This window comes from Lytechinus pictus, chromosome 4, assembly GCF_037042905.1.
Source record: "Lytechinus pictus isolate F3 Inbred chromosome 4, Lp3.0, whole genome shotgun sequence".
NCBI lineage: Eukaryota > Metazoa > Echinodermata > Echinoidea > Temnopleuroida > Toxopneustidae > Lytechinus > Lytechinus pictus.
This window is the reverse complement of record NC_087248.1, coordinates 7,897,727-8,019,002: the sequence shown is the minus strand read 5'-3', so window position 1 is coordinate 8,019,002 and position 121,276 is coordinate 7,897,727. Positions and strand designations below refer to the sequence as shown.

The window sequence follows — 121,276 nt, the reverse complement described above, 5'->3', positions numbered from 1 at the left end:
AATCCCCATAGGCGCGCGTGTACGGTAGGGACAACCGGTGAATCGACGGAGTGCTCTTCATCGAAATACTACGTTGGTTGGTCCCCGGAAGTGGCGGGCGGAATTTAGCCCGAATCCTCGATGGAAGTCGATCAAGTGCATATGAGCTGAGAGAGTGAAATATCAGTGTACTTGTACAGGCCCTTCTACAGCGAAGCGACCAAGCTTGTCATTTGGGCACTTTTCGGAGTTTTAAAAGTGAAATACGAAGGCTTTCGTGCACACTTTTGGTGAATTTTGTGATAATTTTCAATAGAAAAATAAGTTTTTAAAAATTTAGGGGTCATCATGCCCCCGTATTGTCGTTGCGAGCATTTTGGGGCCAGGGTGAAATCGCCCCAAACGCCTCAAACAGACACTCCAAAATGTATTTGAAGTGCATTATTAGAACTGAAACTTATCTCTACACCAGGAAAAATTAACTTAACAAAAAAAGCAACAAGAAATATTTATAAAAAGTAGAAGGGCCTGTACAAGTACACTGATATTTCACTCTCTCAGCTCATGGCTTCACGGGCCTAATCACTAGAGGCAGGCCATAGATATTCATTCGAGCCAACCCATTGCTATTTTTTTTATTTTGATATGGCTGATTGACAAAGTGTATGCATATGATTGTCCATCTAACACTGATTCTATTTTTGGTAATTACTGAACTTCCTTTTCCCAAATTGGGAAGAAATATCACCAATTCTGGACTATATTCTGACTGGCGGAAGGATTAGGGCTATTTTGCTGTTTGAGGTGATGAATCTGCTCCCCCCGACGGTGTCTTCAAACACGCCAATTTATTTTTAAAATGAGCCGGTCGAGGGACCCTTTTCTGGTCAGATATGGATTGCCAGACATATATCCTATCCACTGGTAGTAAACATTCGACCCCCGAATTTCATCCTTATTTTTTATGAATTTTTTAAAGTGCCAATTTAACACACGAGTCTATGGGGAATGAATTAGGCCTGTGATACCTCATATGCACTTGATCGACTTCCATCGAGGATTCGGGCTAAATTCCGCCCGCCACTTCCGGGGACCAACCAACGTAGTATTTCGATGAAGAGCACTCCGTCGATTCACCGGTTGTCCCTACCGTACACGCGCGCCTATGGGGATTGTGAACTGTAGGAAAAATCGTATAAAATTACACTTTTTGATATTTCTACGAAGACGAAGTTATATAGAAAATGAAGAATATTACAATCAGACCATATCCCTAGAAAATTGCTTCAAGAAATGTCATTATGAAGAGGAAATGGACAAAAATTTGTGAAGAAAAATCACGAAAAAGGAAATCGCATCATGAATATTCATATCATGGGCGGTCCCACATTTGCATGTTATAGCGAGTTTTCCATTATTTAATAAATAATGGCATTATTTAATAAATAATGGCATTATTTAATAAATAATGGTTATTTGTATATAAATAATGATTATTTGTATATAATGGCAAACTGTAAAAATTGTTTATAAATAATGATTATTTATAAATAATGGGATATTGAAACAAAATTATTATTTATAAATAATGAAGTAGATATTTCATTATTTAACAAATAATCTTTATTTATAAATAATGGAAAACTCGAACATTAAATAATGATTATTTATAAATAATGAGAATAATGGTGCACTCGAAAAAATTATTTATAAATAATGAAGTAGACGTTTTCATTATTTAACAAATAATCATTATTTATAAATAATGGAAAACTCAACAAATTATTCATAAATAATGAAAAACAAATAATCATTATTTATAAATAATGAAAAACAAATAATCATTATTTGTAAATAATGAAAAACAAATAATCATTATTTATAAATAATGAAAAACAAATAATCATTATTTATAAATAATGAAAAACAAATAATCATTATTTATAAATAATGAAAAACAAATAATCATTATTTATAAATAATGAAAAACAAATAATCATTATTTATAAATAATGGAATGTCGAACTATTATTATTTACAAATAATGAAGTATTACTTGGAATTATATATAAATAATTAGAAATGATATTTTATATAATAGTAGTTATTTACAAATAAAATGTAAATTATATATAAATAATAGTTATTATTTAATAAATAATGATTATATAACAAATAATTGTTCTATATAATAATGGTACATTCGGCGCCTCATATATACTTATACCGTTCATGATTACAAAAAGTGCATAGAACGTTAATTTTTTAGGCCGGAACGTCAACAAATTTTCAGCTCGTGCTTCGCGCTCGCATTATTTAATCATTGAAATATGTATCGTGTTAATGGCTAACTGCAAAACGTCCTAAACAGGTTCCTTTTCAACATGGCCAGAACGCATTATAAATATTTCTGCTCGCGCTTCGCGCTCGCAGTAATTATCTAGTTACATACGCATCTTGTTCAGGTTCACAAACATTACCCACAATGTTAAATTTTCAGGACAAAACACATGAAATTTCAAAATTGTTTAGCTCACACTATTTAAATAGGGCTTTTGAAATTATTACACATTTATGTTGTTTATAAGAATAAAGCTAAGAAATTACTATTAGGACATGGGAATTTCGCCCCCCCCCAAAAAAAAAAAAAAAAAAAAAAAATCATGATCAAGAAAAATAAAAGAGAAAAGGAAAAGGATAAAAATTAGGGTGAAATATATTATTTCCCAAATATTATGTCAAAATCTATCACGAACTTGGATTTTTGTAATAAAAATTACAAACTTTGCTCGCTTCGCTCGCTTGTAACTTCTTATTTATTTTACGCGATACCCCATATCAAGCCCCCTCAATTTTTTTTGGCTCATTACGCCACTGGGACAACTCCTTCAAAGAAAGAATCAAAAATCAACTTTGAGCGGCCGATCGGGGAAAATATGGGTGGAAAAAAATGTCGCCCCCCCCCCCCTATTGGCGGAGGCTGGATCCGCCCCTGTAACCCCACCACATTGTTTTAACATTGAAACAGAAAGTAGGTTTTCAGAGGTAAAAATACACATTTTAGCCAATAAAAAGTAAGAAAGTGTGAAAAAGATAAGTGCATTTAACCCACATGCATCTTTAAGTATAACAAGGACATCATATAACAATATTGTTAGTCTAGGTATACAGATCCTCATTCTTGCCATAGTCGTTTACATGATGGGTGCATAATTATGTGTGGATGTGAAAATATCCCATGAAGTTCGGACTGGGTTAAGTTGAGCCAGCCAACATGGGGTATAAAGTTGAGCCATGGTCATTCATATGGTAATGTATTTAATTACAAACAAACCTTAATAGGTCATTGACACTCAGGCAGAAGGGGCAAAATTCACAAGACAGTTGTTTTACTTTTAGAGGATGTTTATGTATAGGGAATTAGCAAGTGAAAAGACTTTTAAATGAAAAAATATGTCAGGCTGGTTCTTGCCTCATAGCTTTTGTACATAGATTTTGGCGCTCAACTTACCCCAGGGGCCACTTATATTGACGAGTGGATACCATGCGCGACCAAAAAAACACGTAAAAAGGATGTCTTTTTCAAGATAGGGCACGTTACGTACGTAACGTGATAAGGGTGTCAAAAACACAAAAGTATTGAAAAAAGGGTATCTATTTCGCTCGGAAAAATAAACGTGTTTAGGGTCAAATATGCGGGGATGATAAAACAAAATCAAAATGTTTTATAAAGGATGTCCTTTTTGCCCCAACACTACGTGTTTAGAGTCCGGTTTGCGCGAGGTGTGAAAGGTGGGGCCGTACTAAACCAAAATAATGGTGTGTAAAGGTACAACCGACGACCAACGGACCCGTGACATAACAATAAAATATCGCTGTACTTGTTTAGGGGTTCCTTTCAGGGAATACTTGCCAAGAGTATCGTTTGTTTCCAATACTTGTTAAGGGGTGCATATCAGAATATGGAAAATACATCGCTGTACTTGTTTAGGGGCTCAATTCTGGAAATACTTGCCAATAGTATTTGTTTCCAATACTTGTTAAGGGTAGGGTTTCACACGCCAATACTTGTTAAGGGGTGCATTTTCAGAATATGGAAAATACGTGTTTAGGGTGCTTTTCAAGACCCCGTGGTCTCCCATGGTATCCACTCGTCAATGGAAGTGCCCCCCCCCCCCCGGGGGCTCAACTTACCCCATGGGTGAGACAAGTTGAGCCATTTGACATATTTTGTTTCATAGGTGACAGAAGTGCCTTTCAGTGTTGGGGTAGAAATGTTCATAAAGGTAAAGAAAAGGTTCCCATGAATTGAATGTTAAGGCAAGGCATTTCTACAAGATTTGCAAAGAGCAAAAAATGGCTTCCTCTGCATACAAACTGTATTGGAATTTATTTTCAACTTAAAGAAATCGGTGCATTGGGTGGAGGATATGATACTTGACAAAAAAAATGATAACATGTGTTATGTCATTGTCTCTCTTATACAATAGTCAGTTATCAATTAAAAGCTCGGAAAAAATACGTCGAGTTCCATACGACATATTAAGACGAGCGCACACTATGCGATTCGTTTCGACGCGATTTAAAAAAAAATCGCATTTTGCATTAAATGAGAAGGTTCCAAGAAGATTGTTTTTTCTATGATTCCAATCACTACAGACTTTTAAATCTAAACTTAAGTTATATTTTTATTTCTACCAGTATTAGTTTCTGGCACTTTGACACTCATCCGAACTCTCTCACACGGGCCTAATTACAACTGGCAGGCAAAAGATATTCATTCGAGCCAACCCATTCTTAATTTTTACATTTGACATTGCTGATTGACAAAAGTGAATGAGTATGATTGTCCATCTAACACTGATTCTATTTTTGGTAACTACTGAACTTCCTTTTCCCAAATTGGGAAGATACATCACAAATATGGAACTAAATTTGACTGGCGGAAGAAGAAGGGCCATTTTACTCTCTCAGGTGCGGAATTTGATCTATAGAGATATATACTAACTAGTAATATATCTCTATGATTTGATCCTGTCAGGCGTATAGTCTTCATAAATGCCGATTTATTTTTAAAATGAGCCGGTCGAGGTACACTTATCTGGTCAGATATGGAATGTCGGATATATTTCCTATCTAGTGGTAGTAAACATTCGACCCTCGAATTTCATCCTTATTTTTTATGATTTTTTTTAAGTGCCAAATTAGCACACGGGTCCATGGGAAATGTTTTAGGCCTGTGCAACCTCTTTTCTTGTGCGCATCGAAATATAATATTTATAAATAGATGACGCTATATAAATGCCAATTATGATTAGTCGATCGATATGCATATGATAAATCTAACATTGCTATTGTGCTGCTCTTTGTTTTGTTACCTCTATGTCCGTCTACGTAGGCAATTCTACAATAATATTTAGAGGGTCCACACACTTGAGACAAGCAATTGCTTTTTTCGTGGATCCAGTCTTTCTTTCAGATCTTTACAATGTGAATGATAATTTGCTTTCATACAAAAATTTGTTTTACTTTCTGAAAAATATACATTGCATTGACCTCAATTATCAATGTTTGTATACGCTTCATTTGCAAATATCTTTGCAAATATTTACGACCATTTTATTTTGTTTCTGTTGAAAATTAAATAAAGTAAATTTGAACATAAACCACTATTGTCTCTTTTGTTTTTCAATTTTCCGTCCTTTTTCACTCGAGTTTTAATCTATGATGGAATTTCAATTAGGTTATAATGAAAATAAAAAATAAAAAGCTGAACTTGAACGAGGTATTTGCTTTTCAATCTCCCTCTTTCTTTCCGCTTTCCCCATTTCATTTTGTCTTGGGGGCAGTGGCGTAACTATGGGGGGCACGTGCCCCCAATCGGCTGGCCAAATAAAATATTAAAAAACGGAGAAAAAGAGGGAGAAAGGAAGAGGAACGTAGAGGGAAAGAAGAAATTATTGTACATGATACTATGTTATAATATATTATATATATTATGTTATATTACATATGAAATATTTTTTTCATATCTTTATGAAACATAATTTGCTCAGTGCCTATTTGTTCAACACTTCCATTTATTATTGTTGAATGTGACATATGCTTCTTTTTCATGACTAGTTAAAAAGAATACCCCATTTTAAGGTCAGCATATAAAAAATTTCCTGCCCGTGCTTGCTTTCGAATTAGTGGATTGGTGATATATGTCTGCTCTTCATGAATTTTTAAAATCAGTCCAGACCTTTAAATATCTCTTTTTTTTCTAATCTAAATATAAAAAAATTTCAGCTCGCGCGTCGCACTCGCATCATTCCTGACCTTTCGTTGGAAGAACGCGAACGCTTATTTGCGACGGTAGTTGATTTTGGAAGAGACTTTTGGGCCCGTCGTCATGATCGTAAAACTCTGTCCTGCAATGCAAATTGTGTGACATGAGATTTTTTTTTCGTTTTGCATCTGGAACGGAAACATTCAATCTACGTTTCGTGTGCAAAACTCTGGTTGCTACTATGGTAACAGCGATATATCCGATTTAGGACGACTTTCCAAAGCCACATTTGGTTCCTCCCAGAGCTCGAGAGGCCGTCCGGGGGGCCCACTTCCATTAAAGAGTGGATACCAGGCGCGACCACGCGTAAAAAGGGAAAGAGTGGGCAAGTACGTTACGTATAGGCCTATGTAACGTTATAAGGGTGTCAAAAACGATGTTTGTAATACTGAAAAGGAGGATATGTTTTCAATACTTGTAGGGTTTCACAAGCTAAATACTTGTTAAGAGATGCATTTTCATAATCTGGAAAAGACTTGCTTCACTTGTTCAGGGTGCTTTTCGAAACCCCGTGGTCGTGCCTGGTATCCACTCATCAATGGAAGTGGTCCCCCGGGAATTTGAATCTAACCCCCCATTTCTGGGGAAAGTAAAACATAATGCCCATTACATTGTGTGCTAGAGTCATACCATTTGTGTAGAAGGAGTAAACACAAGAAAAAAAACCCGCAAATACGTCTGAATTTCAGTCGATTTTGAGTTTTTTTTTATTTTGTTTACTCCTACACAAACGATATGCCTCTAGCACACAATGTATAGGCCTTTTGCATATGCTGTGTACATATTATCAACGCATACGAAATGGTTTCGGCTGGAGAGGTGATCTGACCCATGGAATCAATTGCCAGTGATCCACCAATAATCCAAATGAAATGCAATACCGATTCGATGGACTGTAATGATCTATATCTAAGTCTTAATTCAGTAACTTTTTCCTCACTCAATATGTACTCGATTTGTTTGAAAACCACTTTCTTATCGTATCCATCGTGTACATGCAGGTATGGTGCGGGTGTCGCGGGAAAGAATTTTGCACTCGAAATGCAGATCTGTAGGGCCTGTAACCCCCTGTAACACAAAGCTTAGTATTGATTGTAGAGCAGTTTGATTCTATTGACTATAATGTACAATCAATCTTAAAAATAAAGTGTATGATTAAGCGTTAACTTTTGTGTTAGGGGACCCTAATATTAGCGTCCCTGAGGATTGCGAAAGGTCCCAGTTTAGCTAGTGAAATACGTATGGTCTTTATAGTAGATTCCTTCAAACAAGCCTTAAAATGCCCCTCTTCAGGTCTGAATTTCCTATATTTTGAGCTCGCGCTTTGCGCTTTGATAGTCATGATTACTATGACTAAAAAAAAATGCTTCATGTATTTAGATGTGATTCTAACAAAATCAGCAATCGTTTGGTACTCGCATTAGATGACTATGATGATATTAAAGATGTCCCTGTTTGGGGTCAATATATACAAAAATTTCAGCTCGCGCTTCGCGCTCGCATCATTTGGTTAGTGAAATACGTATGGTCTTCGTTAATTCCTACCAATACAAGCCTTAAAATGCTTCTCTTCAAGTCTGAATTTCCTAAATTTTCAGCTCGCGCTGTTGCATCAGGGCTATGATAACACCCCCCCCCCCAGCTATACTGATAATGCTTTAGCCTGTATAAATAAATTCAAATAAATTAATAAAAATAAATATATAGATATATAATTGAATGAAATTAAATAAATACTTAAGGACGGTTAAGAGAGGAGTCGGCATAATAAACAGAAACTAGGAAATAAACTTTACAAACTTTGAATTAATGGGAAAAAAATACCATATTGCATGCGATATTTCTATTATACTTTACAACATGTAGAAAATTTAAATCTAAGAAAGTATTTAGTTCGCGAAATAGCTACACCAGCTGTAAATAACTTAATGGAGCGGTTTCTATGAAAAAAAACACTTGTTGTTCATTGTAACTCTTGGCACAGAGAAGGGATAACAGACGGCCTCTCCGCATCGGTGATTTCATTTTTGAATTAGCCAATCAGCGTGCGACCGCCCATACAGATAAGTGGTCGCGGACTCTCTTTCTACTTCTTATAAATAATATGTGAAGTGGCCTGTCACCTTACTTTGAAGTTGCGTTTTGAGGACCGAGCGAGGTTTACCATAAACCATTCTTCACAGAGAGTTGACTCTTCATTTTCTAGCTTGCAAGTATTTTGTGTAAGTATTTCTTCTTTAACATGTTCAAGCTTACACTGGTTCCTTCCGAATCCTGAAGATCAATACAGTATTGTAGAGAGGCTGGTGCAATACACCGGGTGAACACCCTACTCTTTGACGAATAGTGCTTAGTGTTTTGGTTTTTTTTTTACTTTCTAAATAATCTCTTTATACGGGACCAACATTGATTCGCCTCCTTCCCAATGGACCGAGTGTTTTCTAACTCGGTAATTTTACCTGGTAGGGCACTGTATATGTTGACATTTCTTGACCATGGTGGCTCAGTAGTAGAGTGTCCGCCTCATGAACGGGGAGGTCGTGGGTTCGATCCCCGGCCGAGTCATACCAAAGACTTATAAAAATGGGACCTTCTGCCTCCTTGCTTGGCGCTCAGCATTTAGACTGGAGAAGGGTAATATTAACATAGTATGTTATGCAGGGTTCGCTGGAAGAGCAGTCTCATGATTGAAGTGGCTACCCTGGATAAATAAAACGTGAGTATCATTATTATTTATAGATACAATGAATTAATACTCTAAAATGAAATAAAAAGTTTGGACGAAACATTGACACTGGGTCGATATTTCTCTTTTGTGTTGTTTTTCTATAGGTTTTCTGGCAATTAACTTATTTATGTGAAATTCCTAAGTGTGTACTGTTAAGGACCTCAGGTACTGTTTCAAAGGAAGAAACAATTTACCTTCCAAAACCTACTTTTAAAAATGGGTTAGTCTAGGGGCGTTTCATGAAAGGATTTGTCGGACATTTTATCCGACAAGTCCTGTTTTATCCGACAGTTACAAAAGTAGTAGTGTATGTCTCTCAGCGAATTAAAATCAGGGAAAGCTGTCAGATCTGGCAACTTGTGGGACAAAAGATGAAACGCTCCCCGCGGTGTCAATATTCATCACATTTCAGTATTTTTAAAACTTGTTTAATAAATACATTTTAGGAATAAATAAAAATTCATTTATAACTTTGTTGTTCAGTTCCCTTTCTTATGGCACGGTACGGCAAATTGGTGAATATTTTTAAACAGGTTTGGCAACATTCCCTAATTTTGTCTCATGTCTGCACTGCATTTACTCTCACTACTGTACCAATGCTTTTTTTTTACTTTTAATATGTATTTCTACTTAAATTTACCTAGTGTTTCAATATCTGGCTTCCAACATGAAATGATTTTTTCCCCCTTATCAACATACTCAGTTTGCATTTTTCATGTCACATGCCTTACACATATTTATTTAACATATGTGTTACGCCAAGCATTGCCTATAGCGTCCCCACATAAAATGTCACTCAGATAAACGGCCGAATTTATTCCAAAATTGAATATTATTCTAAACTAAATGTGTGGAATTTGAAAGCTCATTTCATGTTCTTACTTCTATAAATATTTCATTGGTCTCGCTTTAGTGGTTTTGAATACACAATCTATTATGTAAGAGTGGTACTTTTCAGCCCATTCCAAGTTTGCATGCTGCACTGCTGCATGTATGTTCTGCTCTTAGTTTGCATGCTGCACTGCGGTATGTTCTGCACCGTCTAGTCTATCAACAACGCCTTTGATCATTCTGACCAGGGAATTCCCTGATCCGACCCCATTGAGGATGATGTTCAGAAGGACAACAGCGGTACTTGACAGTCCAATTCAATATTGATAATGAGAAATGCACGTTGATAGAGACAACAGGTCATGACTGTTTCATGCCTAATTCCAGCAATTAAATTTAGTTTTCATTGTTAGTCTTGTTATTGAGTTACTGAGGTCAAGCTCATTCACTCTAAATGTACTTGTTTGAATAAAAATCAATTTCCACTGGTAATGTTTGTACTATCGCAAAGTGTGATACACTTGTAGTTTGCCTTCATAGTACAGCTTATATTACTCGTCCATCATTCAAATTTTCTTTCAGGTTTGTGCACTGATTCCCCTATCAATCATCAAACAAATTTCAGTCTGGATGTTTCTTGCCCTTCTGAACATGCTCAATTATATTATTTGATGAGCCTGGCTATGAGATCAGGGAAATGTCCCTGCTCAGATCCTGGATGTAACAATGGGGGTTAGCGTGCTAAGGACAATGCAGAAATAAAGCATTGCTGTAAACTTTAATAGAATGGGATGAAACGAACCACTGTTAGGTATTCAGAGTATGTATTCAAAACCGCTGAAGCGAGACCAATACAATTTTCATGGATTTTAGAATATGAAATAACCTTTCTAATCCTGTACATTAAATTGAGAATAATATCACATGTTGATATTAATTCAGTCCTAGTATGTCAGAGGGATATTCTTTTTTTCTGGGACGCGCTGTATATTTTTTTTCTATTTTCTTCAACACTTAAAGTGAAAACGACATATTTGCAATTTTTCGTTAGTGTCTGGCGAAACTGCTCTTCCTATTTACATTTTAAAATTAATTTTCGACAAATACCTCCCAGATTTTTATTGTGATTTAACTTGCATTTTTGATGTATTTGTTGTGTGCTCGGATTGATTCTGCGTCGCGTTGCGAAGCTTCCCAATTCAACAGAAATCACGCTGTAACATGGACGTCGTGTCAGTGTTACAGCAGATTCACCCATTTTTTAAGTAGAATTTTCAACATATTCAATCAATTATTTGAAATATTATTGTTCATCTTTTAAAGCAGCATGTGTTCTTTATAATATACACTAATGAAATGCAAATTAATAAGTTAAGTATCAATAAATAGAGATAAACGAAAAAAATATAATTTTACATTTACACCATGTCAATGCTATATACGTCTATTTTTTCGGGCAGGTTGAGTGTGTCCGTCTTCACTCCTAAAGACAATTTTATCTCAGACCTTCCACGATTAAATAACAATACATAAACATCATTTACAAATGCCATTGTAACTAAGAATCAAAAGACCAAGTTTTGAACATGAAAAATGATTTAAGCAAAAAAATACAAATGCATTATTCGTACATGAGTCATGGGTTTTATTATAGTTTTAAATTGTAGTCTCATTTAGGCTGGTAAAATAGTTAAACAGGGGCCGCGAAACGGTTTTGAAAGTGGGGGCGCTGAACCAAAAGTGGGGGAAGTGCCTGACCATGCAAAATATCACAATCAGTTGGTACTTTTTACGTTTTTGTGCAAGGTTTTGGGAAAAATATTAGGGGGCTGAAGCCCATCCAGCCCCCCCCCCCGTTCCCCCTATAGAAAAGGAAAATGATCGTATATGTCTGAGGTAAATTGGGTAAACATTAATGCATGAAGGTGAATCTTTCAAGGTTAATTATGGCATATTGACGAAAGTAATCAAGGGGGCAGACCTTTTGATGTTGTACTCTGTGGAATCTATAGTGTAGGCCTGGGCCTCCGGCGCGAAATATCGAGTGCCGATTGGTTAACGACTGATATTGTTTATTTACCAATAATGTAATATTAAACATGAAAATCACATTTATTTCCAGATTACATCCCATCGTCGTTTGACCCTTATCATTAAACATGGCTTCCAAGATGATGCTGTTAAAGGAAACCAAAACCCAAAAGAGAAGCAATCTTATTGGAAAGAGTAAAATGAGAGGAACAATTTAAAACAAGTTATATCAAAATCGGTTGTGAAATAAGCAAGTTATGGATGTTCAAAAAGTCTTGTTGTACTTTCTATGGGATCCTAAAATTGGCAAACATGCTTCAAAAATGGCTAATTTTTAGGACAACCCTCCATTTGTTTGTACACAATTTTTCAGATTTTCCCCTCTATTTTATATATTTCACATCATTTCCTCCTAACCTTGACATATGTGGTGTGAATTAGATTTTCCCATGACATATATTATGCTCAGAATGAGGCAATATGCAATTTGAAAGATTATGGGGAAAATCTGAAAAATTGCATTAGTCGGCTGCAGGCATTAGACATGTTCAGATTTGAGATAAAGTTAATGCCCTAGCCTAGGATTTAGCCATAGCCTAGCCTAACATTTTGTCATTTCATTAATAGCAATTTGATAAGTGTTTAAAAAATTTGATCTAGATATAGATCTATGTCCTGAGCTAAAGGGTACCGTCTAAGTATTATTCCGAAGACGAAAGTCATGAATATTCATATTGATGTCCACAACTGTGGTGTGATAAATAATTTCGCTTCCGGCCTATCGGGTCAAGGGTTAGATACAGCGCGTCCCAAAAAAAATGTCCCTCTGACATAGGGCTGAATTAATTCTTAAATGTGGTAGTATTCTCAAATAAATGTTCATGAGTAGAAAGCTCATTTCATAATCTAACTTCTATGAAAATTTCATTGGTCATGCTTCAGCGCTTTTGAATACACACTCTGTTACGTAACAGTGGAGCATTTTAGCCCATTCCAAGTTTGCAGCATTGATGCATTTCTGCATTGTCTATGTCATGTTAACCCCCATTTTTACATCCAGGATCTGAGTAGGGACATTTCTCTAAATATATCCAGGCTCATCAAATCATAAACTTTGGCGTGTTCAGGACAAGAAACATTAAAAAATAAGTTTTATGATTGATAAGGGGAATCAGTGCAGCAACTTGAAAGAAATTTTGAATGATGGATGAGTAAAATAAGCTGAAAAATAAAGTGGAATCTACAAATTAATCACCCTTTGCGGAAAGGAACTTGGAACAGAGAAGAACAGAGAAGAATTTGACTTTCTTTTCTTTTAAAAAGTTACATAGAATTAACTTGACCTCAGTAGCTTTTAAACTAAAAAAGAGTAATGAAAGCAAAAATGCATTATTGTTGGAATTAGGCATGAAACAGACATGACCCGTTGTCTCAATCATTGTGCATCTCCCATTATCAAACATGAAATGAACTGTCAAATACTGTGTTTGCCCTTCTGAACATGTTCAAGGTTGTGATTTGATGAGCCTGGTTAGATCATAGAGATTTCCCTGGTCAGATCAGGGAATTCTCGCCACCCCAAATAGGAACAAAAATCTCATAATGCGCGAGACGAGATAATTTTCACTCCGTCGGGTCGTCATCACCACTTCCGGTTCAGAGTCACGCTCGCGCGAGGTTCGCAATTGGGACCTTTCGCAATCCTCACGGACGCTAATATTAGGGTCCCCTAACACAAAAGTTAACGCTTAATCATACACTTGATTTTTAAGATTGAATGTGCATTATAGTCAATAGAATCAAACGTAGAAAACTGCTCTACAATCAATGCTAAACTTTGTGTTACAGGGGGGTTACAGGCCCTACAGATCTGCTTTTCGTGTGCAAAATCCTTTTCTGCGACACTCGCACCATACATAGCATGTATATTACGACTGATGGTTTGAGATATTCGAAATGAAGACCTAAAATAGATTATGACATGGATAAGAAAGTGGTTTTTCAAACAAATCGAGTACATATTGAGTGAGGAAAAACTTACTGAATGAAGGCTTAGATATAGATCATTACAGTCCATCGAATCGATATTACATTTAATGTGGATTATTGGTGTATCACTGGCAATTGATTTCATGGGTCAGATCAACCTCTCCAGCCGAACATTTCGCGTGAGTTGATATGTGCACACCATTATGTAATACATTTGAACTCGTTTCTTTTTGTTTCTTTTGTTTCTTTTGTTTATTCCTTCTACACAAACGATATGCCTCTCGCACACGATGTAATGGGCATTATGTTTTACTTCCCCCAGAAATGGGGATTAGATTCAAATTCCGGGGGGACCACTTCCATTAATGAGTGGATACCAGGCACGACCATGGGGTTTCGAAAAATACCCTAAACAAGCTGGGAAGTAATTCTTTTCCAGATTATGAAAATGCATCTCTTAACAAGAATTTGGCTTGTGAAACCCTACAAGTATTGGATATCCCTTTTTTGTCAGCATTTTAAACATCGTTTTGACACCCTTATAACGTTACATAGGCCTATACGTAACGTACCTGCCCACTCTGTCCCCTTTTACGCGTGGTCGCTCCTGGGATCCACTAATCAATGGAAGTGGGCCCCCCGGGCGGCCTCTCGAGCTCTAGGAGGAGTCAAATGTGGCTTTGGAAAGTCGTCCTCAATGAGATATATCGCTGTTACCATAGTAGCAACCAAAATTTTGCACACGAAACGCATATTGAATGTTTCCGTCGCAGATGCGAAACGAAAAAAAAATCTCATGTCACACAATTTGCATTGCAGGACGACCATGATGACGGGCCCAAAAAGTCTCTTCCAAAATCAACTAACGTCGTAAATAAGCGTGCGCGTCCTCAAACGAAAGGTCCGGAATACTGAGTTTTCCACCACGCTGAAATCGATGCCAATCAGCGTAATATGTACAGATTATAATACTTTTTATCTAATTTGGTCAGTTTTGATTCCATTTGAATTATAAATAAAAATAAAAAATATATTTCACGAGAAAATGTGAAAGAGAGGGTTGTGATCACGAACTTTCCGAGCGAAAGCGACGTTGTGCATGACGGCACTGTTGATCTGAATGGCAAAACAGTGCATTGGACTTCCGATCAGGAAGTTGTAATACCGAAAAGCTATCCCATAATGCAATGTGCGTTACAGGGATTTTCCCGGATCTCGGTGAAATCGCTATTTGGGGTAGCGAGAATTGCTTGGTCAGAATGGTCAAAGGGGGTTGATATGCTACAAAGTGCAGAACACACAGCAGTGCTGCATGCATGCAAACTTGGAATGGGCTGAAAAGTACCACTGTTACATAATAGACTGTGTATTCAAAATCACTGAAGCAAGACCGATGTAATTTGTATAGAAGTTAGAACAAGTAATGAGCTTTCTATTTCTATACATTTTATTGAGAATAATTTTTATTTTTGGAAGTAATTTAGCCGCATATCAGAGGGACATTTTTTTTGGGACGCGCTGTATAACAAATCGAAGTTCATTTTTAATGAGACCCTTGAAATTTTAGCGTAGGTCTGTGTCTTTAATGAAAGCATGATGTTTAGTACGCTCGGACATGTACGATTTGATGTTTTCTGCACACTATAGATTAACTCGAATGCTTTGCTAAAAAAATAATTGTCTGTCTTTCTGAATTGATCTTTTCAACTAAATTCGAGCATTCCAAGCAAGCTAGGCAAGATGAATACCGACACAGTAGAACTAGCACGGGATTATGATTTGATAAGTTCCATTTATTTTCAGAATCGAGTACGAGATGAAGCTTTGAAATGGATCGATTTCGATGAAAACGACGACGTGCTCGATGTTGGATGTGGTCCCGGAAGGTTATGTAAAATGTTGTCTCCCCTCGTAAAGTCGGTTACTGGTGAGTTTGTTTGTTTGTTGTTGTTTTTGGGGGTGGGGAAAGAGTCTATTGGTCCATCTTCTTCTTTGGATATACTGCCCAACGCCCCACAGTGAGAGCCAACCAAGCCAAACACACACACACTGAATTGAAGCAGGCCTTTTGGCTATATATGTGGTGTGTTGCCGTATATATATATATATATATATATATATATATATATATGTGTGTATATATATATATATATATATATATATATATATATGTATATATTTATATATGTATATATATATATATGTATATATATATATATATATATATATATTTATATATTGAGGCCAGTTTACATACACCCAGGAAATTCAAAGAAAAAATTACACTTGCCAAACATGATAAAATTGACTGTATCTTATAAAATATTTGCGCTATCATGACGAATTTCATATCAATCAAATTAGTATGTCATGTCCCTTCATCATATTGCTTTGTCATCAGGAGCTGAAAAATATTTAGGTGTCATTTTTCCCCAAAAAATCTTCATATTTTAGACGAATTAAGAATAAAAACTTGACAAAAACATTTCATATTTGTGCTAGTTCTCAACACAAAAATTTCATATTACACTTTTTTGTTCAGTGGTGACATATCATGATAGAAAATGTAATATATATTGTAAAATTGACATTTGTATATTTCTATGAAACGATGTTTGAAAATATAATAACAAACAAAAGAATACATTTGGCATGAATATTACTTGTTTTCTTTCAAAGAAAATTCCACCTGAAATATACTCAATCCCAACAGCATCCCAATTATGTGAAAGAACTTAATATGCTCTTTCATTCGATACCAAATTCGTCATGGTAGTATTTATACTTCTGAAGATATAGTAAATTTTACGATGTTTGGCAAGCAAACAAATTTCACTGAATTTCATGGGTGTATGTAAACTTTTGGCCTCAACTGTGTATATATATATATGTATGTAGTCTGCTTCGGCATATGGAATCAAATAATTAACAAATTGTTTAGTAAATGCCGTAGAAATGAAATCGTAGATTTAAAAAGGAACGTAGCTCTCAAAAATGAAAGGTAAAGTCACACTCTTTGTCAGTGCCCATGACAAAATAAAGATAATTCAAAATCCGTTTCTGAAACAGTCGTGAAAAACACGTCTGCTCATGGGCAAATGGATTGTGAAACTAACCTTTCAAAGAAATCAATGCGCCGAAGATGGAGGAAGCCCACTGAAAAAGACGCATCTAAAGACGCGTTGCCATGACAAGATGACAATACAATGGCGAATCTCCAGCTCTAAAACAGGAAAACAGTCGAGGTTTAGCAGTAAAAAGTACCTGAGTAAAATAGAAATAGTCTGTTTCGGCATATGGAATAAAATGATAAAAAATTGTGTATTTATATATTGTCAAAAGGCCTGCCTGCATTCAGTTCATACATGTCCATCACGGTCAATCGATTCGGATACACTCCGTTCATTATCATATAATATGCTACATTAACGAATATCTTAAAGAAATTGAAATTCATGGAATTTCTTAAAATCTCTGTACTTGGCGAGTTTATGAAGAGGTTCACCTGGTTTGAGATCAATACATGTACAAATTAAATAATGGTCACTGAGGGCAATCTTGGCGACATCGGAAAGTAAATGTTGTTCTAATATTGTCGTAAAATATGTCGTGGAGCGTTGTGGCCCAGTGGATTAGTCTTCGGACTTTGAAACAGAGGGTCCTGGGTTCGAATCCCGGCCATGGCGTAATTTCCTTCAGCAAGAAACTGATCCACAATGTGATGCACTCAACCCAGGTGAGGTAAATGGGTACCGGTAGGAAGCAATTCCTTAAAAAGCTGTGTGCGCTATGAACGCCTAGCTTAGCCGGGTAATATAGGAGCGCCTTGAGCACCTAACAAGGTGGATATGTGCGCAATATAAATACCCTATATTATTATTATTTATTAAAAATTAAGTCTATACATTTTGAGGATGTTGGAGTGATTCTTGTAGATTTCGTAACAATTTGTGTCAGAGCAAAAAACATTCGATTACATAATAATGGATTATCAACAAGAGAATCATTGACTTGGTAATCATTGTTGAAATCACAATTCTTTATGTGGTCAGTTCCAGAGCATTGCATTTTAAGCAAATGTTGATCCAAGAGCCGTTCCGGAGACCCCCATTTTAAGACCAAAATTTAGTTCGACTTTGGTGAGGCACATAGGCGTCATGTTATTATTCGAGTAGCCCCCCCCCCCCCCCCCCTGGGGATCCTTTCTTCTTGATCTGAATGAGTCCATCCCGCCCCGTAGAAACACCCTATTCGTTGAGAGTCGTGAAAATCCGTGGTTTGGGTATTTGCTTTCTCAACGAGCTAATAAGATTAATGTCGAAGGTCATTTTTTTGTTTGTCGTACGCACGAACGGTCCTGGGGATTTGTATAAATAGACTACGTTATCAGATAATTTTCGTCACTTGATAAAGAGTTGCAGCTGCACTCGAAAGCTCGTGAACTTGTAAGCTAGTGAACACTTTTTGCGAGAGTGATCACGAATTTCCTAGAAAGCTAGTGAACACTTTTTGCGAGAGTGATCACGGATTTCCTTGTTGACCATAGTAGATTGCGAGACAAATGAATACCCCCTAGCAATTATTTCAGTCCGCAATAATGAACCTATTTAGTATTCAAAATAATATACTTAACTCAAAATATAATACAATTTATTAAAGATACTCTTGTAGTATTTCCAGATATCCCAATGAAAATTGTTTTCCAATTGTCACTGCCAAGACAATAAAAAATAAATGTTGGTAAGACTCAACTTCTTTTTTACAAAAGGAACAACAATGATCTGTCTCAAAACCAAATCTAAAAAGTTCCCTTTTCCATGTTTTCGTGTATACAGCCCCTTGTAATTGTTTGTATTGAAATTATCTGTGTTTATTGCATAGCATTGCACATTTCAGTCTCATAAATACTTCTTTCAATTCCCCCATTCCCAGATCATATTCGGATTGCCCATCTGTAACATGAAATACATAATCATTTTGAAATTTTTCAATGAAGTGGTCATAATTATATTCGTCTAGATTTTATATCGCATAGTTTCTGAACACGCCAAAATATCATCAATTCAATTTCAAAGTTGTCTGTATTCATTTCCATAAAATCACCTTGTATCCACTTTTCTGTTATTACTGAAAATATGTTTTGAATTCTGAGCAAGTTTTTAGATGAAAAGTTCAAACTATACCAGTATGAAACTGATTGGTCTTAATTGACCTCCAACTATTATATCTGAGACCTTTCTGAAATAATTCAATATAAAAAGGATTATTATTGAGGCATATTCGCTTGTTATAAAAAAAATAATGGGATTACTTTTCCCTCCAAAATGTCTACATTTATCCAATTCGTGCCATGCCTTCAGTATATCTATGTAAAATAATGGTATACCTTTCAAATTCATTTTACTCATATCATAATTACACCGAAATATGATTCGACCACCCAAGGAACTAAGAAATATTCGAAGGTTGCTTTCCAACCCGAACTTTTCCTTCCGTCTTGCAAACGTTTAATCCACAGTATTCGTTGGGTCTTAACAAAAACCTCAAAATTTGGAGCTTTTAGTGCTCCAACATCAATTTGGGTAAATCATTAAAAAATATATATTCAAAATCATCACTACTTTCAAGATTTTTACATGCACATATCTTTTTTTACATCAATTTTTGTTTTAGTTTTTTGTTTTTTTGGTGTTGTTTTTGTTTCATATATTTTTTGTGTCTTTATATATATATTTTTTTTTATTAAAACAAGTGCACACTTAGTTACCAATAATGCATAAAGCGTTTCCATTTATTTGAAAGCAGGATAAAAGAGCATTGTAGATTTAATGCCTTGCTCACGGGCATAGGTGCCGCGGCCGGGTATCGAACCACGGACTTTCCATGTATAGCCAGGCGCCTTAGACCACTCGGCCACGGCACCTTTGTATACTCCGTGTCTGTTTAGATGAACGCCATCACCGGCGAGATGCATCGAAGGATCAACGTTGTCATTGTCTACGTAGACAGCTAGCCATTCTCTCATTGACCAGAAGTTTCAGCTGGCGGTTAGCGCTCTCAACTTGTAGGTAGTCATCTTGGTAAATTGCCAATTCGTCTACTGTCAACTCGTCTACTCACCACATGCTCTATCTTCATCGAGTCTAATGCCCCCGGGGGGGGGGGCACTCAGTATATAATGCATACGGTGGGTATGTGCCGCGGAGGGGACCCCCATTTTTACACTCAAATTTCCGTTCCGAGGCATAGCATTTGTGTCTTATTGAGAAAAATAACAAAGAAAGCCGCTCCAAAGCATAGCATTTTCTTCTTCACGAGAAAAAAAGAAGAAAAAAATCCGCTCCAGGGCTTCGCATATTTTCCGTTACGCCGTTCCGGTTGCAATTTTGCGGCCGCAGCTCGCTGTCTGACCATCGCCTCTGCGCTAGCGCGCCCGGCAGTAGTGCCGAAGCCCAGCTGCATGCACGTTCCATAGGGATGCATACGCACTCGCACGCAGGCGACCCGTTCCAAGGACCCCCGTTTTCACAAACATTTGTAGTTCCGAAGCCCGTTCCGAGGACCCTCCTTTTTACAATAAGCCCGCTCCAAGGCCCCCGTTTTTTGTCTCGCCCGCGGCACACCCCCACCACTTTTTTGGTCGAGTGCCCCCCCCCCCGGGCTAATGCCATTCCTTCCATCAAAATTTCGTCTAACAACCATTTGGTTCGTCCCATAACCAGTTGGTCTAATATCCATTTTATTATTCATTTCGCCCAATTAACACTTAGTCCAATTAGACCAAATGGTATAAGGACTAAATAGCCATTGGACCAACTGGTTATTAGACGAAATGGTGAGTGGACGAAATGGCAGTTAGACCATTTGGATAGTGGACGAACTGATGGTAGACCAAATGATAGTAGACGAATTGGTAATTAGACGAACTGACATTAGACAAATTGGAAATAAACCGTCATCTTGGGTCTCGTTATATCGATGAATGATGGATGATAACGTGATATCCTTCACTGTTGGAGCTATGTTGATGATTTCGTCAACTAATGGGGACATCTTTGCACCGATTTCCAAGGGGTGATCACTCTCAATGTTGTTGGTTCTTACATGGACGATCACGCTATCCGGCATGTTCGATCGAAGAACTGAAGAGGAGTATTCAATTACATCATCAATCTTTGCTAGCTCCTGACGAAGTGTGACAATGGATTCTTTGCGTCCGTGACATCAGCGAGGGACAATTTCTTTTCAACATCGAACCGCCAATAATACGGCAGGTTTTTGTCAAGGGCTTATTGACATTGTAACGTTGACTTTGCCTGCGCCTGTATTCATTAATTTGTGGTCTTAGTGGGCCAGTGGTTCCGATGGGCTAGCACAATTCTCAATGGTTTCATGAATGGTAGTATTCGGCAGTTGACTATTGTTTGTAGATTGATCAATCCTCCCTTGCACTAAATGCAACTGGGCTCGGAGGTCTTTTACAGAGGATTCCAAATCCCGGACTCTATTTTCAAGTTGATGAGGTACACCATTGTTATAAAAGTAAGATCCCCCTATTAAAAGAATCCCATCAAATTGTCCAGTATAACAAATCATTCAAGTTTAAACCAATCATGGGATATAGCTAGGGTTGTTAAGAAGTGGTTTTTCGAAAATTAACGACATCCGTGCTTAACGGCTGAATGAGCGCAACATGAACAAAAAGATGGCAGTTCTCAAAAACAGCAAATCTGCGTTTTAATGATTTGTTTTTGTAAAAAAAAATCCAGTAATGCTTGCTTTCACGGCTTAAGAATCATAAATTAAAGACAAGATGAGTAATTGTCAAAGTCACAAGAGTGATTTATATTCATTTCAGTTCACTTTCAATGTGATCTAACATGAAGTGGAACGTAGTTTAAAAGCATTGCCAAGGTTGCACCATGTGTCATCTTGTCACATTCCCTTTTCTTTGAAAGTCATGCTTTGGGGGCGAAGGGACGAGCAGCATCAACCAATCACAGCCTGGAAGTGTTATGATGTGGGCCGGAATGGCTGCAAGGACCAAGACACCGCTTGTCCTGATCAATGGACACCTGAATACCAACAGATGCGTTGATGAAATCTAGCATCCACATGTCGTACCAGTCGCCACTCAGTCAGTCCGCAAGCCCTGAAAAAGTAGCTTCTTTTATCCAAGTGATATTCATGACAAGAGGGTTTTTGCATAGTTAATGAGCTTGGTGCGAACCAAAACACCTCTTTTTATTCGGCCATTGCTGCTCTAAATATTGACCAAATTTCATGTTTTTGGTATCTTTGTAAAGAAGAAGAATCATTCTTTTAGGTCATGTGTTTGGATTTTTAAAAGAATGTTGTAATATAGGAAAAACTTTTGATCTAAAACATGAAACAAAATATTTTTTTTCATGCAACAAAAGTTGTTGTTTTCACACTTAATTTCTGTTTGGGCACAAATGATTTTTAAATCATGATAAAGCTGAAGATCTAAGCTTTAATATGATATAATTTTTATAAGAAGATGTATTTTAGATGGGTCAGCAGCCAGCTTTTCATAGGCCAAGTACATTTTGCAGCTCAAAAACAAGAATACTGCGCTCTGATTGGTCATAGTGACCACACACCCACGCAAATTCCAATGTTCCCCACACTGGGCCTCTGCAAGGTCACACTCACCATGTGGTAATCTCTTCAAATTACCCGCGCCTGTTTGTTTTGAAAACAGTATTCAGCCAATCAGAACTCTGGATTTATGTTACTCAGAAATTTCAGAAATCTCGTCTTGCATCTTGATGGAAATAACTGGCTGCTGACCCATCTAAAAGATGCCACATATCAAGAGTGACATTGAAAGAAAGTATAGAGTTTGAGCTTTCTGATGATATAAATAATGTTGGTGCCTAAAACACAAAATGTTGCACAATTTGCAAGTGAAAACAGAGGAAGAAAATTCTGTTTGATGCATCTTTTCAGGTAAAAAATATACTTATTTATCAAAATATTTCATTCAAAAGAAATGACCAATATAAAAGGGTAGCATTTACTCTTGCCCATGGTACAAAAATAATTAATATTACTCAAGGAGAAAGTGGTTAAATTCTTTGAGAAAGAAAGTCTCACAATTCACGAGATTTTGCAGGGACATGAATTCAGCCACGAGAGGACTTGGATAAATCTTGCTCATTTGCTCATTAACACAGGGGCTTGCGGACTGACTGCCACTGCCATATTGGTGATGACTTTGAACTGATGGATGACAATGCCCGCCCACATCGAGCAAGAGTTGTGGATGCGTTCTTGGCACATGAGGGTATTCAAAGGATGGTGTGGCCCGCCAACTCACCTGACCTTAACCCACTAGAACAAAATGTGGGACCAGCTAAAGCGAGGTGTATCTGCACGCATTAACGCCAACACAAACCTTGCTGACCTGGCCCAGATGTATGACGGTACGCCACTGCCCCTTGTACATGTTGTATTTCCGTCCACTGGCTTTAAACAGTCTTGGACATGTTGGAAGCCATCTTCCAAAGCGGCTTGGCTCACGGCCTCGTTAAACTCGTTTAAACGTCGATGTCATAAATTCTTCAGGAACCGATCTTCGCACATTTTGAGGACGCTACTCTACACACCCAATGCGTAGAATGTCTACGATGCGGTTCCAAATATCGCGCGAAACATATATAACCCCACTGAGAGCATCCCGTTCCCGGCCCGTTTTCAAAACCACTTTAACTCTCGCAAAGCGATTTACCAAACTGGTTTCCTGAACCGGTTCTGAATGAGATTATTATTTAATATTCATAATTCTATATGGTTTTACGCAGGTTTAGACATTTCGCCTGGCATGATAGAATTCGCAAAAATGGAAAACTTGGAACCCAACATTCGATTCTTTCAAGAAGATGCGCAGACGTTTGGTCCTCTCCTTACGGACTGGCGGGGAAGTTTTAACAAGATCCTAAGTATGACAGCTCTTCATTGGTGCTTCGACAAGGAGAATGTATTGAGGAATGTCTTCCAGTGCCTTAAACCTGGTGGTTTATTCCTCCTTGACTTCGAGACGCACTGGCACATGCATGGGGAATGGAGTAGATACGGTGAATCCTGCGAAGTATGGCTTCAGAAACATCACAGGTGGGGGAAATATCAGGAGGTAAGGAGCTACTTGGTCCGGTTTTGTTGTAGTGAGTAGTAGGCCTTCATTGCGCAGTCTTCCTTACTGATTACCGTCGACGGTCCATGCTTATTCTTTATAGGCCTACACCGCCCCCTCGCAACGAAGTTGAAATTGATTTTGACCACGGCTTTTTCAATGCAATATTTTTGTATAATATTACGCAAGGCGGTGATTCCTGAATCAAAATCTATTGAAATTATCAAAGTATTTATTAAAAGTACAGCATAAAACCAATTCTTTTTTTTACTGATATCTATACGTGGTAGGTTTCCAGATAAAGTATTATTAGAAAAATATAGGCAAACATGGAGTTTAGCTCCTTAGTAATTGCTCTAACTGTTAATTTTTCACTTTTGAAATATTTCCTCTGTTCACTCGTAAACAATTGTTACTGAAAGAGGTTGCATATTCAAAGTTAAGTTTTGCTGTACTATAGCTCTTTGATAATCATGTACTTTGGTTAGAACCGCATCAGATGGGTATGTTTGGACTAATAGTACACATTTTCGTTGTTTTTAAATTACTAAGTTAGTAATTTCAAAACAACGAACATGTGTAAACTTGACTCATGTTTCAAGCAATCAGAAGCTCCTCCACCCCAACCCCCCCAAAAAAAAAAAAACCTTCTAGCAGCCAAAACGTAACCAGGGTCTCCGCCATTTATTGATATCAATGAAAACCCAAACCTATTTTCTTTATTAAAAAAATTCATCAGACATAAATCGTATCAAGAGAGAAATGTTAATATTGATAGCTTATTGAAATGCATCTTTGTTTTGGTTTGTTTTAAAACACCGTACTTTTACATCTACAGAACTTTGTCTATTTATTGTTTCCAATGGAAAGTACTGACACCTTTCTCGACCTGATGAGATCAATAGGATTCTCTATTAAAAAATCAGAGGTCAAGGAATCACCCTGGGTTCAATGGAAAGAACATGAAATTAAAAGTAAGTTTGACATCTAATCTATCTAATTGTGCTGGTATCTAATTGTATATTATTTATCAAGCGCGGACACTATACCATCACGGGCAGGCTTGCGGAAGTAAACTATCCGGTTGCGCAGGGTAAAAATTGTGCACTTTTTGCTCATGAAACTACGAAATGTTCAGAGTTGCAGATTCCACTGGCCACCGCGCATGCGCAGGTCTGCAGCGGGTGGTGGGTGCAAGTTTGAACCTTACATATAGTCTATGTTCCTGTCATACTTTATTCTCTTCAAAATGCTCTCAAAGTTCAATCTGCTTGGCAGTGAAATAAAATCCTTGGGGTGTGCTTATGAGCGTGCTTCTTGAATACGTGCAATGCAGCGAAACTCTTTTTTAATTGCGAAATTGCACCTAAATAATGTCAAGGCGAGCTTATAGGGTCTAGGAACATGCATAATTATACATGTACTAGGCCTACGCACAAATCATTTGTTTAGTGGTCTGTGAAAAGTGATCTAAGCTTTTTTTTTGGGGGGGGGGAATCAGGTAGTTTGGCAAAAAAATAATAATTTAGTAATTGTTTCAATATTGTTTTTGTGTAAGTCTTATTATGGGGAGCCAAACGTTGCAATCATAGGTGTGTGTTGTAAGGCTTTATCTCATTTGATTATTGAAGAAGAATCTCGATTGATTATTGAAGAATTAAAGGTAGATTTAGAAATCACTAACTCTGGTCAATGACCCTTCTCGATCATGCTCTGATAATGTGCGGAAGAATTCCGTAACCACCTGAAATTATCGGCCAAACAGACAAAGCGGACGGCCAGGCACGGTGACATAGGAAAACCGAGGCAATTTGGATCCATGGCCGTCTTATTAAAGGGATGGTCCAGCATGTCCAGACTGAAAATATTTATATCTCAATAAATAGAGCAAAATACACAGAGCAAAATGCTGAAAATTTGATCAAAATCGGATAACAAATAACAAAATTATTTAATGTTAGAGATTTGCATTATTCCATTGAAACAGTGCTAGGCATGTCTTTATGAATATTCATTAGGTGGGCTGATGATGTCATATCCCCACTTGTGCTTTTGTATTTTATTATATGAAATAAGGTTTATTGAAAAAAATTCTACCGAGAACTAAAACAACTGTATTGACAACTGATTAAGTGCATTAGTTATTATTGCCGAAACTCATTTCATCAGAATGGAGACACACCATTTACACATGCATGTAAGAAGAAATGAAAAATGTGTGATTTCATGTAATAACATAATAACATAATAACAAAGTGGGGATGTGACATCATCAGCTCACCTAATGAATATTCATGACGATGTGCATATAACTGTTTTCACAAAATATCGATAAACTTTAAAATTCAATAACTTCGTTATTTGTTATCAGATTTTGATGAAATTTTCAGCATTTTGCTTTTGTGAATTTTACTCTATTTATTTAGATAAAAATATTTTCAGCCCGGACCATCCCTTTAAATAGATTCAACTTTGCACCTTTAAATATGCAGATCAAATACTGGGTGCAATTTTTAACCTTTTTGGAAAGGTGCAACCGGCTTTGCACTTTTCTTGAAGGTGCAAATAAGCATCTTCTAGATGCAAAGTTGAATCTATTTTTATTTTAGTGTGTGGTACGTGAAATATACTGTGTATTCCAACAGATCATATAAACATCAACTCCAAGATACATCATATAAACATCAACTCCAAGATACATACTTTGGTCTTTCGATAGTGTGTCCATGAATATACAAACATAAAGGAAAATATCTCCAGATGTTACATCCCCCTTTTTTTTTAGAATAAGAGTGAGATAACCTTTCTAATTTATATATACCCTTGTGTGCACCATCAGGCAATTAAACATCCATATGAATTGATTTTTACCATATCATTACTATGGTTGTAATAAAACTGAACAGATATCTATGTGTAATTTGCATAACTGACTTCACATTAATTATGTCCTGTATAATAAGCAACTGTTGTTATACACTTCTATTATCATAATTCACTCAGTCGGTACTAACTTGTGTAAAATGGTTCAAACACTGTTTTCTTCATAACTTTACTGCAAAGATGGGATATTTGGTATGTGCACTGGTTAAAGATTTTTTTTTTTTTTTTTTTTGTACCTTCAGTATCTAAAACTGAATAATAATATGTCATGCTTTTCACATGGCTATTCTGGTAACATTAAAGTGTCAAACAACTTAAACACATACATGTACAACATCTGTCCCTTAGGTAAAAAACCACAACTATATCAATTCTTCACACATGTCTAATTTTTTTTTTGGCAACTATTTAAAAGGAATGCATACACAACACTCTGACTGAGAAGTACTTATTCTCTATTTATGAAAAAAAATAACATCTTCACAATTGAGAATGGTCACCTTTGTTTCAGAGTACACAAAGACATTAAAAAAAAAAATGTATAACGTGTAACATTTTAAATGTTATTACACGGATTCCACATTTTGCAACTTAACACTGCATCTTGAATCACATATAGTGTACATGAACATAGTAATATCAAAGGACATTTGAACATGAATAAAAACCAACACATGAACATCACTGTGTATCGAATATGCAAATTTACATGGTAAACCTGTCTGGGGGTCTGATTAGTCTTCCAGACCTGGTCATTTGCTGGTGTTTGTTCTCTACAACTTTGGGATCACGTGGTCTAGTATCACGTGACTGCTGTTCATGTGTCTGTTCGCGTTGCCGCGTTTCAGGAGTGCTAGCGTAGTGGGGGGTTTCATCAAAAGTTACGCGTTTCTTAGCTGGCTCAAGATCGCGAATTTGTTGTCGATTGCGACGTAGCTCACGACCATTGGAGGTAACGACTGTATACGAACGAGGCTCATCACAACATTCTTCAACTTGTCCCGGAATCCACAAATGCGTGCGTGCATCTTGGACCATAACGCGTTGTGAGGGTCTCAACGGCTGCAGATTGTGTGCAGATCGATCGTGATACGCTTTCTGTTGATCTTGTCGCTGTTGTAGACGCTGGTAATGTTGCTCCTTGCGCGATGATGTGTTGTGTATCACTAGGGGCAGGTTGCTTTTGAACTTCCTACCACAAAGAAGCTCTGCTGGACTAGGCAATTCGCTGTCGATCGGGGTTGTGCGTAAACAGAGAAGGGCCATGTTGATATTCTGCTTGCACGATGTCGCTTTCGCTAATGTACGCTTGATGGTCTGTATTGCTCGCTCAACGAATCCATTCGACTGAGGAAAATGTGGCGACGATGTGACGTGCGCGAAATTCCAATTGCTAGCGAATTCCTTGTATGCTGAGGAGGCGAAATGCGGACCATTGTCACTTACAACCTTCTCGGGTATGCCATGCTCAGAGAAGATTTGTTGCGTAGCTTCAATGACAGCTTTGCTTGTACACTCGACGGGCATTCTGCGAACTAATGGGAACTTTGAGTAATAATCTGCTATGATCAGGTACTCGCGACCTTCGAAATGGAACAGATCTGTGCCTAAAATCTGCCAAGGTCGTGTTGGAAGCTCGTGAGGGAGTAGCTCCTCCTTAGGCTGTGATCTCTGGTGCTTTTGGCATGTCGCGCACTGGTTTACGACACTCTCGATATTGCTATTGATATTCAACCAATATACACAATCGCGTGCACGTAGCTTCGTTTTCGTAGAACCCTGATGGCCTTCATGCAACTTTCCTAACACATACTCATGCATTGACTTTGGCACTACAACACGGGGACCTTTCATGATGATTCCATCTTCAACTGACAGCTCATCACGGAATGACCAATACGGTCTGAGCTGAGATGGAAGGTCCTTCATACGCTCTGGCCATCCTTGGCCTATGATACATTTCAACTGCGATAGTGTTGAATCCGTGTCGGTTTCTCGCTTAACATCTGCGATTCGTTGCTCTGTGAACTGGATGTGGTTGATTTGCATGTCGAGTGCGATATGCGTGTTGTCATGTCCTGGAGACCGCGACAGACTATCAGCAATTGGGACTTCCTTCCCTGGGCGGTAGATTAAGTTAAAATCGTACTGCTGGAGGCGTAGTAACATACGCTGTAAACGCGGTGGCGCTGAGGTAAGCGGCTTCTGGTGGATCATTTGCAACGGTTTATGATCGGATTCGACTGTGAAATGCTTACCAAAGACATACATATGAAACCGCTCACATCCGAAGACGACCGCGAGCATTTCACGTTCGATGTTGGCATATCGGGTCTCAGCATCACTCAGCGCTTTTGATGCAAACGCGATGGGTTCTCCATCTTGGAGAAGTGTAGCTCCTAATCCGCGAGATGATGCGTCTACCTGTACAATGCTCTCCTTGTTGGGGTCAAAGTAACGTAGGGTAGCACTCTCACAGATCTGATCGCGTATGTCATCCATAGCTCGCTGATGATTCTCAGACCAAACGAACTCATTGTCTTGCCGAAGAAGCTCACGAAGATCTGCTGTACGGCTAGAGAGATTGGGGATGAACGGGCTCAGGTAGGTAGCCATCCCCAAAAATTCCTGGAGTTGAGTCTTGTCACGTGGAGTTGGCATAGATCTCACTGCCTGGACCTTTGCTGGATCCGGATGGACACCATGTTTGTCATAGACCATGCCAAAGAAAACGACTCGTTCCTGATTGATGGAGCACTTATTGCTGTTGAATTTCAGACCTGACTTAGCTGCAACCTCCATCAAGGCGTGCAGATTTCTATCATGTGACTGCTGTGAGTCCCCGAACACGACAATGTCATCTGCGATCCCGATGACGCCAGTGCACTGCTCTAGGATCTGGTCCATTCGGTGCTGGAACACATCTTGGCTCATCACTAGGCCAAATGGCATACGCTTGTAGCTATACCTTCCAAACGGGCTGTTGAACGTGGTCAGCAGTTGGCTTTCTGCATCCAAATGCACTGACCAATACCCATGTTTTGCGTCCAGTTTGCTGAACACCGTGGCTCCTGTGAGCTTGTGCGTAATTTCCTGGACGGTAGGTGTAGTGTGGTGACACCGTTTGATTGCACTGTTCAAGTCCTTTGGGTCCAAGCATATGCGTAGCTGACCGTTTGCCTTGCGCGAAATGGCTAGACTGCTGACCCAGTCGGTGGGCTCAGTGACTCGGCGAATGACACCTTGTTTTTCCATGTCATCGAGTGCAGCTTTCAGCTCGTCGCGGATATGGATTGAGCACTTACGGGGAGCATGCACCACAGGATGGGCGCCATCATTTAGTACAATGTGGTACTCTCCAGCGAAATCACCGATCGCGTCAAACTGTTGCGGGTATTGCGACTTCAGGTCAGCTACCGAGCGGATGGGGTCACGCTGTGTGTTGTCTTGTACACTTCGCGAATCTATGGAGAAAGTGAGGGCCACCAGTTGAAGCGCTTTTGATGTGCGTAAACCGAGAATTGCTGGTCTGCTGGTGTCACAAACGTGGAAGTCAGCATTAATCCACCCAGTGTTACCATGACGACAGGGTAATGTGACTGTTCCATAATGTTTAATCGCCGTTTCATTGTATACTGTCAGGACACAGCTGGTATCCTTTAGATGGCCTTTTCGGGGAAAACCATCGGCATCAAGATTTGAGGGAAACATGCGGCGGTATACGCGTAGAGGTATCGTGTTCACCTGTGAGCCGGTGTCAACCTTAACAAGGAGGTTTATAATACGTTCTTGTTCATCTTGACGGATCTGTATGCGTGTAAATGCTTCGTCATCACTTTGGTCAGAAATCGCATCAAGCGAAGTGAAGATAGCATTTAATGACAGCTGGTCAAAACTCTCACTACCTGTGTCATCCTTGGCAGGCGGTGTGTGCGCATCAGTGTAGTGCACATCACGAGTAGCTGTCCGTGTATTGCGAGAAGAACTCCTCTGCTTCCCACGCTTATGCGAGATGGACCGTGTATGTTGTCGACGTTCGCGATCGCGACCGCTTGAATCACGCTGTTGTCGACCACGAGATGCTTGCACACCTTGCTTTGATCGGCACATCTTTGACCAGTGGTTCTTCTTACCACAGCTGTTGCATGTCGTATTATACGCTGGACAAGATTCACGTGACGAGAAAGAATGGCTCCTCCCACAGTTCCTGCAATCTCGTTTGTGTTGGATTACGTGGACTGCTGGGGACAACTGCGAACGCACACCTGCGAGTTGTTGCATGTGCGAGATAGAAGCTTCATGAGTTCTTGCGTAGTCCAAGCACTGCTGAATATTCAGTTCATCTTGCCCCAGTAACTGCTTTTGGAGCTCTGTGTGGCGCGTGCCAGCAATGAATTGTTCAACGACTCTGTCAGCGAACTCTCTGTCATCGCGAAATTGGCAAGTCTGTGCATGTAGTTTCAGTCTGGACACAAAACTATCAGCAGTTTCACTCTCTTGCTGGCGAAATCTCTGTAAGTATAGGCGGGCGACTCTGAAATTGGACTTTGGTTTAAGCTGCTTTTCAAACCGATTCCACACAACTGCGATGTTCTTCCTGTCTCTTTCTGCTAAGTCCCATGAATTATACATGCGGAGGCCAGGGGTGCCCATGAAAAGCAGAATATGATCCACCTGTTTCTCCTCTCTGACATTTTTCACGGAGACGTACAATTCACACTGCTGTTTGAATATTTGAATGGCTCCTGGGAGATCTTCATCTTCCCAGGACAATTTTGGCACGACGGAGTCATTCATATTGACGTTTTAGTTCACCGGTCACACACAGCTGCACAAATTCACTAAGCTGCAAGCACAGAGAATGAGGCTGTAAGTACAGTGAAAACTCACCGCGATCCGTATATGTGGGACTACAGCGACGGCTCAGGCAGACATCGCACAGACATCGCAAAGTTCCTTCCCTATCATTTCACATTTCCGTAGGGCATCATCACAGTCTAATGTCACCACTAGCAGGATCAGATCCGACCGCTAGCCACCATGAAATATACTGTGTATTCCAACAGATCATATAAACATCAACTCCAAGATACATCATATAAACATCAACTCCAAGATACATACTTTGGTCTTTCGATAGTGTGTCCATGAATATACAAACATAAAGGAAAATATCTCCAGATGTTACAGTACGTAGTTTGGGACCAATAGAAATTTGGACTGAATTCTAATCGCAGAAGAATCATTCGCTGAATGGATTTTACCAGATATTGGATGCAAAGGGCCACACCCGTCAGCTGGTCTTTCTGCTTCAGATCCTAAATTGGCCTGCACTATACACACTTCAAATGTTGGGCAACATACTGTCCACTGTGTTGGGAAATGTATGTTGGTAAAAAAATATATATATTCTGGGCAATTATTATCCAATTGAGCAAGTTTATTACCCAATTATTAGTTTTATTACCCAATTGGGACAGATTTTAGTTGCGTGGAAAGTATGTTGCCCAGGGTTGGTTAAAAGTTGAGCATTTTTTGCCCAACTATTTTTAGAGTGTACACCGGTATCAAGCTTGACAAAGGTCACGATAACTGGGTGATATGGCGTGAGCCTGTTACGAATTGATACAGAGGTTCAAGGTTTGAGCCTTGGTCATCTCTTTCGGATAGTGACCCTAAATTTCGGTCCCAGGCGAAAATAATCGTATATGATTTACTCACACACTCAAACACAAACACACACACGCGCCACGATTCCATTGGCTTCGATTCCCCTGTCTTCGTGGATGCTATTATTTTGTAAAACAGTAATCGCTCTTATCTCCATTTTCATGCAGGACAATTAAGGACCTTCTTTTACCCGATGAAGTACATCCCTGTGGAACACCAAAATGACTTCATTGATGACGTGTACAAATGGTTGTGTGACGTCACCCCAAAGAGGTCTGGTAATGTTTACCACGGTGCAGCGGGGAGGATTGAACACATGACCATAATGGCTACCAAAGAATGAAATCCCCAAAGTTTTTATTAACTGATTCACGCGTACACATCCTTCATTTATGTTTTTTTTATTCCCATATAATACCCCTATTCCTCCTTGTAGGCTTACTTATATCTTGAATATGAGTAATATTATATATATATATATATATATATATATATATGAATTATATGACATGTATTATAATTCCTTTTTAAAATTAAAAAAAACAACCATGTGGATGGGATTTGGCAAGCTGGCAGACTCTCTCTGTATCAATCCCGCGCCCCGAAAAAAAAAACGGTCCGGGACGCCGTTTTCTCCCGTATTTCACAATTTTTAATACATTCATGTGATAATATTCATTAACGTATTCTCATATGCGTAGGCCCCTAGTAAAAAATGAAAAGGGGAATTCAGGGTGCAAATTTCTGTAAATCTTTATATGCGGTATTTATGATTTTTTTTTCCGTGAAACCTTTGCTATTCAGAAAGGTTCGTACTCAGCAGTAGTGATAAGAAATAACAATAGATTTTGAAATAATATCCACCAAATGATATCACATTTCAACCCATATTCCTTTCATCTTCTTTCAATAATATTTCATTTTTCCTTTTGACTTTTTCGAGACCCCGAAAGCGCTCCATGTCCTATATAAAGCCAGCGATTCTGATTTTTTGAAGCCTTAACAAATACGATGGCGCCTTCAGGGTAATCAACTTCTGCTTCTAAGGAAAAAGTGAACGAGAAATCCGAATGCAGGGCTTAGTGGCAAATTACAAACAAAAAAATTAACGTGAGACAAGCGTCGGGGGCGGCGGTGTACGTGCACCGCGTTGGGAAAATCGAAACTTTCTTTCCAAAATAAATGTGGAATAAATGTTAGCCATTCTTGTTTAGATTTGTTTGTTATCATGGTTATGTATTAGTATCAATGTTTGTAATGCCAGATTTATTAAAACTGGCTGCATCGTTGAGACAGATTTTTTTTCGTTCTTTTTGTGAAACCAAACAGAATCAAATTTTGTATCAAAATTAAATATTTTAACGTAGCCCAAGGCTTGTTCCATATACAGTACATTGTCTTGCATATTCCTTTCCTTACAGGTCTGCCGGCCTATCAATAAATCAGCCTATTTTAAATTAGTGTAATAGGACCTCATGATCTGGAAGAATTTTTTAAACGTTTGGTATATATATAAAATAGTAGCTGCTCTTTTGCGTTTCACCCAATGTAATATTTTCAAACAAGCACATGAATATTTGAGTTAATGCATGGAATACCAGCATTATTTTGTATAAATCTAACATGCAAAGATAAAAAAAAACATGAACAGGAACATACAGGATCTTTCTGACTTACGCTCATCAGATCGAAATTTCATGAATGAGCAGAAAGCTTTAGATCGGCTACGTACCTGTAGGAGCTCAAACATTCAAGGAATCTCTTCCGATACCGGGTACCCATTCACCCCACCTGGGTTGAGTGCAGCACAATATGGGTAGATTTCTTGCTGAAGGAACACATGCCATGACTAGGAATCGAACCCACGTCCCTGAGATTGAGACCAAGACGAGTCGTGGACTCTTGGTTATGACCGGTTATGACTCTCGTCGTGGCGCCCCCACAAGCTAAACTCATGGGCCCGTATTCTGAAGTCAGGTTTAACTTAAACTCAGGTTTAAAATTGTGGTTTAAGTATGGGAAGCCAAAAGTATCAATTAAGTTGAACGTTTCTTATGTTTACTGTGCTCTTTTCTGATTCATCGATGGTGAAGACAATCTATTTATACTTCCTAGACAATTATGAACGATTTGAGAGCCAAATGAGCTGAAATATGATATATCTACCGTTAGTGATTTTTGTAACAATTGGCTATCCATACTTAAACCACAACTTTAAACCTGAGTTTAAGTTAAACCCGACTTCAGAATACGGGCCATGATGTTACACATGTAGGCCTACATATCTTTTATGACTTCGAAGTGTCCCGTATTCGACTGCCCAAGTCTGGTCAACCTGCTGCGCCTGTTCAAAGGCTTAAATAGGCCTAAAATGTGAATCAAAGTTCAGTATTTTTTTATAAGACCTTTAGAATTATAGCGTTGGCAAGTGACCAGAGGGCCTATGTATTTAATGCTAACATGATGTAAAGCTTTGTGCCATCATTGTCTGTCTTCATCTTTTTACCCGAATACTATTTAACATGCAATATCGAAAATACAGTTTTCATTTTGTTATTGATTTATGAATAAAATGCCGGCAGAAACTTATGCAAAAAATGTAAATTGTTATGTATGGGGAACCAAACGTTGCAATTCCAATTTCACACGACCTACCATTACTTTCCTGTTTGTGCGATTGATTATTACAGAATTAAAGGGATGCTCCGGGCTGAAAATAATATGACATAAACATATAAAGAAAAATCAGACAAACAAATCACTAAAAATTTGATCAAAATCGGACAAGGAATAACAAAGTTATGGCATTTTAAAGATTTGCATTATTCCGGTGAAACTGTTTTAGGCATGTCTTCATGAATATTCAATGAGCAAATTGATGATGTCACATTCCCACTTGTTCTTTTGTATTTTGTTATACAAAATTAGGTTTATTTAAATTTTTCTACCAAGAACTGAAAAAACTGGATTGACAACTTATTTAATGCATTAGATATTCATTGCTGCAACTTATTTCATTATAAAGGAGACACATTGTTCACACATGTATGAAAGTATGTAACAATTATGATTTCATGTAATAACACAAGAGAAAGGAAAGTGGGGATGTGACATCATCAGCCCACCTAATGAATATTCATAATGATGTGCAGATAACTGTTTTCACAAAATATTGATAACTTCGCTATTTGTTTTCCGATATTGATGAAATTTTCATCTTTTTGCTCAGTGAATTTTACTCTATTTATTTAGATATAAATATTTCCAGCCCGGAGCTTCCCTTTAAATGAAGATTTAGAAATCACTGACTGATCAATGACCCTATACTCGATTATGCTCTGATAATGTGGACCGCAGAAGAATTCCCTGAACCACCAAAAATATTTGCCGGGCAGAAAACAGTGAACGAGAACGGCGTAGCAGTTGTCTGATCGTTCGAGTCAACGTCGTCGTCTGCCCTTGTTCACAACAGATGCGAATACTTAAGATTTCACTCGACTTGTACGTTTATGTACGTCCACGTGAAACAGCGCGATAATCGGCGGGTCATGACACGCTGCCCGACCCGGAAGATCTGGCGTACCATCGCCTGGTGACCCGGTCGGGTGATGCGAAGGTGCAACTTGTGCACACTTGCCCTTTCACTTGCTTTGATTCCTTTTTTACGCGAGTTAGGATATATATCGATATATATTTTGGAGATCAGAGAGCAATTTCAAATATGATAAGCGTATAATGCATCGTACAACTTACATTAATTTTGTGAAAAATCACTGAAAACTGTGTTTTAAAAGGTAAAGGTTGATCTTCATGCTGAGCTTGAGCGGTCGAAATGTCGTCACTGAGGCATATGGCAGGCCAAAAAATGACGTCATCTCGTATCAGTCGTCTATGTCGACGTACGTTTCTAAAAGTGCCCATTGCTGTACACATGCGTGACCAAAAAAACTGGTTTAAAGGGGTGTGTGTTTTTTTTTGTTTTGGACGCAGGCCGCGCGTGCACTTGTTAAGGGTATAAGAAACACCCGTTTTTTTCAAGGGTGGTTTTGAAGGACTGGTCAATGGTAAATCGCGGGGTCAAACGTATTTAGGTTATGTTTTTTTTTTCAAAGATTTTTTTTTGTAAAGACTAGCCATACGTGTTTAGGGTATGGTTTTTCCTTCCAAGCTTTTTCCCGGGACTTTTTCCTCCACGTTTCTGAAAAGTGTTCGGGCTCTTCCCGATTGTGCGGGTGTTTTAACCCTAACTGCAATGGCGGGGATGCAGTACCCATGATGAATATGAATTTAAGCTTAAGGTACACAAAACTTGTTGAGGGGGTCATAATTTGTCGACAACTTGTTTAGGGGCCAATATGTGTACATGAAGCCCACGAAAAACTTGTTTATGGGATTATTTTTCACACAGAAAAAAACTAGTTTAGGCGGTGTTTGAAAATAATTTGGTCACGCGTGTGTACAGCAATACATTTGACTGCCCCCCCCCCCCCCCCGAATATTGGCCTACCAACAATGCGGACGGCCAGGCACGGTGGCATCCTGATAGAAAAACCGTGTCAATTTCGATCCATGGCCTTCTCAAGAGGTTCCTCATTCGAATGTCCAAGTCTGGTCTCCCTGCTAAGCTGGTTCAAAGGCTTAATTTTTTTTAATAAGACCTTTGGAATTATAGCGATGGCAAGTGACCAGTAGGCCTATGTATTTAATGCAAACATGATTTAAAGCTTTGCTCAATTTTCTGCACTGATCTTTTCAACTTATTTCGGACATTCAAAGCAAGGCAAGATGAATGCTGACAAAGTAGAACTAGCACGGAAATATGATTTGATAAGTTCCGTTTGTATACAGAGTCGACTTCGTGATGAAGCTTTAGAATTGACCGATTTCGTTGAAAACGACGACGTACTCGTTGTTGGCTGTGATTCTGGAAGGCTTTGCAAAATGTTGTCTCCTTTTGTAAACTCAGTTACGGGTGAGTAATTAAGCCATTTCATTAAGAGGTATTGAAAGTTTTTTTTCTTTTGGACTAGGCGCGGCTCTGTGAGGGTTAAGCAAAGCATCATTCCCTGCCATATCCTACCATATCTTGTATTACGATATAAAGTCTCTAAAATGTGAAAATATCGCTCTTGAAAGTAAGATATTTTTTACTCGAACTAGGCTCACTCACGTATAAATGAATGTATTAACAACACAGGTCCCTTTCCTGGACCAGTCTTATCCCCATTATCTTATTCTTCCTGAATTTCTCCCTCCTATAAAAAAATTGGTAAATTATGACAACTGATGGGCATTTTCGGAGGTGGAGGGGGGGGGCTTCGGCCGAAGCCGATCGACAATGATCGAAGCGCCAGGGCTGACCCATTTTCTGTCAAGGTCTGAACACATATTTGGAGTCAGATCTCACGGGCTCAAAGAGAAGATTTCGTAGGCTCTATAAGCAGCTGGATTAAAATTAATGAGGGGTTTGGATTCTGTTTATGTTACAATGTACGTGCTCGTGTACATGTCGAATTGCAACTGGGACTGTTGCATAAGCAAGCATGACCAATGTGACGTCCAAACAATTCTAAGCAAATATTTAACTTTAACCCTATTTCGGACCAGGATATACTGGGGCCAAATTGACCCCCCCCCCCCCAGAACTCGGCCACTGATTGCGCGATCGCCGTGAAAATTTGCACCTGCTGTAAAGTGCAAGACGGTATAGTAAAAATTTTCAAAAAATTAATTGTTTACATTTCTTTAATAATTGAATATGCAAATAAGCATATGAAATTCGCCCTAAATTTTGTTTTTGTGGATGTTTGTGCCTCTAACTCACTTTATACTGCTAGTAGAATGCTAATTTTTAGTGAGAGTATTGATTGATACATTTCTAACATATATAGACAAAAATTGCCAAAATATAATTACTTTCTAATTTGTGTTTTATTGTTTTTAAATTCTTATGTATTTCATTTTTTTTTATAACCTTTATTTTTTTATGTTTTTTTCCAATGAATTTTTCAGGGACTCTTTTGCGATCATAAAGAGCATAAAAATAAATATATTTAAACCAACAAAAGTAATAATAATAATACATTTATGATTTTTGGTTGAAAAACATAATTTGCATTGACTTTGTACACGGAATCTCGTTTTTGAGCAATTTGGTGTCTGACATGCACTCACAAAATGTTGCGTTATTTCGTAAACCACGTTGCAAATTTTGGTCTCAAAAGATGCGCAAGACTTCAAAGTAAGAAGTCAGTGAGCCGCGCGTTCAAAAAAATTCGCGCGACGCCGTAATTGAGAAATTTGTCGAGTGGCCCCTCAGTCAAATAAGGGTTAAATATCATTTTGCTTTTCTTTAAAGCTAAATGAACGCAGTTGCAGTAAAACACTGATTTCGTGAGAAAGTCTGTAAAACCAAGGTAAAGTATTGATATATCATCGTGGATCTAGATCTGGTACAGTTACATAAACTGAACTTTGTGAAATCATAATATCTAGCTAAAAAACTATCACACTGAAGATCACCAACACAGATAGGCACACGTGGGACAGTGTATTATTATTGCTGGAATAAAGACCCGACGGAAGTGACCGAATCCGCGCTTATTTTGCTTATTTCTCAGCAATTACACAATTTCTTCCAGAATCCTTTGGCACATATATTTTTTCATACAAACAGAAACTTTGGTGATCATTATATTAAATTCTGTAAAAAGTCATTTTGAGATCGTTCCCACAACTGGAATTTATCTTTAACCTCCTTGCTCAAGATTGGTGTTTCTCCTATTTCTGTTATTTTCTGGTTTTCTTCTTTTTCAATATTTTTCTTACTTCCTTATTCACTACTTGAAAATTTTTAGGGGTTAAACCCTACCTCCACACCCTGAAGTACATTTTGTTTTAAAAGCATATTTTATTTCTTCCTCATTATACATAAGTCATATGAAAGTATTAAATAATACAAAATCATTAATATAATTGAATTAGAATCCATGCAAAATAAATTTAAAATGATCATTTTAAAAGAAAGGTTAGAATCTATCTGTCATATATCTTTAACAATTTATCATCACAAGGATTATTATTTATAATACAGATAAAATCTTCTAGAAATATCTCTTAATATAATCAAAACCATTCAACCCCCTGTCCCTGCCAGGCTATCGATATTTGTGCCTTAGAGATTCTAAAATGATTTTATTTCAGGCCTAGATATCTCTCACGGATTGGTGGAGTTCGCTAGAATTGAAAACTCAGGGCACAATATACGATACTTTGAAGAAGACGCGCAGACGTTTGGTCCTCTTCTTACCGACTGGCGGGAAAAGTTCGATAAAATTCTGAGCATGACAGCTCTTCATTGGTGCTTTGAAAAGAGCGTCTTAAAGAATATTTACCAGTGTCTTAAACCAGGAGGTATAGTCCTCCTTGATTTCCCTGCACATTCCCAAATTGTTTCAGAATGGAGTCCCTACGGTGAAACTTGCGATGTATGGATCAGAAAACATCCAAAATGGGGGCAATATCTACAGGTATGTATGCAGCATAATAATATCCTACAGTTGATAGTTTCACGTATTGGCTAAATAGTAATAAAGTTAATGTGTGTGGGTTTTTTTTCAAATTAGGTAATTATTGCAATAAAATACTCAAATTTTCGACGTCTTGCGTCTTCGTCAGGAGTTTATTACATCTTCGACAAGGGTTTGTAATATTACGTCTTCGTCAAAGGTTTGTAATAAAGGCTGACGAAGACGTAGAGGCAACATCTCTGACGAAGTAAACCGTGTGAAGGGGGAGGTGATGGTTGTGTCCCGTGCACACTTCATGTATATAATTAGGGGCCTATATGTACAGGTCACTGGCGTAGATCCGGTCCGAGCAGTGGGGGGATGAAGAAAGCAATATATTGACCTGAAAATTAAAAAAATTGGGGGAAATCCCCACACCTAGCTAGGGCTATGTATACGGGGGTATATAACCGTGTACACAATCCTTTTATCTTTCAGTTAAAGCCCTCTCACATTTTTTTTCAATGGCTATTATTTAAATGAACTTGTGTAATAAACTACTGAACTAACAAGCGAAGCAAGCGAGCAAATTTTCAGTAGTTGTAAGACATGATGACCTAAGTCGTCTTTCATAAGGTGCGATTATTGGATAATGCGGCGAGTGAGCAAATTTTCAGTAGGTGTAAGAAAGAAAGTGTGTATCTATCACATCACGGGCTTTATGTACAAGGGTATATAACTGTGTGCATAATACATGGCCCTGGGAATTACATGGGGGTGCTGCATGGATCATTATCCATTGGCAGCACCCCCTGTGATTGTAATAGCTGTGAGTAATTGATAAATGTAACACAAAAGTGCCCCCCCCCCCCCTCGGGACCAAAATGACCTTTATTTTTTAGAGAAAGTTTTTTTCGCTTGTCAAATTTACATCAGCACCCCCAGCCTGGGGGGCCACTTCCATTGACGAGTGGATACCATGCGCGACCATGGTGTCTCGAAAAGCGGCTCGGTGTAAAAATGGCAGAGGTAAAAATGGCAGAGGCAATAATTATGGCAGAGGTAAAAATGGCAGAGGTAAAAATGGCAGATGTAAAAATGGCAGAGGTAAAAATGGCAGAGGTAAAAAAAAATGGCAGAGGTAAACATGGTAGAGGCAAAAATGGTAGAGGCAAAAATGGCAGAAGTAAAAATGGCAGAGGTAATAATGGCAGAGGTAAAAAAAATGGCAGAGGTAAACATGGCAAAGGTAAAAATGGCAGATGTAAAAATGGCAGAGGTAATAATGGCAGAGGTAAAATGGCAGGGGTTATAATGGGAGAGGTAAAAATGACAGCTCTAGGTAAAATATCGCATACATTTGTAATTCCGAAGCTTCATTATTCCATTTTTTCTCTTCCATTTTTACCTCTGCCATTTTTACCTCTGCCATTTTGTTTTACCTCTGCCATTTTCACCTCTGCCATTTTCACCTCTGCCATTTTTACCTCTGCCATTTTTACTTCTGCCATTTTTACCTCTGCCATTATTACCTCTGCCATTTTTACTTCTGCCATTTTTACCTCTGCCATTTTCACCTCTGCCATTATTACCTCTGCCATTTTTACCTGGCACCCGAAAAGCACCCTAAACACGTATTTTCCATTTTCTGAAAATGCACCCCTTAACAAGTATTGGCGTGTGAAACCATACCCTTAACAAGTATTGGAAACAAAACGATACTCTTGGCAAGTTCCCTTAATTGACCCCCTAAACAAGTACAGCGGTATTTGTATTGTTATGTTACGGACGTCGGTCGTCGGCCTACCTTCACCCACATCATTGGGTTTAATAAAGACCCACCTCCCATATCTCGCCCAAATCGTACTCTAAACACCGTACGTAGTGTTTAATCTTGGGGCAAAAGTACATCCTTTATAAAACATTTTAATCTTAATTTTTTACACCCTCGCAAATGTGACCCTAAACACGTAGCTTTCCTAGCGAAAATAGATTCCCCTTTTTTATTATTTTAGTGCTTTTAACACCCTTATCACGTTACGTACGTAACGTGCCCTATCTTGAAAAACACCTAATTTTTACGTGTTTTTTTTTTGGTCGCGCATGGTATCCACTCGTCAATGTAAGAGGCTCCCCCGGGACCCCCAGTTAAAATATCGTTCCCAGGGCCCTGCCAGTTGAATGAAAAATGCTAATTTACGATTACATATATTTTATACAATAGGATATAGTAATTTAACATTTTACTTAATCAAAGTATCATTAACATTTTTGGTGGAACACGCTGTAGTGTACAATGTTTGGTGTGATCATCCTCTTTAAACACTGGCGTTGTACTTTTAACGAAATTTTTTTTTAAACAGCAATTCTTGTTGTGGCCGTATGTTCATTATTGACAACACTTAAAATCTGAAGAACAGAAAGTGGTTGTAAACAAAGTCCTAGATCATTGTGAAAGCCAATCAGTTAAATCCACGTTTTCTAGATACAGTACAGTGCCCCTCCAATGCTTTGTCTCCTCGATCGGGTCACGGTCCGCCACACCCAGTTGGCCTAGGTATTTAATGCAAACATGATTTAAAGCTTTGCTCAATTTTCTGCACTGATCTATTCAACTTATTTCGGGCATTCAAAGCAAGGCAAGATGAATGCTGACACAGAAGAACTAGCACGGGAATATGATTTGATAAGTTCCGTTTGTATACAGAGTCGAATTCGTGATGAAGCTTTGAAATTGATCGATTTCGGTGAAAACGACGACGTACTGGATGTTGGCTGTGGTTCTGGAAGGCTTTGCAAAATGTTGTCTCCTCTTGTAAACTCAGTTACTGGTGAGTAATTAAGCCATTTCATTATGACGTTTTGAAAGTTTTGCTTTGTTTTTTTTCTTTTGGACTAGGCGCGGCTCTGTGAGGGTTAAGCAAGGCATTATTCCCTGCCATATCCTACCATACCTTGTATTACGATTTAAAGTCTCTAAAATGTGAAAGTATCGCTCTTGAAAGTAGGATATTTTTTACTCGAACTAGGCTTACTCACGTATAAATGAATATATTAACAACACAGTTCCCTTTCCTGGACCAGTCTTGTCCCCATTATCTTCTTCTTCCTGAATTTCTCCCGCCGTTGCTTTCGGAGATCAGCCCAACGAAGGCAGCCACGGCAGTAGTATCCAATGTAACAGCTAGGACAAATCGATAACCATTGCATATATAAACAACGTAGTTTAATTGTGGCTATATGCAAGTTCAGAGAATGTATGATTTCAATCGACACATGAGGTTTCTAAATAAAAAAATACGGTTTTAAGGGGCGGGCAGCCCGGGGGGGGGCACTCAGTATATAATGCATAGTGGGTATGTGCCGCGGAGGGGACCCCCATTTTTACACTCAAATTTCCGTTCCAAGGCATAGCATTTTTGTCTTATCGAGAAAAAAGAAGAAACAAATCCGCTCCAAAGCTTCGCATATTTTCCATTACTACGTTCCAGCTGTATTGATCTGCTGCAATGAGCCGCAAGTTTGGTGAAAAGCGGCCGCAGAGCACTGTCCGACCATCGCATCTGCGCTAGTGCACCCGGCGCCCGTGCCGCCGGGCTAGCTGCATGCACGTATGCCCGTTCCACAGGGATGAATACGCAATCACACGCAGGCGACCCGTTCCAAGGACCCCCGTTTTCACAAACATTTGTCGTTCCGAAGCCCGTTCCGAGGACCCTCCTTCTTATAATAAGCCCGCTCCAAGGTCCCCGTTTTTTGTCTCGCCCGCGGCACATACCCACTACTTTTTTGGTCGAGTGCCCCCCCCCCCCCCCCCCCGCGCGCGCGTTTCCGTTTTACACCCTGGCGAAGGCATTTTCCGCAAAAATAGCCACAAAGCGACTAGTGAAGAGTCTACACACGTCGCTGGTTGCAGCGTGCGACACAGGCGAGCCCAAAGCCCCACACCACCGCATGCAATCTGCACAGTTACTGATCAGAGCATAGAGTTCCTCGGCACTTCATGTACAGAGAGCAGTCATATGAGTGAAATCCGAACATGCTTTTGCAGTAACGTTTTTTTTATGAATAGTAATGAAAAAGTTTTTTTTCTAAATATAAATTATTAACTAAATGAATAGAATGACAGACAAAATAAAAATAAACAGATACATATAATAGAAAGAAAAATGAAGTTTGATGGATTGATACACTTAGATGCCGAAAGATAGATATAGAAGACTGATAAATAGATAGAGACATAGATAGATAGATAGATAGATAGATAGATAGATAGATAGATAGATAGATAGATAGATAGATAGATAGATAGATAGATAGATAGATAAATAGATAGATAGAAGTAGAGAGAGAGAGAGAAAGACAGAGAGATGGATAGATAGATAGATAGATAGATAGATAGATAGATGGGGGAGAGAACTTGAGAGATGGAGAGATGTTATAGATAGATAGATAGATATAGATAGATATATGGACGGATAAAGAAAAATAGAGAGAGAAAAAAAAGACAGACAGATGGATAGATAGAGAGAGAAAGAGAGAGGGAGAGAGAGAGAGAGATAGAGAATCTGAGAGATAGATAGATGTTAGATAGCCAGATAAAGAATGAGAGAGACAGAGAAGATAGACAAATTAACAGATAAATAGAAACTGTAGTTACATAGATAGCTAGATAAATTGATAGATAGAAGATAGATAGAGAGAAATAGAGAAAGACAGACAGATGGATAGATAGATAGAGGGGGGAGAGAGAGATAGAGAATTTGAGAGATAGGTACATGTTAGATAGATAGATAGATAGATAGATAAAGAATGAGAGAGACAGAGAAGATAGATAAATTAACAGATAGATAGATACTGTAGTTACATAGATTGATAAATAGATAAAAGATAGATAGATAGATAGATAGATAGATAGATAGATAGATAGATAGATAGATAGATAGGGGAGAGAACTTGAGAGTTGGAGAGATGTTATAGATAGATAGATATATATATATGGACGGAAAAAGAGAAATAGAGAGAGAGAAATAGAGAAAGACAGACAGATGGATAGATAGATAGAGGGGGGAGAGAGAGATAGAGAATTTGAGAGATAGGTACATGTTAGATAGATAGATGGATAGATAGATAAAGAATGAGAGAGACAGAGAAGATAGACAAATTAACAGATAGATAGATACTGTAGTTACATAGATAGATAGATAAATAGATAGATAGAAGATAGATAGATAGATAGATAGATAGATAGATAGATAGATAGATAGATAGATAGATAGATAGATAGATATATAGATAGATGGGGGAGAGAACTTGAGAGAGGGAGAGATGTTATAGATAGATAGATATATATGGACGGAAAAGGAGACAGAGAGAAAACAAGACAGATGGATAGATATATAGATAGATAGATAGATAGATAGAGGGAGGGAGAGAGATAGAGAGAGATAGATAGATGTTAGATAGATAAAGAATGAGAGAGACAGAGAAGATTAACAGATAGATAGATACTGTAGTTACATAGATAGATAGAGATAGAATTTGAGAGATAGATATAAATAAATAGATAGAAGATAGATAGATAGATTGATAGAGAGAGAGAGAACTAGAGAAAGACAGATGGATAGATAGAGAGAGAGAGAGAGAGAAAGAGAAGATTAATAGATAGATACTGTAGTTACATAGATAGATAGATAGATAGATAGATAGATAATTTGAGAGATAGATAAATAGACGGATAGAGAGAAAAAGACAGACAGATGGATAGATAGATAGAGAGAGAGAATTTGAGAGACAGACAGACAGATGGATAGAGAGAATTCAAGAGATAGATAGACGGATAGAGAGAAACAGAGAGAGAGAGAAAAAGACAGACAGATGGATAGATAGAGAGAATTTGAGATATATATATATATATATATATATATATATACATATATATATATGTATTGGATTTTATTGCAATAAAAACTATCAAAATACAATCACAAGCAGTCAAAGACTGAAATAAGTGAATGTTTACATACAAATAGAATCATAACAAAATATAAAGTAAACATTATAAATAAATATCAAATACAATACAAATTCATACAGATAAAAAAGAAATGTATCATAAATAAATACAAAAGGCCAAAAGTAAAGTGTCACCAAAGAAGAAAAAAGCGGAATGAAAGATTAAGAAGAAAGAGGTGAGAAAAGGGAAAGAAATTGGGATAAGACAGAGAGAAGGGAAAGCAAGAGGTGGAATTTGAAAGAGAATAGGAGGCAACCTTCTGAAGAAAAAAAAACTCATTATGCAATACAAGACATTTAACAATGGTAACAAGTAAATAAAGTAGTAATTGAATCAAATCGAGCACAAAAAAGGGAAAAGTAGAGCTGAGGAAATAGACTCCCGAAGGAAGTCGAAGCAGTGTTGATATTGCACATGAGTAGATTAACAGATGGATAGAGAGAAATAAAAGAGAGACAGATGGATAGATAGAGAATTTGAGAGATAGATGTTAGATGGATAGATAGATAGACAGATAGATAGGTAGATAGAGAATGAGAGAGACAGAGTAGATAGACAAATTAACAGATAGATATATCATGTAGTACCATAGATTGATTTATAACATAGATAGTGGATAGACAGATATGATAGATATAAGGATAGATATAATATGAAAAAAAGTAATTATGTGTTTTATTTTTCAATGTTTTAGCTATTATTCGTTTTCATTCATATAAACGATCATGTGCGATAAAGTAAAAAAATCATGAAGCCAACGTATATAGTTTAGCGGAACAACCAAAATACAGAGACTGAAGCTTTTGGTCTGCTCAGCTGCATTTGCACGTATGTTCTGCGGATATCTTCGGTGCGGACTTTTGGATCGCGCGCCCAGCTGATTATGTAAACAAACGTAGACGTAGACTCTTCACTAGTCGCTTTGTGGCTATTTTTCCGGAAAATGCCTTCGCCAGGGTGTAAAACGGAAACGCGCCCCCGGGGCGGGCAGTCCTTGATAGAAACTGGTGGATCAGACACAAAAGTATCAAGCACAACACGAGTGAATAGTGTAGGATTTTCTGAGTGATAACATGAGATCACATCTGGGTGTGAGATTCATTGAGTAAAGAATAAACTCTAACCGAATTGGGTTGGAAAGGGGACTTGTGGCAATAAAGTGTTCTACTGTTTTATCGGCACAGTGACAATGCTGGCAAGTTGAGACAGAGGTATTTGCGATCTTCAGTCTGGTTTGAAGAAAAGGTAGGTGGAAGAAAGAAGCTGTGCTCTCACTGTCAAGGCCTTTCTAAAGGAGGATGGAGGGTAGAGGTCCTTGACATCCGTAGGCAGTGGCGGATCCAGGGGGGTGCAGGGACCTGGGAAGCGGGGGTGCTGGGGGTGCATGTGCTGCGTGTATTATTTTCCATAGGCAGCACCCCCACGAAATCAGGTTCCCTTTGTATTTTTTTAATATATGTTATAATGTACATAATTATCACATCCGACAATCGCAAATCATTTACATAGTCTTTCACATATTCCAATAACATCCCTCCTATAACGCGACTCAATCAAGCTCCGGCACACCGATACAGACGTGGTCGCGCGCGATACGTGATAACCATAGTTTACACACTACCATGACTACTCGATAGCAGGGAGGGACATGGCTGTGGTCGGACTTGAAACTTCGAGGGTTTTATGTCGAATCAAGTGTGCGCGCGCCCGTGTTTTGTAAAAAACAATTACAAGTCAGACAATCGAAATCAAATTTCACAGTCTTTTTCGTCCTGCCCCATGGTCCTTGGAAGCGGGGGTGCTGGAGGTGAAGCACCCCAAAATTTGGGGGTGCTGCATGTGTTATTTTCCATAGGCAGCACCTCCTGGAAATCTAATGGTAGTTGATGAATGACAGAAATGTAATGAAAATAAACGACGTTTCGTAGACCCCCCTTCAGAATTTTCCGACACAGTACTTATAGAATAGTGTTTAAATTCACCCTTTTTCAGATCGGAATATCAAATATTTTCTGCTCGCGCTTCGCGCTCGCATTATTATTTTTTTTTCATTAAAAAAATGTATTTACAATGCCCAGATACTAGGGCTAACTCTGAACACGCGCACGAATGTTTATTCAGATACGCAGCTTGTTTTGCTGGGGCTACTCAGGGCTGAAAATATTTATATCAAATACAATGTTATGAAAATCTGATAACAAATAGTTAAGTTATTTAATTCTAAAGTTTAGCAATAGTTTATGAAAATGGTGATATGCATGTCGTCATGAATGTTTAATAGGTGGGTTGACATGTGCGGAAATCTGTCCCCAAAGGTAGGGGAACCAGGGCCTGGAAAATTTGAAAAGCAAAAAAAAGTTTTTCACCCAAAATGTAAGGTCATTTAGTCCAAAAGGTATTATTTCTATTGTGAAGTGATGTATTTTTCTCCATGAAAGACCAAAAATAGTAGGGGGACATTTGATATTGTGTCCCCCTACTATTTTTGGCAGGGGGGACACGTCCCCCTGTCCCCTCTGGGATTTCCGCCCATGCGGGTTGAAGATATCACATCCCCACTATCCTGTTTCTTGTGTTATTACATGGAATCAAAATTGTTTCATTTTTTCATACCAGTGTGAATGATATGTCTCCCTAAAGACTAAATCAGTTGTCAATTCAACTGTTTTTGGTTCTTGAAGGGAAAATATTAAATAAACCTAATTTTATATAATAAAAAACAAAAGGCCAAGTGGGGATATGACATCATCAGTTCGTTCATTGAATATTAATGAAGACATGCTTAAAACTGTTTCACTGGAATAATGCTAATCTTTAAAATGCAATAACTTTGATATTCCTTGTTGGGTTTTGATCAAATCTTTATTCTTATGTTCGTCTGATTTCTCTTTATCTGTTCAAACCATATTACATTAATTGTGGAGTTTCAGATCAGAATATCAAAAATTTTCTGTCTGCTCGCGCTTCGCGCTCACATTATTAATGTAAGAATATATCCAATTACCCATCATTTTCTTGATTTACAAAACATGAATAGAATGTCCCAATTATAGGTCTAAAATCTATTTTGTTTATGCTCACGCTTTGCGCTCGCATCAATTGTATAGTTATATACCTATCCTGTTCATGATTAGAAAAGTGCTTAAGATGTCCTGTTTTTAGGTCTGAAATCTCATTTTTATTTCCGCTCGCGCTTCGCACTCGCATCAATTGTATAGTTATATACCTATCCTGTTCATGATTAGAAAAGTGCTTAAGATGTCCCGTTTTTAGGTCTGTAAGCTCATTTTCATTTCCGCTCGCGCTTCGCGCTCGCATCAATTGTATAGTTAAATACCTATCTTCATTATTAGAAAAGTGCTTAGAATGTCTCGTTTTTTGGTCTGAAATCTCAATTTTGTTTCCGCTCGCGCTTCGCGCTCGCATTAATTGTATAGTTATAAACCTATCCTGTTCATGATTGCAAAAAGTGCTTAGAATGTCCAGTATTTAAGGTTCATAAGGTTCATAAGGTAGTATTTATTGTCCAGATAAATAAATAAGTGGAAATTTGCATTTTTACATGGTATTGAACATACATAACATAGCATAGAAAATGAACATATTTACAGAAAATCAAACAATCACATATAGTCAATTATGATATACACGTGCAAATGCTACCCACTGGGTAGCATTTGAAAAAAATACTGTTATTGACATTAAAATTAAGATTGAAATGGAAATCTGAACTGAAAGTTAGATATCGGAAATTGAATTGAAATTACATTAGAATTGTAATAAATCAGTACTATAAATCTTCACAGCATTGTCCACTTGTAATTGTTATTGTTATCAGTATTTACATATTATTTTTATTTTCAATATTGTTGTTTTAAGGAATTAACATCAACTACCCTACAAGGTAAATTTACATTATTAGGCATATTATTATTCTTACATAATCCCTTCCTCATTCAGCATTCGGATTGAGCTTGGCACGAATGAGTTTAAGAACCTATTTGTTCGACAACGTGCTGACCGTAGTCTATTACCAGATTTAGGTCGGAATGTCAATTTTTTCAGCTCGCGCTTCGCGCTCGCATTATTTGATTGTTGATATATGTATCGTCTTAATGGGTAACTGCAAACAGTCCTTATAACACTTCCCTTTCGATCAGACCAGAGCGTATATAAAAAATATATGCTCGCATTGATCACGTTCGCAGTTATTGTTTGTTACATACGCATCTTGTTCACGACCACAAACATTGCTCAAAATATTTAATTTTTCAAGACAAAATACATGAGTTTTCTCCCCCGAAAAATTGCTCGCGCTTCGCGCTCGAGTTATCTAATTATATATCTTTGTTCTTTTATAAGAAGAAAGCTAAGAAGTGACTGTGATATATATGTATATATATATATATATGTGTGTGGGGGGGTGGTGTGTGTGTGTGTGGTGCCCTTAGAGGTGTGTGTGGGTAATTATGGAAAATTCAATTGGGTCCCCTCCTCCCCCCCCCCCCACCTTTGAGGAGAGATTTCAGCACCCCCACTGAAAAAATCGTTCCCAGGTCCCTGGGGGGTGGCGCAGGGGGCGCGCGCCCCCCCCCCCCTGATATTCGAGCGCCGCTCAAAAAAAAAAAAAAAAAAAAGTAAAAGAAAGAAAAGGCGCTGCTTGAAAAAATAAAAATAAAGGAACCAAAAGAAAAGGCGCCGCTTAAAAAAATTATACACTTATATAATATTAGCAACAGTAAGGAAAGGCTATCCCCCAGCAAAGCACAATCATATCATCTTCCGTATCTTTTCTTTTAACTACCCTTTTTCCAACAACTTCGCCGGTTAAAAATAATCAGCAGTGCGCTGCCATCATATAACTGGCGCCAATCAAGAATAATCAGCGCCACCTTAATCTAAATCGGCACCAGATAAAAATAATCGGCGCCATCTGGTTATAAATCGGCGCCGGTAAAGGAAAATCGGCGCTGCCTGAGTTCTTAACCGGCGCCGATCAAGGATAATCAGCGACACCTAAATCTAAATCGGGGCCGGACAAGAATAATCAGCGCCATCTGGTTATAAATCGGCGCTGCCTGAGTCTTAACCGGCGCCGATAAAGAATAATCAGCTCCACCTAAATCTAAATCGGCGCCGGACAAGAATAATCAGCACCACCTGGTTAAAAATCGGCGCCAGTCAAGAATAATCGGCGCCTCCTGGTTCTAAATCGGCGACAGTCAATTATGAATTGCCGCTGCCTGAATCTTACGTGACGTCGGTAAAAATAATCAGCACTACTTGTTCTAAATCGGCGCCGGTCAAGAATAATCAGCGTCCCCTGGTCCCAATAAATAGGCGCCGGTAGAATAATGAAGAAGGGCCTATTGCCAACCAAATCTAGATCGGCGCCGGTCAAGAATGATCAGCGGCACCTGGTTATACATTTTATTGTTGAATGGTCATAGCAAAGCTTATCGCATGCCCTTACAGAGTGGACTGGGGCGGGGCAGTTGCCCACAGAATGACAGATGTAATTAAATCTTTAATTTATTTTAAAAATCCCAGAATCATACAAAAGCGTAGAGCAAATCCTTTAATTTTGATCTTATTTTCCAATGCTTTAATAAAATGAAGGTCAGTCACTTTTCTTCTTTACACATTCCACATTGTGCCACCTCTATGGCCTTTAGTTTAAGACAGCTACTATAGTGTTTTATGAAGATGATTCGATATTTTAGCCCAAAACTTTGCTAAAACCCGTTGCTAGTACCGGGAGTGTATAATTACGCAACCAGTCGTATATTGAGATTGAGCTACACAACTCGTTCTTTATTTAAAATCGTGCTTAAATTATCCGCTTCTCAGATTGGAATATAAAAATTTTCAGCTCGCGCTTCGCGCTCGCATCATTTCTGTAGCAAAACCCCATACTTTTCATAATTAAATAGGTGAATAGAATGTCCCTTTTTCAGGACTAAACGTCAAAAGAACTCCCGCTTCGATTTGCAATAATATTTTGCTGGATATAATCTTGTTCTTTATTACAAACGTCCATTAAACTGTCATTTTTTTCAGATCGAAATGTCAAAATTTTAAGCTCGCGCTTCGCGCTCGCATCTATTGTTTTTTTAGATACCCATCTTAATCATTGGTACCAAAAATGCATAGAATATCAAGCTTTCTGGTAATATAAAGAAATTGAGCAGAAATTTCAGCTCGCCCTCGGCACTCGCATTATCTGTGTAGTGAGATATGTATCCTCCTCATGAGTTACTACAAACAGTCATAAACAGGCACCTTTTTCCTGTTTTCAGGTCAGTATACTAAAAAATTTCAGCTCGCGCTTTGCGCTCGCATTAATTTGTTGGTGAGATATGTGTTTCTATCTCATGAGTCATATAAATATATATATATGCATATGTGTGTGTGTGTTTGTGTGAGTTTGTTTGTTTTGTGTGATATCGAGCGCCTTTGGAAAATTGATTCATGATTTTGCCCCCCAAATCTTAAAAAAGGATCGATGCCCCTGTGTTTATATATATACATATAGTAAAAAAAACTTGTATCTCTATTAATATACAAAAGTATTGGCCTCATCGCAATAAAAGGGTTAATACACGAGATTTTGAAATCGCACATAACATGCATAATTTGTGTTACTTTTTGCTTGTTTCTTTCTTTAATAAGTTTTTCAATCTCTCTCTATATATATTTTAGAAAGAGTATATGTTTAAATTGATGTATATTTTCTGTTATAATGAGATATGTTTAAGTGGACTTTAGGGAATGGTCGTACGCAGCAAGGGGGAAGGGGGGCACATTCGCCATCTGCTGTTGTGAAAAACATTTTTTTTTTCCTTAACATTTCATGAAAACTATGAAAAATTTGCAAATGTGAGATGTGCACCAAATTTTCGAGTCTTGCCCCCCCCCCCGGAAATATTATCTGCGTGTGGTCATGCAAAATGGCATGACTGGAAATCCTACATTTTGAAAAGAGCATTTGACAGGGTCAGACTTTACCCCCTTTTCAACATTATGGCGCCGGTGAAGTGCAAAAATATGTGCGCCGCTCGGTAGTGCGCCCCCCCCCCTTTCGCCAAAAGCTGGATCCGCCTATGCGTAGGTATAGCATGATAGGTAGACGACCTACCCATGCAGACTGAAAGACATTTCTCCTCCCTGCTATGTTAATGGTGCGTTTCCACTGTCTTTTTGTTTTGTGGTGGATCCATAATTCAATCCTAAAGTGGAGGTAGATGATATTCAGTCAGGGTATCAGCAAATATCCGGATGGTCGGGGTTGATTTCTCTGAGGCATGAAGGAAGATTCTGAACTCAAACCGGCAGCGATCTATCATAACTAGCCCAAGCAGGAGTGAGTCTGTCCAGTTCAATCTGAGCAGACACTGGTATCGAGTCTGTGAGAAGACAGAAAATTTCGTCAGTAGCAGTGACTGGTACTCCTAGGATTCTTTTGAATAGGCGAAGTTGTGTTTTGTTCAGTTTCTTTAGCATTAAAGTGGATTACACACCCCATTTGGTGTTATACATGGAGATGAAAAAACATTTTCAAGCATTTTGAATATGTGATTTTTTTTGTTCCGCCTAGAACTGCGACCTAAAGATATTTCCATTTGAATTTAACCGACCAATGGAAGGCGTTGCCCTTTAATGAGCATATTGTATGAGTATCTGAACGTCAAGCAAGGTTATATTAATTAAAAGAGGAATTCATGCTATAATTTCTTGACATGGTTTTAGAGTTGTCTCCTCTTCAATGGCGCTCATTTTCCTATCTTACATTCAAGTAGAGCACTGGCGTACAGTCATTTTTTTCCACAGAGGGGGCTTTTTGGAGGGGCGTCAACTGCCCTTTTCACGACCACTTAAGCCCGTCAGCTTTTATAGTTTGTTATGTATACCTAGTCTGCTTTCATGTTAAAGTGATTGGCTAACATTGGTTTGACTTTTAAAAAATCTGAGCTAGAAGGTCACACTTGTCACCTGTGTCTGTGATATGTTACAAAAATGAAGCCCAGAAAAAATGCATTCGAAAATATTTATTTAGTGCTTCAAAAATTGAAATATAAAGTGACCGAAAACACCATCTTAATTTCATCCCATACACTTATGTGTACTATTTAGGCGTCTATAAGACGCCTATTTACAAAATCGGGGTTTGCCTTGTAGTTTTAGCTTTTCATTCTCAATAATGGTTGTTTTCAGGGTTTATTAGTTCTAATACATGCACTGGTACACATGTTTCATCTTGGTTTGAGAATTTTTTTAATCTGCTGCTCACAAAGTTAAACAATACCTTTAACTTCCTTTTGTATATGTTCCATGGAGTAGTTATAACAAGCATGGGGCGTTTCCAATCGAGGGGCGTCAGCTGCCCCTTTTTGACTGCCTAGCCCGCCAGTTTTTATATTTTGTTTCATGTTTACCTATAATTTTTTTTGGGTAAATTATGACAACTGATGGGCATTTTGGAGGTGGGGGGGGGGGGGACTTCGGTCAAAGCCGATCGACAATGATCGAAGCGCCATGGCTGACCCATTTTCTGTCAAGGTCTGAACACATATCTGGGGTCAGATCTCACGGGCTCAAAGAGAAGATTTCGTTGGCTCTATAAGCAGCTGGATTAAAAATAATGAGGAGTTTGGAATTTGTTTATGTTACAATGTATAGTGCTAGTGTACATTTCGAATTGCAACAGGGACTGTTGCATAAGCAAGCATGTACAATGTGACGTCCAAACAATTCTAAGCAAATATTTAACTTTAACCCTTTTTCAACTGTGCTATTTCGGACCAGGATATACTTGGGCAAAATTGACCCCCCCCCCCCCCCTCAGAACTCGGCCACTGATTGCGCGATCGCCGTGAAATTTTGCACCTGCGTAGAGCCGGATGTAAACTGCAAGACGGTATAGTAAAAAAAAATATAAAAAATAATTGTTTACATTTCTTTAATAATTAAATATGCAAATAAGCATATGAAATTTGCCCTAAACTTGGTTTTTGTGGATGTTTTTGCCTCTAACTCAATTTAAACTGCTAGTAGAATGCTAATTTTTAGTGAGAGTATTGATTTCTACATTTATATCATATATAGAAAAAAATTGCCAAAATCTGATTACTTTCTTTTGTGTTTTATTGTTTTTTAAATTCTTATGTATTTCATTGTTTTTTCTAACCTTTATTTTTTCATGTTTTTTTTCCAATGATTTTTTTCAGGGACTCTTTTGCGATCATAAATAACATAAATTAAATCTATTTAAACCAACAAAAGTAATAATAATAATACATTTATGATTTTTGGTTGAAAAACACAATTTGCATTGACTTTGTACACGGAATCACTCTTTTGAGCAATTTGGTGTCTGACATGCACTCACAAAATGTTGCGTGATTTCGGAACCGCGTTGCAAATTTGGTCTCAAAAGATGCGCAAGACTTCAAAGTAAGAAGTCAGTGAGCCGCGCGTTCAAAAAATTTCGCGCGGCGCCGTAATGACGAAATTTGTCGAGGGGCCCCTCAGTCAGATAAGGGTCAAATATTTTTTTGCTTTTCTCTAACCTCCTTGCTCTTGGTGTTTCTCCTATTTCTGTTATTTTCTGGTTTTCTTCTTTTTCAATGTTTTCAGGCCTAGATATCTCTCACGGATTGGTGGAGTTCGCTAGAATTGAAAACTCAGGGCACAATATACGATACTTTGAAGAAGACGCGCAGACGTTTGGTCCTCTTCTTACCGACTGGCGGGAAAAGTTCAATAAAATTCTGAGCATGACAGCTCTTCATTGGTGCTTTGACAAGAAGAGTGTCTTAAAGAATATCTACCAGTGTCTTAAACCAGGAGGTATAGTCCTCCTTGATTTCCCTACACATTCCCAAATTGTTTCAGAATGGAGTCCCTACGGTGAAACTTGCGATGTATGGATTAGAAAACATCCAAAATGGGGGCAATATCTACAGGTATGTATGCAGCATAATAATATATCCTTCAGTTGACAGTTTCACGTATTGGCTAAATAGTAGTAAAGTTAATGTGTGGGGGGTTTTGAGGGGTTTTTTTTCAAATTAGGTAATTATTGCAGTAAAATACTCAAATTTTCGACGTCTTGCGTCTTCGTCAGGAGTTTATTACATCTTCGACAAGGGTTTGTCATATTACGTCTTCGTCAAGGGTTTGTAATAAACTCCTGACGAAACCGTATAAGCAACATCTCTGACGAAGTAAACCGTGGGAAGGGGGGAGGTGGTGGTTGTGTCCCGTGCACACTTCATGTATATAAATTAGGGGCCTATATGTAGGGGTCACTGGCGTAAATCCGGTCCGAGCAGTGGGGGGTGAAAGCAATAAAGGGCGTCTCAAAAAAAGGGACAGTTTTGAAAAGTCTTTCAAAATGTTGTTTTAAATTTTGATGTCTACATTTTGATTTTCATAGATGCTCTGAAGTCTTATCTTTTAAATGCCATTAAAAAAAATGAGTTTCGTTCATGCTTGAGTGAACAAGAAACGTTTTTGTCAGGGGTTCACAAAATGGCTTGCGCCAAATGGCACAAATTGAAAAATATTGATCATCAGCCTTCTTTCTAATTTTTATTCAACTTGCTCTCATTTCTTTATTTCTGCATCAATTATGTTCATACTTAGACAGTAAATATGATTCTTGGGTAATACAGTACCACATACATGTATGTATCCAAGAGACTGGTGAGGTCGAAGGTCATCTAGGGGTCAAAAGGTCAATGATATGTGGTCATGTCCATCTTTTTTTAAAGTTTATGTTCAACTTGCTCTCATTTATTTCTGCATCAATTATGTTCATACTTGGTACATATGAAACTTGGGTAATACTTCATGTGTATCCATGAGGATACTGGGGTCAAAGGTCATCTAGGGGTTGAAAGATTATATCGCATATTTGAATTATCGCGAAATCAGGCGAGACTCATGGTTCTTCAACTACCGTGTTTCATTTAATATGTTATCTTTTAGCATTGATTATTCTTTGATAAGTAAGAAAAAAAACTTTTTGTCAACCTAAGCAAGGAAATGTTCATTATTAAAGGGAAAGCTTGTAATGTATTCATATAATTTTATTATGTGCAACAAAGGTTATAGTGCCTTTCAAAGACATGAATCCTAATGACAAGGGGACATTGATTCCTTGAACAAGTTAAATTGTGTGCTTGACAGGACAATATTAATTCTAACTAGGACTCATGTCTTTCAAATGCACCATAGCCTTTGCTATTATAGATTATATTGGGAGATGATGCAACATTCCGAATGTTGAGCAAAATTTATTTTTGAAATATTTATTATATTGTTGTGTTAATTGATTTGATTTAAAGTCCCCTTTAAATGGATAAAAAAATCAATGGTAAAGATGAGTTTCATTAACGGCATTGATTTGATCAATGTCATCAGTAACTCATCATAGACTCAACTTGAAAAATATACGATGGGCAAAATATATTTTGTACAAAATCCCCCACTTCCAAAAAGATACTACATGACACCCCCCCCCCCCCCATATTCATGAAAGTGTATTTACAGGAAGTTATAAACATAATTATATAAAAGTCATTGGAATCGCTTATTCATAAATAGACTTAATGTATACTAAACTCCCATGATGCAGTGGATATAACCTTTTCAATAAACTAAACGTAGGGAATTGTCACGGATAACATTGGACTTGTCGGATAAAAATTCCGACAAGTCCTTTCACGAAATGCTCCCCATGCCAATTGAAGCACTTTAATAACAGATAAATCCACATATTAACAGTAGCATTAACCATTTGATGATTTAAAAAAATATTCTATCTTGAAAAGTGGGGGGATGATTGTACATACCATCTCCCCTCTCCGAAAAGTGGGGGTTTATCCCCCATCCCCCTATCGGATTTACACCCGTGGTACGGGTTAAAACTTGATAAGCAACAAAGTGTGAATCTATCAAGAAGCTTATAAATGGCTATACCGACAAAAGGAGCACGAATCTCTCACAATAACATTCAAATTTCATGAATGTTGAGTTTTTTTTTTTTTCATTATTTTTTCGTCCTTTTTTTGTCACACGCAATACTTGTCTCCAGAAATGCAACTACGAGATTTTTCCAACAAAAAGTACTGAGGGTTTTCTGGACCTTGTGAGATCAGTGGGTTTCATCATTGGACATTCAGAGGTGAAGCAACCCCCTTGGGTTGAATGGAAGGAAAGTGACATCAAAAGTAAGTTCAGCACGTGATTTACCTAGATCAGTAAATGTGGTTCAGGGTCGAGTGACACTTGAGGAACCTGGATGACGTTATTTCTTTTGTCAAGCTAAATAATGTTGAGCAACCCATGGGTATCGATCCCGGGGGGATGGGTGATATATCCCCCCCCAAAAAAAACAGGTGGGGGATGACCTTTACAATCACCCCCCCCCCCCCCACCCCCAACAAAATCGAGGGCGTGCAAAAAAAGCATATCTCCAGAAAAAAGGTTAATTTATTAAAACACATAAAATCAATAAAAATTGACAACATATAAGCACAAAAAAGAAAGAAAAAAAAAATTCGTTTCCCAATTCAGTTTTCTAAAGTTGACAAGACTGTTTTGAAAACAGTTAACGCATTCATCTGTGTGTGATAAGTGAACTTGTCGATATAGGATAATTTCATGAGCCATGAATAAATGCATATTTTTAGGCCCTCTCTTATGTTGATGTTGCATAAAAGCAAAATTGTTTTAACAACAATGATATATGCATTATACAGTGCGTCCCACAAAAAAACGAAACCGAGATTTAGCGATGATTTATCATAACTTAATCATAAATACAATAGACAAATGACCTACCTTGTAAAGCTTAAAATCTCCACTTTCATCTGATATTACTTAGATTACCCCTCATTCACGCATGAGTGAGCAAAAATAATTTGAAGAAAGGATACCAAAAACTCATTTGAATTTCAAAAAGAAAATCACATGCCTAAAAAGTTCAATATCTGCTCTTTTATTTGATAACTTAATTACAAAAAATGGTACAGAAGTAAAAAAGTTATGCTCCCTCGAAACAATGCTTGTATTTCCATAATTTCATCAAATGAACGTGTTTTCATCGGTTTCCCACAGAAGCTATCGCATGGTTAACAAAAGACTTAATGCATGGCTGATCATCAGAGTTTGAACGCTAGCCTGTAAAACCTCTTCATTTTATGAAATTATTGAAATTCAAGCCTTATTTCAAATAACCAGAACTTTGTTATTTCTTGACCATTTTCTGTAATTGAGGTATCAAATTAAAGAGCAGATATTGAACTTTTTAGAAATGTGGTTTTCTTTTTAAAACCCAGATACGGCCCGCCAAATGACACTTTGGTACACCCTCTTCAAATTATTTTTGCTCACTCATGCGTGAATGAGAAATAATCTAAGTAATTTTAGATAAAAGAGGAGATTCTAAGCTTTACAATGGTAGGTCATTTTGTCTATTGTATTTTTGATTAAGTTATGATAAATCATTGATAAGTCTCGGTTTCGTTTTTTGTGGGACTCACTGTATATTAATTCATAGGCAGATCGAGGGGCCTGGGGCACCCCTATTGGCGGGACCAAAAAAGGGGGGTGAAGAAAAAGCTGAAAAGAAGAGGAGAAAAGAAAAAAAGGAAAATAAGAGAAGAAAGATGAATGAATAGAATAAGATGATGGGAAGACTTGGAAAATAAAGAAAAAACTATCATGGCACTATATAAAATTTTCGCTCGCGCCAAGCGCTCGCATTGGTTGTTCGATGATTCATATCTTCCTCAATAGGCTGATATACATGTTTATAGAGCTTAAATATCAAGTTTTGAAGTCACTATACAAACCATATTTCATCTCGGACATCGAGCTTTAAATATTTTGTTTGACTTACAAATTAATCTTTAAAAGGGTGCTTTGTAAAATGTCCGTTTTGTTTATGGTCTGAATATCAACATTTTCAGCTCGTGCTGCGCGCTCGCATTATTTGATTTGTCAAGTACCTATCCTCTTCGTGTATTCCATAAACATGATAAAGTTCTAAAAATATCCCTTGTCAGGTCTGATTGTCAAACGCATCAGTTTATCAATGAAAATTTTCGGCTCGTGATTTGTGCTTGCATCAATCGTTAAAACTATTTACCCATGCATCCTATTCATGAAAACAAAGTGCTTAAAATTTCAAATGTTCAGGCCTTGATATCAGCACATTTTGCACTCTCAAATAGGCTTATTAGAATAATAATTAAGTAAATAACATTTTAATGAATTTCTATAGTAATAAAAGCGTCCATATTTTCAGAATGGAATATCGACAAGTTTCATCTTGCACCTAGGAGGAGGAATAGGAATATAGTCATCATTTTCATATGATGACGAATGTTCTTAGAATGTCACATCGTTTATATTATATCCACTTCACAATTTTTCCACACAGTGCTTGATATAGTGCTTAAATTGACCTTTCTTCAGTTCGGAATATCAAATATTTTCAGCTCACGCTTCGCGCTCGCATTATTGATTTCATTTATATGTTTATGGTCTAAAATAATCTAGAACACGCACAAGCATGTTTTTTGAGATACGCAGCTTGTTCTTTATCTAAAAATGCTAAAATCTAATTTTCGATCAGAATATCAACAATTTTCTGCTCGCGTTTCGCGCTCGCATTATAGACCTTTGTAGGAAGATACCAAATTGCCAAGCTAGCTTTCATGATTAACAAAGCATGAATAGAGTGTCCCGATTTAGGTCAAAATCTCATTTTTTTTCTGCTTGCGCTTCGCACTCGCATCAATCGTTTAGTTATATAACCTATCCTGTTCATGATTACAAAAAGTGCTTTCAATTCCATTTTTTAGGTCAAAACGCGTTTTGCCTTCGCATTAATACCTATCCTGTTCATGATATTTTTTAAAGTGCTTAGAGTGCCCAGTTTTTTAGGTCGGAATGTCAAAAATTTTCAGCTCGCGCTCTGCGCTCGCATCATTGATTGCCGAAATATGTATTGTCTTCATGGCTAACGAGAAAAAAGTCCTTAACAATGTTTGGTAATTTAATAGTGAAAGTTGACTACAATATGATGGCATAGGAAGGCTAGAAAGTAATTTTAGTATGCTCTAAATTGGGGGAATACCCCCCCCTCCTTCCACACCTACATCCCCCTTGCTCGGTCGCCTCGCTCCCTTGCCGATCATCCCCCCAATCATCACAAGAAATCGACACCCATGGAGCAAACCAAAATGTCACAGGGTGAGTGGTTATATGGCCAATATTCAACTCGACTCGTGAAATGTTTGTCGTTGGCAAATTGTGTATAAAAGTATGTCTATTGTAATACATGTACGGAACATGAAAGCATTTCATACTTCCTAGAAGGAAGTTCAATACTTGATATTTTCTGCAGTTGTCATGGTTTCAGAGGAATATGATTTTTTGGATTGTCTTGTGACTTTACCGTATATCGTTATATTTCTCATTATCAATATTTGTTATACAGAACAATTACGTTGCGTATTTTACCCTATAAAAAACATCCCTGTGGAACACCAAGATGAATTCATCGATGACGTGTACAAATGGATGTGTGACGTCACTCCAAAGAGGTCTGGTAATGTTTACCAAGGTGAACTGGGAAGGGCCAAAACTATGACCATTGTGGCTACCAAAGAATGACACTCGTCAGGTTGGTGACCCGATGTAAACGAATGAAGCCCTCGGTTTTTTAAACACAAGAAACCTTCACGTTTTATGATACAGTAGTAGGATAGATTTTTTAGATGTTTATTTTTTATACTCTGAATCGAATAATCCACATTTTACCATTTTTGGTTTTACATTTTCCATGGTTGTATTTGGTGCATCAACATTTAATAATTTATGATATTTTTCTGTCTCCAAATTGGACGGAAAATGTTTCAACTTTTCAAACAGATAGGAAAACCCAATATACATTTTTTCAAAAAATGTATAGTCTGTTCTTTATTGGTAATATTTGAAATAAAGAATCTATATTTCCCCTCTCGTAAACTTTAGGCTGGTCTCAAGTTTGTACATAAAATGTTATACAGAAATTGTCTGTAAATTCAACATTCTTGACCCGACCCTTGAGTCCAAATAATTGCACAACAATGACTTTAATATCAAGGATAGCGTTGCTTGTCAATTAAAAAAAAAGCCTTTGGTACTGTGTGGGTTTGTCCAAACTTAAAATATAAAATGATTTAAAAAAATATAGTGATAGAAAAACTCTCTTGTCACTTCTTCTTCATGTTAATTGCATTTTTTATAGTTTGATTTACTGAGTGAATGGGAAGTGAAAAGACGGTGTCACACTTTGTGCATGAGTGTATGGTTTTCTGAGCAAAACGGTGTAACTCGTCCACTCACCACCATCATGGTCTAGTTTCATTTAGTCTAATGCCATTACGTCCATCAACATTTCGTCTAACGGCGATTTGGTCCAAGCATCACTTCGTCTAATCACCATTTCGTCTATGACCATTTTGTCTCATAACCAGTTGGTCTAATATCCATTCATTTTCATTCATTTTGCAAAATTAAAACCTACTCCAATTTGACCAAATGGTATATGGATTAAACGGCTATTTGGCCCAATTGGGTATTAGGCGAAATCGTGAGTGGACGCGTTAATTGGCAATTAGACCATGTGGATAGTGGACGAACTGATGGTGAACCAAATGCAAAAGAGCTGGTAGTTGGACTAACTGGCATTAGACGAATTGGAAATAAACCAACAAAACAATTTACTAACGTCCAGAGACTAGGGAAAGGGTTGTTTGCCCTTCCCTGAGATCCAAAGGGGGAATCTAATCACGAAATCACTGAACTAGCGCATGGAAGATGGATAGGCCTATGTTTGGAAATATAACATTAACTTTTTCTGGGGCCCTTTGCAGAAAGAATTGCAATCAACCGAAACTCATAAAATCTTGCGCAACTTGATTTTCAGCCAATGAAGCACCCTCGTTCGGGGCTTGCGCTTGATATTACAGGCCCCAGGGAATAATTGCACAAAATGTCATTACGGTCATGCCCTTTTTATGTGCTGAAAATATGGAGTGATGCGTTTGATTGCTATCCTAATAATTGGAGCAGATGGTCATCCGTCAATGCGCTTCTATGATCATGATATGATACTCATTTATGACCACTGTTATTTCCTTTATATTGTTTTTAACCTGAAACTGTTGGTTCTCAATTCTCTAAAAGAGTGATAAAACAGAAAAATGGCGGAAAATGATATCACATATCCAAAATCCATCTTAAAACAAGAGAGAGAGAGAGGGGCTGAAGAATGAGAAAAGGATTTTATTGATTCGCTCTATACACACATTGGGAAATTCTCAATGTCAATTAAAATTTCAAATAAACAAATTTCAACGTAAACCACAATATGCATGTCACAAAGTGAACAGGAATTTTAATCTTATAAGCATTTTAAATATGCATTTTAAATAATGGGATTGGGAATATTAGTAATCTCAGCATTCCTAGCAATCCTAGTTAACCCCAAGAAAACAATAGGATCTCAGGCTAGAGTGCTCTGGTGGAATAGGAGAGGTGCGTTAATGATGTGTGCTGGGCAGTGGTACCTTATGCAATGAGCCATGCATAAATGCTTGCTGTATGTTGTATGTGCTTGCCACTTGGCAGAGCAACTTTGACACTGGCCCGGGGGGGGGCACTTCCATTGACGAGTGGATACCATGCGCGACCAATTGTTATGTCACGGACGTCAATTTTACCTTTACCTACATGTACATCATTGGGTTTCTAGTACGGCCCCACCTCCCACACCTCGCGCAAATCGGACTCTAAACACGTAGTGTTGACTGTCGGGGCAAAAAGTACATTTTAGTCTTTTTATACCCCCGGTTTATACCAGAAGATATAGTAGTCTAGATAGACAACTTCCGGTAGAGGGGATTAACATAGTTAATTATTAATTAATTATTAATTGATTATTAATGAATTATCAATAATTAGTTAATTATTAATTGATTATTAATGAATTATCAATAATGAATAAATTGATTATTAATTATTAATTAATTATCAATTAGGTGTTTGTTGATATCAGTGAGGTCAAAAGCAAAGAGTCGTTGTGGGGATGAACATAATTCTGCATTGGGTCAGAATTGGGGATATATATATATCTTCTTATACCTTCGCAAAGTTGACCCTAAACACCTAGCTTTTTTCGCGAAATAGATACCTTTTTTCAATATTTTAGTGTTTTTGAAAGCCTTATTACGTTACGTACGTAACGTGCCCTATCTTGAAAAAGACATCCTTTAGTACGTGTTTTTTTTTGGTCGCGCATGGTATCCACTCGTCAATGTAAGTGCCCCCCAGGGGCGTAGACAACGGGGGGGATGAGGGGGATGCATCCCCCCCACCTCACAAGGTGGGGGGGATGGCATGTACAATCATCCCCCCCCAGGTTTTGGGGAATGATATTTGGTTACTTAATAAGTCATAATGATGATAGTAATAGAAATAATAATAATGATAACAATTATAATATTAATAATAATAATAATTATGATGATGATAATAATAATCCTCATCATTATTGTAATTGTGTTTATTGTTATTAGCGGGCAGGAACGAAAAGAGGCGCAAGATATTTGGTTTCTAAGACACAAATTTGCAAGACTACAAAAGTAAAACTGACTAAGAGACCGATATGTTTGTTTGTTGAGCCATGAATGCTCCTTAAGTAAGTTTACCAACTTACCGCATGTCTCTATTATCTGATTAGCAACTGTTAATCAAGCTGTTTTTGGTATGGGAATGAAGCAACAACTTTTTTCTTTTCATCGAGACTACTTTTCAGGCACGAATCGAGTACTAGCAATACCTTCTCAAATACGATATGTATTATATTTATTTATTTATTTATTAGTTTATATCAGATTATATTACAGGTATATGATATTTATACATATATATATACATTATATGCATTTATTTATTTATTTATTTACATATTTATATACACGTTATTTTCTCAAGTCGGTTTTTATTGAAATACATGTGTGGTCTGGCCCACTCGTGTTATAGGCATTATACATTGTGTGCAAAATGCATCAGCGCAATCTAAAACAGAATAGAAAATGAATGTGATACAACAGTATACATAATAATTCGTGACAGAGAGTACCATACTACTATCTTTATAACAAGTATTATTCAAACAAACATATATAATTATGTATAATCATGAATTGTTCAACTTCATGCTCCCACTATATGACTATTGTTACACTAATGCTGATATCAGGACTGACTGGTATACATTAGTTTGTTGTTAAGCTTGCAGCAGCTACATTTTTTCTGTATTGTTAACTATTTATTTATTTTTTTTTTATTTAAGATGCACTTTGTTTTGTATTCATTTAAAGTATGTTGATTGATGCATGAAGACATAATTTTGAAATGTTTAAAGAAGTTTGTTTCATGTAAAGCGCAGTGTGAATTTACCCTGTCTTGAAATGCGAGATAAAAGGAACCTATTAGTATTAGCATTATTATTTGTATTAGTATTATTTTTTATTTGTATTATTATTATTATTATTATTATTATAATTATTATTATTACTATTATAATACTGAGATCAAATAGAAGTAAATAATGCCCTAATTTGAAACGATGCAATGCCGTTATGGTTCCGATTTCTTCACAAACTTACAAAGCAGTATTGTTACTCCATGGATCATAGTGATACTGTTTATGTTTTTTGTATCTGTATGTTAATGAGCCGCCAGTCAATATCCATCTATGGATGCTATGCCTGTTTCTTTGAGGTAAAAAAAAAGCATAGTATGTACGTATTCATTATGCTTTATAATGAACAGACATATCGTTATTTGTTTGTTGTTTATGTGTTCTATTCACAAATGGCCACAGAGGCTGTTTTCATTCATAACCACATACCCATATCAAGACAACAAAGACTATACCTGCGTGTACACAATTGACATTGGGTTTTTTTCTGAAGAGGTGTAACAGCAAAATTCACAGAGATAAATAAATACGTAGTGTGGTTCAATATGCAATACTATGTGTCAGTCCATTCTGTATTCGTATGCCACGGTGTGTAGATCTTGTCGATGTATGTCTGTCCATTCAAGGCGTAGTATGTGTGTGGTGCGCGCACCCGTGTGTGTGTGTGTGTGTGTGTGTGTGTGAGTATGTGTGTGTGTGCGTGCGCGCTTGTGTGTGTTATTTTACCTCATTAAGTATGCATTAGATTGCACGATTTCAAGTTCAAAATTGCAAAAGCTCCCTACCGTGGCAGGGGGGACACCCCCCTCCCACACCCTCCCCCCGCTCGGTCGCTTCGCTCCCTCGCTCGGGAGCGCGCACCCATGTGTGTGTGTGTGTGTGTGAGTATGTGTGTGTGTGCGTGCGCGCTTGTGTGTGTTATTTTACCTCATTAAGTATGCATTAGATTGCACGATTTCAAGTTCAAAATTGCAAAAGCTCCCTACCGTGGCAGGGGGGACACCCCCCTCCCACACCCTCCCCCCGCTCGGTCGCTTCGCTCCCTCGCTCGGGAGCTTCGCGCCCTCACTAGCGTTGGCAGCCCACTCATCCCCCCCAGGTGTACGAACCTGTCTACGCCACTGGTGCCCCCCCCCCCCCCCGGGACGCGCCCCCGGGACACTGGTCATGACCGTGGCAGGACCTATATGTGCTGAGTGAGTGAACGAGGAGGAGTTGAGATGTGCAGCAACTTATTTTTGGTTGGCATCGAAGTAAATCCGAGCAAGACAGGCCAGGAAGAAGACTCCTCTTACATCATGGCTCTGACACCAGTAAGTTATTTTAGTGATATTTCTCATAAACTCATCCATATTTTGTTATATAATGTATAACACTCAAAATTAGGATGTGGCATCCGAACTATATACTCTTTAAACACATTTTGCTTATATAGATAACTGGAATTATTCATTTGATTAATATATTTGATCGTTTATATTTCATTTTGCTATACATGTATCGGGACATGTATATAGTTATATCCTGCCATAAAGAAGTCAAACCAACTATAAAATTGGCTTGTTTTGTACAGAGAATAATGTGCTTTAATCTTTAGTATAAGAACATGTTATAAGGCAGATGTGCTGTTTTCCTTATATTGAAAAATAGGGTGATTTAAATTATCCATGTATTGTTGGAAATAAACGATACAAGGAATTATAGAAGATATTTTATGTTTCTTGAATATGTATATATATACATGTATATATATATATTATATGTGTGGGTGTGTACATATACTAACTACTTTGTCAAGAATATTTTTTTCATGCAATAAACCTAAAGGGAGCACCTATATCGGGGGGGGGGGTCACTCTTGACATGGCCTGCTACGCACCCTCTTCCAGAAAAGGTGTCAAAATTGTCCCGTTTCAGGCACTTATAGGCGTCGTCGACGTCTTTGGCAAAAGGGTTGCATTTCAGCACCATTCGCTGGTAAAATTAGGGTAACCTTTTCTCTCGCTCTTTTATATGAAGACTATGCCATTTATGGGTGCAAATTTGAGTAGACCTACGCCATTTAGGGCTGCAAATTTGAGGAGCAAACTTAGCAAACCTAAGCCATAAACACCATGAAGGGCTTGATTTTAAGGGATGCAAAATAATCCTCGCACACGCCGGCCAGCGCAGCACTTATGAAAGTTAGTTACCCCCACAGTCCTAGCTAAATACAAGTTTACTTGAATAAAGAGTAGGCATACCTGTAGATCTACATGTAACTATATAGGGCAAGATTTCCATATATCCCCTCCACTAAAGTTGAAAAAATAAAAAGAAGATACGGGTTTAAGTAATGTAGAACTATGTATTTTTCAACACGTATAGGCCTACAATAAATGGTATGGATTCATTTTTTTCCAGTTTTGATGAAATGTAAAACGAATGGTAGATCTATGTGATCATGGGCGGAAATCCCAGGGGGGACAGGGGGGACGTGTCCCCCCTACCAAAAATAGTAGGGGGGACACAATATCAAATGTCCCCCCTACTATTTTTAGTCTTTTATGATGGAGAAAAATGCATCATTCACATTCGAAATAATACATGCATTTTGGACTAAATGACCTTACATTTTGGGTGAAAACCTTCTTTTTTTTGGGGGGGGGGGGGACTTGTCAAATTTTCCAGAGTGACTAAAATGAGATGAGGGGAAGACTTGGAAAATAAAAAAAATCTTTCATGTCACTATATGAAATTTTCGCTCGCGCTTCGCGCTCGCATTGCCTGTCAGGTGATTTTTCAATATGGAGCTTAAATATCAAGTTTGGAAGTCAATATACATTACATATTTCACCTCGGAAATCGAACTTTCATTATTTTGTGTGATTTACAAACTGATTTTTAAAAAGTGCTCTGTAAAAGTGACAGCTTCATGGTCTGAATATTGACATTTTCTGCTCGCACTGAGCGCTCGCAAATTTCGATTTATTAAGTACCTATTATTTTTGTGTATTCCATTTAGTTTGAAAAAAAAATCAAGTCTGATTGTCAACACGTATCAGATAGCGCTGGCTACTCGCTTGCATTTTAATTGGCGATTTATGTATGTCTCAATATTGATTTTCATGACAGTTTATCAGAGATTTTGGCTCGCGATTTGTGCTCGCATTAATGGTTAAAAAATATTTTGACTGATGCATTCTATTCATAATTACAAAATTGCTTGAAATGCCCAGTTTTCAGGCCATAATATCATCAGATTTCTCGCCCTCATTAGGCATTAATAAATAAGATATTAATAATTTAACGATTAAATTGTCCCTTTTGTTTCATCTCGCGCTTAGCAAGAGGAATATGAAGATAGTCATCATTTTTCATATGACATGTCCCAAGGATGTCCCGGTCCTATGTCAAAACTCAAATAACAATGAAAAATATCAGCTCTTTATTAAGTGCGATCCATATCCACCTCACAATTTTCCTACAAAGTGCTTGAAATATATAACTGAAATTGACTCTTTCTCAGATTTTCATGATAAAAGAGGTGTAGAATGCTTAGATTTTAGGTCTAAATCTGAAACACGCGCATGTTTATTCAGATATTCAACTTGTTCTCTATTTAAATCATTATCCAGTTTCAGATCACAATATCAAAAATTTTCTGCTCGCGCTTTGTGCTCGCATTATTAATGTAGGAACATCCCCTATTACTCATCCTTTTCATGATTTACAAAACATGAATAGAGTGTCCCGTTTTTAGGTCTAAATCTCGAATTTTTCTGCTCGCGCTTCGCTTGCATCAATTGAATAGTTATTATAGCTACCCTGTTCACGATTAAGAAAATTGATAAAAATTTTCGATTCTTTTTGTAAAAATGTATACAATATTCAGCTCGCGATTCGCGCTAGCATTATTTGATTGTTGAAATATGTAACGTCTTCATGGCTAAGTGCAAGCAGTCCTTAACAAGTACCTTTTCGATCAGTTCAAATAAAATAAAAATTTATGGCTGCACTTTGCACTCGCATTATTAATGTAAGGACCGGGTGTAAGGAAGGCCCCCAATTACTCATCCTTTTCATGATTTACAAAACTTAAATAGAGTGTCTCGTTCTTATAGGTCTAAATCTTAAAATTTTCCGCTCGCGCTTCGCGTTCGCATCAATTGTTTAGTTATATACCTATTATATGTTTCAGTTACAAAAAGTGCTTAGAATTTATATTTTTTAGGCAAAAATTTTCAAAAAAATTAAGCTCACGCTTCGCGCTCGCATTATTTGATTGTTGAAATATGTAACGTATTCAAGGCTAACCTTTTCCATCAGTTAACATCTGCTCGCACTTCGCGTTCGAAGTAATTATTTAGTTGCATATACATCTTTTTCAGGATAACAAACATTGCCCGGAATGTTCAAATTTTAGGAAAAAATACATAAAATCCCCCCCAAAAAAAAAAAAAAAAATTGCTCGCGCTTCGCGCTCGCATTATATAGATAAGGATTATGATATAATATATTTATGTTGAATTATAAGAATATAAAGCTAAAGCTAAAAAGTGGCCATGAGGACTACTCCTTCAATGAAACAAACAAAAATCATCTTCGAGCGGCCGATCGGGGATTAACATATGGCTGAAAAAAAAAATCGCCCACCCCCCCCCCCCCCCATTGGCGAAGGCTGGATCCGCCCTTGTTGTCCCCCCTACCTTTCGGGACAGATTTCCGCCCATGTATGTGATGCATCAGTCAGTCAAGGCAAGCATCATTTTTCACTTGCATTCATTAATTCAGGCTAAAAGATGGCTATTCAAAGTGGCTAAGAGAGGTGTCCATATTGGCCTTACTTTCATTTTCAATAACTTCAAAAAAATTGAATTTATACCTGTTGTATATAACATCAATTTAACATCAGTCATCAGTATGGTATCAAATTAATCGATTTCGATGTTTTTTCTCATGTGTTACGCCATTTAGGATTGCAAATTTAGTTAATGTAGTTCTGAGGTTGTCGGACACGGGTGGGTAGCAGTCCATGTGGATCGAGTGACCCCCCCCCCCCCGGGGGACCTGTATATTGCTTTAACGGACAACAAATGTTTTGAATTTAAATTGATGTGATCCAGTTATATTGATCAGTGCATTTATGATTATAGTTAATGAATGTTATTTTTCTGATTCAGCTCGAATATTGCAGTAATTTTCCTATTGAAAAAAGCAGTCATGAAGATTGTATGTGTATGTATATTTAGAATAATCATATCGCAACCGGTATGCTTTGACCCGTAGGCTGTATTTGTATATTTTTTAATAGCGGTCAGGCACAAGGGCGAACATCTTTCAACAGTCCATATAGTTGAACATTCCCGGTTCCTTTTTATTTTAATTGATTTATCTTTATAATAAAGCGCATGTGATTTACACTGTTAAAAATGATTAAAACAACGCTGTTTAAAATCTGAAACGACAATAATTTAAGCATGGTTGTTTAAGAATTTAAACACTTGATTAAACTTAAAACAACTACTGTGCGATTCACAGGCATAACAGCGTTGTTTAAATTATTTTAACAGTGTATTTTAGATTTTTAGTAAATCTGAATTATTAATTAGCTCAATTTTATTTCGATACTTTAATTTGATATTGCAGTATTCCGCTTTTGTTTTAGATACCAGAGAAAATTGGAAGTTACTTGAATTCTTACAATTTTTACTATGTTGGATCATATCAGACCCCGGATATATAGACAATTGACATGAATAAGATATATGAACATGCGTGTATATTATTAACATAAGAATAATATATTGTTTGAATTGTCAGTAATTGCGAATCAATGATATAATATTTATGCTGAATATGTTAAAGAAAAGATATTTTATTCATTAATCATAATTTCATGATGCCTGCATTCGATTTATAGCCAATCACCAGACATTGCAAAACAGTGCATAGATCTAACAATGCGAACTTCACTATATGAACCACATAATGTGTCCCCGGAATGTGTCCCCCCCCCCCCCACATTTCTACAGGTTCTTTGACCAAGTGACCCCTCCCCTCACCAACCCCGCACCCCCCCCCCCCCCCCCCTCCCCTCTCCCACGTATAGGCCTACAGTGCACCCGTTCGTTTTGCGGATCGACCGGCCACGGCCCCAAAATTCATCATCACGTGATCCATGTTTATAAAAATATTCACAGTCAGTCACACCACACAGGTCTATACACTCATTGCAATCATGAAGAAATTTGTTGTATTAGGTGCAACGGGAGGCTCGGGGTTGTCCTTGATAAGGCAAGCATTAGATGGGGGACATGAAGTAACAGCTATTGTCAGAAATACATCGAAACTCGAAGATATTCAGCACGAAAACTTCAAGGTCAGTACAACCCTGATTAGCGAAAGCGCACATTGAGAGTGCCCGGAGCTTTCCCGGTCGGTACGCCTCGGACCTCGCTCATCATTTTGTGTTGGTGCCATTAGCCCACTCTAGGCGACACCCCAATACTTACCCGTGCTAAATAAACTGGGACTCCACTCACGCGCATTTGGGCCGCCCTAGCTTAGAACTAAGCAATATTATCTAGAAATTGTTAAACTCTAGTCATGAAATATGTTCTATTAAATAAATTGATAATGTTTAATCGGTACTCACCGGTTCTTTTGTTGCATTTTCAGACCATTTCTCACAATTCTTCGACTTCGTAAATATTTGCGGCAAATTTTGTCGCCATAGACAGCTATACATCCATCTTTATTAATAAATGGAGCGCCCTTTACGATAGTTGTTAATGCCGCGGAGAAATCGTTAGGCATTTTGGCATGTGTTCAAGGCGTTCTTTCTGTTTTATTTTTTATATTGAAGATTGTGCATTTGTTGAATAGCGCCGTCTACGTCAGGTATGAGATCGAGTGTATAAATACACTCTTCCAAAATAATTATGATTCCGACCTGGCGCTGTTTAACTTCAATCTCTTTCACCTAAATTAGCGATGAATGCTAGCATAAAAAAATATATATTATTAACGTCTGACAAAAAGAATAACCAACCGATCAGCTGACGAGAACGCGAATCACGTGATCTTCATATCAGCTTCGATCGCGAGTCAGAAGTGAAGAGCAACTGCCCAGAAAATCAGGAAAAAGCCGTGAAAATGTAAGTTCCCCTTCATTTCTTTCATTTTGTTTTGTTGCTAACGATGCATTTACACTATAAAATTATAATTTAAATAAGAGAAAGGAATATAGCTTGTACTTGTGATATAATATATAAATATCCTGTTCTCAGAGATTTCTAACAAAAAATACTACTGATGTCGCCTATGAGGTCCATACATGTAATGTTTGGACCTCATTGGTACTAGGAGTGCATTAGCCTGGAGGCGTCTGGGCCTGGGGCAGTCAGACTGCAGGTCCCAAGAAAGTGGCTTCTTTCATCCAAGTGATATTCATGACTTGAGATGTTTTGCATATTTAATGAGCTTGATGCGGACCGAAACACCTCTTTTCATTCGGTCATTGCTGCTCTAATTGTGCATCGAATTTCATGAATTTGGTACCATTGTAAAGAAGAAGAATCATTCTTTCAGGTCATGTGTTTTGATTTATTCAAACTTCAAGATTTTGTAATATAGGTTAAAATTTTGATCTAAAATATGCTACAAAAGAAATATTTTCACCTGACAAAAGCTGCTATTTTCACACTTTATTTTTGTTTGAGCCCAAATGATTTTTATATCATGATAAAGCTGAATATGTATGCTTTGAAATGATATAGGCCTAGGTTTCAAAATAAGAATTGGTTTAATCGGGTCAAGATCACACTTTTCATTTGCCAAGTACATAAAGCAGTTTGAAAACAAGAATACTGCACTCTGATTGGTCAAAGAGACCACACAATGGCAAATTCCAACGGTCCCAGTGCCTGGGTTCGTGGGAATGTCACACTTCCCATGTGGTAATCTCCTCAAATACCCCGCGCCTGTAGTTCTGTGAACCTTATCCAGCCAATCAGAACTCTGGATTTCATGCAAGTACAAAATTTCAGAAATCTCGTCTTGTACCTTGTTGGGAAAAGTGTGATCTTGACCCGATTAAAAGGTGCCGCATATCAAGAGTGGTATTGTGAGAAAGTACAGAAATTCAGCTTTATGGTGATTATAGATATCATAGAGGCTCAAAATAAAAAGTTTTGCACAATTTGCAAAAGAAAACAGAGGAAGAAAATTCAGTTTTGAGGCACATTTTCAGGCCAGAAATTTACTTATTTAACAAAATATTGTATTCAAAATAAATGACCAATATGAAAGAGTAACTTTTACTCTATCTGATGGTGCAATAATATTTCATTTAACTTGAGGTTAAAACAGGTAAATTCTTTGAGAAAGAAAATCTCACGAATCACGAGATTTAGCAAGGAGGAGGATTCAGTCACGAGATGATTTGGATGAATCTGGCCTTTTTGCTCATTAGCATAGGGACCTGCGGTCTGACTGGGGGAGTAAAAGTCATCTACTCTACGTAGGCTCCCCACTGACGCCTGGTTTGCTTAAGTTAAGCATTGGTCTATACACACCATAGGTTTTCCCACGGTGAAAGTAGACCTAAATTTTAAGTTTTGGTAGGATTTTGACCCCAAACTAACGTACATGGGCCAAAACTAAGTTTCCCCCTAAATTTGATAATGTTTGTATATATTCCATCAATAAATATTAGTTATTATGAAAAATAATTAAGAGCACGAGCGTTGACTTACCATGTCTGTTTTGGTCGCCATCTTGATGTCTTTGTTATCGATACCTAGATACCACACGTGTATAGCTGCCAATTTAAATTTTAAAAATACTTGCATCGGCAGATAAATATCATGAATCGTAAAATACTTGCATCGGTTGATAAATATCATAAAATTTGCTTTATGATATTTATCAACCGTCTTTGGCAAAAAGGGTTGCATTTCAGGACCATTCGCTGGTAAATCGCCGTTTAGGGTAACCCAGGGAGCGCCGGTCACGAGCTCACCGTGTAGAACTGATCGCTACAGGAACAGCCCAGTCCCCTTCTTTACGAGACTTTTAAACTCCCATGGACTGTGAAGAACTATTTCTTTATATCTTTGTTGTTTTATTTGTAGCTTCTCTTAAACTGTAACTGACTTTTGAAATATTTTTCTAATTGTTAATTTCTGCAGTAATCACTCAACTTTCTTTTCCGAAAAATCACTGGCTATTAATGTTATAACCCACTTTACAGTGAAAAAAATACACGGGGGCGGCGGGCGAATTCGCCCCGGAAATGCCTAAAGTCGCCCTCGAAATCACCCAAAATCATGCTTTCGGGGGCGACATAAAATCTTAATGTCGCCCCCGAAATTATTGCCGAGTGATAACAACTCAACGACCCACTAGTGCCATATGCTCGAGCTCCACTTACCATTTAAAAATCATCCAAAATCCACACTCAAAATCATGAATAAGCCTTGAAAATAGCGAGGAGCGCAGTTTCAAATTCCGAAGTTGCGTCTTTTTTTCTGTACCATGTATTTTCACACACATGGTAACAGGTATGGAAAAAAAAATGAACGCGACGGTCGGGAAACAGTTGCATGTATAGGGGTCCATTATGACTACCACCATGTGCAATTTCTAATGCACATGTTTCCCCTACAGTTATCACAATTCTGTGATAAAATAATTCGAGTCTAGTAACCTATCATTGGTGAGTTGTCATTCGGCTTTGCCTTTCAAAACGGCCTATTAACATCCAAAATAACTTACCTTATTTATTAATTATAACTTAAAAATCAATTGTTTTATTTTTCTCGGGGATGTGGTAAATATCAGACAATAAATCATCAAACAAAGCTCCATCTATTTTACAAGGCCGGCGGCAGGCGCACGCATTGGCGCTTGTATTAGCTAGGCAGTCTGAGCTCTGTCTCTCTGCCAGAGCTCTGGGGGACAATTCGCTCAGTAAAGGCCTCAATGATGGTGATTTTCTGTTTCAGACAGAGTTTACATTTCGGGTATATTATTCAAAACTGCCAATAAAGTTTGATGATTTCTTCATTGTCATGTATATTTAAGTTCTTAATGAATACATTCTCACCAAATTTAGACTCCCTCATAGAGAAATGCAATTTTCATGGAGATCTGCGTTTTCAAAGAACTTCACGAAAAGTTAGGGTATGTGATAATGTGGGCCTTTATTACATGTACACTGTATATGGCCGAGTACAGGGAATAGACTGAGAAGAAATTACATATTGAATTCATTTATATCCAAGTCCAACTCACAGTCACACCCACACTCACACACACCCACCCACACACACACACCCAAGATTCTAAGCATGAAAAAAATAACTTAAAAAATCATACAATATTAATAATTAAACAAAAAGTAATAATTAATAAGTGAACAGGTAATCCTCAAAATACTAAAAAGTAGCATTCAAAAAGAGCCCCCGAAATGCAAAAAGGAGCCCCCGAAAGGTAAAAATGGAGCCCCCGAAATTTGACAAAAAAATTAAAATGGAGCCCCCGAAATTTTTTTATAAATTTTTTCCCTGCGGCACTTTACATTTATATTTATATTTTTGTTCAGATCATATTACTTCCACGTCCTCTTATTTTTAATTTAAATTCCTTTTGAGATAATTCATTCATTACTCCGATTCCTCCAACTATTATTATTATCATCAACACAGTGTTTCTTTAGAATCATTATCAAGCATATCGAGAACAATCCCAACCCAGATTACTGTTTCATTTATAATGTTTATACATGTTTTTCTCCTTCAATTTCACCCAAATTAATAGCTTTCTTTTTTTTCTTTTCTAAAAAGGAAGCATTATTTCATACAATCCACTCTTTAATCTACATGTATTGTTATCCATTCAAAATTTGTTAAATATATATTTATGTTAAAATGTTCATTATGTCAAAGGTATATACATTTAGTCTACTTTCCCCATTCCTGCTTTTGACATTACTTCTCCCTCTGTATACTTTTCTCTTTGTATCCCCTTTCCAATATTATACATTAGTATACTTTGTTATAATTTTTTTTTTACTGTTTCGCTTGTTTGTTTACTGAAATTTTACTCTGTACAAATTCATGTAATTCAGCCTTTGGCTGCTAATTGAATTTTTATCACAATAAATACCATTTATCTATCTATCTATCTATCTATTTACCCATACTCACAGGACAAGGGTAGATTATGGTAAAAATATCTAGCAAGATAAATTGTGAAAACAGAAATTATGCACTTACCACGATTATATGGATGAAGGTCAATCGAGTGGTAGAATCCTGACATCGAGGCACAGACTGGAACCTCAAAAAACTGAAAAGTTCTCTCCTACCCCAGTCGCGATCGGCCATTTTGTTAGTTTAGGGTAGCCTTTTCTCTCTCTCTTCACGCCATTTAGGGTTGCTAATTTGGTTATGAAGATTACGTCATTGAGGGTTGCAAATATGAATAGATCTACGATTTAGGGTTGCAAATTTGAGAAGATTCGGGAGGAGACCTAACTCCTAAGCCGTGAACACCATGAAGGGCGTGATTTTGAGGGATACAAAATAATCATCGCACACGCCGGTCAGCAAATCACTTATGAGAGAATACCCCTGCACACTATAGCCTCTAGTCTCACACCCGGCTCTATACTAGCTAGGCAACACGCCTAGGGTTTAGGCCTATAGCCATTTTGTTTGATTTGATTCATACCGATACCGGGATTCCTTTATTGATTTGTTTTTTATTATGAATTAAAACAAAGAAGAAGATACAGGTTTAATTAATTATGTATTTTTCAACACATGAACTGGTATGGATTCCATTTTGTCAAGTTTTGATGAAATTGGTAAAACGAATGGTAAGTGATGCATCAGTCTGCAGTCAAGGCAAGCAAAATTTTTCACTTGCATTCATTAATTTGGGCTAAAAGATGGCTATTCAAAGTGGCTAAGAGTAAGAGAGGTGTCATTGAGATTAAATTATGCTGGCCTTACTAGCAATAACTTTACAAAATGTCGCGAATTTATACCTGTTGTATGTAACATCAATTTAACATCAGTAATCAGTATGGTATCAAATTTAATCGATTTCAATATGTTTACGCCACTTAGGGTATCGAATTAGCGGCTTTTCCCTGTTATCGCCACTTAGGGTGGCTTTTCTCATGGGTTACGCCATTTAGGGTTACAAATTTACTTAATGTAGTTACGTTGTTAGGGTGCATTTCTGAGGTTGTCAGACACGGGTGGGTACAGCAGTCCATATTGGGAGTGACCCCCCCCCCCCCCCCCCCCCCCCCCGGGCTCCAAACCTCCGATCGTAGGCCGTATAAACAAAGTTAGTCAAGGCCTATATTTGATTTAGGCCTATAATCCGTCATCGGAATTAAATAGAGAGTCTTGCGATGTCAAAAATCTTCGGGTTTGAAAAGGGGAAAATACAATGAATGGACACAGGCGCGGATCCAAGGCCAGGGGGGCCGAGCCGCCCCCGCCCCCGCCCCCCCCCTATTTTTTGGCAACCCCCCCAAAAAAAAAATCCTTTTAACTTGATAGAAATGCTGAAAACAGAAAGAAAAGTATTAAGGAGGTACCTATGTTTAATATTACGGCCTCATAACGGCCGGCCCGATCACCACAGGCCTATTCGCAGTAGCACCGCATTCTGTTGGTTCGCATGTAGGCAAACCACGCTTCCGCGACTGCGCGCCCATCAAGACATTCTCCTGCACATGGGTCTACTGCACTCCATCAACGGCCGATTAGCTCTGCATAGGAGTAACCCATTACCATATGCGCACAAGTAGGCCGTAAACAATATTTTTTAAATGCCAGTTTCAGGCCTTAATATCAACAGATTTTGAACTGTCATTAATATTAGTTTAATAAATGAGGTAAGATCAATGAAATTATCCCTTTTTTCAGTGGAATATCGATATCGACAAGTTTCATCTCGCGCTTAGAAAGAGGAATAGACATGATAGAAAAATAGTCATTTTCATATGATGGCAAAATGTCCTTACATTTTCCCCGGGTGCTTGGTCTAAATAATAATTTAAAAAGATTGGCTCGCGCTTCGTGCTCGCATAATTTGTGAAGTACGATCCATATCCACAATTTGCCTACGATGCTTGAAATAGTGCTTAAATTGACCCTCTTCGGATCGCCATCAATTTTTTTTTCAGCTCGCACATTGATTTTCATAATAAAAGAAATGTAGGCCCTATTTAGAATGCGCAGATTCTAGGTCTAAATCTTAATCTAAAAAACATGTGTACACAATAGACACGCAGTGTGTTCTTTATTCAAAACATGCCTGAATTGGGCCTACTCAGTTTCATATCAGATTCAGAATATCAAAAATTTTCTTCTCGCGCTTAGCGCTCGCATTTTTAATGTAGGAAGATGCCCAATTAGTCATCGTTTTCGTGATTTACGATACATGGATAGTGTGTTGCATTTTCAGGTCTAAATCTCATTTTTTTCGCTCGCACTAGCATGAAATGTTTAGTTATATACCTATCCTGTTTATGATTACAAAAAGTGCTTAGAATGTCCAGTTTTTAGGTCAAAATGTCAAAAATGTTCAGTTCGCGCTCGCATTGATTGTTGAAATATGTATCGTTTTCATGGGTAAGTGCAAATGGTCCTTGTAACTTGTAAGGTCTGTTTTCCATCAGGCCAGAACTTATATTAAAAATTTCTTATGCGATTCGCGCTGACAGTAATTATTAGTTACACACACATCTTGTTTGTTCACGATCTCAATCATTGCTCAGGATTTTCAATTTTCAGGACAAAATACATGAAATTTCCTAAGAATTAGCTCACGCTTTGCGCTCGTACTATTCAATTAGAGCTTATATGAGATTATTATTTATTTATGTTTTGTGTGAATAAAGCTAAGAAGTGACTGTTACGATTACCCCTTCAAAGAAACAAATTAAACTCAACTTTGAGCGGCTGATTGGGGAAAATATGGGTAAAAAAAATTTGGTCCCCCTATTGGCGAAAGCTGGATCCGCCCCTGGTACAGACAGTACATGGATATATACGAGGATATAGATCTAGTGGCTTCGTGGCTACGCCTACGTACGTGGCTACGACTCGAGGCTACGCGGCCACATGAAATCATTATCACGATTATAGTGTGTGATTCCTCGTTCTGTAGCCACGTAGCCATGTATCGAAGTATCCAAGTAGATTTATACACGTAGCCCCGTAGGCGTAGCTTCGTATCCGAAGCTCATATAGCATGTACATGTAGTTTGTTTTAGATTAAACAATTGTCCTCAATATGTACCCCTCTCCCACCTCCCTTTGTACCTGGGCCCCCACCTTCCCTGTATCCCTTTCTCCATCTCTGATCGAACCTCTATGGGCGTGCGGCGACGCCAACACTTCCTGTATCTATATACCGGTACTGTGTAGTAACGTACAGGGAGACAAACATAATCTCTGGAATAGGCAATACCTCGGTGGGTTTTCTCATAATTGATAATGACATTTGATTCTAAAGGTACTCCAAGAGTCTACTTCAGACAGGAATGTAACGTTAGATATAACTGAATGAATCTTTGAGAAAGAATAATAATAAACAGTTCTTGACGCAATCTAAATAGTCTCTATGAAGTGTTTAATTAATTATTCATTAATAATTTTTATTAGCTCTGGTGAGGCCCCTGGCTTGATCACATACACGCATTGTACATGCACATGATTTTGGGTTAACCCCCGCCCACCAGTAAATAGTTTTTGAACTATTTATGTCTGACGTCACAGCACGGGGTACTATATCATCATTTATAACTCGTAATTATTATCATGATGACCAATACCATCTTCATTTATTATAATATTTTCTTATAATGATTCAAGGCCCATTCCCCCATGGTTTCCTTGTCCTTTGATAGGCTGTTAAAGGGGATGTCTTCTCTGCAGAGAGCCTTCAACCCAACTTTGAGGGATGCGATGCGGTGTTCTCCTGCTTGGGATCACCATCTCTCATCTACAGTACTACCGTCTACTCTGCTCCTATGAGGGCCATCATCACGGCAATGAGAGGCGCACAGGTCAAACGACTCCTTTTGATGTCATCTTGGTATGTCAAAAGTGAGTGGTCATGATTCATCTGTATCGTTGCATGGTCAAAAGATAGAGGGAGGCAGGGGGAAGGGGAGAGGGATAGCTGTGCATACAGTAGGCCAATCTCAACTCTAGTTTTCAAATAACCCCCTCCTCCCTTTTCCTGATTCAATAGATAATTTTCATGAGGACATTCTTCGAACTATTTTTGGTGATAAACATGGATTTAGCAGGGGTTTTCATGGGTTCTGTAAACTTCCATCCTGAGATAACAATCCTAAAACAACTTTGAACTATTCTTGCAAAATAGTAGCGTACTATTGATCATGTATAATTGTTTCTTTCTGATTACTACTTAAGAACAAAGTACCTACAACCAATTGTATTTATAACTGTTTTGATGCCTTAATTATGAAGCAAATTGGCTTTTAAACCATAGGAGGATTGCGACAATAATAGAGTACCAAAAAATGACGTCACTGTCATTACAATGAACCAGCTGGTTCTAAACAAGGGTCGCAGCCGGTTATCATCTCTGTTTATACATATTTGTATTTGCAAAAATTACCATCATTCTGAGGTTGCAAGCGATGAAATTCCATTAGCGGCCATTTTCTCCTATGAGAAACACGCTTCGGGTTCATTTGTTTAGAACCAGGCCGCCATGACACCATGGCAACTGATGTCATCGCTTGGGTACTCTAAAATAACAATCTGTAAGCACTTAGATATCATAAACGTCTTATGAATAACAGGATTATTAGATTTTAAGTAGACTTATTGTTAATCATATGTCATGACATTCATATATTTGGACAGTAGTATATTTCTTCTTCCAGTATTCACATCAAAATCTTTTATCTTCTGGCAGACAAATCATAGGGTATACCTGGGGAGTGTTTCATCAACATTTTCATCCGACAAGTTGTCAGATCTGACATCTTTCTCTGATGTTGATTGGCTGAGAGGTACTGTTACTATGGTAACTGTCGGATAAAATGGGACTTGTCGGATAAAACGTCCGACAAGTCCTTTCATGTAACGCCCCCCAGGCCTCTGTCATGTTGAGTACATTTACATATGCATCATATTTTTTTTCTTTTTCTTTTAAATTGTATATTCCAGTTGATCCCAATGATGACCCAGGTTTTGTGGCTCGTTGGGTCGTCCGACCACTTCTGAGTAGACCGCTAGCTGATGTAGTCATCATGGAAAAGTTTCTGGACGATGAGTGTCAGGACATCGACTACACAATAGTCAGACCACCACAACTCATCGATGGGCCTAGTTCGGGTAGGCTTACTTTTGATTCCATTTACATATAATGCCCCAGTCACATATAGACCCGGATCTGATCCGGGGAGAGATCCGTGTTGGCGCCTTGGGCATCTTTGGAGGTCCATGGTGGGCCATGTTGGTCCTTGAACGTCCGGGAGGCCAACACGGCAGCTTTTGACTGTCAAAAACATCCGGCGTCATCTGTGGACTGCCGGGTAGACAAGCAATCTGGGATGGTCCGTGTAGCTGAGGTGTTGCTGATGTGTAGTTGCCGTGTAGGTCCGTGTAGCTGCCTGGGGTATCCTTAGCAGTCCGTGTTCTTTTTCCCATCAATGTTATACAACGCTGTTTACTTTATGAACTTTTCAGTAGTTGTTTAAAAATTTATTTAAACATAAGCTTAATATATTTAAGATTAGATATTCAAAATTGAGTTTGTTGTTTAAGATTTCAAGTACTTAACATCTACTGTAAAAACAGTAAACTGTGTTGTATAAAAAAATAAAACAGCGTTCTTACTGGTTAAGGAAGTTTGGAGTTTTGATATTTTTTTGTAATTCTCAGAAAACAATTACGATGTTGCTACAAGGATGAGAAAAAGAATGAAATAAATAAAACAAAAATAAGCTCATTTTATGAGCAAATTTTCATTTGCCGTGCTGGTCAATATACCTGACGTGTTGGTCCGTGTAGCTGACGTGTTGCTGACGTGTTGGTCCGTGTTGCTGACGTGTTGGTCCGTGTTGCTGACGTGTAGGTCCATGTTGCTGACGTGTAGGTCCATGTTGACGACCAGATGATCCGTGTAGACGACGTGCTCTGTCGGCATGGTCCGTGTAAATCCTTGTGAAGATGCCGTGTGTGCTATCATCAACGCTCGTCGATGCTAAATCCGGGGCAAAACGATCCCGGACCTTCCCGGATCATGCCGGCATTGCCATGTTGATCTGTGAGGACCCGTGTTTATATGTGACCGGGGCTTTAAGAATTGTACAGTATCCAATGTATATTCTAAATATGTTTTCCAACATTGCATTTTTACACACACATTCAAACGACAATGATTAGTAAAACAAGCATTCTGAAGTAAAATCTTTCAGGTCCCGAAGATTTAGGGATACCCCTTAAAACAATAATAGTGGCGAAAAACAATCATTTTGAAATTTTGGATCTATGTCACAATTGTACCTGCTGAAGGTTACCTGGGCGAAGAAGAAGAGTGTAATAGGGTTCATGGTACACCATGTATCTTTCATGGGCAATTGTTGGTCCTGAAAAGGACCACTCTTTTCAGGACCAACAATTGCTCACGAAAGATACATGGTGTACTATGAAACCTACTACACCGTGTCATAGTTGGCGTGGAATTGCCCATGTGTAACTTTGGGGGACTTTGGCTGCTAAAAAGAAAAGCCACACTTGCAGTGTAATACCTTGAGGTTGGGCAACCTGCTATCAAAATGTTGATTGATACAAAAGTTTAAAGCATTAAATCAGTTAATTTTGGCTGCATTTTTTCCTTTGTGTGGGTTGTTTGGGCGCACTTAAAGCTATGGTCCCAGAATTTGATTTTGAGCAATTTCGATCGAGGAAGTATGATTCAAATGCCTAGGATATGATTGTTGCAATCTATGCAAATCAGTATTCCCCCTGTGTTTTTACACAATGTACACAATGATCCTTAAAAATATGTGTTTTAGCTGAAATGCGATTTATGAGACTTGACCTTTTGTTCTCGATTATCTGTTAGGAGAAGTGATAGTGGTTTCATAATGTTATGACCCAGTTAAAAACCAAAGTAGATCCTTCAGGGAAGTTGTCATTCACTAGTAAATTACAATAGAAGCTCAGTAAATGCCCTGTCATCAGTCCATATGAAAAAATGAAAATCCATATTTATTCTTCGATTTCGAAATAGACATGAAATGAAATACTCTGAAAATGTGCTTTGCCCAATTGATCGTGGCCCCAGCAGCCGCTGTGCAGCACCAGATCGACGAGGCTCTGTCCTCTTAATTGTTGAACCATAAATAGGGTAGCAGCAACTTCCATCTTTTAATGTTTTTTGGTCTGACGCGGCCAGGGTTTGAACTCCCGACCTCCCGATTAGGAGACGGATGCTCTACCAATTGAGCCAATACACATGTCATATGAATAGAGGATTAGACTCTTCCATGAGATATTGCCTACATGTAGGTTCCAAACTGTTAATGCGCCTGAGCCATTTGGTATAAATGCATCAATGATGCATGTAGGTCCCTGGGAAAAGACCTAGAGCCATTATTGGTACTCCAGCTTCTAACAGGTGACGTGACATTTACTCCTGCGGCATTTTCTCTGGTCTTATACCTCATTGGGCATACGGTTAGAGTTAGATTGTAAGAGTTTTTGGATCAGAATATTGTGAAGATAACTACAGTATAAGGAATAGGGTTTATTTAGTGTTGGATGTTAGTCAGATTTTATGTTTAGCTTAACGTACATATTTTCCATCGGAGCAATTTTCGCCGGAGTGAATGTCACAGAACCTTTCACAGTAGGTTGATTCATGCACTGTAATCACACATCATAGAATTCTTGTGCAATAGCTTCATGGGTGTGGGGTAACATCTGATTATTCAAGAACTCAATTATGTACAAACACATGCCTGTGGTCCAGTATCAGAATGGGTTACATTTCTAGCTTTAATAGAAATGTATTCTACTCTGAAATTTTGTTTGAGAGAAACAGGGAGAGTATTAAATTGGTTGTTAGCATTTTCAGTAGAAAGAGAAAATCATTAACAGGAATAGAAAACTTAATTGAAAAATAAAATGAGATTACGGATGTAATTCATGAATTTAAGAATAGGCCAATAACTGTTTATTTACAAATAACTTTCTTTTTTAATGATCACAGGGAAGGGGATTAAAGTTGAGATAGGTCGCCAGTTCTGTGACGCTCCGATGAAGATGCCCAGACCAGATGTAGCAAAGTTCATGCTAGAGAACGTAAATACCGAAGATCACTTCAAGAAAGGTGTCGCTATCGGACTCCAGAGTTAACTTTTTCATTGTGAAATACAGTGGCCAGTATGTTCAATGCCGAGTTGCTTTTTTTTAAGTACAGCTTAACAGGGGGCTGTATCACAAAGCTCTTCATATGTTATGCACGACTTTATCCCCCTTCTTGTGCTAAATGATATATCCCTATGTAGCTGATTTAACAGAACATGAGAACATGTTCCAGTTGTGCTTGTATAGTCGTGCATAACTTTACAAGCTGGTTGGTGAAGCATCACCCTGGTCGTCGGGTGTTCTTTAAAGTGGTGACAGGGGCCCATTTCATAAAACTTGTTATTATAACAAATTTGCAATAACAGCTGAAATCCTTCAATCTGATTGGCTGATAGTGCATTTGTAATAGTAAGTGCACATTTGTTTTTTTAAAGTCTTTGTGATACGAGACCTAGGGCCCTGTTGCATAAAACTATTGGCCTGGTTCCTAACTTTTAGAATCAGGCTGATAATACATTGTCTTCAATGGGCTTATTATGTATTCATAAGGTCATATCTCAGGCCCCCATGGACCAATTCGCACCAAATTTTGGTAGTGGAGGTATTTCATCATGCTCTACCAAAATATGGTATCAAAAATGCTGAAATGCAAAAAAAGTTTTCTGTGACATCACTTCTGTACTCTATTGTGCTCCGTGAGTATTACTGTAGCTATGTGTGCTAGATCATCAGATTTCCAGGTAGTGTTTTGCCATATCTCCAGGGTCCATTGAAAAGAGTTGTGATCAAAGTCAAACATAAGTGCAAAAATCAAATGCAACTTCATTTTCAACAAATGAAACATGCTGATATTTTTTATTTGTGGTAAAGCATTACTGTCTCCTCAAGGGGCCCTGGAAAAAATGAAATGGACCTGCTTAAAACTAACTCTCTTTTTTCATTGTACATTAATGCTAGTGGTCAAGCTAAAAGCAAGTGGAATATATATTTTTTATTGAATGGTGATTTGGATCCTAATCAACTGATAGGATGAGATCGATCAAGTGACCAGTCATTATTTTTAACTAACAGCTAATGTTTTGAATGACTCGTTCTATTGATACAATTTTTTGAAATTTCTTAATAACTAAGATATGCATTCCCATCAGAAATGTTATCTTCTCCAACTTTTGAGCACAATATTCCCCTTCTTGTTAGCACTGAGTTTATGGATAGATTTATCAATCTATTTTTTTTGAAAAACTTCAGTTTTTTTTTTTGTCATTACAAATAATATACCCATAAAATATGATTCATTTAGTTTATGTCAGTCATTACTCTGTCAATTGGTTGTTCTGCTCTCCCCCTTTAAATGCAATGAATATTTTTTTACAACTTGTGTACATGTGAAATAGCTGATATGAAACATTAGTATGCATGATTATTTTGTGAAATATATTTTAAAATAGTTTTAAATAGATGTCAAAAAGATGTTTAATGGTCCAAAACTGTGTTTCCTACCTCACATGTCATTGTTACAGTGAAAGACTGAATAATTTTGTCAAGAATTTGTTTCATGTATATGCAGGTCTATAAGATGTGAAATATTGTGCATTGTAGTTTTTGTAAAAATATATGTTTTTAAATTGTTTATATGTTACTTTCCTAACTACGTCAATTGGTTGGACTTTATCATGTTTATGTTTCCTACCCCATTTGAGTTTTAGCCTGAAACACTTAAAGTGTTTTTTAAAGAGTTTTATAGTACTGTTAAGAAATATATTCATATTCATTTGATTATTTTCTAGAATTTGTTTAAATTTAAGTCAGCTTTAAGTACATGTAGGTTAGGAGTTGTTGCTTTAAGTCCATTTGGGCATTTTCACGGTAACTGACATTACACGGCACAATGTTTTCACACCTTTCATTGTGTGTATCTCTAAAACAACAAATGATGGGAGTTTGCTTTTGATAGAGTTAAAGGAGAATGAAACTCTTGGAGCAAGTTAGCTTTTGTGAAAGCAGAAAAATCAAAGAATAAGATCAACAAAACTTTGAGAAAAATAGGACTAGCAATAAAAGAGTTATGAGCATTTGAATGTCGAGATCACTAATGCTATGGAGATCCTCACATTGGCAATGCGACCAAGATCTGTGATGTCACACACGTACAACTCTCCCATTTGGACACTGAAAATATACCCCAAAACATCTCTTTTTGCTCATTCTAATCATATGACAAACGATTCATCAATGATATAATGTTGTGAAACCTCTGTACTTGTCATCTCATAAAGAGAACACCTCACCTTGTGATAGACTCTATAAAAGTGAGAATATAAGTGAAATAAGTACTAAAGTAATGAGGGAGTTGTACGTGTGTGATATCACAGATCTTGGTCGCATTGCCGTTGGGAGGATCTACATGGCACTAGTGATCTCAATATTCGAATGCTCATAACTTTCTTATTATTCATTCAATCTTCCTCAAACTTTCAACAATATGTTTCTTTGATTTTTCTCTTTGATATGGATTCAGCTGGTTTCAAGGGTTTCATTCTCCTTTAATAAAGTGAACCTTGCTGTATCACCTGATACTAAGTTTTCCTATGTAACCACATTTTTTTACGCATCAGCAAGCAAAAATGTGTCGGTAACTGACATTACGCAAAAGGACATGCAATTTCAGGGTGTTCATTAAAATTGAAATATCTCATGTCCCTGAGTAGATAGAGTAATAATTTGAATATGTAAATAAACCTCTGTTACTAGGTTAAGATGTGTCAAAATATGAAACAATTCGTTTTTGTCTTTTGGGGGCTATGATAATTTTTCCACAATCATGCTGGTAACTGACATTACGGTAACTGACATTACACTTAATTTGCCATAGAGATAACACATGGAAGTCAAATGTGTGGAATCATTGCATTGTATCTTCTGTGCAGAGCTTCACATGAAAGTGAGCTTGATGTGGAAGTATACCCGAGTTTCTAGGAACATTTCAATGAAAAAACATTTTCTTTTTCTTAATTCCTTTCTTTGATTTGAACATTTTTATCATTACTTGTCGGTAACTGACAATACACATTAACATTTACCAGTGCTATATGATTTTCAAAGGCATAATTTTCTTGGTACTTATATGTAAGGCTTTTTAAAATCATAAAAGTTTCATAATACTTCACATTTTTAATTATCAAAAGATAAGAAATGTATGTTTTACTTACTCGGGGGGGGGGGGTCATAGCAGCTACATGTTTTCCTATAGTAATTTAATATTGCATTGACTGTACACATGGATTTTTCTGACTATACACCCATAATATATTCATCAGTTTTATATTGACTTTTTAAACCTTTTCCTTCTCCAACCTCCCCCTCCCCCCAAAAAAGGCAAAATGAATAAGGGTCTCCTCCCCTAGGCTACATGTACCCCTCCCCTGAATCTCATGCAGCCATGTAGTTTTATTGATTTCTATTCTGGTCAGTGCAAGCGATGCTTGTTCATATCTGTCGGATTTCAATTCTCTTCATAATTTGTTTAATCATTTTCTTTGCTAATTTATTTTTTAAGCTGTCAACAAAAAACAAACTCCAGCTTCTAAACTGAAACTGAACTATTTGTAAATTAGAAAAAAAAAACAGTTTTTGTAGATCCATGCAACATTGATCAGAACTGTCAAATTTCACTTTTCATATATACTTGTAAACCAAAAACAAAATTGTATCACACATCCACACTACTAACAGGTATAAAAAACCAGGAATTTACTTTTAGCGAGGCAATGCTCAAAAGAATCCTACTAAAAAAGGGACCCTGGAAATCCCCTTCATCACAATGTTAAGCTTAAAAAATGTTGCAGATTTAGGCAATAGGTTGGGAAAAGTACCCCCTACCCCCCCCCCCCCGAAAACCAAACAAAAAATTGTCTGATATAATTAGGTACTTGGTAAGTGCATGTACAAAACAATTTCATAGTAATTTTTTTTTGCCTGATGGGAATGCAACTTCCTTCATAATTTCATATAGTATTCCTTGTGAACTATACCTTTTAAAAGTCAATAGCAAGCTCCTTCTGGTGTGACTTTTAAAGTGAAAGACTTAAATAACAAGTATACAATATTTCTTCACCATAAAATTGACCACATATTTGCATTTCAATATTGGTAACCAACGTTTTATCATGGTAACTGACATTACATCTCGGTAACTGACATTACATTTTCCACTTGGTAACTGACATTACATATATTTAATGGTACCCTATGGCTTCATTGTTAATTGGTAATCTTTAATTTTGGTGTAGAAGGGAGGGGTGTTACCTAGAGAGGAAATCTACCAAGTTTCATTTAATATATCCTCTTTTCCAGGAAATTAGAAAAAAAAGTTAATGTTTTCGGTAACTGACATTACATACCATATCACATACTTCATCAATGTTTTTTTATCAGATGAATGAATTACTGGTGTTCGTTTCTGTGGGATTTTAAAAAGTGTTATAATAGCAAGCTAAATCACAGGCGAAAACATCATGATCAAACCTGTTCTTTAAAAATCTGTCAAAACAAAATATGTATCAATATACTATTTTCAACACTAATTTGTATCCATACTTTGGCAGCCATTTTGAAATAAAAAATGGCTGCCAGAGTCGGAAATTTTTTTGTCTCGGAAACTTCAGGTCTTGTTTTATTAAAAAACATAAAGCATTTGACATGAATATCAACTTGATTTTTTTGCCTCTGTGTCCATCTGTGGTGAAAATGCCCATTTGATTGTTGCAGTGGAAAACTAAAATTCTATGCTAAAGCCTTATAAAGTTTTAGTAAATTTAAAATTGATTAAGCTTAAATTAATGGTCAGATAGAATGAAAAATATAATAAAACATTGTGGAACATTATGTGAAAATTAAAATCAGAATAAGCAAAATGTCATGTCCCCAATTTATTTGCTCATATGGCTTTGGTATGAAATCACTTCTAAATCATTAAGTTGGACAACTTATTCATGATATCATGATATGTATTTATTTATATTTGAAGGTATTTAAGAAAAGAAATATCACTGAGAGAGCAGGCTAAATCTTATGTAACAGACACGGTTGAATTCCAATTTTCACAAAGAATTAATGAGAATACATTATTTAGTTATAAACTTAAACTTACTTTACTCACGCTTTGAAAGTATTTTGGTACCATTATGGAATATCAATTATTGTATTTTTGTATACATGCTATTATCATGACAATCAAATTGATATGAAATAGTTCAGATTCATGGCTGACGTTATACATTATTTATATAGTACAGTATTTTTTAAAAGTATCAGATTCATGTAATGAAATGATGTAAAACATTTTGACAGACTACATGAATTATACAACAATTATATTACCCAGTGTGATCATCTAATTGCAGAATTTCAGTGGTATGAATCTATACCGCACCTGCACCTACTTGATCAATGAAGAAATACATATGTACCTTTTTACGAAGCAACCATCATCATCAAGCCTAATTTCTCATGATGGCGGTCTTCTGCATTCCTTTAAATTATGATTTTATTGATTGAATAATTCATCCAATTGATATTTATTATTGCTTATAATTATTCAGATTCTGTATATTGTATAATACTAATGTAACTTTGGTTCTGATGTGAATGCAGAAATAACATCAAATTAAATCGAATACTGTATATGGAAATGGCACACTTGAAAAGCAGTTCTGCCCCCACCCTCCATTCCTTCCAACAGTTTTTGTCTCACCTGCATAGCAGAGTGAGACTATAGGCGCCGCTTTTCCGGCGGCGTCAACACCAAATCTTAACCGAAGGTTAAGTTTTTTAAATGACAGCATAACTTAGAAAGTATATGGATCTAGTTCATGAAACTTGGCCATAAGTTTGATCACGTATTACTGAACATCCTGCCTGAGTTTCATGTCACATGACCAAGATCAAAGGTCATTTAGGGTCAATGAACTAAGACCATGTTGGGGGAATCAACATCAAAATCTTAACCTAAGGTTAAGTTTTTGAAATGTCATCATAACTTAGATAATATATGGACCTAGTTTATGAAAATTGGACATAAGGTTAATCAAGTATCACTGAACATCCTGCATGATTTTCACGTCACATGACCAAGGTCAAAGGTCATTTAGGGTCAATGAACTTTGGCCGCATTGGGGGTATCTGTTGAATTACCATCATAACTTTGAAAGTTTATGGATCTGATTCATGAAACTTGAACATAATAGTAATCAAGTATCACTGAACATCCTGAGCAAGTTTCAGGTCACATGATTAAGGTCAAAGGTCATTTAGGGTCAATGAACTTTGACCAAATTCGGGGTATTTGTTGAATTACCATCATAACTTTGAAAGTATATTGGTCTAGTTCAAAAAACCTGGACATAAGAGTAATCAAGTATCACTGAACATTCTGTGCGCATTTCAGGTCACATGACCAAGGTCAAAGGTCAATGAACTTTGGCCATAATGGGGGTATCTGTTGAATTACCATCATAACTTTGAAAGTTTATGGATCTGACTCATGAAACTTGGACATGAGAGTAATCAAGTATAACTGAACATCCTGTGCGAGTTTTAGGTCACATGTTCAAGGTCAAAGGTCATGTAAGGTCAATGAACTTTGGCCATGTTGGGGGTATTTGTTGAATTACCATCATATCTCTGTAAGTGTATTGGTCTAGTTCATAAAACGCGGACATAAGAGTAACCAAGTATCACTGAACATCTTGTGCGAGTTACAGTAGTTTTCAAAGTCAGCACTGCTGCTATATTGAATCACGTGATGCAGGTGAAACCGCCAGAGGCATTCCACTTGTCTGATTTCCAAAATGCTAGAAAAAGGAAGGTCAGATTAAAGACTTTAGTATGGTATTCCAAAAAATATTCTTAAAATGATAGGGATACATATCTCTGCAATATTGCATTATACCATTTAATAATTATCGTATATTACTTTTATTTCCTGTAAACAAGAAAAACTATTGGAAATGCATTATGACAAGTAAGTCGGTTCTTAAACGATATCAACTCATATTCTAATCAACTATTAATCAGTATGTATTAGTATTATTTCAGAATGGATCTAGAGGGGGAGGGGGAAACTTGGGACAGAGATGTGTAAATTTACTAGGAAAGTCTAGACAAAAACTAAACTAAATTGATATCACCCTCGTCTACGACTCGGGCGATATAAATCTAGTTTGGGCGATAAATGTTGTATCGCCTCGAGGCCAGTCAATATTGCTTTATTATATACTGTATTTCATTCTTGTATTGTCAGATTTTCAAATAGTCATGTATATATATATATATTTATTGTATCCCTGAAGAAGACGTATGTTTAACGTCGAAAATTTGGAATTCAAAATAAACTGTTGGAACTAAGTACAATGCATTACCACTTTGCCTCATTAATATCGTCATATATATATATATATATATATAAGGTGGTAGACTTTTCAATGTAAAGAAGAGATATACTAAATATATACAAAATAAAACTCGTCAGTTTTCTCGTGGGTTGTTTGTGTTTTGAATTTTGTAGCTTATATTTGAAAAGAAATAATTTTGATTTGCGTATTATTAATATTCTGTTATTTGTGACAAAAGAACTCACGGAAAAAGAGTGATCCTTGTTTTTCTTTTGTACTATAATATCACCTTTTCTGCTAGATCAGCTAACCCCTCTACAAATAATGCAAACATTAGACGAGAAAAGGGGGAATATCGAACTGCTCAACATAGAAGTGTTGCAAATAGAAGATTGAAATATCATTTGATGAATGTATAGTAGGCCTACGCCGAAATTTAAACACTTGACCACACCCTCCCCCGTTCTCTCCTCTTGGTAACATTTTAATCAACATATCACTCATCATGCACTATGAAGTCTGAGAGTGAACTTCAATATGACTTAAGTCGGACAGAGATTTCTTCTTTCATTCCAAACATGGTGATCAATGAAAATGGGAAAGCTGGGGGAGAGTTCTCCCGCCAAAGTTCTCTAGAATGTTAAGTTTCTCTCTTGAAATTGGGAAATTTTCTCGCTGGTTCTCTACGTTCACTCACTTAAATAATATATTTGGAATACCTGGAGAGGGTAACAACAACGCATAGCCCCTTCCTTATTGTCAGCTGAGTCCCCCATATTGTGAAAATAATTAGATAGAAGAAACAAAGGTCCTTAAGTAAAGCAAATACAAATTCAAAAATTCATTCTTATACAGTTTACTCGGTGTTTCGCTCCCCGCGTAACAATTGCAACTAATTTCCCCCAGGCTTGGAGGAAGAGACGGACTGATATTACAGATCCCTGTGTTGCCCTCGCTAGTCCATGCAGTGTCCTTATATTAACATAAGCCAATGTCACAAAGTTTAAGCCCCGAAGACCCCCCCCCCCCCCCTTCCTTAAAAAATAATTGTCTGGAGCTAATTGGACCTGAGCCGTGTAAGCGCTTTGTTCTTTTTGTGGATTGCTTGTTTTGCATGAATATATTGGCTTCAAAACAAGTAGGAATGGTGAACATACTTTCTGTAAATTCCATCTGAAAGTTCTCATCTGTCAAATGGACCTATTATATAGAAAATCACTCGCCTGTGTTGGCTATATTATGGTTGGGCGGTTTTTAAGAAAGACTTTCGGATTTGTTTTGAGAGGAGCGAGGAGATCGAGGTGAATCTTGTATCATCTTTAGATACTTAATTGTTGACTGAGCAACAAGAACAGCTTGGGCAAGGCATGATTGGACAGGGATTACGTACGTGTGAGTTCAGCCATTTTAGTTTCGTTATGAAGTTTATTGCTGTTTAATTACTTCACTGTTCAATGCCTCCAGAGAGCAACACCAACATGACCAATGTCAGTGATGGATCAATATTTGGTCAACACTTAAATCTCTTCAACTGTTCATGGCTGTAAGTTGCAGAATTATTGTGATCGTCAAAGTATAAGCGAGCTTACATGGAGTAAATGTCTCTGTCAAGATGTTTCTATGAAGTCGATGAAGAACACTCCTGCACTGCTGAGACAATGGACCTACATGCTGAGACGGCTGAGAGGTATTGTATAATGTCGGTAGCAAAATTTATTTCGAAACTGAAAATGGTATATAGAGTTGATCTTGAACTTATATAATAAAGCATGGGCGGATCCATGATTTTTCAAAAGGGGTGACATTTTTGTTCAAAAAAAAAATTAACAAGCCCCCCCCCCCCCAAAAAAAAAAAAAGATCTTCACTCCCAATTAATGTAATAGTGATTTGTGTCAGGAAAAATTTGAAAACCAAGAAAAAAAGTCCTCACTTGCGCATGCACGGCATATTCCCCTAACAAATATTTGTTATGGCTTTCGAAAGGGTGAGGGCACTCACACTAGTGCGAGGTCAGTATGGTTAGTATACTAACCTGTCACAAAGAACCGCGTTTGGAAGTGGATTTCCAGCTAGTGGGTCGCGCGTGCTGCGACGTCCACAACACACGACTTCGGCTTGATTTTTCTGTGCGCGGCGGCGAACCCTTGAGTGGGGGGGGGGGGTTGTTCATTGGCCAGATGTGCCCCAATTTGAATCCAGTACTGCAATAGAGAATGAAAAGGATCAACGTCATGACTGTCTATAGCTACCCTTTAAAACAATAAAACGCTTTAAAAAAACACTATTTTCTCGACAGTTATCATGAGGATATAAATCAAATTTTCGATATTTTATTGATTTTATTTTTTTTTTGTGTCACATTCCACCAAAAGACATATCTTGAACAAATAAAAAAATAATTACATTCACTGTTTAACAAAGTAATTTAATTTAGTAACGTGAAATAATTATGAGGAACCTATTAAAAAGCATAGCTTATAGGTTTCCCAGAAAAAAATAGTGATTAAAAACTCCTAACGCAATGAAGATATATCAAAATGAAGTATAAATGCATTACAGTGGTTTTGATTTGAGACAAAAAAGATAACCATGGCACAACGTTATATACCACTCATCCCATTCATTATGGTATTCCAGCGGTCACTAATGAATGAGTTATCTTTTTGGAGACTGGCTATATTTTAAAAGACTCCAGCCCACATAATGAGGGCTCGGTGTCTAAAAACATATTAAAGGAAATTCCGTCAAAGAAATTCAATATTTTTTTCAACATTTAAACATGTCAGTTGTAAGCAGCTACCCCATGTGTCACTTTATATTCTTGTATACATTTCATTGTCTTTGTTACCATGGTTACTGGTTCACGATTTCATAGAAAATTATAAAATAAAAATGTGATCCAGGGCCATAGAAATCGGGGTGCTTGTGCATGATATATTAAATGTATACAGTATAAGTGAAACGATATGTCCCTCAAAGATTTAGAAAATATATATTGTTATTTTATAGATTTTTGGGCCAAAAATAAAGTTTGAAATATTCTATTCTTAACTTGTCATGAGTAAAACCATGTAGGTCTATGGTAAAACAAACTTGACACCAGCTAAGGTAATTTCCCAGAGACCTAGATGTATCTGTAAAATATATATATACTTTTATTATCTGCTGGAAAATGGGAACTATTTAATCCCATTCTGTGGAAAGGGTTTGCAAATTGGTGGATAAGGAGAAACAGAAAAGGGGGGCTTGTGGTAATTACGGGACCAGTGAACTATAGCATATTAAATTGGATATTCCGCACATCGGCCACACATTTTTGGGTAAATTATATCGTTTAGCAATTGTTCATTGATATTTTGATATGAACGATTGCCTTCAATAAACTTCTTGAAAGGGTCACACAAAGAGATTACAACAAAGTAATCATTAACTCTCTGTGTGTATGAGGTCATGGTCAAAGTACGAAATAATTATAGGACTTCGATTTTGTTCCATTATTATTGCATGCAATATAATATAGACATATATATCGGCAATACCGTGCGCAGTTAACACGATCTACTTATCAATCTATTTCAAACATGAAGTTGGCCATTTTGGGCGCTACAGGCCAGACAGGACAATGCCTTATTCGTCAAGCCATCAAGGCTGGTCACCAGGTCGTTGCCGTGGTCAGAGATCCTGAGAAACTACGTGATATCGAGCAGAATGTCGACGACTTCAGTTTGAAGGTAAGACCGTCCCATTTCCGACATCCCCTATTCCCCCATTCCTCACCCCTTTCTCTCTCTCTTTCCCCTCTATCTCCCATTCCTCTTGTCTATCTCTCCCTCCCTCTATATCTCACCCTCTCCCCCTTACCCCTCTTATTATCCCCTTCTCATGCGAAATCGCTCCCGAATCTACTGCTTGAAGTGTATTGTCGCTCAAAAATTATTTTGTTGACGCCGACATCATTTAGTCAACAGTAATATTTTAAATTACATGGATGGACTTCTGAACATTTTTTTATATTATTCATTGTCAAATTTTTTACATATTTTAAGAGACAATTTTTTGGGAGGGCGGCTAAATTGACTACCGATAGCATCTCGAAATCGGTTTTACTTTTTTATACATATAGCTGCGAATACACATGATTAAGCGCTGAAACTTCTGATGTACGTAATTTAATGAAAGTGTGAAGCAAAGTATCTGTCAAGACCGATGGGGTTTCTGACATTCATGATTTCCATATTGCTGGAACATGACTTGGCCCGTTAATTCATGACCACCCCCTCCCTTCTATTGATTATTCGTGATGTAAATGACTACGAATTTCCCATAACATACTAGATTGAATTATTATTACTATTGTGAACATAGTCCGTAGATAACCAATGTGTTAAAATTGTGATAACTGATGCTCTTATAATCGATTGAAGTGTTGACGCAAAGTTGTTAACATTGTCATAATCATTACATCGACATCGTCACTATGTGCATCGTTACATAATCGTTTGGAAAAAACACAAGCTCGAGGTTAAAGGTATGTTTAGGGTTTTTCATCTTTGTTGGTTAGACAAGCTACATTTTGTGTTGAAAGCCATTTGAATGGTAAAAGGTCAATAGTGCCAATTATGGCGCAGTCACATTTCCACTACGGCGGCCGTACGGCGAGTCAAAACAGCCGTTTTAACGTTGTTTGTACCAGCTGCATAATAGGTGGTTTGAATAATGATGAATAAAACGTTTTTTTTTTAGACTCGCCGTATAAAGGCCGCCGTATACGGGAAATGTGGCTGCAGCATTACTCCCGACGACTATCTTACCTGAGTAAAGGATGGGTGGTGGCAGGAGGGGGTGGGGCAGAATCCTCCCCCTTTTTGTGCTTGTCAGAAAACGAAGTCCTAGTTTCCCAACTGGAATCAATGTCAATATTACGAAAGGGTACAAGCCATTGATTTATTTTGTTCAACCGCCAATACTTTTTGAAAATATGAATTTGAGATATCTACCCCCCCCCCCCTCCCCCTCTCTTTCACTCTCTCTCTACAAATAACACTTTTGGGGTTATATCTTGCAAGCTTCTGACAAGCTTACAGGTTGTCAAGAACAACTAGCGATATGAAATTATATTATTCGAAACAAGCCTATTGAGTGTATATTGCCGATCCACCTCTATTAATGTGGAATAGAAAACATCGAAAGGATCAAAACTGGATGGGAATCATCTTTAAAAAGAACCGCTATCAAGGGGGAGTGGTGCATTGAGCAATAAGATGGCATTGTTGCTCAATGCTTCATAAAACGACTTAATTGTCACGAATTGCGCTTATTTGTTGACTGCACAGGTTTTACAAAGTAATTCATGTAATTAGGGGAAAATTACCCGTTGTCTAAACGAGCCTATTGACAACTGAAAACAAAGTCCATGGTGTGAACTGAATATAGCTACATACCGAGGGACAGCGCAGATGAAAAGGGGGAAAAATACGGTTTAATTCTTTCGGTAATTTCAAATGAAAATCATTTGGGCACTTGCACGACCAGGAAAGGGACAGAAAAGAAGTACATAAGAAAGAACAAAAGGGGGAAATATGATAGCATATTTTGAATCATGTCAAAGTCTATCACAAAATTAGTTATCAATTTAGAAAATTAATATTTAAAAAAAATATCTCGCTCTCTCTCTATTTCACTCTCTCCCTGTGCAGTCAATAAAGTGAAACAGAGAAAATGTTCGCTATCCTCGCTCGCTCTCCTCGCTTACTCAAGACTAAAAAAATGTTGCCCCGTTTAATTCCGCACAAAGTTTTAGCTCATTACGCCAGTGGTCGTGATAGTCAACCTAGAACTGTAGACTGTTTGCTGATATTTTCCATGTGATGTTATTCCTCGTTTCCTGTAACTGATTGACAGGTGTTGCATATCAATTTAGGATAATCAGTTAATTTGAAATTTCGAAGTATTTCACGAATCAGACCTTCTTTTCTCTTACACGTTTTTTTTTTTGTCTTTTACAAGAATAAATCTGTAACATCCATAAGATATCCATATTATTCTCTCCCTTTATTCTTATCTGACCGGTTCTTATGTAATGTATTATTCTATATTTTCATAAATGTGTGTATGGTGTGTCTCCCTTGTTACAAAATAAGTTGAAGCAATTGTCATCTTACAAATTAAACCAGTATTCAATCCAAATTTTATCATTCTTGATGGACAGAATTTTGATAAAATATGAATTCATATAGTGATATACAAAATAATAAGTGGGTATATGGCATCACCTTGCTCATTGCATATTCGTGAAGACATGCATGTGACCGTTAACCGAATTATACCAAGGAGATATCTCCTTGATTATACAAAATTTTAAAATGCCATAACTTTGTAATTCCTTGTCCAATTTTGAAATATTGAGTAATTTTTCTTTATCTGTTGAAATCATATTTTCAGCATGGACTGGAGCACCCATTGATTGATTTTATCGGATATAGTATACGTGTTCGATTAATCGAACATTTTGCTTTTGTCTTCTGTCATCTATCTCTCCTACAGATTGTAAAGGGTGATATATATTCATCGGACAGTCTTCAACCAATCTTCAATGGTTGCGATGCAGTCTTGTCGGGTCTTGGTGGTCAGACCTTATTCTCTACAATCACGCTCTACTCAAGATCTTGCAAAGCAATCATAGAAGCCATGAGACAGGCCAACGTGAAAAGATTTGTCGTAATTACATCTTGGTATACGCAAGGTATGTTAGGAGAGTGTAGGCCCTATAGTTTAAGTCCAGGGACTAGCTGTGGATTATGAGGTCCCGGGTTCGAATCCCATTGCGAAATACGTTTGTTGCCTATATTGCCTTACACACAACAAGGAAAACCTGTTATCAATGGGTATTGCTTGTTGTTTAAGATGCAATACGTAGTGACGAGTTTTAGAGTGGTAAAGATCTGTGATTTGATTTGACATGAACTATTGCTGACTTTAGTTGATATAACTTGACTGAACGTTTTGTTTCAGTTGACTTGAATTGACTTGATTTGAGCTCTTGTATATTAATTGACTTGACTTGGTTCATTTTGATTGAGCTGATCTCATTTGATTTAATTTGATCTGAATGGATTAGACTGCATCCGACTGGACTTGCTTGATTTTATTGGACTCTACTTAACTTTACCAAAAATTCTCTTGACCTGAATTGACTTGGATTGATCTGATCTGCTTTGATTTTACTCGCTTGCACCCCTCATAGTCGATCCTAAAGACGATCCCGGGTTCGTAGCCCGCTGGGTGATCAGACCAATGCTCAAGAAGGTATTGAGTGATATGCTCATTATGGAAATATATCTGGAGAAAGAATGCCAAGATATTGACTACACTGCCGTGAGACCCGCTCAGCTCAATAGCAAACAGAGCACAGGTATTTACATTTCTTTTTCTTCCCCCTCTTTTTTTCATTATCTTGATTATCGTCATTATGTAAACAGACAAATAAAGTAAGAATTTGGAGATGTAAAATGATGATTTTTAACACTAATTCACAAAACATGGATTTTAATGGTTAAAGAAAACAAATTCTCTGCGATCGAATGATGATTACTTTTTGGGGGTCCATTTTGGAGATCCATGAATGAGCATGGTTTCCACCTTGTCATGGCAGCCCCCCCCCCCCCCCCGGCAAAGATCTATTAGTTATGATAATGTATTGGAATTAAAGAGTTCATGTTTTCTCTTTCCATTGAAAACACATTCCTCGCTCTTTCCCCCATTTTCTTCTCACTTCTCACCTTTTTCTATACCCCCTAACCACTATCGCTAGGTCTTTCTGTCTATTAACTTCTCCCCTTCTCTCTCTCTTGATCACACACACACACCCTCACACACACACACACACTTACGCCATCTTCACCCCCTACAAAATATCCCTCCCAATGAACCCCCCTCAAAAAATAATGATAAATAAATAAATGAATGAATAAATGAATGTAAATAAATAAATAAGTAAATAGAAATAAGTAAATGAATAAACAAGTAAATAAATAAGCAAATAAATAAATGAATAAATAAAACTAATAAATAATAAATAAAAAATTATAATAATAAATCAAACAATACAATAAAAGCTAACTTTTATTCCTCAGGGCAACCATTCATCGTAGAGGAACGTCAGTTCGTGAATGCATCCACATCCATACCTCGAGCCGATGTAGCAAGGTTTATGTTACAATGTCTGGACGAGGACAAGTATTACAAGAAATTACTTGCCATTGGTGTAAAATAAGAATGACTAGTTATGCCCGGAGAACCTAAGGTGACATGATGTGTTCTTTCTTTATCATTGTCCAAACTCGTTTCCATGACTTACTACCTTGTTCCCTCGTCTTACATGACTTGTAGGGCCTCCTATATATTGAGGAGTAATGTGGTCATTGCTTTAACAATTATTATATCTTCAGTATAAAATACCTAAAATGTAATATAATGTAGGATAAGGAATTTCATTATGTCCTATAAAGTTTTTGTAAACTATAAAGTTGATACACTTATATCATAATGTTTGTAAATATATGGTATTGAATTGAAGTTGATTCAAAATACTTTTGCGAATTGTATTCATGTCATTAACATATATTTTATTTCTTTTTATGTTCATTCTCATTTGGCAAAGGAAAGTTGAAAGTATTTCATATTAAAGATAACTTTTAAAATGCAGATTTTTAAAAGAATTATATCAAAACCATACCACTCCATCAATAAAATACTCTGGACCCCCCACCCCCCAAAAAAAAAATCGTCAGCATTCTTATTTTTATATAGCAAAAAGTGCATACTGGTTTACTCATATATCATCTTATCATCTCAACCTCTGTTTACGTTGGTGCAAAGTCAGTGTACTGTTATTTTAAGGAGAAAATTGAAAAATAACACTGAGAAATGGTAGCTTATCACTTGAATATTGGTATTCTCTAAATAGTACTAGGGATAACTTAATCTTTAAATTTGCTGAGACAAAGGAATCAAGAAGATAACATTTGTATTTTCTACAAAAGATGATTTTATTGTATATGAGTAGCATACCACTTCTCTATAATAACAATAGATTTTGGCATCCCTCTTGATAACAAACATTACTTATATATAAATGGCAAAACTCATCTCTCCAAAAACATATCAAGGTACAGGAAGATATAAATAACATAAAACAAAACAATACTAAAAATAATCTAATTGAACATGTTTGAATACATATAAAGACAACTGCTTATGACCCTTGTTATCCCAGAAGCCTTTCATGAAAATTTGGTTTAACCAATAGAACACAATTTAATTCCATACAATAACACATTTCCCATGATTTCTGCCTGATTTATCTTGGGCATAGGGCTCCACAGATAACTAGGACTGAATGTGATCAAGAAGAGTCAAATTGATCTTTTAAAATGATACATGTAAGTCAATGAAATAATAGTTGGCAGTAAGAAGGCTTTCGATTTGTTGTGGTACCATGATCAAAAACATCATTTTGTGAAAAGGGAGCATTCAAGAAGGAAGACAGATGAATGAATTTTGTGCAACACATTTGACAAAATATTTAGTCATCCAGTAAAAGAAGATTGTGTAATGCTTATGATAGAGTAGTGCAATGGTATGGTTTAAAGGACCCCATGGAAGAACAGTGGTAGTTTGTTAATACCGCTGAAATGGGCCATCCTCCATATTTCATAAGATTTATTAAATTTGAACATGTATATATTTTTTTCTTTTTATATGGAAATAAATATGTGTATATTTAAATAAAGCTGATTTATACTTTTGCAGTTATGGATAATAATCTTAAATATGTTTGGTATTAAAAGAGCATCCATTTCTAATGTCCAAAAGGTTTGTAGCAGTGATATTTCTTTCTTATCAATATCAATGCCCGTAAAAAAGGCAAAGTAGTATTCATTCTGTATTGTTGATTTTTGTGATAACTAGGAAATATTAAGCAAATTTAAGACATCCCATCCCAACCCCCCTTAAAATATGTAAACTATGAATGAGCGTCCATTGGTTATGGTTCTATATTGTTTTGCTCTAGCGTTTTAGTCATTCATGCGATTTTACTCCGATGAGTGCATGTAGAAAAGCTTCAGTATGTCCGTTTTTAAGGCTATTTTATGATTTTGAGGTACCAAACACTTCTTTATGAATGAACTACAAATTCATTTCATTGGAAGAGGGATGAAAGATGGACAGTTAAGGTTTCATTTCGTTTTACATGAGAAGGCCATACTTCATATGAAACCAATTCAATCAGATTTTTATTTTACCTGCATAATTGTTGAACAAGACATTTTTGGATATTTTCTAAATTTTGCAAATCATATATCAAAAATTAAAACAAATCATGCTCATCCTGGACAAATATTATGCAATATCATTTTTGTATAATCATGCAGGTACTTTATATCAAAGGCATGAGCTTTCCATTTACATTGGTTTGAAGTGGTCTATTCAGAGTGTCAAATTAAAACCAAAATTGGTGGTTCTGAATGAATGGCCCTACAGCATCTTTTTTGTGGTGGTGCATTTTTTTTAGAAAAAATGTAAAACATTTACAGCTTACAAATTACTTGGAATTATATATTTGTTAAGATAACGTGAGTCATCCAATCGCATTTGTCGGAAGAAAATTGCCTATTATCAGAGTGCTTTATCTTCTTGTAATGTTAAGGAGCTGTATAAAACTTTAGACTATCTAATGAACAGGAAGTTGCCAGCTCTTCCTTTCTATGACTCTCTTGAAGCACTGTCCAATAAATTCTCTTCGTTCTTTGAAGAAAAGATAAGAAAGATTCATAGGAGCCTAGATGATGTGCAGCCTCATTCCTATTCAGATCCAGCCACTGACATTTGTCAAAAGGATTTTGAGCCACTGTCACGCTTTGATCTTGCTACAGAAGATGAAGTAAAGAAGATCATTTTAGGATCACCATGCAAGTCGTGCAGTCTGGATCCGTTACCCACATGGTTCCTCAAAGAGAACTTACCATACCTTCTTCCTATTTTGACGAATATCATAAATTCGTCCCTTCAGTCTGGCGACTTTCCAAGTTCATCGAGGTCAGCAGTTATTCGGCCACTACTCAAGAAACCAAGCCATGACAAGAATTGCCTATCCAACTACCGGCCTGTATCCAACCTCAGTTTTCTTGGGAAGGTATTGGAGAAGATTGCTTGTCGTAGGCTCACGGATCATATGTCGGAAAATAGTTTATGGGATCCTCATCAGTCTGCCTATAGATCTCACCATAGTACAGAGAGCGCTCTTATCAAGGTGAAGAATGACATTATGTCTGCTATGGACAAGGGTCAAGTAACTTTGCTTTTGTCCTTAGACTTATCAGCAGCGTTTGACACGATAGATCGTCAGATTTTGATGACCCGGCTTTCGAAACGGATAAGAGTCCAGGGCACAGCTTTAAACTGGTTCCAGACCTATTTGGATGATTGGTCTACATGTGTGGAAATAAATGGAAAGCATTCACTAGTTTCTGTTAATTCAATTGGCCTTCCTCAAGGTTCTGTGTTCGGACCGATAGGTTATACTGTATACACCCTACCTATCGCAGACATTGCCAAAACTCATAATGTGTCTTATCATCTATATGCTGATGATACGCAACTTTATGTATCTTTTGACCCCAGGGCAGCACATGGCTTGGAGATTGCATTGAGAACCCTTTCGGTATGTGTTGCAGACATCAGCATATGGATGAATAATAACAGACTAAAGCTGAATGAAGCAAAAACTGAATTTCTGGTAGTAGGTTCACCATAACCTTCGTGGGTTAGATAATATTTCTATTGATATTGGTACATCACAAGTCTTACCATCCGCTTCAATTAAGAGTCTTGGTGTATATTTGGATTGTAACATGTCTATGACAAAGCAAATTGATTTTTTATGTAAATCTGTTAGGTTTCAATTAAGAAATATATGTCGCATACGAAAGTACATAACAGTAGATGCATGTCATCATGCGGTACGTAGTCATGTACTATCTCGGATCGATTATTGTAATGCACTCCTTACAGAAGTTCCCCAAATGCACGTAAGGCGACTACAGAGTCTGCAAAACTGGGCAGCACGTATTATTCACAAAGTTGACCGTAGACATGATGCTATTCCACTAATAAGGGCATTACACTGGCTACCAGTTAAACAAAGAATATTATTTAAGATTCTTTTGTATGTATATAAATCATTTCATGATCATGTACCAATGTATATCAAGGGGGCACTTCAGGTTCATAATCCTAAACGAGAAGGTTTGCGGTCAGGTGGAGATCATTTTAGACTAACCTATCAGACAACCCGGAGCAAGGCCGGTGAACGTAGTTTTACTGTTGCTGCGGCAAAAGAATGGAACAAGCTTCCCACTAAATTAAGATCTGAAACTTCTCTTCTTAGATTTAAGAAACAGTTGAAAACGTACTTGTATCTAGGATAGATGTAGCTTTTTTAAGTGTTGTAAATTGATCTACAGTGTAAACGCTATGATATAGTGTACTATGTATAGCGTTCCTAAATGCCTTATTATTATTATTATTATTATTATTGTTTGGTTTTACAAATTCAATCCGAACAAATATAATTTCTTGGTGATTGATATAGCAATAAAAGGCAAATATATTGACAGTGTAAGTACTTTCTCAACTGTAAATGTATTACTGTAGTATAGAAAACCTTAAAAGTGTTTTGGGGGTTTGCATGCAGAGTGCACACAAATATAAACACTGCCTGATAACCATTTTGTTTAAAAATTGTGTTGGTATTGGTGGTGATTTTTTACCTGATTGCTAAGAAAGCATGAATGCTTGTAAGCAAGCAACCAGAGGACCGACGGCTTAAGGTCCTCTCTGAAGGACCTGGTACTGAGGATTAATGCCTTACCAAAGGGCACTAGCGCACCAAGTGGGAATCGAACCCGGGTCACCGGAATACGAATCCCCGCTCTACCGACTGAGCTATCACGCCTCCTCTGTGTTTAAAACTATATAAAAATTCAAAGTAATGGGGTATTTTTTTTGCAGTCTTAATCTGCCACTTCTCGAGTTACAATTCATGTATATCGAATTCCTCTTCTTAAATCATTGGTAGAGTTGGGGGAATTATCAGAATTGCCAGTACCTGGGGTGGATTTGCCCTTTACAGCAACAAAACACATTATTTGTGCTAGGGCCAATTATGAGCAGTGAGGTAGTAAAATTTGTTAACAAAGTAACCACAATAAAATAATGCTGCAATAGTGAAGAAGATACATACATATAAAAAGAATACTGAAACAAAACCTGTATCGGAATTACAACTAGGGGGGGGGGGGTTTTCACAAAGAGTTAAGTATGACTTAGAGTCATGTTTAGTGTTGACTCGCACATTGTATTTAACATGCTATCTCATGGATTACTTTGCAGTAGCACCAGTGCTCCTAGCATGAATTGACCAATGTGGTGATGCATTTTATATTGCATACAACTACGAGGTAAAGTGCAATATTTAGTCACAATCTTTGTGAAACACCCTCTGAAAGCCAACCCCTATTGTGTACGGCATATACTTATAATTCAAAATGCAAGTGGGAAGTTGATCAATTATTTGAAATTAAATGATAGTGAGGGTTAATAGTGCCATGTGAAATTGATCTAATGATGATAAGAGATGGTACTTTCAATTGAAAATTAACCAGACCCAGTGATTAAATGGTGTGGCCAACTATATTGGTAACATGACTGATACTGCTATGTCAGGCAAACATTGAACAAAGTAATATACCTCATGATGCCACCAACTGTTGCCAATTTGATCACACTCTGCAATGACGGGCATAAGAACCAAGCACAATGTAGGCCTATCAACCAATCAAGCACAATTATGTAACAATACATATTAAAAAACTTTTTTCATCATAGTGATTTTGATAAAAATCAGCAATTGAGTGTGAAATACAACTCTCTGTATTTACATTACATAAAAGCGTAACATTTTGTGCCCCATTAATGCTATCGGAGCTCATTATTGCGTAGATGCTCCTGCCAACACCTCAAAATATATTCCGATGAGCTTTTGCGATCAGGGCCAATAAATAATCATATGTCCAATATTAGGCATAAAATGTCAATTACAATTACATGATATTCTGGAATGAAAAGGCCTAAAGGCAATTTATCCAATTCAGCTCCAATTTGTAGAAATTTGACACTACACATTTTATGGTAGTTTTTTTTTAGCTGAATCAAAACAGTTGTCATGATTATATTCTTGCAATACATAATTAAAATTTTCATGATTAATTTCATTTAAAATATACATTCTGAAATATTGTGAATTGTCTCTGGTAAATGATAAAAGTCCCCAAATATTCAGTTCATACAGTTGTACCCTTCTGCTAATAAGGCATTCCAGTTTTGAAAAGGAAAGCAGGATTAAGCCGTTATATATACCACAAGTAACATACACAAATAATTTGGGTAGAAAATATCCATGATCATTTACCAATAAAATCCTATGCAATATCTACAATTAAAAGTGTGTTTGACTTTCTTTGTTCATGATGAGTTTAAAGTATATTGATTTCTTATTGATCTGGTAAAGAATTCATCAAAATATATAATCATTGATAATTTTTCTTTCCATAATTTGGGAAGTGCCACAATACTCATATCACATTTTTTATAATATATTTGAACATTACTACTGTCTTAAATTAACACAAATTTTTACAAGAATCAATTACAATCTGAAATGAAGTATGCATAGATGATAAAGATAAGCTCGTAAGCTTGATGTCACAAGAAAAAACGAAACAAACTACAGATATTCATATTTACACAACTAAAGATTAATAAATAAAACTTTGGCATTCATAAGTCACTTATACCGCTTAGCGCTTGTGACAAATCAGATGAAAGAAAGAGAGAGGAGGAAAAAGAGTAAAACAGATGGAGAGAAAATGAGAACAGATTTAAAAAATGAGCAGTAAGTCTCTGGCAATATATACCCGTTATGGCCATGCACATCGACAACACAACATAACAAAAAACAAAAACACTGTGTGTAAAAACAAACGTAATATATCAAAATTGCACTAGGATATCTTAAAAGGCTAAAATATACAAGGTAAAAGTTTACATTGTCCTTTTTTATTATAACTTCAGTATCTTCATCCAAACTTCATAGTACTGTTCTCATACATGTAGATATTGACAAACTTCTCTTATTGAGAGGGAAAAGAAAATGTAGAATTATTTACTCTTGTATGTATTTCAAGTCTGCAACTCCATGTCATGAGATAGACTTTGAATAGTAAAATATATTCCATTTCGGATATGTCAAAATATCATGTTGACAAATAATTGAATTTAGAATAATATTATGGAATGATAAATGGACAATATGTCCAGAGCCCCCAGAGATTTCTGATAAATTGAATTAACATTTAAATTGCAGGGCTGGAGATGGTGTTTTCAAGTAGAGATTGCAAAACGCTGAACCTATCAATTACTAGTTTATTTTAGAAATATCCATGAATGCAACAAATAATAATTTTCAATAGGGCAAAGAGTTTGAGAATATCTACAAAAACAGAGCTATGAAATTCTTTAGAAAGAGCCTAAATTATTTTTTGAAAGACCTACATTCTCAACCCATTCACTCATTCATTCATTCACACATTGCTATGATAATCAGGAACCTTTTGTAAACCTATCCCTACCCAAAAAACCCTTTTACTTCACAGCATCACTACTAATTTAATGGGACATTTCTGAATGAGCTGTTATTTTTGTGTGTGATCATGTCACATTCATTATTGCTTTAAATAATAGTGTTTTACCCCGGTTTACCACTTCAGTTATAAAACTGCTCTACCAGTGTACCCATGCATAACAAAACATGTTATCATTACCCTTCTCCAATGAGTGCCGAGCTAGTTAGTAGAAAGTTTCATTAAAATTTGTTTAGCATGACTCAGCCATGAAACGAACCCTAACCATCCCATTAGGCAAGCACCCACACTGAGCCACCACTTTCATTGTAAGATCTTGATTTCATAATTCATTCTAAAGTGTTAAATGAATTTGAATTGACAAATATATTAATGAAACAAATTTTCAAAATTATTCCCTTTCTTATGGTTGATTTTGTTAGGCAGTCTCTGAAATAAACATTCTTTGTGAAAAAATCCGGATACTAGGGTATAGATAAAGAAAATCTCCAATCAAAAACATTTGGAGGTATAAAATAGAATCTCAGCCCTGAAAATCAATGCCCCTCCCCACACACACACACACACCACTCCCATGCACACTTCCACACCTCACAGCTTCATACATACTTCAGACACACTCTCACACATACCTACATGTACTTATTAAATACAATTTAGCATATCAAAATAAATCTATTTTCTGGACATATAGCCAGCCCAAATTCACAACGGTGGTTTCAACTATAACATGGTATAAAACCATAAACTACGCAGATTTTGTACACATAATCACACTTATCCCATCGCATATATCAAGAAAAGTCCAATTATGAGCACGTTTTTGGTAAAGGGTGCTAAATTCATCCTTGAATAAAGCGCAGTAAACAATGCAATCTACATACATGTAGACTATGGTTCTGTAAAATGGTACAATTGAAACCAGCTTTATAAAGTTGGGCCAAAGACACATTAACAAGAGACCAAGGCATGAGGGCGGACATGCAGCACAATAGTTTGGAACTGGTACAATCCAACCTTTCAGGTTGCCAATTAAGAGTTAAATTTACTAATCCAGCTGTAAACCAACTCTCAATAATATATCTATCATCTTAGATATTTTTGTCCTAGGGATGTGATTAAAGAATTGGTGAGTAATATTCAAAGGATGAATATTCATTTATTAATGAACCAAAATCATTACCATAAAAGTGAGATTTGTAGAAAGGAAGGTTTGGTTTCCCTCCAAACAGTTCACCTCAGAGTCGCCTCAGAGCCCCCCCCCCCCATCTTCCCCCTAGTGCTGCATGTCCGACCCCACCCTTGTCCCATCATTGCTATGGGTAGTAACTGTTGAGTTGCCGTGACCCGGGTAACGTGTGAGAACGCCATATTGTGTTATCGTTGTCGTCCTCCGTCGGACTCACTCTGTTGAGGATCGAAGGAGGCGGTGGACTCCGCCAGATCTCATCGATGTCTATCCTGTTCTCCTCCTGCACAGCGGCTAAGACACCATTCGCTCTCTGTCTCCCATCTGTACCATCTAGAACAAAATGATTTTTAGAATTTAATGGTCATATCATTTTAAGGTAATGCATTGGGTGCAGATTTACAGATGTGATGTTCAGCAATTGTACCCCCCAACAAGAAAAAATCATATTACTTCCTGAAATTGCACTATCTGAATTGTATTTTCTCTAGTACCTTAAAATGTACACTGATGAACACAAACATTTGGATGTCATTTTCCAGTAGAACTTGCAATGTAGAAAGAGGTTGGGTTATCCAATATAATTAAAGTAATTTCATAGGCCAATATTTATGATAGTTACTTGTAAAATATGAACCAGTTCAAAATCTTAGATCGCTTCATAAGGATTTATATAATGTACCTGTCGTTGAGACAAAGTTTTATGGTGAACAGGGATTTGCGCATGCAGCGCCGGAACTCTGGAATAGTATCCCACACAATTTAAGGCAAGTTGATACAATTGGGCAATTTAAAACGGCATTAAAAACCTATTTAATTGATAATAATATCATCATAGCATTACCAGCAGCTTTCCCTCATTTTTTCTTCTTTTTCCTAACGCATATTGAGACCTTTGAAAGGTGTAATGTGCTATACAAAAACTGTTCTATCATTATTATACTAAAATCAGACTAGGATTTAAATTCTGTGTATTATTTTCCTCTAGTCCTACAAATTGTTTGTTTTCAATGTTTGCATTTTTTGTCAGATATTTGGAAACAGTATATCATAAAAATAGGTGTTAGAGAGATGTTTTTGGCAAAGTTTACAATCAAAATGCTTCAATTAAAAAATTTGAGTCCTCAATTTGTTTTCAAAGTATCAAATACCTTCATTCCTTTTGGTATAAAACCATCTCTCGAGCCTTACATAGGGTTAACAATTCAGGATACTGGTATATAGCTTTCTGATATGTTAACATTGTGTACAAAGTTGAAAGAAGGGCGAAAGGTTGAAAGCGCAATATTTCAACAACATATCACTGTAGTTTGATATGAATAAACTTGAGCGATTTTAACTATGCGTATGATGGACATGTCCGTTTTGGCTTACCTGATCCTCTGAGTTTCTTCTTTAATTTTGCCTTTTTCCTCTTGAGATGAAACACCCATGATATAAGAGATAAGATGATTCCTATCAGACATCCAATCACAAAGTATTGAATGAAGATATGTTTCTTCTCTGTGGATTCAAAACAAGGAATAGATTATGATTAATTCATTCATAAACAAATATCATTTAGAATTGATGGGAAAATCAAAGTATCATTTAGTATCAAATTTGTACTTAATTTATTAAAACACATTGATATGAGTTACTAAGATTACATTATTTGTATTTGATTGAAAATTTCAGTTTCATTTTATAAATCAAAAGAAGAAATATATACGAATACATTCAAGGAGATACATATGATCTACAATATATTTGAATTTGTATGCACTAAACGTATTATCAATTTAAAGTACCAAGCTCCTGAGATAAGAAACTGAAGTGGTGTGATCTGATTGGCTAAAGAATGAATGTCACAGAATTGAAGATAGAGGACCATTTCTGATAGCTGTCAACATCTAATTTTTATCATATTCACAGTCAAAGTAGTGGAGAGCATTTCATCAGCACTTCTCATCCGTCAACTTTTTTGTTATTTTGATTGACTGTTACCATGGTAACTGTTTTGAGAAGACAGACTTTGCTGGATAAAACATCACCCAAGTCATTTTATGATACCCCCCCCCCCCCTGGTGCTTCTCAGCCCATCAAATCAAGAAAAGATGTCAGCTTTGGTCATTTAGTCTGACAAGAAATGTTAATGAAATGCCTCCTGGTTGATATGTTTGATAGAATGGGGGTACACAGATTCATTCAAAAGAAAACAAAACATTCATGCAGCCAATAACAAATCTCACCTTTAAGAAACTCTATAAAAATCATGAAACTCCCAACAAAATCACCTAAGCCACTTGTATCCGAGCTCCCCGATCCTGCTGGTATTAATGCTGTCGAGTTTGGATAACTGTTGTAAGAGCTGTCATTGTACGCATCACTGCTAAAGGAAACTGAAGAATCTGTAAAAAAATAATAATAATAATCAAAAGAAATACTTTTGAAAATCGATATAATTATATATATGATAACTGCAATCATGCTTTCATATACTGAAAATTGAATTCAATACACTCTTTCAGAGCGATGTAAGCAATACTGTCCTCATGCAACTAATGAGGGGGTAATAAAGATATATGGGGGCAGATTACATATTTCTTCCTGCTATTACAATATTTTAAATGTTCAGCACTTCAGGGGATCATTTTTCAATTTTTTTTTGTTATATCATTGTTTTCCATGGCAAATATCACACAGACATTAATATCATCATACAATAAGTACATACTCATGTAACTGTCCTGGCACACTTATTTAATCCCATTATCAATTCTCCTGGCAAACTGTCAAGAATTCTCAACATTCTTGTTGCCAGACCAAATATTTATTCCATGCTATCATTTGCCGACAAGTTCAATAAACACATCACTGAAGTACCCCCTCTTGTGTGCCAAGTTCAAGAAATGCACCCCAAATAGAAATCATGCAAGCAGGGTGATAATACGATCATGTGGATATCATCTATTTCAAATTTGGAAATGAAACATATGCTAGTACTTTAGAACAATATTGAGAAGGGGATTCTAGAATATGAGCGGTCATTTTGTTTGGTATTATTTGTCTATGAAAAGCCCTTTGACCTAAATAAACATTAAAGATAACTATTGATGATGATGTTCATCCTTTGCTTGCGAGGATGAAAAAAACTTCACAAGTAAATGTGGGTTTGTAGATGGCTGAATTGCCGAATCTCTGCCCCAATAATGTCTGTTGCAGTGTGGACAAGCAAAAACCATCAGCTGTGGGGCAGGAACAGTGATGAAGTTTGCACTTATCTTAAAGGTCAAGTCCACCCCAGAAAAATGCTGATTTGAATAAATAGAAAAAAATCTTACTAGCATAATGCTGAAAATGTTATCAAAATTGGATGTAAAATAAGAAAGTTATAACATTTTGAAGTTTCGCTTAATTTTTCAAAACAGTCAAATGCACATCCTGCTCGGTATGCAAATGAGGGAACCGATGACCTCACCCACTCACTATTTCTTTTGTATTTTATTACATGAAATATGAAATATTTTGATTTTCTCGTCATTGTCATGTGAAACAAATTTTCATTCCTCCCTGAACACATGTAATTCCATTTTTTTAACATTTTGTGGTTCAAGCAAGGGGGTCCTAATTGTCAAATTTGTAAAAAATTGAAATATTGTATAATTCAAACAATAAAAAACAAAAGAAATAGTGAGTGATGGACATCATCGACTCTCTCATTTGCATATCGCTGAGTTGTGCATTGAACTGTTTTGTGAAAAATAAGCGAAACTTAAAAATTTCATAACTTTCTTATTTTACATCCGATTTCGATGAAATTTGCAGCGTATTTTGTTTGATTTTTGTCTATCGATTCAAATCAACAATTTTCTGGGGTGGACTTGACCTTTAACAATATAAATGACATCATCAATGCTACAGAATCATATACCCCAATTCATAAGATTCCCCTGTTGCTATCCAATCAACTACAATATGTTGTTTGGGATTTTCAAATGCTTTGCCAATTCTTTTGGAAACAGATGAAATCAACCCTGAAAGTATTTGATAAATAGCGCCATCACATGACACTTTTTTTATTACTCGTATCTAGATCAGACTTTCTGTATCATGGGCAAGATTGATCAAGTGTACACCAGCTGATACATTTTTTTAGGGGAGGCATTTATTTGAGATTTATGATTTCTGCTCTATTAAGCTTGGATGGCCTATAACTAGCAATAAGGAATAGTATCCTCCTGAGCTGAATGACATATACAGTTGGTAGACATGGTAGGAGATACAATACTTACCACTAAAACTTGGTTGTAAGGTCCTAAATGGTGCTCCAGAAACAGGTTCTAAACCCCCTGTCCCTCTCCCTCCACCTCCTGCTCCTAGGCCGTTAGAGGACCCATCAGGAGCTCTGTTGCTGGGGAGGGGTGGTAGACCAGGGAACCGGCGAGGCTTCCGGAATATACTTTTACTCACTGCAGAATGGGGAAAAGAAGAAAACAAAGAAAGATTGAGCACATGTGCTTATATATGAAATATCATTCTTACTTTGTGAAAGACTTTGTGTATGATGGGTGAAAAGAGAATTTGGGCTTTTACACTGCCAATACTCTCTGAAAAAAAAATGTTCTTCAATAGTCCCTCATGTTTAAAACACTGGGAGATAGATATCAGTAAACAGTTTGAACCCAACACTGAACAGTCCCATATTCATATTTTTCTCAAACTTAAGCACGATCAGATTAGTTGATTTCTCTTCAGTTTTCATCCCTCGAAACTTGCCAAAATACTTTGGTTTATTTGTCAAGGAGCTTTTCTGAAAGACGAGTATGATTACAAGGCACAGAGGTGAAAGATATAACAGGGAAGTGGGATTTAGACTTCCCTTGATACAACATAAGAGCTTGAAGGCAGATAAAATGAAAAGAAAGTGGAAAAGGTTGACAATCCTCTGTATGCTTTACAGGAGAACAGCATACAGATTCAAAGATAGAAAAGGGGATGAATAGGAAATAGGAGACAATAGGAAAAAGGTGCCGAAATCCAAAGACTTATAGAGGTGTCAAGAGAGTACAGATTAGGTTCACCGATTTAGCCCTAGGCCTATATGTGCAACACAAACAAGAAGAAAGCATCTTTCATTGGAATCTACAGTGCAAAGAAACAACATGGCTTCCATGAACAAAGAAAAATAAAAGGTACATCTGTCAGGCTCTAACCTCAGAAAATGAAATTCTGCAATGATTGTGATATTCTTCAAGGCCTTTTGATGTTCTTATATGCACATCATAAATGAATAATGCTTTCACAAAGTGTGACAGATTTTCTGGGTAACCCTACTAAAACTCACAAAAAGATGCAAGAAAAGTACAACTGAAAACATGAAGATAAGAAGAGAAATCATTGAAAGTAGCAAATGTAATGTAAATAAAAGGAAGAGGCTTAAAGAGATTAGAAATCGTCAAAGAGAATAAACCAATCCAATGCCATTTTCCTATGGACAACACTTTGCATGGCCAAAATTTAGATGTCAAAAAGTAATTTGGCTGGCAAAACCATCCCCCCCCCCCCGTCAAATCCAGCAAGAAAGAGGTTCGAGTCCACTGCTCTAACTCCAGTTGGGATACCGTGCAAAACTTTTGACCGGCCGAATCCCCCAGGCTCACTCATACATACCTTTCTGTGCAATTGGTGTTATGGCCAAAGTTTGAATGAATTTGCGAAAATTAGAAGCTTATTGCTGGCTTAAGGACGTTCCACAGTTATGTTTGTGCGCATTATGATCTGCGCATAGTTTACACTCTGCGCGCTGACGTCACAATGGATGAACAGGTGATTAATTAGCTGCAGGTATGAGCTGATTTTTCTCATCTTCTGCACTTAAACTGCAGATCCGATGCGTTATTTCATGAAGCTAAAAAATTGAATTATTCCATGGATCATTCAACAAAATATTCTCTACAATTTCAAAATACTTTACTCTGCAGTGCTGCCAAGAATCACGAATATTACCCCGAGTTTGAATAAATGGTAGAGTGGTTTTGATTTTTTCTTCACATAGATACTAAGCATTTGGCGCATTTTTGGTGTTTTAAAAAGCACATTTGCTCTAATAAAAATACTGATAGTTTAAAAACAAGCACATGAACCCCTATTTCTTAATGTTTGTACCTCTTATGTATACCTTCCTCTACAACTCTGCAAATTTTGGTGAAAATGACATGGATTTTGAATAAAGTGCATCATTTATTGTACGTTTGTAGTTTGTTACTGAAATTTTGCATTTTTTAGATTGGGATTTTGTTATCTTTTACGCCATTTTTAAGAACTGACATTGCTGTTAAACTTAAAATTGCAACCAAATAGCACTATAAATAGATTCTCCATTCTAACGATTCAATTATTAACTCTTTTGCGAAATTTGATGACTTTTTCATGTATTTTGACTGAGTAATAGAGGTTTAAACTCATTGTAGTAATCTTGGGCGGTCTAAAAATGCCAAATTCTTTTGAATGCGCAATTCTTAAGAACATCAATTTGGGTGAACTTTGAAGCTCTACAGCAAAAAATCAAGCACATGGACCTATGATAATTTTTGCATATTTCGAATATTAAGGTTCTAAAGTATCTATGTGCAAAGTTTGGTGAAAATGACATGGATTTCACTTTAACTGTGGAACGTCCTTAAATTCTAGTAATGTAAACGATTTCAATCAGGTAGATTTGGCCAGTCAAATCTCGAGCTAGATAGGAAAGAGGTATGACATGGCAAAGATAAGATGAAAAATAAAGTTTCAGATTAAAAATGCAATCAACCACTGATTATTATGCATGACTTTCAATCGTAACAATTAATCCTAATAATTCCTATATTTTGTGTCGCAGGACCTTAGTGCAGATCAAAACTAAGGAATAGTCACTGAAAAGAAAATAAAGAGAAGCTACAGAAATGCACATTATAATCTCCATCTCTCTCTCCCTCTCTTTCTCTCCTTTCTCTTTTAAAAAAAGAGAAATGACCTTAATGAACAAAACCTAAATACCATTATCATACCATCGTATCATATATTCACTCGACATATCAAAAAATACAATTTGCTTGCTAGGCCTGAGATTAAACATTAACAAATGAAATAGGAATGATAAATTGATCATTTAAATGAATGAAAAGTCGGTAATCATGTGAAAATTCCTGCTCTCTTAATCATAAAAGTGGGAATTTTAATTTTCGAATTTGTCCTTGAATCAGCATTGCCTTAGCACAGCCACTTCTCTTAATAAAGATTACAGCATCCATTTATTAAAAAAGCGGTTATTCAAAAAGATCAAAATGCATTATTGTGCTCCTTTTCTTTTGATTGTAAGATGTATCCCAACCAAAAATGTGATTGGAAACTCAATTGATTGTGGAAGATGATTGATGATTTGAATTGATTAGTCAGAGTTGGCTCAAGGTTGTTCTACAAATAGGTGATTTTTATTGCAATTTATCACACCAAGGGAATGATGTAGTGCTTGGGAAATAGACACCAAGAGCACTTTGCTAGCCTGGTGTAACAATGCTATCTGAATATTGTTTTGTGCCTATTTTGCTCTCTATTTCTCTTTCATCTCTTTCTTTCACAATCTCTGTTTCTTTTCTTCTTTTGTTTGAGTCTGTGAAAGCCTCTATCTTTACTGTCGTCTTGTTTCTCCAGAAACCTTATAGACTTTGTGTTATTGTCTCTCCATCTCTTCCCCTGTCTGTCTGTCTGCCTGTCTGTCTGTATGCCTGTCCGTCAGTCAGTCTGTCTGTTTGTGTGTTTGTCTCTCTCTCTCTTTCACTCTCAACTTGTCCTACTCCCCATCATTTTTTTTGCATCCCTGTATATATCCATCTCTCTGTCTCACTGTCATCCTTAAATCAATGAAGGTGATATTCTTTCTTTCCCTGTTGCTAATGATGTTCAATTATTCAAAACAAGGATTTCTGACAGTCATAGTTTCAAGTCCCTGGAACTACCCTGGACATATCTTCATCAATGCAAGATTCACCTTTAATTGAGCTGAAACCACAAAGCCACAAGACAACAATACTTTAAATGATGGTTCTCATCGCTATTAAACTTGTCAAGATAACGCATAGAAATGTGACTGTGTAATCGTGTGATTTTTATTTTTAATTGTCAAGAATGCCAGAGTGACTGTGCTATAAGTTATACTTTTAATCATCATAGATAGAATATAGTGAACCACCTTTATTGAGGACCGAAGGGGGGGGGGGTTAATACATTAAGAATTTAATTCATATTACAATTTTCAGAAGAATTAGGGCCTATATATGGAGGCCTATAATAAAACATTCTAAAAAAGCTTTTTTTTGACTAATCATTATCAAAGTATTATCAAAGTTATTTGGGGGTGGGGTGGTGGCATGACTCTTTCAACAAATATTTCTCAAAAAATCACTTGGGATATAACAGATACAATCAATGTTTACAACTGACCATTTCTTTTGTATGTTGTTATAAACCATTGACTTACAGTTAGTCAATTGTATATTTCATGTTACAGGGACTTGATACATTACTTGTCATTGATGAACTCACCCTGCATCACACTCTTCCATCTCTATTGTCATCAAATAGCAAAGAATAATGCACATCTCGCACACCACTGACAAAACTTTGGATTATTAACATTCACCAAGAGAATAATAACACGTCTGACAGAGCGATGACATGCCTCTTATTCATGGTGAGACACAAATGTTCAAATCGAATGTTATCTTCAGGATTCGTCCGAAAAGCAATTTGTTTCACGTTCCTGCCTGGCAGACTAAGGATGACAATGTTTGCTTAGAAATTCAAGTGCATGACATGAAAAAACTAACGTAATAAAGGAGCAACATGCATCATACAACTCCTCCTCCTTCTTCTTTGATCCTATTCAAAATATAAATTGAAAGTTTAAAGGTAAGGATCAGACCCCATGTGATAATAACTTAATATAGTATAAAGATTGTAGAAGTGCTATTATTGATATTTTCAGAAGAGATGGGGGTCCTAGTCAAAGAATAGGCCTAAATTGAAAGTTTAAAGTTAAAGGAGAATGAAACCCTTGAAACCAGCTGAATCCATATCAAAGAGAAAAATCAAAGAAACATATTGTTGAAAGTTTGAGGAAGATTGAATGAATAATAAGAAAGTTATGAGCATTTGAATATTGAGATCACTAATGCCATGTAGATCCTCCCATTGGCAATGCGACCAAGATCTGTGATGTCACACACGTACAACTCCCTCATTACTTTAGTACTTATTTCACTTATATTCTCACTTTTATAGAGTCTATCCCAAGGTGAGGTGTTCTCTTTATGAGGGGACAAGTACAGAGGTTTCACAACATTATATCATTGATGAATCGTTTGTCATATGATTAGAATGAGCAAAAAGAGATGTTTTGGGGTATATTTTCAGTGTCCAAAAGGGGAGAGTTGTTCATCTGTGACATCATAGATCTTGGTCGCATTGCCAATGGGAGGATCTCCATAGCATTAGTGATCTCGACATTCAAATGCTCATAACTCTTCTATTGCTAGTCCTATTTTACTCAAACTTTTGTTGATCTTATTCTTTGATTTTTCTGCTTTCACAAAAACTAACTTGCTCCAAGAGTTTAATTCTCCTTTAAGGATCAGAACCCAAGAGTTAACATACGATAAGATTGTAGGAGTGCCACAACATCAACCCAAGTCAAATCATTGATATTTTCATACGAGGGTGGGGGGGGGGGCGTCATTAAGGTAGTAAACAACCTGCTTCATGAAATATATTTTTGTGTAGCATTTATTAAAACGAAATATGATGCAACATTAAAATATAGAGAAAATTCTTCCATGAGATTTAGAACCAAACTCCAAGAAGACAGAAATAGGTTGAAGTATGAAAAGATCACATCTGTAGCATTGTACTTCAGGGATCAAACAAAGAAACATACAAAGAACAATAGATTTTACAAAGATTCTGGTTGTAAACTTTCACTGTCTTGGGAGAGTTTTAGTGGATGATGTACCCATCTTTGTCACACCCGCTCAAGCCTCTAATTGGCAATTAACTTGACACCAAAGATACAAGTAAGAGACAGTAAAGCTCTCAAGGATTTACCAGACAGATGGATGATCAGATGCTACAACATCCATTATCATCAAGCTTATTCACACCAGCAACAATTTTCTCAGAAAATTCATCTACACAAACCAAGAGCTTGGACAATCAATTAACCTGTTCACAACAGAGAAAAATTCCAGTTCAACAAGCTGAGTGAAGCAAGCGAGCACAATTTTTTTGTTTTACCTTTTTAAAATAAGATCTAATTGTGTGATATATCTTGAAAAAATATCCAAACTATTATCTCATATATCATCATTTTCCTCCCAATTTTGTCTTGGTTGTAAATTTGTTGGGATGGTCCATATTACATGTATAGCACCCCCCCCCCCCCCCCCCCCCCCGGCCTAACATGCACCCACTATAAATCCTTCCAGGTGAAGATCGCTTCCCCATAGACCGATTATGTCCTCATTTACTCTTAAACCAGTTTAACAAGGAAAAGCAGTCTTCAAATCTACATCAGAGGGTGGTTGTCCAAACTGGCTTCCAAGACCACTAACGATCACTTCGAAAACTGCTTTCAGCATTCTCATTAGAATGTTTCAGAAGTAACAGGTCTAACATAACTGACATCGAAAGAAGCATTGGATCATTGTCTGGTCTGAATGGGGCATGGAAGAAGCTGCCCATTTCTCACCTTGGGATAAGGTGAATGAAAGTGTGGAAAGACAGATGGAAATAGATGGATTACTACACATCAAGGGTGTGTAATGTTTATTCAGCTCATGCAAACAGAATATAGAACAGGGTTTGCAAGAGATCATGGCTAAAGTCCAGTTCAGACAACAAGAAATGTATTTTTTTAATTGCACAATGAAGACGATGATGATTATTATCATTATTATTATTGTCCAAGCATGACCACCACCACTATTAACATCATACTCATCACAATCATTAGTATGTGTCCTACATCCTCATCATATTAGCAGCAGCATCGGGCAATGTCGGGCTATCATAATCATCATCACAATGACTATCATCATCATCATCCATCATCATCATCACCATCACCACAATCACCATCATCACAATCATCACCATCATCATCATCTATATTTCATTATCATTTCCATTATCTTTTTCATCTCACCTATCATCTCAACACTTAAGAAATTATTTCCATGCTTCATTCATGACATTCTGCTTTTTTATCAGTTTAATTTTAGCTCCCCCTCCTTCTTTATGCAGTAAATGAACTGGTCTAAATGGGGATAGTCCTGGGATCATTGCTTGGATCAGCTGACATTGTTGACCATTCCAGGATCAGAACCACACAAAGCTCATTCACACCTAGCCTAGGCTTTATCAATACAGTCCAAAGTCAATTTCACAAAATTATTCACACTGTTTTGACAGAAATGGCATAAAAGGGGTGTGGTCATGTGGAATGGGGCATATGGACAAGTTGCTTGGCATGAACATCACACATGGTTGTAAATTCCAAACAAAATTAGCAATGGTGACAGCCAACATTAGCTACATGTATGTCCAAAATGTTTTAAATGCCTTTTAAATCATGATTCCAGCACAGAGATATAAACAGATGTTTGAATCTTCATGATTCTAGAGAGGAAAAAAAAGGTGATTAAATGCAAAAAGGAGGCCTAATTAAGTTATCCCAAAGTTATTGCCCCCCCCCCCCCCATTACCCCCGATGGTGACATTTCATTAACTATACAGATGAATAATATTATTTTCAATCTGTTCATATCCATTATTGCTGCTGTATCTGGTAAGTATAAATGAAGCTGACAGATTAAAACAG

The 121,276-nt window shown here is 37.0% G+C and overlaps 6 protein-coding genes across 6 annotated transcripts; 5 read left to right on the top strand and 1 right to left on the bottom strand.

The window, feature by feature from the left end:
- Positions 1-8,455: 8,455 nt before the first annotated feature.
- Positions 8,456-35,744, top strand: LOC129259084 (juvenile hormone acid O-methyltransferase-like). Its single transcript, XM_064098306.1, has 5 exons — positions 8,456-8,532; positions 15,693-15,816; positions 23,717-24,045; positions 24,884-25,019; positions 32,766-35,744. Exons 2-5 carry the CDS (start codon positions 15,786-15,788, stop codon positions 32,939-32,941), a joined length of 672 nt encoding a protein of 223 aa, XP_063954376.1. The 5' UTR covers positions 8,456-8,532; positions 15,693-15,785; the 3' UTR covers positions 32,942-35,744.
- A 1,566-nt stretch (positions 35,745-37,310) lies between these two features.
- On the top strand, positions 37,311-40,181 carry LOC135153968 (ubiquinone biosynthesis O-methyltransferase-like). The gene is made up of 2 exons (XM_064098951.1): positions 37,311-37,570; positions 39,802-40,181. Exons 1-2 carry the CDS (start codon positions 37,384-37,386, stop codon positions 40,179-40,181), a joined length of 567 nt encoding a protein of 188 aa, XP_063955021.1. The 5' UTR covers positions 37,311-37,383.
- Positions 40,182-55,713: 15,532 nt separating this feature from the next.
- LOC129259086 (juvenile hormone acid O-methyltransferase-like) lies at positions 55,714-63,671 on the top strand. The gene is made up of 3 exons (XM_054897353.2): positions 55,714-56,087; positions 58,223-58,358; positions 61,637-63,671. The coding sequence occupies exons 1-3, from the start codon at positions 55,749-55,751 to the stop codon at positions 61,810-61,812; spliced, it is 651 nt and encodes a 216-aa protein (XP_054753328.2). The 5' UTR covers positions 55,714-55,748; the 3' UTR covers positions 61,813-63,671.
- Positions 63,672-71,816: 8,145 nt separating this feature from the next.
- On the top strand, positions 71,817-89,735 carry LOC129259087 (uncharacterized). The gene is made up of 4 exons (XM_054897354.2): positions 71,817-72,032; positions 80,592-80,790; positions 81,889-82,056; positions 84,941-89,735. The coding sequence occupies exons 1-4, from the start codon at positions 71,832-71,834 to the stop codon at positions 85,084-85,086; spliced, it is 714 nt and encodes a 237-aa protein (XP_054753329.2). The 5' UTR covers positions 71,817-71,831; the 3' UTR covers positions 85,087-89,735.
- Positions 89,736-95,891: 6,156 nt separating this feature from the next.
- On the top strand, positions 95,892-105,110 carry LOC129259610 (flavin reductase (NADPH)-like). Its single transcript, XM_054897882.2, has 4 exons — positions 95,892-96,161; positions 98,974-99,172; positions 99,674-99,841; positions 100,563-105,110. Exons 1-4 carry the CDS (start codon positions 96,012-96,014, stop codon positions 100,700-100,702), a joined length of 657 nt encoding a protein of 218 aa, XP_054753857.2. The 5' UTR covers positions 95,892-96,011; the 3' UTR covers positions 100,703-105,110.
- Positions 105,111-106,978: 1,868 nt separating this feature from the next.
- LOC129259611 (uncharacterized) lies at positions 106,979-115,026 on the bottom strand. Its single transcript, XM_064098947.1, has 5 exons — positions 114,984-115,026; positions 113,655-113,831; positions 111,612-111,770; positions 110,755-110,883; positions 106,979-109,713 (listed from the first exon to the last, which is right to left on the bottom strand). The coding sequence occupies exons 1-5, from the start codon at positions 115,024-115,026 to the stop codon at positions 109,508-109,510; spliced, it is 714 nt and encodes a 237-aa protein (XP_063955017.1). The 3' UTR covers positions 106,979-109,507.
- Positions 115,027-121,276: the final 6,250 nt, after the last annotated feature.

Excerpts from the sequence above, each read along its gene's own strand:
- LOC129259611 (XM_064098947.1), bottom strand. The coding sequence starts at position 115,026 with ATGAGTGAGCCTGGGGGATTCGGCCGGTCAAAAGTTTTGCACG. Across the intron at positions 113,832-114,983 it reads CCGGTCAAAAGTTTTGCACG|TGAGTAAAAGTATATTCCGG; the intron begins GTATCCCAACTG and ends CCCATTCTGCAG. Across the intron at positions 110,884-111,611 it reads TTTTATAGAGTTTCTTAAAG|AGAAGAAACATATCTTCATT; the intron begins GTGAGATTTGTT and ends TTGAATCCACAG.
- LOC129259087 (XM_054897354.2), top strand. The coding sequence starts at position 71,832 with ATGTTTATAAAAATATTCACAGTCAGTCACACCACACAGGTCTATACA. Across the intron at positions 72,033-80,591 it reads TTCAGCACGAAAACTTCAAG|GCTGTTAAAGGGGATGTCTT; the intron begins GTCAGTACAACC and ends GTCCTTTGATAG. Across the intron at positions 80,791-81,888 it reads GTCATCTTGGTATGTCAAAA|TTGATCCCAATGATGACCCA; the intron begins GTGAGTGGTCAT and ends TGTATATTCCAG.
- LOC129259084 (XM_064098306.1), top strand. The coding sequence starts at position 15,786 with ATGTTGTCTCCCCTCGTAAAGTCGGTTACTG. Across the intron at positions 15,817-23,716 it reads CCTCGTAAAGTCGGTTACTG|GTTTAGACATTTCGCCTGGC; the intron begins GTGAGTTTGTTT and ends GGTTTTACGCAG. Across the intron at positions 25,020-32,765 it reads GAAAGAACATGAAATTAAAA|GACAATTAAGGACCTTCTTT; the intron begins GTAAGTTTGACA and ends ATTTTCATGCAG.
- LOC129259086 (XM_054897353.2), top strand. The coding sequence starts at position 55,749 with ATGTTTTCAGGCCTAGATATCTCTCACGGATTGGTGGAGTTCGCTAGA. Across the intron at positions 56,088-58,222 it reads AATGGGGGCAATATCTACAG|AAATGCAACTACGAGATTTT; the intron begins GTATGTATGCAG and ends ACTTGTCTCCAG. Across the intron at positions 58,359-61,636 it reads GAAGGAAAGTGACATCAAAA|AACAATTACGTTGCGTATTT; the intron begins GTAAGTTCAGCA and ends TTTGTTATACAG.
- LOC135153968 (XM_064098951.1), top strand. The coding sequence starts at position 37,384 with ATGAATGCTGACAAAGTAGAACTAGCACGGAAATATGATTTGATAAGT. Across the intron at positions 37,571-39,801 it reads TTTTGTAAACTCAGTTACGG|GCCTAGATATCTCTCACGGA; the intron begins GTGAGTAATTAA and ends ATTTTATTTCAG.
- LOC129259610 (XM_054897882.2), top strand. The coding sequence starts at position 96,012 with ATGAAGTTGGCCATTTTGGGCGCTACAGGCCAGACAGGACAATGCCTT. Across the intron at positions 96,162-98,973 it reads TCGACGACTTCAGTTTGAAG|ATTGTAAAGGGTGATATATA; the intron begins GTAAGACCGTCC and ends TCTCTCCTACAG. Across the intron at positions 99,842-100,562 it reads CAATAGCAAACAGAGCACAG|GGCAACCATTCATCGTAGAG; the intron begins GTATTTACATTT and ends TTTATTCCTCAG.